The sequence below is a fragment of the Chlorocebus sabaeus genome, chromosome 16 (genome assembly GCF_047675955.1).
Source record: "Chlorocebus sabaeus isolate Y175 chromosome 16, mChlSab1.0.hap1, whole genome shotgun sequence".
Taxonomy (NCBI): Eukaryota; Metazoa; Chordata; class Mammalia; order Primates; family Cercopithecidae; genus Chlorocebus; species Chlorocebus sabaeus.
Genome location: NC_132919.1, coordinates 74,992,827 through 75,131,239, shown reverse-complemented (window position 1 = coordinate 75,131,239; position 138,413 = coordinate 74,992,827). Strand labels below are relative to the sequence as shown.

At 45.2% G+C, this 138,413-nt stretch overlaps 1 protein-coding gene, 3 long non-coding RNA genes, 1 other non-coding gene and 1 pseudogene across 5 annotated transcripts; 3 read left to right on the top strand and 3 right to left on the bottom strand.

Annotated features, from left to right (window-relative positions):
- Positions 1-6,837: 6,837 nt before the first annotated feature.
- LOC140708720 (uncharacterized) lies at positions 6,838-14,170 on the top strand. Its single transcript, XR_012088928.1, has 2 exons — positions 6,838-7,211; positions 12,772-14,170. It is a non-coding gene; the product is annotated as an uncharacterized lncRNA (long non-coding RNA).
- Positions 14,171-15,872: 1,702 nt separating this feature from the next.
- LOC140708791 (uncharacterized) lies at positions 15,873-21,648 on the top strand. The gene is made up of 3 exons (XR_012088993.1): positions 15,873-17,051; positions 17,688-17,919; positions 21,550-21,648. It is a non-coding gene; the product is annotated as an uncharacterized lncRNA (long non-coding RNA).
- A 17,308-nt stretch (positions 21,649-38,956) lies between these two features.
- Positions 38,957-66,872, top strand: LOC140708719 (uncharacterized). Its single transcript, XR_012088927.1, has 7 exons — positions 38,957-39,139; positions 40,706-40,808; positions 42,196-42,369; positions 43,026-43,230; positions 43,945-44,080; positions 44,973-45,053; positions 65,703-66,872. It is a non-coding gene; the product is annotated as an uncharacterized lncRNA (long non-coding RNA).
- Positions 66,873-71,267: 4,395 nt separating this feature from the next.
- IGF2BP1 (insulin like growth factor 2 mRNA binding protein 1) lies at positions 71,268-125,345 on the bottom strand. The gene is given in 15 exon segments (XM_073005410.1): positions 71,268-72,720; positions 75,251-75,364; positions 75,604-75,735; positions 76,555-76,629; positions 77,533-77,718; positions 78,069-78,191; positions 79,236-79,371; positions 80,119-80,241; positions 81,494-81,628; positions 83,474-83,755; positions 90,033-90,096; positions 96,048-96,099; positions 96,901-96,949; positions 123,845-123,905; positions 125,095-125,345. Coding segments are annotated over 15 exon segments (1,800 nt in total). The 5' UTR covers positions 125,270-125,345; the 3' UTR covers positions 71,268-72,627.
- LOC119622088 (COX assembly mitochondrial protein homolog) lies at positions 84,477-86,403 on the bottom strand (annotated as a pseudogene).
- Positions 85,468-85,574, bottom strand: LOC119622264 (U6 spliceosomal RNA). The gene has a single exon (XR_005238927.1). It is a non-coding gene; the product is annotated as a U6 spliceosomal RNA (small nuclear RNA).
- Positions 125,346-138,413: the final 13,068 nt, after the last annotated feature.

Genomic DNA, 138,413 nt, shown 5'->3' with positions numbered 1-138,413 from the left:
GTTGCAGTGAGCTGAGATTGTGCTATTGCACTGCAGCCTGGGCAACAGAGAGAGACTGTCTCAGGGAAAAAAAAAAAAAGATTCAGGCTCTTTCCATCTGGTAAAGTCTTCATCCTTGATATGTAGCCTCTAAAGTCAACACATAATGGAAAAAAGCTCATGGGAAAAGCAAGCCAGATACCCAAACCTGATGGCCCAGAGGGGACACACTTCTACTCTCTCCCACTGACTATACCTGGTCACTTGGTCCACTTAACCACAAGAGGTTGAGAAAGGAGTTCCATGTCAAGCAGCCAGTTCCTATCAACAACAAGCTACAGTGGACTTCCTCTGTGGAAAGGGAGCCCAGTTTATTTGGTGGTCAGATAGCCTTCTTTTCCATGACAATCTTACTTAGTTAAATTCCCTAAACATTTTAACTTGCATTGTTAAAGATAACATAGCTATTTTTCTTTTTTAAGCATTTTACTTGTTTGATCAGATAAGCAAGACTTCTCTAAGCATCTAATCAGAAAAACCTAATAAACTGATAACATATAGTAAATCTCAATTATCTTAAAACAGTCCATCACTGTTTATAAACTTCATATATTCTCATACATTTCTCTTAAAAATCATGTGTTTAGAAACAATTACTTAACTGCTTATTAATACATGTCATTCCTGAAGATAATAGGAAAGTACTAACACAATGGATTTGTTTTGTCATCTCTATATTTAAACTCTGAACTGTCCACAAACTTATTTACTAAGAGGACAATTTCACTCTACCCAACAATAACTAAGATTACCATTTCAGTAGGCTGAGTTGTTTATTACATGGAAAGTTTTGACTGGGATGCAAAACTTGATTCTCCCTGACAGATGTGCTGAGCGTTTTTTAAACAAAAGCTCAGCCAGCTGGAATTGCAAATCTATATCCAGTAATAGGGGAGTTTTCATGGGACTTATCCATTTGAATCCATGCTACACCATCATCTAACTCTTTCATTAAATTTGAGTATACTGAAGCTGATAACTTCACATCATGTTAAGCAGGCTTCCAAACTATTTAATGACTAATTAATCTGCATGATGTAATCTGTAGCAAATGATTGTAACTTCTGTATTGTACCCTCCAATGAAAAGAGGACAACTCAGGTATAAGGAGGAGTTACCCCCTCCCTTCTTTTAAACTTTTCTTTAAAAATCTACCTTGTGACAAATTCCAGAGCACCTCCAACTTTGTTGATATGTTTTCCATGCCACTAGACCCTACCCTTTGTGAACTTCCTTGCTCTGAACTCTCAATTCTCTTTCTCCTTCCTTGCTTTTGGATCCTCCTGAGAAGCCCCCTGTCCATTCCAGACAAAACCTACTAACTGAGGCACACCTGCTCTTGTTTATACTCCCTGAGATAAAACAGAACATAAAAATTGGATCATAGCCAGGCACAGTGGTTCATGCCTGTAATTCCAATATTCTGGGAGGCCGGGGCAGGTGGATTGCTTGAGCCTAGGAGTTCAAGACCAGCCTGGACAACATGGCAAAACCCCATCTCTTCAAAAAATACAAAAATTAGACAGGCATATTGTCACATGCCTGTGGTCCCAGCTACTCGGGGGACTTCTGATTTCAGAAGAGAGGGATACCGAATGGATTAAAAAGGCTAATTGACAAAATCCTCTGGAAAACTTTAATAGAGCAAATGAGGGTATACAACAGAATAGAAGCTCGCACTTTAGCCAGAGAACTTTTAGATGCTATCCCAAAAGTCTTTCCAAAACACATAGATTGGGTAAAATTTGGCAATGCTGTCAAGGTCCTAACATAACAGATTTAGATCATTTTGAAGGATTCAAAAAGACATTTAAACAATACTCTGGTGTGTCTGATAACAGTGTTAATAATAGAAAAAAATGAATCTATGTTAAGCTCAGCTTTTCTTACTGGCCTTGACTAAGAGTTTGTTACCCTCGTTAAGTAACATCAGATAAATTGGGTAACCACTCAGACATGTGATCTAGTTAATATTGTGGCCTTCTCCACAAAAAAGAAAAGTCTAAATCTGCTAGGATTACAAGCTTTCAAGTAGCAACAGTTGGCCAATCCACAACAGGGATTTCAAAAACAGCAATTTCAGCCCTCACCAGATCAGAGAAATGTATGTTTTTATTGTAAGAATCCTGGTCACATCAAAAAAGATTCCAGGAAGCTGAAATGGCAACCAGAAGAAAAGGCCATGACAGAACCATCAGAGTCGGACTGCTCCGAGGAAATTCCAGGGTCCTTTCCTTTCCTTCTAATGCCCTTGGTGAAATGAATTTAACTATTAATGGTGAAAAGACCAAGGTTTTAACTGATACTGGAGCAACTTTATCTATTTTAAATTCCACCTCCTCAAAGGGCCTCTTCCTTGGAGTGCAGAAACCTTAAACGTGGTGGAAATTTCTAGTTGACCCATGACCAGGCACAAAACCTTACTGTTGCCTTTCCAATTAGATACCTTAGTCCATTATCATGAATTATTGCTTGTACCTTCAGCCCCAACTCACCTTCTTGGGAGAGATTTCCTAGAATTACACAATGCACATATTTCTTTTTTTCCAAAGGGGATAATGTATTTGAACCTGTTAGTAGAACCAACTGAAGCAGAACAAACTGACATGTCACTTAAATTTTTCTTCCCCTGCTTGTTCTATTTAAATTTCTTCAGCAACCTCTGGTGCCTCAGAAAAGTCTTCTGAGTCCATGAAACAATTGCTTGATACCTTGCTAGCCCATTGTGGTCTCAGTCTTTCACTGATATTGGGGAAATTCTTTCAGCTACTACCATTAAAATGGAAGTAAACCCTTAAAAATCAAACATCAAGTAGTATCCTTTGTGACCAGAGGCACTCTAAAGAATTAAACCCATAATTGAAGAGTATATCAAGAAGGGATTTATCCTTCTGTGTGCCAGTCTGTGCAGCACCCCTATTCTGCCTGTTCAAAAGCCTAATGGTGAAGGATGAGGATTTGTACAGGACTTAACGGCTATCAGTAACACTGTAGTGCCAGAGCACCCTGTGGCTCCCAATCCACACACCTTGTTAGCTAACATTCCCGAGAATCCCGAGAATAGCACTATTTTTATAGTAGTATACTTACGTAGTGTCGTTATTCGAATTATTGTGGATCCTAATAGCCAGTATCTGTTTGCCTTACTCAGAATAACTGACAGTATACTTGGACTGTTATGCCTCAAGGGTATACTGAAAGCCCCATTTATTTTTCACTGATCCTGAAAGTGTATCTAAATGATGTCTCACTTGAAATGTTTCTACTTTACTTTAGTACATAGATGATTTACTTCTTTGTTCGCCTAACTTGTTTGCCTTTCAGCAGGATAGCCTGCATCTTTCTAAAGATGTTTTATTTTTAATTATTATGGATACATAATAGTTGTACATATTTATGGGGTACATGTGAGGTTTTGATATAAGCATACAATGTGTAATGATCAAATCAGGGTAATTAGAGTTATCCACTACCTCAAACATTTAAAACATACAATAAATTATTGTTAACAATAGTCTCCCAACTGGGCACGGTGGCTCACGCCTGTAATCCCAGCACTTTGGGAGGCCAAGGCGGGTGGATCACAAGGTCAGGAGTTCAAGACCAGCTGGGCCAACATAGTGAAACTCCGTATTTACTAAAAAATACAAAAATTAGCCAGGCATGGTGGCACATGCTCGTAGTCCCAGCTACTCAGGAGGCTGAGGTGGAAGAATTGCTTGAACCCAGGAGGTGGAGGTTGCAGTGAGCCAAGATCATGCCAATGTACTCCAGCTTGGGCAACAGAGTGAGACTTTGTCTCAAAAAATAATAATAATAATAATAATAATATCCCTATTGTGCTACCAAATACTAGATCTTATTTCTTCTATCTAACTGTATTTTTTTACTCATTAACCATCCCCTTTTAATCCCCCTCCCCACTACCGTTCCCAGCTTCTGGTAACCAGTTTATCAAAAGAACATCCACACTCCCATGTTTACTGCAGCACTATTTACAATAGCCAAGATATGGAATCAACCTAGGTGTCCATCAATAGATGAATGGATAAAGAAAATGTGGCACATACATGCAATGGAATATTATTCAGCCATAAAATAGATTGAAATCCTATCATTTGCAACAATGCAGATGGAATTGGAGGACATTACATTACGTAGCTTATTTAAGCCAGGCACAGAAAGACAAATACCACATATGCTCACTCATATGGGGGTGCCTGCATCTTCTAAGGCAACTCACAGGCAAATGTCACAAATTCTCTAAAGAAAAACTCCAGTTATGCCAAGAACAAGTTAAATGTTTTGGTCATTCAGTATCTAAGGAGGGGTTTTCCATCAACTCTGATAGAGTTAAAGGCATAATTGTCTTTCTAAAACCAAACACCAAGAAATAGTTATGAGGCTTCCTCTGATTGGCAGGATATTGTCAAAACTGTAATCCTAATTTTTCTCTAATGACCCGACCTCTTTGTGAATTACTAACAATTGACCAGCCAGAGCTATTAACATGGACAGAAAAAAGTCAGAAATCCATAAATCAAATTAAACAAGCCCTAATGGAACTCCAGCTTTAGGACAGCCAAATTACAAAATGCCTTTCTCTTTATTTGTGCACTAGACACATAGGAGTGCCTTGAGAGTTCTTTTTTTTTTTTTTTTTTTTTTGAGACGGAGTCTTGCTTTGTTGCCCAAGCTGGAGTGCAGTGGCACGATATCGGCTCACTGCAACCTCTTCCTCCCAGGTTCATGCCATTCTCCTGCCTCAGCCTCCAGAATAGCTGGGACTACAGGCACCCACCACCAGGCCCGGCTAATTTTTTTTGTATTTTTAGTAGAGACGGGGTCTCACCATGTTAGCCAGGATGGTTTCAATCTCCTGACCTTGTGATCCGCCCGCCTCGGCCTCCCAAAGTGCTGGGATTACAGGCACGAGCCACTGCGCCCGGCGAGAGTTCTTATACAAAAACATGGGAATCATAACAGACCCACAGGGTATTACAGCCAGAGGTTGGACTCAGTGGCTCAAGGCCTGCCCCCATGTCTAAGTGCTATTTCAGCTACTGCCCTGCTATTTAGGTCTATAGAAGGAACAATAATGGGCCCCCCATAACTATACATGCTCCATTCATTCCACTGAAGCACTCTTAAATGCATATCACATCCAATGTTAATCAATGAGTCCATTGACTTCTTATGAGATCCTTTTCCTTTCATCTCCTAATGTAACTATTACCCAATGCAATAGTTGAACTCTGCTACTCTTTTGCCCTTTCCATTCAACGTATCTCACCATAACTGTCTGACACTTAACTGCTCAACTCCTTCTCCCCAGAGCTGATTTACAGGAAAGACCCTTGGACAATCCAGATTTTATTTGGTTCACAGATGGATCCTACTTGAGAAATAAAGATAGAAAATTTTCTGCAGGTTATGCAGTAGTTTCAAGTATGTGATCGAGGACTTTTATCGAGGATGGATGGTTCCCTAATGTTTCATCAGCCCAGCAGGCAGAATTAGCTGCTTCAACTCATGTTTATTTCTTAGTTGAAGGAAAAACCACAAATGTTTATACTGACAGCAGGTATGCCATTGGTGTGGCTCAGGATTTTGGTACACTATGAAAACAAAGAGTTTTCCTCACCTCTGCTGGGCAGAGCATTAAAAATGAAAAACAAGTTTCAGAGCTCTTAAGTGCTGTTCAAAAAACCTAAAGCTTTGGCCATTGTCAAAGTCCTGGAGCCAAGTGCAGTGGCTCACGCCTGTAATACCAACACTTTAGGAGACCGAGGCAGGCAGATTGCTTGAGCCCAGGAGTTTGAGACCAGCTTGGACAACATGGTGAAACCCCATCTCTACAAAAAATGCAAAAATTCACCAAGTGTGGTGGCACACCCTTATAGTCCCAGCTATTCAGGAGGCTGGGGTAGAAGGATTGCTTGGGCCTGGAAGGTCGAGGCTGCAGTGAGCCATGATTGCACCACTGTACTCACTCTACTCTGGGCAACAGAGTGAGACCCTGTCTCAAAAAAAAAAAAAAAAAAAAATCGTCCTGAGACACTCTAAAGCAAGCTTGTCCAACCCGCAACCCACGGGCCACATGAGGCCCTGACGGCTTTGAACGCAGCCCAACACAAATTCATAAACTTTCTTAAAACATTATGAGTTTTTTTGTGATTTCTTTTTTTAGCTCATCAGCTATTGTTAGTGTTAGCATATTTTATGTGTGGCCCAAGACAACTCTTCTCCTTCCAATGTGGGCCAGGGAAGTCAAAAGACTAGATACCCCGCTCTAAAGGAAATGAGCCTGAAGCTAGAGGCAACTATTTTGCAAATCAGGTAGCTAAAGAAGCTGCCTTAACTAAGAAATTTCGTTCCCCAAACTCTTATTTCATACAAATATTCAAATTAACCCCCTCAATATTGAGGGAGGCTCAACGGGCTGCCCCAGATACAGAAAATAAGGTTTGGGAAGGAAAATGGAGACAATGTGCTTCCCAGACTCGTATATGGTACGGCCCAGATCCAGGTAACAAACCCATAATGCCCACTGGATTGCAGTTTCCATTGTTGGAGTGTATATACAAGTTGGGGACCCATTGGGGTCCCAAAAAGATGAGTGAACGGGGATTGAAAACCATCATTTACTGTAGCAGAGAAGGTGGCATCTAGATGTATCAACCAGTGCCCCTGGTTGCAAAGGATTATCACATGGGCAAGTCTTTCCATAGCACTCCAGGGCACTTTCCCTTATCCTTTGGACCTTCTGAGGTGTGGCAACTGGATTTTGCAGGGGCCTTGAAAACAGTATGCTGAGAATAGATAGGGCTCAAGGACAGTATCTCCAACTGAACTTTTAATGAACTCCCGTAAGCGCCAAGAAGGCGGGTAGATAAGAAAGAATATAGAAACAAGGTACTGAGTAGAAGGTTACATGTGGGAAAAGAAAGTTTGTTTTGCATTGCGTTCTTTCTGCTGACCTGAGGTTTATGGAGTATAAATAAAGTGAGGCGGAGGCTCTGAGTGCGGCCGCCATGTTCTCTGTGTGTCTTTGTCTTTGTGTGTTCTTTCATTCTCCACCACCCCCGGTGCGGCCCCCAACAAGTGGCGCAGCGAGCAGGGTCAGCACGGGTGAGTAGGGGAGAACAAGAAGGGGAACCCCCTAGGAGCAGGTAAGGCTCAGATATTGTTAAGGGGAACCTTCTTAAGCTTTCACTATGGGAATTCCATCTCTCTGGCCTCAGAATATTTATGGCTGTTTCAAGGACTGTTGCTGTCTATGGGAGTAGAAGTGAAAGAAAAAGACTTTGAAGCGATTGTTTGCCCATGTTGAATAACATTGTTACTGGTTTCAGTATCAGACTAAAGTGCAGCTGAATCGGAAAAAATGGTTACAGGTAGTAAAAGCTTTGCTTAGAGCTCTCCAGTTAGGGGATATTATGCCTCTAAAATTGTGGACCTTGTGTAACTATCACTCAGACATTAGAGTTACTTGAGACTGATTCGGAGTGTGGTAATGTAGCCACAGGAGGAAAGGTATCTGAGGATTTGGAAAAATAAAATAAAATAAAATAAATCTGAAATGGAGTCCATTTGTGCCAGGGTAGCAAAAGGGGGAGAAGAGAAAAAGCCAGCTCTTCCTTCTTCTAAGGGAAATTCTGACATGCAGTGTATTATGGAAATGCTTCAACAAATATTACAGATACATTCTTCTAATTCACCTTTGTGAGCTTTCCCTGTTTCTTTTCCTTCTGCACTGTTAAAAGAGAATTTTCCAGTGCCTCCAACCCCCGGCTTCCTTATCTTTACCTTTGGCAAAGTTTTCTCAGTGCCCCCAACAGGCTGAGACGGCTGAGGGGCTGAGGCGCTGAGGCGCTGAGGGGCAGGCAGCCTGGCGGGTCCCTGCCGCAGGGTCGACCGCACGTCACGTGGCCGAATCCCCCGGGCTGCTTTCTCTCCAGCTGCTCAGCCACTTGTTTTCTTACCGTGAACCTCGGGCTCCTGCTCGGAGTCCTTTCTTGCTCTGTCTCTGTTTTTGCTGCATTCTATCGGCAAGTCTTTAATTTAGGATATTTCACTGATATAACTGAGGATGAACTGTGTTTTGCAGCATTTTATTTTATTACGCGCTTTCTCCTAGATTTTGGTATCCTTTTTATGCTGACTTGATTAAACATTTTGGAAACTTTCCTGGAACTGATAAAATAGCTTTGATATGATCTTTTTCTTGAGGTCATAAAATAATTTACTTTGAAATGTCTCAGCCTAACAACTTTTGGGCTTTTGTTGTTTTGTGCAGAGGTGGGAAGGCTCCTTTGCATTTTTGGTATAACTTCTGTGTTAATGATTTTGTTGTTTGCTTCACACAAAATCACTTAGTGATCCGTGTTTTCCAGCTTAGAGTTAACATGTATCATTTTGTGAATTAAAAAAATGTCTCGTAAAAAAAAAAAAAAAAAAAAAATTTTAAAGAGCTGGATCTGTTTCCAATGATTTGTGCTTCTTTTGCTCCTAATGCTTAGTTTTCAAATGGTGGCAATAATGTCCAATTTAATGCCTTACAAATTAAATTTTTAAAAAGAAATGAAAGCTGCCATTTCTAGCTATGAACCCCTATCCTTGGTCTTCTTGATATTTTTTCATCAGAAAATTTGATAATTTCTATAGACTGGAAGACTTTGGGGAAGGCTTTTCTTGATCGTTCTCAGTGGTTACAATTGCACAGCTGGTAAATGAACAAGGCGCATGTACAGGCTAGAAAAAATGTTATGTGTGATCCCCCAGGAGCCACTGAGGAACAACTCACAGGCACGGGCCAATATGCTACTCTTAGTGCTCAGGCTGGTCTAGAAGATGTTGCCCTTACTTAAATCAAGACTTTGTTTTTAAGGGCCTAAAATAAGGTAGAGATAACAGGAAAATCTTCCCTTTCCTCTGTGAAGATTTTACAGGGCACAAATGAACAATATTCAGATTTCGTAGCCCGTCTTCAGGATGCTGTCTTGAAAATTGTGGGTGCTGAACTTGCTTCAAAAATTTTGTTACAAACGTTGTCTTTTAAAAATGCTTATGCTGACTGTCAAAAATTGTTAAAATCATTAAAGGCCAAAGGGGCCAATTTAGATAAATATATTAAAACTTGTGTTAGTGTTGGAGGGGCTATTTATAATGCTCAATTATTTGCTGGAGCTTTGTCTAAAGCCTTAAAAGGAAATAACAAACAAGGTGTTTGCTTTCAGTGTGGTAAACCTAGACATTTCAAAAAAGAATGTCATAAAAATTGAACACTTTTATCCCTCAAGGCAGAAAGCTGCCTTCAGAGGTGTACAAATGTTGTGGTAAAGGTCGACATTGGACAAATAAATTGTCGTTTCAAAACTGATAAAAGTGGAAATTTACTGTCTCCTCTCCTGGGAAATGGGAGCCGGGGCCCACAGGCTTGGGGCCCCAACAATTTATGTCACCAGGTCTGAAAGTGTAGTTGGTTTATCAGTCTTTACAAATGAGAAATATAAGAAAGGAAAAGAATGCGCAAACTAACTAGGTTTCTTGTAATAAATCACTAAACTAGTCCAAGGACCAAAAAATACAAGATCATCGTGACTCTGAAGGATGTGAGATTATGGTTCTGCACTTGTTACATTAAAGAGCTAAAATAAATAGACGTAATATTAACAATAATAACAGTAATAATAGCCATAGTATACTGAGTACTTACTATGTGTCCACTACTGTGAAAAAATCTTCACTTGCATTTAGTTCTTCCAACATCCCTTTAAGACTAACAAATTTTATAATTATTACCATTTTGTAGACAGGAAAACAGAGTTAAGACAGTTTTATAAATGTATCCAAGGTCATATAGCTATTATATTTTGAAAATATGACTTTCTGTCCCCAGAGCTTACATGCTTAACCCTTTCCTCTAGACTGCTCTATAAAGTACAAAAATGGTAGTCACCCTCCTTGGAATAATCGAAGGAAAGAAAAATCAATAACTAAGTAAAAGTTGTATCTCAGCACCAGATCCAATCCCAATTTCAAGTATCCATTTAGCCTTGGATAGCATCATTGTGTTTTGAAAACCAAAATCCGTTGAGTATTTTGTGGTCCACCATCTTTTACAAAGCAGATACTCTATTGAATAGTAAACTACGAACTGAATTTCTGTACCTGTAATCACCTTATTTGTTTACAAATATTTGTTATTGACTAAATCTGCATACAATACCCAGTGAGCAATGGCCTACAACATCAAGGAATAAATTCAAGTCCTCCTTAAGGATCCCACACCTTACCCCAGTTTCTCAGCTTTATGTGGCAACTAAGCAGAGCACCGCTGCTGACTTAGTTATTACTCAGCCTTATACTTTGTCTCCTAATAGAGGAGTATATAAATTAGCTATTAGAGAGTGTGGCCCTTTGCCAAAAGGACATAATGTTACTAATAAAAGTCTTATTATGGTTTAAGTCTCACAATTTATATTCCTAGAGGCAAGGGAATGTATTCTCAATAGGAAGGGTTTGGTAGCACAGAAAAAACTGTTTTTTGGGAAACTTTAGTTTCTAATCAAAAGCCCTTATGTTCATTGCACATTAATGAAATAGTTTTTAAAGGGTTAATTGATACGGTGGTAAATATGTCTATTATTTGTTTAAATTAGAGGCCTATACAATAGGAAAAAAGACAAGTTGCAGTTATACTCACTGGCTTGGGTGCTGCTTCTGTGGTTTATCAAGACGTAGAACCTTTAACCTGTGTCGGTCCTAAAGGTTAACAAGGTCAAGTGTTTTTTTTTTTATTTTTATATTGTTCCTATCAATATTAATTTTTGGGAACAAGATCTTTCACAACAATTTGCTGCTTTTTTAAACATTCCTCATATTTCCTCAGCTGCCAAAAATATGATGTTCAAAATGGGCTACAATCCTTTAAACTCATAGCCACCACTCCTATTTATGTGAAACAGTGACCATTATTTAAAGAAATACTTAGGACTCTAAAAGAGTAAGTCAAAAAACAAATGGCCGAGAGGAATATAAAGCCACGTATTTCTGCATGGAATTCCCGTCTTTGTCTTGTCTTAAAACTATAAATGTTTACATTAAACCTAGGGAAAGTTTACAGCCTGGTCTTCCTAATCCTGCCCTTATCCCACAAAGTTAAAAACTAATGGTCATAGATCTCAAAAATTGTTTTTTCTTTATTCAGTTACAACATCTTTTTTCTATTCTAGAAGGAGACAGTCACTTGGACAGCTCACGTCATTTAACTCCTTTGGCTTTACAGGAACTCCAGCTTGTGGAAGAGCAACTTCAGAAGGCTCATTTACATTATATCCTTCCCGATGTTCCCCTTTTCCTTTGTTTATTTCATACTTTACATTCTCCTACAGGAATGATTCATCAGACCAATCAGCCGCTAAAATGGATCTTTTTGTCCAATAAAACATCTAAACACTTGGCTACTTATATTGATCGTTTAGCTGAACTGATCATCAAAGGACGGCATCACTGTCGACAACTTTGGGGAGGAGATCCTTCCTTAATTATCTCTCAATTCACTCATAGTCAGATCATTTATCTTCTTGCAACTTCTGATTCTTGGCAAGAATCTTCATCAATCTTGAGTTACAGTTTATCCTTATCCCTCGGTGCAACAGGGAGAATTGTTTACTATTCTCATGGTCTTACTTAATTTCCCTACTACTGGTTGTAATATTAGTGATTCTCAATATGCCGTTTATGTTACTTCTTATATTTCTCAGGCCACTTTACCTCTTTGTGCTACTTCTTCTCTTCAAAAACTCTTTTCCTTGTTATTTTCTACTTTGAGCCAACGTCGAGCTCCTTTATTCATCACTCATCTTCGTTCTCATTCTCAACTGCCTGGACCATTAGTTCATGGAAATACTCAGATTGATTCACTTCTAATTGGCCACTTGCAGGCTGCAGAACAAGAACATGCTCTACATCACACTAATAGTTCTGGCCTTCAACGACGGTTTCATTTAACTCATAAATAAGCTTGTTCTCTTATTCGAGCTTGTCCTTTCTGTGCTCCTTTGAGCATTCCATCCTTCCATCCTGGAGTTAACCTGAGAGGTACTCAAGTTAATCAAATTTGACAAATGGATGTTATACATATTCCTTCTTTTGGACGATTAAAGTATGTTCATCATACCATTAATACTTTTTCTCATTTTCAATGGGCCACTCCGTTGCCATCTGAGAAAGCTGATTCTGTTATTACACATCTCTTAGCTTGTTTTGCCATTATGGGCATTCCTTTTATACTTAAAACTGATAATGCCCCTGCCTATGTCTCTCATAAATTATAAGTTTTCTTACAGCAATACAATATTCGACATATCACCGGGATCCCGGGCAACAGTCAAGTTCAAGCCATCATTGAGCGTGCAAATTTAACTTTAAAAACTCAACTATTAAAACAAAAAGGGGGAAATGAGCCCCCCCAAAAAAAACCACATTTTTTTGAAGGTTAACCTTTCTACCTTAATTTTTTTGATTTTGAAGGTTCTTTTTACTTTAATTATTTTTTGAATCAATGGAGACAATTGCAAGACTCTGCTGTCGTAACCCATCTTTCCTCACCTCTCTCGGTGACAGTCCCCGCTGACAATTTAAAGATTTGATATCCTAATGAAGAAGGTAAGTATGTTCAAGGGCAAGTTCTAAAACAGGAACGGGGCTATGCTCTTGTCCTTACAGGGAGCGGACCTGAGTGGTTTCCTACAAGATGATTGAAACCCTGTTGAAAAGAAAACTGGATTCAGCATGCATTTCTTCCTTTGTTGGATGTGCCTCGGCGGGGGACTTATTTCCCTTAGTGAGGCTTTGTATGAATATTGCACTTATATTCCCTTTCCACCCTTGTATCAGGGAGTTGCCTGGGGAGAGGCGGAAATTAAGGTTTTCACCAATGACACTACTTGAATGCTGTCCCCCTATATAGACAAGGACAATATAGAACGGGAAACGGAAATTATAAACAACACATACCAATTTGGAGTGGAAGAACTTCCAATATGCATGGGAAATAGTTCTCATTGTCTCCAAAAATCGTATGAAGCCTGGGTTGTTCGCTATAATCATAGTTATGTGGCTGCTAATACTGTTATTATAATCATACTGTATATAGTAATGAAACTATTCCTAGTTCTTTACCTTTTTGTCCTATTCCAGAGGTTTCTCCTAATATTGAGGTGCTGGAGTGGCAACTATGTCGGGGAAATAAAACCCGGATTTTATTAGAATACAATGGGATGCAAATAACTGATTGAAGTGTGCACGGTGATTTTCAAATAAAATTTAGTCACATACCTTTGAAATGGCACCGGGTAAATAAAAGTATTGCTGCTAACAATAATGAAACCTTGGTATGGTGTGAAGGAGGCCTAAGTACAGAGTCATCTTTGGAAGTTGTTAGCTGCAGGCGATGCCATTAGCACTTTTGTGGGGAATATGTCTCTTAATCTTTCTAACCCAACTAATTCCTTTCATATTCAGTTATATCGGAATACCTCTCGACATATTATTGCTTGTGTCCGTAAGCCCTACCTATTATTAGCAGGGAATTTGATATGGGATAATAATACGGGAATTGTTAATTGTACAAATATGTGTACATTTTTGTCTTGCCTCAATCATTCTTGGTGGCACAACTTTGCTGGGGATATTTATATCCTCAGGGCTCGTAAGGAAATTTGGCTACCTGTTAATCTTACGCGACCGTGGGGGGCATCACCTCTTGAAACTTATATTTGGACTTCTCTTCAGCGAACCCTCCGTGCCCTTGGACTTATAATTGCCTCGGTGATGAGTCTTGTTGCCGTTGCCTCCACTGCGGCTGTAGCAGGGCTCGCTCTTCATCAAAGCATACAAAATGCTGAATTTGTGCAGCAATGGCATGAACAATCTCACCGGTTATGGCTTCAACAACGAAACATTGATTCTCAACTTGCTGAAAGATTGGACAACATGGAGCAAGCGTTGACATGGCTTGGAGATCAGCTCACTGTACTCAGTACTCGGGTAACATTACAATGTGATTGGAATTCCACTCAATTTTGTGTAATGCCTGTGCCTTTTAACATCTCTCAAAATTGGACTGTAATCCGAAAATTATTAATTGGCCATAAAAATATTAGTTTGGACATTCAAGAGCTCACTCAGAACATTTCCGAAGCATTTCGACAACAATTACATATGCTGTCTGGAACTGTAACCTTGCAGGAGCTGGGGCAGTGCCTTGCTGCCTTTAACCCATGGACTCAGATAAAAACATGGATTTCTACAATCTCTGGAAGTATATTGCTTTGGGCACTTGGTTTGGGTCTACTTCTTTTGGTGATTCGATGCTCACTCCGTCGCCACCAAAAACAAAAGAAAACACAGGAACAAATATGGGCTACCTTTTTAGGATTGAGGCAAAACAAAATTAAAAGGGGGGAAATGCAGGGGCCTTGAAAACAGTATGCTGAGAATAGATAGGGCTCAAGGACAGTATCTCCAACTGAACTTTTAATGAACTCCCGTAAGCGCCAAGAAGGCGGGTAGATAAGAAAGAATATAGAAACAAGGTACTGAGTAGAAGGTTACATGTGGGAAAAGAAAGTTTGTTTTGCATTGCGTTCTTTCTGCTGACCTGAGGTTTATGGAGTATAAATAAAGTGAGGCGGAGGCTCTGAGTGCGGCCGCCATGTTCTCTGTGTGTCTTTGTCTTTGTGTGTTCTTTCATTCTCCACCACCCCCGGTGCGGCCCCCAACAGGATTTTATCCAGATGCCGCCCTCCCATGGCTACAAATATGTCCTGGTTATGATTTGCATGTTTTCTTACTGGGTGGAAGCCTTTCTATGCAGAAGGGCCACCACCTTAACAGCAGGAGGAATGCTATGAGAACACACTATCCCATGTTGGGGAATCCCCTTGGGACTTCACAGTGATGAGGAATCATTTTATAGGACGGTCATGAAATCAATTTGTGAAATCTTGCCTCTTATACAACACTTCCATTGTGCCTCTCACACCCAGTCTCCTGGGTTGGTCAAGCACACTAATGGGACTATAACAACCCAACTGGCTAAGCTAACAGAAGCTTTTAACCTTATATGGCCTAAGGCTCTTCTACTGGTCTTGCTTAACATGAGATCCACTCTTTTTGGAAAACACAAATTTTCTCTTTATGCAATCATTACTGATTAGCCTTCATCATCACAGGACCCTAGTTTTAATTCAACAGGACTAAAAGGTGAAATTCTACACTATTGTAAAAACTTTGTTAAGTTTCTTAATAACAGCTGGCTGGTAATGGACTTTCCATAGAGCACTTCCAAGAGGTGAAGATAAAAAATTTCATAACTTGGCCGGGCGCGGTGGCTCAAGCCTGTAATCCCAGCACTTTGGGAGGCCGAGACGGGTGGATCACGAGGTCAGGAGATCGAGACCATCCTGGCTGACACGGTGAAACCCCGTCTCTACTAAAAAATACAAAAAACTAGCCGGGCGAGGTGGCGGGCGCCTGTAGTCCCAGCTACTCGGGAGGCTGAGGCAGGAGAATGGCGTGAACCCGGCTGGCGGAGCTTGCAGTGAGCTGAGATCTGGCCACTGCACTCCAGCCTGGGCCTCAGAGCGAGACTCCGCTCAAAAAAAAAAAAAAAAAAAAATTTCATAACTTACAACCAGGTGATTTTGTATCCTGGAAAAGATTAAGGATTCTCTCCAGCCTCGTTCGAGAGGTCCTTATCAGGTATTCCTCACACTCCTGCACTGCAAAATTAAAAGAAGTCCATTTTTCTCATTTTAAAAAAATACTAAATATCCTGAGTGGGTTGTTTCATCAAAAAGTGACCTCCAGGTCAGGAACAGTGACTCATGTCTGCAATCCCAGCACCTTGGGAGACCCAGGCAGGAGGATCGCTTGAGCGCAGGAGTTCAAGACCAGCCTGGGCAACACAGCGAGATTCTGTCTCAATTTTTTAAAAAAATTTAATTAGCCAGGCGATCTTCCTGTCTTAGCCTGGGCACCAGGTGTGTGCCACCATCCCTGGATAATTTTTTATTTCTATTACTTTTTAGTAGAGATGAAGTCTTGCTATGTTGCCCAGGCTGGTCCCAAACTCCAGAGCTCAAGTGATCCACCTGCCTAGGCCTCCCAAAGTGCTGGGATTACAAGCATGAGCCACCATGCCCGGCTAGCACTTAGATTAAACTATCCCAAAGTATTGCCACTGGAGGAAACATAGCCGATTGCTGGATCTGCCATATGATTCCTAGATCTATTCATTACCAATATATGCAATTAGTGACACCTGTCACTGATTTTCCAGATGTCCCTGGTGTCACCACTTATTTAGAACAACCCTTTGGGGATTAACTTTCCAGGTCTAACTTCATAACCCCAATACTATTATCCCCTGTTTTAATTTGTCTCTGGGTTGTTAATGTTGGCCTGAGTTTTAACCCAGGCTATACCTTGATCCATGTGTTATTGGATAAACAAATGTGTTAAAGAAGATAAAAATGAGCCTCTACTATGCCAACAATATAAATCAATAGGCTACCGTGTACATGGATTCTGGAAGGCTTGCAAAGGAGGAAATTCCTGATTTAATTTGTTATTGTTACTCCCCATGAATTAGAATTAGTCTATTAACAAAAATACCTTGAAGGGAATCACCTGCCTCCCATGGGTTCTGTGTTTGTATGTGGCATTGGGACTGATTTGCCTACATAAGGATGGGCACGTCGCTTTAATAGCTGGTAGATAGAAGGCGTATGCTTGTTAGGACATTTTCTAAATCCCTTGTCATTGCATAAAAATAAATGAAAAGATCCTCTTTTTCCCTCTCTTACAGAGCTAAGAGGACTACATCAAGCTAAGAGGATCTACATATGATTAGAAACCTGTCAGCTACCATTGATCAGATAGCTGGAGACACTGGAAAAAGCATTGCACCTCAACAAAAGTCTTTAAATTCTTTAGTCCAGGTAGTACTAAATGACAGAATTGCCTCGGACTATTTATTGGCTAAATAAGGAGGTGGCTGCACAGTAGCTCATACTACCTGTTGTACCTATATTAACACCTCTACAGAAGTGGAAACTTGAGAAATAGTAACTTAAAAGGCTAACTGGTTACAGGCATAATTACAAACTGATCGTCTAAATAACTTTTTTCGTTGGTTACCCTCCGGACTAAGTTTTGTTTGTTTGTTTGTTTGTTTGTTTGGAGTCTCGCTCTGTCGCCCAGGCTGGAGTGCAGTGGCTGGATCTCAGCTCACTGCAAGCTCCGCCTCCCGGGTTCACGCCATTCTCCTGCCTCAGCCTCCTGAGTAACTGGGACTACAGGCGCCTGCCACCATACCCGGCTAATTTTTTGTATTTTTTTTTAGTAGAGACGGTGTTTCACCGTTTTAGCCAGGATGATCTTGATCTCCTGACCTCATGATCCGCCCGTCTCAGCCTCCCAAAGTGCTGGGATTACAGGCTTGAGCCACCGTGCCAGGCCCGGACTAAGTTTTTATTCCATTCTGGTCTTCAAGTTGTTATTACTAAAATCATAAGCATAATTGTTATTTTCCTGAATATTAAGTTACTTATGAATTACATTTTCGTTTGCTTTAGGTCAAAGACTAAGGCCAGAATAATGCTCTCCTAGTGCTGGGGATGATTCATTATTCAAGAGAATAACATGAGAATAGCCTCAAATCACGACCTACCCCACTTTGCTAGCAACCTGGCCCACCTGCAATAACAAGGCTCTTTCTCCCCTCCTGAGAAACATGACTTCCTGCCAATGAGACTTCCCAGTGCCAAGGAATGAAGAACTTTCACCCCAACCTAGCTGGTACCACAGGTATGTGCCACTCCAACCTAAGCAGAGATTGATCACCAGTGTTTTCATGGGAAGAGTTTTGGTGCTTTTTTTTTGGTTTTTGGTTTTTGGTTTTTGGTTTTTGTCTTTTTCGAGACAGAATCTCACTCTGTGGTCCAGGCTGGAGTGCAGTGGCGCAATCTCAGCTCACTGCAACCTCCACTTTTCATGGGAAAAGTCTGATCAAAAGGGGGGAATTGATAACCTGCAAGTCACATTATGTTAAGCAGGCTTCCAAATCAATCCACCTTGGAGAGGCCTTGTGACTTGGAGATATTCTGCCACTGAGTAAGGAATCTTACTGTAAGTTCCTCAGATTGTTGATGTACTGATCATTGCATGGCCTGTTGACATTGACTAGGATGCTGATTTAGGATTAGCTGAAGTATGAAGTTCTACTGAGTGTCTTTCATGTAGACCTTTTTTTAGCCTGTATGATGCAATTTATATCTAATGATCATAACTTCTATATTGTACCCTCCAATGAAGAGGGGACAACTCTGGTGTGAGGAGTCTCCCTCCCTTCTTTTAAACTTTTCTATAAAAATCTTTCCCTATGTGACAGACTCCAGAATACCTCTGACTTTGTTGATGTGTCTTCTAGGTCAATTCTCACATTTTGCTTTCAATAAACATTTATAAAATTATTTATTGGCACAGAGGCATATACCCATAGTCCCAGCTACTCAGGAGACTGAAGGGAGAGAGTCGCTTGAGCCTAGGAGTTAAGTCCAGCCTGGGCAACATAGTGAGACTTTGTCTCTAAAAAAACGTGTGTGTGTGTGTGTGTGTGTGTGTGTGTGTGTGTGTATTTCTGCCTCAACATCCTCAATTCAGTTGACAAGGTCAACCCTCACAAAGATTGCATCAATTTCCTCATTGCTTTGATGGATTTTGCATTTCTTTCATTTTCTTAAGGAGCAGTAAGTTAGGGTAATAAGGTGGGTAAGAGTATAGACTCTGGAGGCAGATTGTCTGGGTAAATTTCTGTTCTACTTTGTAGCTGTGTGACAATGGGCAAGTCCCTTGCCCTCTCTGTGCTTTAGTTGCTTTATCTGTAAATTGATGATGATAATAGTACTTAACTTAAAGGGCTATCAATATATTGGGAGTTAATACAAGTAAAGCATTTAGAACAGTGTTTGGCAAAGGAGTGAATACTAAATAGTTATATATACTTATTTGCTAACATTTTTAAGACTCTAAAGATTTCTTTAATGTTATTTCATTCACTCCTTCACATCCTTATGTAATTCCACCATAATGTCTTCAAATTCTGTATCCTGAGCACATTATCCCTTTCTCTCTAGGCCTAAATGCACCTGAATGAACCTGCCCCCCTCCAAGGCTTTGCTTGGCATTACATAACACATGGAAAGAGCAAGATGAGACAAATGGCTTGAGTCACAGTACAAGAGCTGAGTGGCCTTGATCTCTCTAACATTGTTCCAGACTTTCCCACTAACACTCATTTCTAGAGTTAACAAGGAATGAGATCTTCCTCAGAGACAAGGAATGACCCAGGGATAGGAAGGTGGCTTCTGGGATTCCAGCAACATTTCTCCTTCTGAAGCAAACACCACCAGTTCTGAAATTGTTGGAATTCCTAGCCTGGACCTTCCACGCTTAGGAAAGGAGTTTGAAACATCAGGATTCCAACAGTGCTCCTCTTGTGCCAGACTTTTCTACGTGGCTCAGCCAGGGGCTAGGGCTGGGGCTGGGAAGAAGCTTTGGGGAAGTGTACCAGGAACCTCAGGGAAAGATTCCCACAAGAAAGAGAGTTCCTGACCCACTCACTCCATCTGGGGAGATGCCGTCTTAGTCTCCACCATGAAGAGAAACACTGGCTAGAACAGCAGAGCAGGAAAAGAGGATGAGCTTAGGTCCTCAGTGAGTCACTGAAACCTCCCTGGAGCAGGCTCTCCTGGCTCCAGGCAAAGTGGTGATCAATGGCCTGGCTGCGGTAGCTGTTTTAGCCTGGTGTTAATTATAGCTGAAAAAAAATTCATTAATATGACACTGGAGTTTGCCCAGCTCTTAAATTCATATCTACAGATAACAAACTAAACGTGAACTAAAGGACAAAGTGGGATTTATGAGGATCCACAGATCTCATTGGGCTATCTAATTGTGGCAGAGCCCTTAAGCCAAGATGCAAGAGACCCAACCCTGATCCCAGCTCCAACCGTGCCCAGCTCTGTGTGCCCTTGAGCAGGCCACTTCACCTCCCTGGGCCTCAACTTCTAATCTCTTCTCTTGGCCCATCCTTCCCCTATAATATGTAGAGATGATTTAAATCTCCACCTTCGCACACCAACACTCTTAGAATAAAGATAAGAAGAATAAATATTAATTTGCATATTGATGGCACTTGGTACATGATTCAAAGACAAGAGGTGTAACTAATATACTAGATGACAGAAACAAAACCAATGTTGGCTCTATCTAGTAATGAAACGTTCAGAGGAACATTCAGATTTGTGCTGATGGTCTGTTACTGGGAAATGGACTCAGGGAATAACCACACCACTTGTGAAAAGGATGAGGGAATTGATGTCACCTCTAAGTTCATTATCAATCAAGTAGGACCTGGTGAGGTTCCTCTCCTAGTCACAGTGCAAGTCCTACTTGTTCCCTGTGTTCCCTCCTCCCCCATTCTCAGAGCCTCACCCTTGCAATAGCCTCTCAATCTCCTGTATCTTCAGCTTTCCCTCTCTACTGGACCCTTCCGGGCAATATTTAAACATGCTCATATCTCTCTTATTGAAAACAAAAAAGTCTGCTCTGTTTTTCTCTTCAGCTGCTGTTCTCCTTCCTTTATTCCTCCCTTCCTCCAGATTTGCCTAAAGAGTTGTGTATCTTTGATGCCGCCCTTCCCCCACCTGCCATGCTTCTTAATCCAGGACTCCATGCCGCTGTGTCACCAGCATTGCTTTTGCTAAGGTCACCAATGATCATCATGTTGCTAAGTCTAATGTATGCTTTTACACATCAGACATGTTTTCATCTTTCTCAGCCTCTCGGCTAAACTGCTGACGAACATTCCACCTAGAGTAGATGGTGTTTTTTTGTTTGTTTGTTTTTGTCAGAGTCTCATTCTGTCACCCAGGCTGGAGGGCACTGGTGCCATCTCAGCTCACAGCAACCTCCACCTCCCGGGTTCTAGCGATTCTCCTGCCTCAGCCTCCTGAGTACCTGAGATTACAGGCACAAGCCACCATGCCCGGCTAATTCTTGGATTTTTAGTAGAGATGGGGTTTAGTAGAGATGGGGTTGGCCAGGCTGGTCTCGAACTCCTGATCTCAGGTGATCCACCTGCCTCGGCCTCCCAAAGTTCTGGGATTACAGGTGTGAGCCACCGCACCCGGCCAAGGTGGATGATATTATAGTTCCTAGCTGTATCTGTGCTCTCTGTGATGTGACTTTGTATTAGTAGTTCCTCTCGTCAGAGGTTAAGTATACTTTCCCAGTCCACTAGTGTTAGGATTGGCCATGTAACTTGCTTTAGCCAATGGGGTATGGGAGGAAGTGACAGTGTGCCAGAACAAGCCCAGAACTTCAGGGGCATTGCATGTTTCTATTAACTTTGCTTATGCCACTGCAATGTCACAGGAAGAAAATGTTGCGGCTTCTGAAGAATGAGAGACGTGTGAAGCAGAGCTGCTCTGGCTGACCCACTGACTGACTGTAAGCATGAGTGTGATAGTTACTGCTTACTGTTGATCCCACTAACTTTGCAGTGGTTTGTTACACAACACTGTTATGGTAAACAGCCTTATACACCTCCTTAAAATAGCCATCGGCTTCAAAAACTGGTCTAGAAATCAAAGTTGTTCACCAATGGCTTGCTTTTTAAATTTTATTTACTTATTTTGAGACAGGGTCTTGCTCTGTCACCCAGGCTGAAGTGCAGTGGCACCATCACAGCTCACTGCAAACTCCACCTCCCAGGCTTAGGCAATCTTCCCACCTCCACCTCCCAAGAAGCTGGGACTATAGGCACATGCCACCACGCTCAGCTAAATTTTGTATTTTTTGTAGAGACAGGGTTTCATCAGGTTGGCCAGGCTGGTCTCTGAACTCCTGGGATCCTCCCACCTTGGCCTCCCACAGTGCTGGGATTACAGTGTAAGCCACTGCACCCAGTCAATAGCTCTTAAGACTCTATTTTTTTCTCTTTCTATATCTGAGTACTGGAAGAAAATGGAAGGTTCCAAGGAGAAGACATGTTGGCTTTTGAAATGTTATGAGAATCCCAAATTTCAACATAAGAATTTGAGATCTAGGATCTGTGGGTTTGGACCACATGGGAGGTGATTTTAAGCATTAACATCACAGCTTTCTTACCCAGAAAGCACCAACCAGGACATAAGGTAGCTGAACTTTCACTTTTCTACAAACAGGTGTTCTTTTTTTTCTTGGTTGGCATTTACGACCATAAATTCCCAGTGTTTGATATTTATAAACATTAACACTGTTTCCTATACTTCTGAAAATAGTAAAATGTTCATTATTAAATTCTGAAACCACGTCCCACAATTTCTGTTTCCAAGTTATGTACCTTTCTGGCACCAGTCACAGAGTTTCATCAGCAGCAGTGATATAGCTAAGGCATAAAGCTTTTATTTTAAAATTATTCCATCCTTGCAGTACCAAGCTACTACATTTCTTAGTGATCTTTTTCTAATATTTGTGGCCTATCCATGAAAATTGTGAGGGAGAATTGAGCTGGCTCCATAAAGAAGTACCCTTCGTGGGGCCGGGCACGGCAGCTCATACCTGCAATCCCAGCACTTTGGGAGGCCAAGGCGGGCGGATCACGAGGTCAGTAGACCAACATGGTGAAACCCCATCTCTACTTAGAAATACAAAAATTAGCCAGGCGTGGTGGCACATGCCTGTAGTCCCAGTTACTCGGGAGGCTGAGGCAGAAGAATTGCTTGAACCCGAGAGGCAGAGGTTGCAGTGAGCTGAGATGGTGCCACTGCACTCCAGCCTGGCAGAGCAAGACTACGCCTCAAAAAAGAAAAAAAAAGCACCCTTTGTATATATGTGTATATATTATATATATATTTGTACACACACACGGGTATATTATATATCTTATCTATAATATATAAGTATGTATCTTATCTATAAGTATGTATCTTATCTATAATATATAAGTATGTATCTTATATATGATATATACTATATATCTTATATATAATAAATATGTATATATCTCATATATAAGATATGAGATATATATCATATATTATGTATAATTGTATATAATATACAAGTATATACATCTTATATATTATATATAAGTATATATCTATATATAGTATACATCTTATATATAATATATAAGTATAGACATCTTATATATAAGTATATACATCTTATATATAAGTATATAAGATATATACTTATATACACATATATGTATATATACTTATATACATATATACGTATATACACATATGTATATATTGTGTGTGTGTGTATACACTTTTTTTTCCATATATTCAGTACCTGGCTCTAAAGGGGATTTCTATGGCTGGATGAGGATGTTAAATACTACATCAGGTTATAAGCTAGAATCCTCGTGTCAAAGACCGAGTGTTAACTGATATCAGTGTTTTCCCCTTCAACACACAGCTCAATATCCTCCAGCCTATGCTGCAGGAAGCCATGTGATTTTTTTTTCAGATGAGGTCTCACTTCGTCACCCAGGCTGGAGTGCAGTGGCATGATCATGGCTCACTGCAGGCTTCACTTGCTTCTTGGGCTCAAGTGATCCTCCTACCTCAGCCTCCCAAGTAGCTGGGACTACAGGCATGTACCATCACACCCAGCTAGTTTTTTGTTTTTTGGTTTTTTGGTTTTTTGGGTTTGTGCGTGTGTGTGTGTGTGTGTGTGTGTATGTGTGTAGAGATGAGGTTTCACCATGTTACCCAGGCTGGTTTTGAACTCCCGGGCTCGAGCAATTCTCCCGCCTCGGCCTCCCAAAGTGCTGGGATTATAGGCATGAGCCACCATGCCCAGCCCACACAAATTTTAAGAGAGAATTATCCTTGTGCCCTCTTCTGTTTAGCTCCGGTTGTTGCTCATTCTGGCTAATTTATAATGTCCGAAGCAGTGGCCGCAGCTCTCTCACGTCTCTTGTCCTGTGTAATGGAGCCACACAGCCTTTATGCTATCATGCCCATGAATCTCAGGCCCCGGCTAGATTTGGAATATTTAATAAATATCCATTCCTTCCATAAATCCTCAGCTCTCCATGTACCACTGACTCCCCGTTCTACTCAAGCATGTTAAGAAAGTCTCTTGGTTTGTCAGAGCTGTGACTCTCTTAAGGGGATCTCTTCTGCCCATGCACAGGCCCAGACAGGAAAGCAGGGACAGAGATGATCTAGGGGCACTGCTTTTCATCACCTGGACCTGGCAAACTTCTTCTAAAGTAAATAAAGAGAGCATAGTACTAGTAGGAGAGCCAGTCACAATTACCACCAAAGCTACACAGGCGGCTTTTGTCCATGCTTGGAGTCATTCATCCATTACTCAGTGACACCCTCATCAGCTCCCAACTTCTCTAGGGCCATTTTGCTGAGGAACAAAATGATCTTCCACTCTAAAGCATTGTCTGCCTGTAATCTGACTCCCCTGGGAATACCACACAGTTGCATTTATTCCATGGTTAGTTCAGAGGCTCCACTGAGAACCCAGGTAGTCAAGTTACGAGTGTGTAGATTTTGTTTGCAGTTATTTGTAAACATATTTTCTACCTGCACAGTTTACAAAGGTGACTCTTCCAAACAGGTGGCACTGCGTAAGCCTCAGGGTACCTGACATCACAAGGTTTGGTGGGTGCCTGATGGCCGTGCTGTAAGGTCCCAGGCCTAGGAACTGCAGGAGGACTGCAGAGAAGTGGTGAGCTGGAGTGGAATTCTGCATTGCTTTGGATTTAACCACAGGAAAAGTTCCACGAGCTCCTAACCACATCTGTGATAGATTAGCAAGCCAGGGCTTATCTGTCCCATTATTCAGTCTTGTTTATACCCTGTCTCTGTTTGTGCACATACCCTCAGGATTCTAAGCTCCTTTTAGCTTTGAGTACTTAAAGACTGCTGAGGGGCAGGCATGGTGGCTCATACCTGTAATCCCGGTGCTTTAGGAAACCAAGGTAGGAGGATTACTTGAGCCCAGGAGTTTGAAACCAGCCTGGGCAACCTAGTGAGACCCTGCCTCTTTAAAAAAAAAAAAAAAAAAAAAAAAAAAAAAAAAAGGCCAGGCTCAGTGGCTCACCCCTGTAATCCCAGCACTTTGGGAGGGCAAGGCGGGCGGATCAGGAGGTCAGGAGATCCAGACCATCCTGGCTAACACGGTGAAACCCCATCTCTACTAAAAATACAAAAAATCAGCTGGGGTTGTGGTGGGTGCCTGTAGTCCCAGCTACTCGGGAGGCTGAGGCAGGAGAATGGTGTGAACCCAGGAGGCGGAGTTTGCAGTGAGTCAAGATCACGCCACTGCACTCCAGCCTGGGCAACAGAGCGAGACTCCGTCTCAAAAAAAAAAAAAAAAAAAATTCACACACAAAAAAGAGACTCTCAAAAACATGACTTGAATGTAGCTGTTTTATTTATCTCACATAACTCTGAAAAATGTGGCAGCTTTATTTCATATAATAAATCATTCAGAGGAAGGTAATTCAGAGCTGATAAGGCAGTTTTACATCACCAGGGACCTAGGGTCCTCAAGCTCCCCACTCTTTTAATTTTTTCGAGACAGTGTCTCACTCTGTCGCCCAGGCTGGAGTGCAGTGGTGCAATCATGGCTCACTGCAACTTCTGCCTCCCCAGGCTCAGGTGATCCTCCCACCCCAGCTTCCCAACTATCTGGGAATACAGGCTCAAGCCATCACACCTGGCTAATTTTTGTATTTTTAGTAGAGACAGGGTTTCGCCATGGTGCCCAAGCTGGTCTCAAACTCCTGGGCTCAAATGATCCACCCTCCTTGGCCTCTCGAAGTACTGGGGTTACAGGCATGAGCCACTGCGCCCGGCCTGAGCTCCCCGCTCGTATTCCTAGGGTGAGCTTTCAACCTCATGTCTACGTCATGGCTGCTAAGATGGAAGCAATTCCAGTAGGGGCGAGGGAAGAAACAGCTAAGTACAAAAGGCTGGGATTGCCTGTTGAGTCGACCTCTTTTTAGCAAGCCAGTGATTTCCTCTGCTATCTTATAGGCCAGAATTGTATCATGACCACCTCCAGCTTCAAGATAAGCTGGGAAATGTTTTTTAGCTGGACTTTTTGACACCCTGAATAAAATTGAGATTCTGTTACTAAGAAAGAAGGGGAAAATGGATATTGGCAGGTACAGCAGTCCCTGCCACACTAGGCAAAGGCTTTGCCACTGGACTTGGGGACACATACAGCACCTATGGGGAGGAAGCTACTCTAATACCCCTAATGGGAGGCGTCTACTTTTGCCCAAGGCAGGAATTAATTTGAGCCCTTTATTGATCCTTATCCTTTTAAAAATAAAGCAACTATGTAAATATCTTTGATAAAACTGAGTTTGCACTGCTTACCTGTGGAAACTCTCAGCTGTCAAACTAAATCAAAAACTGAATCAGGCACAGGGCAGTGGCTCACACCTATAATTCTAGCACTTTGGGAAGCCGAGGCAGATGGCTCATTTGAGGTCAGGAGTTTGAAACCAGCCTGGCCAAGATGGTGAAACCCATCTTTACTAAAAATACAAAAATTAGCCAGGCGTGGTGGTGCATGTCTATAATCCCAGCTACTCAGGAGGCTGAGGCAGGAGAATCACTTGAACCTGGGAGGCAGAGGTTGCAGTGAGCCGAGATGGCACCACTGCACTCCAGCCTGGGCAACATAGCAAGACGCCGTCTCAAAAAAAAGAAAGAAAAAACTGACTCCAAACAGAATCCTGTATGACCCCAAAAGAAGAGACCACAGAAAGATACCACAAGAACATATTTATAATCAGGGATATTAATGAGACTCCTACAAGAGAGAATACCCTGAGAGACACCCCCCAAAGAAAAACTCAGGAATAAAAATTACAAAATATAGAGGAAATCCAATACCATGAGAAATAGTTAGCAAATGCAACAAATTGTGAACTAGAAATAATAAGACAATTTAGAATCCACTTTAAAATAATTGTGTTTGCATTTTTCAAAGAGAATAAAGAAGAAATTAAATCCATAAAACAAGGCCAGAGCATTATGCAAAAACCAGCAGGCAGATATGAGAAAGATTCAAATAGAAAATCTATAAAGTTTTTTTTAAATAATTAAAATTGTCTGGGCACGGTGACTCATGCCTGTAATCCCAGCACTATGGGAGGCCGAGGCAGACAGATCACATGAGGTCAGGCATTCGAGACCAGCCTGGCCAACATGGCGAAACCCTGATTCTACTAAAAATACAAAAATTAGCAAGGCATGGTGGCGCATGCCTGTAGTCTCAGCTACTCAGGAGGCTGAGGTAGGAGAATCGCTTGAACTCAGGAGGCACAGTTTGCAGTAAACCGAGATCACGCCACCGAACTCCAGCCTGGGCAACAGAGCGAGACTCCATCTCAAAAAAAAAAAAATTTTAATTAATTAATTAATTACATAAAATAATTAAAATGAAAACTAGTGAATGGAAAAAAGCAATTTGAACTTAGCTGAAAAGATATTACATAAACCAGAAGACAGATCTGAAGAAATTCCCCAGAATAATACGTAGAGAGTTAAACAACAGGGCTAGGCCTGGTGGTTCACACATCTAATGCCAGCACTTTCAGAGGCTGGGGTGGGAGAATTGCCTGGGCCCAGGAGTTCCAGACCAAACTGGGCAACATGGTGAAACCCTGTCTCCACCAAAAAAACAAAAATTAGCTGGGCGTGGTGGCATGTACCTGTGATCCCAGTTACTCTGGAGGCTGAGGCAGGAGGATTGCTGGAGCCCGGGAAGTCAAGGCGGCAGTGAGCTGAGACTGCGCCACTGCATGCCAGCCTGGGTGACATAGCGAGACCCAGTCTCAAGTAAATAAATATTTTTAAAATTAAAAGTTAAAAAGAGAATTAAACATCTGGAAAAAATGGAAAATAGGGTAAGAGGCATGAAAGTTAAATGAAGAGGTCCAGAAAACATCTGACAGAAGTTCCAGTAAAAAAAAATAGCAATAATTGGCCAGGCATGGTGGCTCATACCTGTAATTCCAGCACTTTGGGAGGCCAAGGCAAGAGGATCGCTTGAGGCCAGGAGTTCAAGACCAACCTGGCCAACATGGCAAAACCCTGTCTCTACTAAAAATACAAAAATTAGCCAGGTGTGGTGGTGCACACCTGTAATCCCAGCTACTCAGGAGGCTGAGGCACAATAATTGCTTGACTCCAGGAGGTGGAGGTTGCAATGAGCCAAGATTGCACCACTGCACTCCAACCTGGGCAATAGAGCAAGACTCTGTCTCAAAATAAATAATAATAATTAAAAATAAGAAAAGAATAGGCCGGGTGCGGTGGCTCACGCCTGTAATCCCAGCACTTTGGAAAGCTGAGATGGGTGGATCAGGAGGTCAGGAGTTCAAGACCAGCCTGCCCAATTTGGTGAAACTCCATCTCTACTACAAATACAAAAATTAGTCGGGCATGGTGGCGCATGCCTGTAATCCCAGCTACTTGGGAGCCTGAGGCAGGAGAATCTTGAACCCGGAAGGCGGAGGTTGTAGTGAGCTGAGATCGCACCATTGCACTCCAGCCTGGGTGACAGAGCAAGACTCTATCTCAAAAAAAAAAAAAAAAGAAGAAGAAGAAGAAGAAAGAAAAGAAAAGAATAGCAATAACAGAAAGGCACAACATTAAAAAAAGTGAATAGCTAGGAATTGTCCAGAACTGAAGAAAGGAGTATGCATCCTGTTTGAAAAACACATGCCAAGTTCTGAGCAGGATAAATAAAAATAAATCCATAGATTGTGGTAAACTGCAGAAGACCAATGATTAAAAGGAAAAACTTAAAACTGCCAGAGAAAGAGGCAATTGCTAATAGGTTTCTTTTTTATTATTTTTATTTTTTATTTTAAAAATTTTTTTGGAGACAGAGTCTTGCTCTGTTACCCGGGCTGGAGTGCAGTGGCACAGGCTCAAATGTAATGGCCCAGGCTCAAGTGATCCTCCCATCTCAGCCTCTACAAGTGTGCACCACCACGCCCAGCTAATTTTGGGTTTTTTTTGGTACACTCGGGGCTTTGCCATGTTGCCCAGGCTAGTCTCCTGGGCTCAAGTGATCCTCCCGCCTCAGCCTCCCAAAGTGCTGAGACTACAGGTGTGAGCCATCACAGCCGCCCCAAATAGGTTTCTAACAAGAAAATGATACCCAGAGTGGCAGCAGCCTTTTCATTAGTAACGACAGATGTCAGAAGACAATTGAATTACACCCTCAAAGTGCTGGGGAGAAATAACTGTCAGTTTAGAATCTTATACTCAACTTCAAGGGTGAGGTGAATTAGACATATTCAGACTTAACAAATACTAAGAGTGTTTATTTGATGCCAATATTCCTTCTGAAATATCTACTAAAGGAAGTACACGAGTGAAAGAAAATAAACCCAGAAAGAAGTTAGTGGGATGCAACAAGAAATATAAGCGTAGAAGCTAATAAAACAAATTGGTTTGTCTAAATATTAATAATTGCATGATTAAGGCCAGGCGTGGTGGCACACACCTATAATCCCAGAACTCCGGGAGGCTAAAGTGGGAGGATTGCTTGAGTCCAGGAGTTTGAGACCAGCATACGCAAGATAGTGAGACCCTGTCTCTACAAAAAAAATTTTTTTTAAATAGCTGGGCATGGTGATGCACGCCTGTAGTCTCAGCTACTCGGGAGGCTGAGGTGGGAGAATTGCTTGAGTCCAGGAGGCTGAGGCTGCAGTAAGCCATGACTACACCATTGTACTCCAGCCTGGGCCACACAGCAAGACCCTGTGTCAATAAATAATAATAATAACAATAATAGCATGATTATAAATGATGACTATTGTGTGTGTGCCTGTATCCATCAAAGTTCTCCAGAGAGACGAATAGGAGATATATATATATATATATAGAGAGAGAGAGAGAGAGAGAGAGAGATGAGAAGGGATTCATTAGGAGAATTGACTTACATGAATTTAGAGGCTGAGAAGTCACACAACAGGCCATCTGCAAGTTGGAGGCCCTGGGATACTGGCGGCATGGCTCAGTTCAAGTCTGAAGGACTGAGAACCTGGGGTGTCACTGGTCTATGTCCTAGAGTCCATAGGCCAGGGAAGCTAGAGTTCTGATTTCCAAGGGCAGGAGAAGGGTATACCCCAGCTCCAGGAGAGAGAGAGAGACCAATTCACCTATCCTCTGTTTTTGTTCTCTCGGGGCCCCCAACCAATTGGATGGTGCCTGCCCACATCAAGGGTGGGTCTTCTCCACTTAGTCCACTTAGACTCACACACCAGTCTCCTCTGGAAACACTTCCCAGATACCCCCAAAAAGAATGCTTTACCAGTTTTCCAAGTATTCATGAATCCAGTCAAGCTGACACCTAAAATTAAACAGCACAGTGCCTAAAACTCTAAACCTAAAATATTAAATATTTGTAAATGTAAGTATTAGAAAACAAGAGCATAAAATATGGAAAAGGAATGTGTGGAGTGAAGCAACAAAGGGAGTAAAATTCTCGTCTTGTTTAGAAAGACAAAAGGTGTTTTAATCAGCATGAGATTTTGATGGAAGACTATAAGGACGAGCACATTATGTTAAAAATGTAAGAGTAATAGTTAAAAGTATAGAAATAAATGCATATCTTCCAAACCAATAGAGAAGGGGAAAAATGAAAAAGAAAAAAAGTTTTAATCCAACAGAAAGCAGAAGAATAATAGGGAATAGGAAAGTAAAAAAGCATGGATATCCAAAAACTCCAAATAAGATGTTAGAAATATGTCCAACTGTATGAGAAATTATGATCAATATGAATGGACTTAACTCATGTAAAAGACAGTCTTGTAATAGGCTATAGAATCTTCGTAAGGGACACCTAAAAACAAAAGAAAAACCATGCAGCAAGATTAAACAGGAAAGAATGGGAAGATATTTACTAGGCAAGTAACTAAAAGGAAGCTGGTAAAACAACACTAAAATCAGAAAAATAAAATTTTAGACAATGTCTATTGACAGAAATAAAAAATAGCATTTTGTAAAGATAAAAGGAACACTCTTACAAGAATATATAGCAATCAGGCTGGGTGTGGTGGCTCATGCCTGTAATCCCAGCACTTTGGGAGGCCAATGCAGGCGGATCACAAGGTCAGGAGTTCAAGACCCACCTGGCCAATATGGTGAAACCTCGTCTCTACTAAAAATACAATAAAATTAGCCAGGAGTGGTGGCAGGCGCCTGTAGTCCCAGCTACTGGTGAGGCTGAGGCAGGAGAATGGCATGAACCTGGGAGGCGGAAGTTGCCATGAGCCGAAATCACACCACTGTACTCCAGCCTGGGTGACAGAGCGAGACTCTGTCTCAAAAAAAAAAAAAAAAAGGCGGGGGGCCGGGCTCGGCGGCTCACCCCTATAATCCCAGCACTTTGGGAGGCCAAGGTGAGCAGATCACGAGGTCAGGAGATCAAGACCATCCTGGTGGCTAACACGGTGAAATCCTGTCTCTACTAAAAACACAAAAAATTAGCCGGGCATGGTGGTGGGCGCCTGTAGTCCCAGCTACTCGGGAGGCTGAGGCAGGAGAATGGCATGAACCCGGGAGGCGGAACTTGCAGTGAGCTGAGATCGCACCACTGCACTCCAGCCTGGGCGACAGAGCGAGACTCCGTCGCAAAAAAAAAAAAAAAAAAAAAAAGAATACATAGCAATCGGGAAATCACCAGTCCCCTTATAACAGGACCTCAAAAAAATAGAATTATAAGGAAAAATTCATATGTTCAATTGTAGCTGGAGATTTTAACATAATTTTCTCAGTAACAGTACAAGTACACAAAATTCTAGTGAGGGCCAGAAACTGTGACTCACGCCTGTAATCCTAGCACTTTGGGAGGCTGAGGCGGGCAGATCACTGGAGGTCAGGAGTTCGAGACCAGCCTGGCCAACATGGCGAAAACCCGTCTCTACTTAAAATACAAAAATTAGCCAGGCATGGTGGTGCACACCTATAGTCCGCTACTCGGGAGGCTGAGGCAGGAGAATCGCTTGAACCCGGGAGGTGGAGGTTGCAGTGAGCCGAGATCATGTCACTGCACTCTAGCCTGGGCGACAGAGTGAGACTCTATCTTAAAAAAAAAAAAAAAATTATAGTGAAAATGTAGTAGACTTGAACAACACAGTTAAGTTTGGTCAAAATTTGTATATGTAGCTGGGCACAGTAGCTCACACCTGTAATCCCAGCACTTTGGGAGGCCAAGATAGGCGGATCACCTGAGGTCAGGAGTTTGAGACCAGCCTGGCCAACATAGTGAAACCCCATCTCTACTAAAAATAAAAAATTAGCCAAGTGTGGTGGCACACACCTGTAGTCCCAGCTACTCTGGAGGCTGAGGCAAGAGAATCACTTGAACTCAGGAGTCAGAGGTTGCAGTGAGCCGAGATCGTGTCACTGCACTCTAGACTGGGCGACAGAGTGAGACTCGGTCTCAAAAAAACAAAACAAAAAAAATTGTGTATATATATATAGATACACACACACACACACACACATACATGCACCCCCAAAATAGGGAATACACCTTTTTTTTTTTTTTTTTGAGACGGAATCTCGCACTGTCACCCAGGCTGGAGTGCGGTGGCGCCATCTCAGCTCACTGCAAGCTCCGCCTCCCGGGTTCAAGCCATTCTACTGCCTCAGCCTCCCGAGTAGCTGGGACTACAGGCGCCCGCCACCACGCCTGGCTAATTTTTTGTATTTTTAGTAGAGACGGGGTTTCACCATGTTAGCCAGGATGGTCTTGATCTCTGACCTCGTGATCCACCCACCTCGGTCTCCCAAAGTGCTGAGATTACAGGTGTGAGCAACCGTGCCCGGCCTTTTTTTTTTTTTTTTTTTTTTTTTTTAATAGACAGTCTTGTTCTGTTGTCCAGGCTGGGGTGCAGTGGTGAGATATCAGCTCACTGAAAACTCCGCCTCCCAGATTCAAGCGATTCTCCTGCCTCAGGATCCCAAGTAGCTGGGATTACAAGTGCACACCACCATGCCCGGCTAATTTTGTAATTATTTTTAGTAGAGAAGGGGGTTTCACCATGTTAGTCAAACTGGTCTTGAACTCCTGACCTCAGGTGATCCGCCAGCCTCGGCCTCCCAAAGTGCTGGGATTACAGGCGAGAGCCACCGTGCCCGGCCGGGAATATACATTCTTTTTAAGCGCACACATGAATATTTACAAAATGGACCATAGTAAATGGACCATTTACTATAAGCAAAAGAGTTTCCCCAAAAATGGATAAATTACAGATCATATTCATAACCACAATACAGTGCAGTTAGAATTCGCACGCACGCAGGCCAGGAAACTAAGACGCACAATCCTAAAAAACGAACAAATTAAAGAGAAAAATCTCAACTGAGGTTGCTATTTAGAAATAGACTATGATGTGCTTCTGGTTTTTACCAATATGCTGAACTAACCATAGGGGAAAGACACCATGCAATGGGAAGTTTGTGAAAAGCCCCAGAGGCGGAGGGATCTGTGCCAAGCGTAGGGCAGGAGCTTTGGCTGGCGGCCAGACGCCTGTGGGTGTTTAAAGTAGGAGAGTAGCCATCGGAGTTGTGCTTTTGCTTCTCCCCCACCATTACCTTGGGGCAAATATTGTCTGCCTCACATCTGTGGCCACTCCGGAGAACCTGGAGTTCTGATTTCCAAGGGCAGGAGAAGAAGCGTGTATCCCGGCTCCGGGAGAGAGAGAGACCAATTCACCTTTCCTCTCTTTGGTCCAGGTGTCCTCAGCAGTAAAATCAGAGCAGTGCAGGTGCAAGGGGGAGACAAAGAAAAACAAGGAGGCCTACTAACTTGGATATTACCTCTCTACCACCCTTTGCATCTCTCTTTCCAAACTTCCAGAAGGCCGTTTCAGCTCCTAATTCAGTGAAACCATGACCGTGCATTCCAACAAGAACACTTCTCTGTGCACTAGAACATTCATATCCCCCAAATTCAAGGTCATGGGGATGGGAAGCAGAAATCATTCAAGCAGGCTACGAGGTATAATAGTGAGGGAGATACTTCAACCTTCTCTCTTTGTTCCCCAATCCACGCACCTGGGCTAAAGCAAAGAAGACAACATGTTCCAGCCACTGGTTTACGGTGGATGCCGGTTAGACCCTGGCAAAAGGGGCCCTCACTTAGGCCCGTGTTTCAGAGGACCTGCTGTTTCTCCTGTGACAGTGACCTCACAGGATAAGGAGTCTATGTCAAGGGGTTGTACTTGCTTAGAGCCCACGTGCCCCCCACCCCCGCCCCAGCCCAGGCACCTCCAGTGCCCAGGACCCTACAACTCCCTGGCCACTTCCAGAGTCTGTGCCGTGCTCTTCCTGAGATGTGTGCCACTGCCAGCAGTGTGCACACCCCTGGGCCCAAGGGGTGGCCCCGAGTCAGCTGTTTGCAGGACATGTGGACAGAGCTTGGGGGTTCATACCATATTATGAAAGGACAAAACCAATGATTGGAGAGGGAAGGGAGTGGCCCACAGGCTGCTGTAGGGAACCGACTTGCCTTGCACTGCAAAGACAAAAACTCTCAGTTCAAATCTGGGTTCACAGTTCCTTATGAAGATGTGATTGTTAAGACAGGAAGGCAGAAGGTGAGCCTCATTTATAACTTTAAAATATTTAGACATATGGTGTGTCTGCCTCTACTCCTATTCTTGCCTTAACCCTGCAATGTTAGGGGAGGGTCCGTGTGCTGCAGGGCAAGCCCAAAGGCACAGGGTGTGGGCTCCAGGCCACTGAGTCTTCAGCAGACCCTTCCTCTGTTCTGTCACGCTGCTGCTTCCTGCTGAGGGGCCACTTGCCAAGACAGGGAATTCTGTGGGCATTGGCCCATTATCACACTTCCTTTGCCATAAAATGTGTCCCCTGGTTGGCATTTTACATTCTGTGAGGGACACGAGGGTGTTAGATGAAGCGTTCTATAAGACCATGAAAGAGGATGCCGGTGAAGTGCTGAAGATAGGGCATGCAAATCCGTAGCCGGGATACGTGTCTATCCCCAAGTGGACAAAGTGCTTCTCCCCACCCCCATGATGGGAAAGGGCCCAGTGAAATCCACTTGTCCCTGGTTAGCCAGCTGGTTCCCCAAGGAATTTCAGGAGCTTAGTGTTGATCTCTGCTGTTGGTGGGTTGGGCACTCAGAGGTAGCTAAATCCACCTTGGGAAGAGAATAATGTGTCTCCACTATGACCACTTTGTACCTGGACCCATTGAGCAAACACTGGTATGGCTGAGCAGGAAAATAAAACCCATGCCTGGAATACATGCTGATATGGTTTGGCTTTGTGTCCCCACCCAAATCTCATCTCGAATTGTAATCCCCATGTGTCAAGGGAAGGACCTAGTGGGAGGTGATTGGATCATGGGAGTGGTTTTCCCCATGCTGTTCTCATTATAGAGAGTGAGTTCTCATGAGATCTGATGGTTTTATAAGGGACTCTTCCTCTTTCACACACTCTCTCTCACCTGCCACCATGGAAGACGTGCCTATTTCACCTTCCGACATGATTGTAAGTTTCCTGACGCCTCCCCAGACATGTGGAATTGTGAGTCAATTAAACCTCTTTTCTTTATAAATTACCTAGTCTTAGGTAGTATCTTTAAAGCACTGTAAGAACAGACTAATGTGCATGGCAATTCCAGTTAGGGCAGATCACTACCCACTCCAGAGCAGAAAGGCTCTGATGTAATCAACCTGTCTCTGAGTGGTAGATTAATCTCTTCAAGAGACAGTACCATATCAGTGGTTTAGCCATGGTTTCTGTTGCTGACAGGTCAGACATTCAGGGGCAGCAGCAGAAGCTAGATCAGGCTTGTTCAAGGGAGCCCAAGCATAGGCCCATGCATAGCCTACACCCCTGCCACCACGGATACTCTGCTGACAGAGCCATTTGTTAGCCAGCACTGGGGTATGGAGGAGCAAAAGAGAACAGCTCATATCCACTAAGTGAGTTAGTGTATCCACCTGGCTACTGAGATTTCTGAGGTTGATGCCTGGTATTATTTGGCTCTGTGTCCCCACCCAAATCTCATGTCCAATTGTAATCCCCAGTGTTGGAGGCTGGGCCTGGTGGGAGGTGATTGGATCATGGGGGTAGATCCTTCATGAATGGTTTAGCACCATCCCCTCAGTGCTATTCTCGTGATGATGAGTGAGTTCTCACAAGATCTGCTTGTTTAAAAGTGTGTGGACCCTCCCCACTTTATCTTTTGCTCCTGCCCCTGCTCCTGCCATGTAAGATGCCTGCTCCCGTTTTGCCTTCCACCATGAGTAACAGCTCCCTGAGGCCTCCCTAGGAGCAGATGCTGCCATGTTTCCTGTACAGCCTGCAGAACTATGAGCCAATTAAACCTCCTTTCTTTGTAAATTACCCAGTCTCAGGTATTTATTTATAGCAGTGCGAGAACAGACTAGTGCAATGCCCTCTGATAATTATTGACAGAAAACATACATGTCTCCAATGCTGGTTCTTAAAAATAGACTACAAAAAAATTTTTTTTATATATATATGTATATATATGTGTGTGTATATATATATCACATATATATATCACATTATATATATATAACTTTAAAAAATAGGTCAGGCGCAGTGGCTCATGCCTGTAATCCCAGCACTTTGGGAGGCCGAGGTGGGCAGATCACTTGAGGTCAGAAGTTCAAGACCAGCCTGGCCAACATAGTGAAACCCCATCTCTACTAAAAACTACTCAGGAGGCTGAGGCAGGAGAATCGCTTGAACCTGGGAGGCAGAGGCTGTAGTGAACCAAGATCGTGCCACTGCACTCCAGCCTAGGTGACAGAGCAAGACCCCGTCTCAAAAAATAAAAGACAAGTAAATAAACCAAAAAAAACCCTACTTGTAACTGTTGCTAAATGGAGCATATATTCAGGACAACTTGAATATATGCTCCCAGGTTGCAATCCTCAGTCTTGGCCCAAATATACTCTCTACTTATATTAGTTTTACCTGAGCTTCTTCATTTTAGGTCAACAAATGAAAACCTAAAATACACAATAATGGCCTTGAGAACAAGCAGCCAATAAATAGCAAAGATACACAGAGTGTTGGGAAAATGGTGAACTACTATATAGCAAGACACTTGGTCTAACTGCTGCCTGGCAAAACCTTTGGTAAAATTGCAGACTCACATCTCAAGAAAGACATGAGCTTATAAAATAACTGGCCAGTTTGCAAACAGTCAAGAGGAAATATGGACAGTGCAGAAATTAAAATTGTTTAATTTGAAATTAAAATTGAAATTAAATTAAAATTAAAACTGTTTCCTAGCATATGAAAGGCATGGCCATCAAACTATAGCCTCAAAAAACACCCAGATGCAGCTGGGTTCGGTGGCTCACACCTGTAACCCCAGCACTTTGGGAGGCTGAGGTGGGTGGATCACGAGGTCAAGAGATCGAGACCATCCTGGCCAACATGATGAAACCCCATCTCTATTAAAAATACAAAAATTATCTGGGAGTGGTGGTGAATACCTGTAGTCCCAGCTACTTAGGAGGCTGAGGCAGGAGAATCCCTTGAACCCAGGAGGTGGAGGTTGTGGTGAGCTGAGATGGCACCACTAGACTCCAGCCTAGCAGCAGAGCAAGACTCTGTCTCAAAAAAAAAAAGAAAAGAAAGAAAAGAAAAACACCCAGATGCTGCCATTAAGACATTAAGACACAGCCTGTATTCGTTAGATTTTGCTGCATAACAAACTACCCCAAAACCTAATGGCATGAAATATGCATTTTTCTCACAATTCTGTACAGGTTGACTGGGCAACTCTTCACATCTAGACCGGCTTGGCTTGGGCTGAGGCTGGATAATCAAAGAGTCTCACCCACGTGTCTGACTGTTGTCAGACTGAATAGCCTGAAGAAACCTCAGCTGGAACTGCTGATCTCTGCTTTATCTGGTCTGTCATCTTCCAGAAGCCTTCTTCACAAGTGGCAGAAGGGTTCTAAAATCAACAAGCGAGGGCAAAGCTTTTTCAAGTCTCTCCTTTCATTGTTTTGCTTATGTAGAGCAAGCCACCGGCTAAACCCAGATTAAAAGCGTGAGAAATCAAATCCACCTTTTATTGTGAGAAGTGGCAGAATCACAATGCAAAGGGGTGTGCATACAGCAACCAGAGGAATTTGCGGCCATTTTTGTAATCTACCACATGGCTTTAGGGCAAAGACTAAATCAAGGGTGTGATTATCGCACCCTATTTTGAAGATCTATGTAAGGATTAAGGTGGTGCCATTCAGCTAGACAAAAGTGTTCCTAGAATGATGAACTGTGTGGTCCCACAGAAGCCTGATATGCCTATTATTTAGCATCTGATATTAAGTCTAGAGAGGAAAGGATGAAAGAATTGTGAACATGGCTTTTGGCCCATGAAGTTGTCTGAAATCAAATACATAGAAAATACTCAGTTCAGCCAGGCGTGGTGGCTCATGCCTGTAATTCCAGCACTTTGGGAGGCCGAGGTGGGTGGATCACCTGAGGTCGGGAGTTTGAGACCAGCCTGACCAACATGAAGAAACCCCGTCTCTACTAAAAATACAAAAATTAGCCGGCCATAGTGGCGCACATGCCTGTAATCCCAGCCACTTGGGAGGCTGAGGCAGAAGAACCGCTTGAACCCGGGAGGCGGAGGTTGTGTTGAGCCAAGATCTTGCCATTGCACTCTAGCCTGGGCAACAAGAGCAAAACTCAAAAAAAAAAAAAAAAAAAAAAAAAGGAAGGAAGGAAGGAAGGCGGCAAAAGTGCCCCCAACTTGGACTGAAGGAGACAATGTGTAAAATAATATCTATGTCCCCAACTTTCTACAGACAGAAAGAGACTAAAAAAGCTTCCAGCCAACACAGAGGGCAAATGTTCCAGTGCCCTCTTCCACAGTGCCCAAGGAGAAGGATGAAAAAGGAAGGATTTTGTGAATATCGAGGAAGGTGACAAGAAGGACACCCAGGGGTAAATACTCCACTGAGAATTTCATGTTGCCAAATGCAATGTTCATGTAACTGTAATGGTTTGTTTCCCGATGCACACAGCAAATCAATAGGCCAAGACACTGGGCCACAGCAGAGAAACAGGTTTAATCGTAGGGCTGCTGAATGAGGAGATAGGAGGAAACCTCAAATCTGTCTTCCCGAGGAATTTTGGACTACGGTTTTAAGGGTTTGGAGCAGGCTGAAGTATGATCATTGGTTGGTCAAAGAGTGAAGGATGAAGTTATGGGACAGGGAGATAAAGAAACTATATTCTCATGCTGATTCTATTCCACTGGGGAGGTCTTCAAACTGATTGGCATCAGCTGTTTCACTGGAAGTCAGGATCTGCTTAAGAAATTTTTGAACAAAAGTCTTATTGATTCCAAAACCAGAGATCCTATCTTAAGCAAAAGCCTTATGATTTTTTTTTTTTTTTTTTTTTTTTTTTTTTTGAGACAGAGTTTCGCTCTTGTCACCCAGGCTAGAATGCAATGGCGTGATCTCGGCTCACTGCAACTTCCGCCTCTTGGGTTCAAGTGGTTCTCCTGCCTCAGCTTCTCTAGTAGCTGGGATTATAGGCGCCTGCCACCAAGCCTGGCTAATTTTTGTATTTTTAGTAGAGACAGGGTTTTACCATGTTGGCCAGGCTGGTTTAGAACTCCTGACCTCAGGTGATCCACCTGCCTCGGCCTCCCAAAGTGCTGGGATTACAGGTGTGAGCCACCTCGACCAGCCTCTGAATTTTTTTTTTTTTTTTTTTTTTTTAAGACATGGTTTCACTCTGTTGCCACACCAGGCTGGAGTGCAGTGGCACAATGGCGCTCACTGCAGCCTCAGCCTCCCAGGTTCAAGCCTCCCAAGTAACTGGGACTACTCTTACCTCAGCCTCTCAAGTGACTGGGACTACAGGCATGCACAACCATGCCCAGCTAAGTTTTGTATTATTTGTAGAGATTAGGTTTCACCGTGTATCCCAAGCTGGTCTTGAATTCCTGGGCTCAAGTGATTTGCCCACCTCGGCTTCCCAAAGTGCTGGGATGACAGGTGTGAGCCACCACGCCAGGCCCAGTCTTATGATTCTAACATCAGAAATCCTATTTATAGGAACCATGAAGATACAAACAGCCAGTATCTAGTGCTGCTACACGACTTTCAGTGACAAGGAAGGGGACCAAAATGCAGCCTAATGATTAATGATAACTATATTTCTGTTCAGAATTCTTGTTACCCCTGTGAGGCTGGCTTCAGTCACTTCTCTGTGTTCACACTATTTGCCTTCTTGGAAGATTTTAGCACAGTTGACTGCTCTCTCTGATTTGGTTTAAATGTTTTGTTCCCTCCAAATCTCATGTTGAAATGTAATCCCCAGTGGTGGAGGTGGGGCCTTGTGGGAGGGAGGTGTTTGGGTCATTGGGTGGATACCTCATAAATGGTTTGACACCCTCCTCTCAGTAATGAATGAGTTCTCACTCTGAGTCCATGTGACATCTGGTTATTTGAAACAGTAGACCATCCTGCTCTTGCTTTCTCTCTCGCCATGTGACAGGCTTGCTCCTGATTTGCCTTTCTCCATGAGTAAAAGCTCCCTGAGACCTCACCAGAGACTGACCAGATGCCAACACCATGCTTCCTCTATGGCCTGCAGAACCGTAAGCCAATTAAACCTCTTTTCTTTATAAATTACCCAGCCTCAGGTATTCCTCTATAGTGACACAAAACAGACTAACGCATCCTCCTTCTAGGAACCTGTACTTCTTTTGGCTTCCACTCTACCACATCCTTCTGTAACCACTTGACATGTTCCTCCTGCCCACTGCACAAACAAAGTCAATTCATGGGGACCATGGCATTGAGTAAAGACAGAGTTTAATTGACCCAAGGCCAGCCATGCCACACTGGAGATAGTTATTACGCAAATCAATCTCCCTGAAGGCTTAGAGCTTAGGAGTTTTACGAAGATAGTTTAATGGGCAGGGGGCTACAGTGGAGGAAATGCTGATTGATTGGGTCAGAGATGAAATCATAAGGAATTGAAGCTGTCTTCTCGTGCTGAGTCAGTTCCTGGGTGGGGGCCACAGGATTGGTTGGCAGGTCCAAGTGGGGCCATCCAGTTATCAGAAACGCAAAAACCTGAAAAGACATCTCAAAAGAGGCCAATCTTAGGTTCTACAATAGCGAGGTTATCTGCAAGAGTAATTGAGAAAGTTGCAAATCTTATGACCTCTAGAACCATGGCTGGTAATTATTTAGAATTCAAGCCCCTCTCATCCTCCTAACTTGATGGCCTTTCATTAGTTTTACAAGAAGAGTTTAGTTTTGCAGGAGGGTTATTATCATTTAGACTATAAACTAAATTTCTCCCAAAGTTAGCACGGCCCGCGCCCAGGAATGAGCAAAGACAGCCAACCCGGAAGGCTAGAGGCAAGATGGAGTCAGCCATGTCAGATTTCTCACACTGTCATCATTTTGCAAAGGTGGTTTCACTTCAGGTCATTGAGGCTCAGAAGCTGATACCCCAAAATATGGTACTTTGACATACTGAACTGAAGAAAGCTTGTTGTCTCTCTGACCATCTCCCCCCACCACACTATCTCCTTTATCTGCCTAAGATCCAGACCCACCAAAAAGAACAATTGTTTTTATTTCCCCTCCCTGTAAGACCAAGAATGTAACCATACCTGAACAGACCCTTTCACTGACAAAGAGAACTATTTACAAGTGAATCTCTGTTCCGGAACCCATTCATTCTCCCTAGTAATCCTTTACTGTCCCTCAACAGTATTCCTCTACCCTGACCCCCTAATCTGTTTTGCCAGCATGATGTATAAGCTTCTGAATCCCATTGCAGGGTAGATAATCACTCTGTGGTTGTCCCCATGTACATGTTAATAAAATTGGTATGCCTTTGTCTTCCATTAATCTGCCTTTTGTGAGTTTCTTTTTCAGCAAACCTTCAAAAGGCAAAGGGAAAGTTTCCCTTCACCTCTACAGTTGCCTCACTGATGCAGGATTTTTCTCAACCACTTTGCCAACCAGGGTCCTCCAAGGTTGGTGACACCCCCATGCCCATGCCTCACTCGGTCCCAGGCCTGTCACTGGAGGTGCCTCACCAACTCAGCCCACCTGTGCTATAGCTCATACCCACATTCGGTGGTTCCTGAGCTCTTGTCCTGTGTCCAAGAAGAACGAGGATATGCTGACAATTGAAAGGTGAGGATGGGCAGAGAACAATTTTATTGAGCAATGGAACAGCTCTGAGGGAAGAGGGGATGTGGAGAGTGGTCTCCCATCCCCTCAGTGGGGTGGTTTCTTTCTGTCAGTGTGGCTGAGTCTGGGGCTTTTATGGCTCAGAATAGGGGAGTGTGTGCTGATTGGTTTGTGAGTATATAAAGAAAAGCTAAAGCAAAGGCACCACTCAGAGGTGGGCATGGCAGTGTAGAAAACCAATTAGGAAAGGGTTGGCATATGTAAAATAGGTGAAGGGTAGGGATCAATCAGTGGAAAGTGCACCAAATGGGAAGACAGGTTCTCAATTCAGTCAGTCGGAGACTTATAGCTAGATTTTAAACTGTCTTCAGCTTGAAGGTGGGGTGTCACTGGGGACCCTCCCCTATCTGCCTAGGCATTTGCCTGCCTCCTGCCACTATCACCACCACCTCTTACTCCCTGAAGAATGTAAGCATCATAAGAGTAGAGACCTCGCTTATTTTGTTCATTCTATTTTCCCCATACCAATACCAGGCCTGGAACATAGTAGGCATTCAGTGAATGAAGAAATTAAGTGAACTATTCTTGCCCAGCCTAAGGCTGAGGTCTCAGTTTGTCGTCATTGCCCTGCATTCCCTGGCCTTTTTGTCTTGGAACAGCACAACTAGAGTTTACTGTCATCATGTTTGTCTGCAAAACCAAGATATCTTGCACATATCTTAGTGGTTTCTGATCCCAAAAGAAAGCACATCTGGTGACTCAGAAAGGGTGTGGAAGCTGTGCCTGGATGTCACAGACGCCCTTGATGTTTGCCTTCGCTCTTTCTGCTGCTGTATTGCATCCTTTTTCATTATTACTGCTAACGTAAGTGTACTGTATGGAATCTCATGAATCCTTTCTTCCATCTAACTATCAGAGGTGTTTGAACCAGAGTGACTCCATCTTGAATAAGGACTGGGTAACATAAGGCTGAGACCAACTGGGTTGAATTCCCAGGAGGTTAGGGCATTCTTAGTCACAGGATGAGATAGGAGGTCAGCACAAGATACAGGTCACGAAGACGTTGCTGATAAAACAGGATGCAGTAAAAAAGCCAGCCAAAACCAAGATGGCAACAAAAGTGACTTTTGGTTGTCTTCGTTGCTCATTATACACTAATTATAATGTATTAACATGCTAAAAGACACTCCCACCAGTGCCATGACAGTTTACAGATGCCATGGCAACATCAGGAAGTTACCTTATATGGTTTAAAAGAGGGAGGAACCCTCAGTTCCAGGAACTGTCCACCTGTTTCCTGAAAAACTCATGAATATGTCCTTTGTTTAGCATATAATCAAAAAGTAACTATAAGTATTATCAGTCAAGCAACGCAAGCTGCTGCTCTGCCTATGGAGTGGCTATTCTGTATTCCTTTACTTACTTTTTTTTTTTTTTTAAGGGAAAGCAAGTTTATTAAGAAAGAAAAGGAATAAAGACTGGCTACTCCATAGGCAGACCAGCCTATTCCTTTACTTTCTTAATAAACTTTCTTTCATTTTACTCTATGAACTTGCCCCAAATTCTTTCTTGCACAAGGTCCAAGAAGCCTCTCTTGGGGTCTGGATCAGGATCACTTTCTGATAACATCTTCCTGTGGAATCACAAAGGCACTATAATGAGGAGACCCCCGACCCAAAGGAAGTAGACTGCAGCACCAATTGGCCGACCTTGGGTAAGTGGTGGGATATATTTTACCCAGTTAAAGGATGGGATTGGGTTAGAGTCCTTCCTAAAACAGAGAGGGTAAAAGTCCCTCTTAATAATAAGGCAAGGATGCTTGACCAAACTTGTATTTGAAGCCCAACTTAGGAAGGTTAGAGTCCTTCCTAAGATTTAGGGGGTTAGAGACCCCTTTCAGTAAAGGCCCTCTTGGTTAAAAATGAATTTGGCGGCCAGGCGCAGTGGCTCATGCCTGTAATCCCAGCAGTTTGGGAGGCTGAGGCAGGTGAATCACAAGGTCAAGAGATCGAGACCATCTTGGCCAACATGGTGAAACCCTATATCTACTAAGAATACAAAAAATTAGCTGGGCGTGGTAGTGTGCGCCTGTAGTCCCAGCTACTCAGGAGGCTGAGGCAGAAGAATCGCTTGAATCCCAAAGGTGGAGGTTGCAGTGAGCCAAGATTGCGCCACTGCACCCCAGCCTGGCGACAGAGTGAGACTCCGTCTCAAAAAAAAAAAAAATGGATTTGGCATTATGGGATGTTAACCCTTAGTCTCTTTGGATTAATCTGTCTTGCACTCTTTGCTGATGTCTGTGAGTGACAGGATTAGGCATGTACAGGATCATTGGACATGGGGAGCTTTTTTCTCCCTAAACAGGGAAACTTGAGAGCTAATGGGACTGCTGGGAAAGATCCTTTCACTACCGACAAGGAACTGCCTGAACTTTTGATTCAGTGTGGCTGCAATGGGTGGTTTTTTCTCTGGCCTCCCTGAGCTCCTTGCCTTCCCCACCCTGCCAACCACCATGTCACAGGAAATGTCTTCCTCCCTTTCTCTCCTTTCTCTTTCCTACCTTTTCTGTTACTCAGGGCAACTGTCTGCTCTTTCATCTTCCCCAGAGACCACATGTTAAATATCCTGGTCAGAAGACCATTCCACCCCACCCCGAGTCGATCAGAGTTCACAGCGCCCAACCAGGGGTAAGTTTGAGCCTTGCCAGGTCAATATTGCAAGCTAAGTGGAGTGGTTAATGTCTATGTTTTATCACATGTGTTCTGCTCTGGCCAGAATGGAAAATGTTAATTTGGTTACCCCATGTAAACCTCTTGGGCAGCATCTTACAGAACTAAGAGGATTTTGCCTATGGTTCCATGAAACAGAAAAAGATGATTTTCTTTTGTGTTGTGGCTTGGCCTCCAGGGCTATGGTGTGGCGAGCAGGGAACTGCTCAGGGAAAGGGAACCCAGAAGCCTGGCATGTGCCCAAAGGGTAAGAATTTCTTACCAGTCAGGCTTTTGGTCTCTCTCTTGCTATGCAAACTGGTTGAATGCATGGTAAAAATCACTGTTTATCTCCTCTGTAAGGTTTTAATTAATGGGAAAAGGGATTTTTGAGGCCGGTCTTAAGCCACAGCAAATCTGGTATACTTTGTGCTATAAATATATCTTTCTGTATCATTCGGTCATAAAGAGGAGTACTTTAGGATAGAACATGGGCTTAGGATCCCATAAGCCCACTGTTCAAGCCAGCCCAGCAAACTGGCCAGTAACAAACTTTGCTGCAGGTCCCTGAAATTAAAAAACAAAACAAAAGACTGGATGAGGGCTCCTTCTTGTTGTATGTCCTTGGGAGCTTGACCTTGTAACCATGTGGCAGTACTTTCTCTTGGTCTTCACCATTCGGAAGACAGGAATTTTGGATTTCATGTCACAGTTACCCCTAAAACTTGTCTTGAGCATTTAAAAGCCATTGCAAGCTCAGAATTGGCTGCTTCTAGGATCCTTGTGGGAAGAGCAGTGGTGACTGCCCATTGCTGTAGCTCATTAGCTACAGCTTTCTCTTTTCACAATGGCATCCAGGGTTCAATTCCTGGCTTAAGGAATGAGTCTTTTCTGGTTTGATATCTGCATGACCTTTACCATTTGTTGATTCTCTTCCCCTCCATAAACTGTCTTGAATTTTCCTTTCTCTGAGCACCTGGGAGGTTACCTTTGGTAAAGTCCAAAAAACCAGAAATATTGGCTGTTCGGCATGGCTAAAGTTGGGTAATATAAGAGATTTTAAAGGATTTTTTTAGTGTTATGGCTAAAAGTCAGCTTAATTCAGGCCAGGAATGGCAGCTCATGCCTGTAGTCCCAGCAATTTGGGAGGCCAAGGTGGGTGGATCACCTGAGGTCAGGAGTTCGCGACCAGCCTGGCTGACATGGCAAAACCCCATCTCTACTAAAAATACAAAAATTAACTGGACGTGGTGGCACACATCTGTAATGCCAGCTACTCAGGAGCACCAATGGGATGGCGCTAAACCATTCATGAGAGATATGCCCCCATAATCCAAACACCTTCCAGTAGCCCCACCTCCAACAGTAAGGATTTCATTTCAACATGAGATTGGAAGGGTACATCCAAACTATTTATCAATGAGGAAAAGGGGTGCGTGTGTGTGTGTGTCTGTGTGTGCCTGTGTGTGTTTTGGAGACAGGGTCTTGCTCTGTCACCCAGTCTGGAGTGCAGCGGTGCAGTCATAGCTCACTGCACCCCCCAACTCCTGGGCTCAAGGGATCCTCCCCTCTCCACCTCCCAAGTAACTAGGACTATAGGTGTGTCCCACCACACATGGATAATTTTTCAAAGCTTTCTGTAGGGACAAGGTCTTACTGTGTTGCCCAGGCTGCTCTCAAACTCCAGGACCCAAGTGATCCTCCTGCCTTGGCCTCCCAAAGCACTGGGATTACAGGCATGAGCCACTGCGCCCGGCCAGGAAAAGTTTTTATTATAGAAATATTTCTGCTAATACAAAAAAAAAGAAGAAAAAAAAAGAAATATTCCCACTAATAAATAAAGAAGAAACCAAACATGCTGGTGCACACCTGTAGTCCTAACTACTCAGGAGGCTGAGGTGGAAGAATCCCCTGCACCCGGGAGTTTGAGTCCCGCCTGGACAACATAGTAAGACCTCATCTCTAAAAATAAATAAATACATCCATAAATAAAGAAGGAATGGTGGCATTAGAATATCAAAATAAAGAAGGAATGGTGGAATTAGAATATCACAATATTGCATTCTCTAATGAAATAATGAATCTAGGCAGTGATTAAAAGCAGCTGCTAGCTGGGCGCGGTGGCTTACGTCATACCAGTAATCCCAGCACTTTGGGAGGCTGAAGTGGGCGGATCACCTGAGATCGGGAGTTTGAGACTAGCCTGGCCAACATGGTGAAACCCCATCTCTACTAAAAATACAAAAATTAGCTAAGCATGGTGGCAGGCGCCTCTAATCCCGGCTACTCAGGAGGCTGAGGCAGGAGAATCACTTGAACCTGGGAGGTGGAGGTTGCAGTGAGCAGAGATCAGGCCATTGCACTCCAGACTGGGCGACAAGAGTGAGACTCCATCTCAAAAAAAAAAAAAAGCAGCTACTGATGAGTGGGTAGGGTGGCTAATGCCTGTAATCCCAGGACTTTGGAAGGCTGAGGCAGGAGGATTGCGTGAGGCCAGGAATTCAAGACCAGCTTGGCCAACATAATGAGACACCTGCCTCTACAAAATAATTTTTTTAATGTTTTAATTAAAATAAATAAATAAATAGGCCAGGCATGGTGGTTCACGCCTATAATCCAGCCCTTTGGGAGGCTGAGGTGAGCGGATCATTTGAGGTCAGGAGTTTGAGACCAGCCTGGTCAACATAGTGAAACCCTGTCTCTACCAAAAATACAAAAATTAGCCAAGCATGGTGGCAGGTGCATATAATCCCAGTTACTTGGGAGGCTGAGGCAGGAGAATCACTTGAACCAGGGAGGCAGAGGTTGCAGTGAGCTGAGATGGCGCCATTGCACTCCAGCCTGGGTGACAGAGCAAGATTGTCTCAATCAATCAATCAATCAATCAATCAATAAAAGCATTAGGTGAAAAGTTGCATGTATTTTCATTGTTACTTATGCATAAGAGTAACATATAATGGATAAAACAATGTCTAAATAAATCTAAAAAGGCTCTTTCAATAAAATAAAATGTCTAAGTGACTGGAAGCAATGGTAATTCTCCCCATGATGAGCCATCAGAGAAATGCAAATCAAAGCAAAATGAGGCACCACTCCACACTCACTAGGATAGCTACAATCAACAAGATAGTCATAAAGAAGTGTTGATGAGAATATGCAGAAATTGAAACTCTCATGCATTGCTGGTAGGAAAGTAAAATGGTACTGCTACTTGCAAAATTTTGTCGGTTCTTCAGAAAGTTAAACATAGAGCTACCATATAACCCAGCAATTCCATGCATAGGTATATACCCACAGAAACAAAAATATATGCCCATGCAAAAACTGATATAGGAATGTTTACAGCAGCATCATTTATAGTAGCCAACAAGTAGAAACAACCCTAAAATATCCATCAACTGATAAATGAATACACAAAATGTGGTATATCCATACAATGAAATATTATTTCGTAATGAAAAGAAATGAGAAGCTGATATATCTATGACAAGAATGAACCTTGAAAACATTATGCTAAATGAAAGAAGCTAGTCATAAAAAGCTACTTATATCATGATTCCATTTATATGAAATGTCCAAGATAGGTAAATCTATACAGAGAGACAGAAAGTAGATTAGTTACCAAGGGTATCAGAAGAGAAAGAAAAAAGAAAAGGAAAGGAAAGAAAAAAGAAAAGGAAAGGAAATTTAAAAAGAAAGTAGGTTAGTTGTTGCTAGGGATCAAGGGAAGGGAGGAATGGAAAGTGACCATTAACAGGATTTCTTTGAGGAGGGGAGAATGAAACTATTCTAAAATTAGACCTTGGTGATAGCTGCTCAACTCAGAATATATTAAAAACTATGAGCTGAGCATGGTGGCTCACTCCTATAATCCCAGCTCTTTGAGAGGCTGAAGCGGGAGGATCACTTGATCCCAGGGGTTCAAGACCAGCCTGGGCAACATAGCGGGACCCTGTCTCCACAAAAATGTGTTTTAGGTCAGGTGCTATGTCTCATGCCTGTAATGTCAGCACTTTGGAGGCCAAGGCGGGTGGGTCACTTGAGGTCAGGAGTTGGAGACCAGCCTGGCCAATATGGCGAAAACTTGTCTCTGCTAAAAATACAAAAAAAAAATAAAATAAAATTAACTGGGTGTGGTGGCACGTACCTGTAATCCCAGCTACTGGGGAGGCTGAGGCAGGAGAATCACTTGAACCTGGGATGCACAGATTGTGATGAGCCAAGATCGAGCCACTGCACTCCAGCCTCGGCGACAGAGTGAGACTCCATCTCAAAAAAATCAAAAATTATTTTAAAAATGAGCTGGGCATGGTGGTGCATGCCTGTAGTCCCACCTATTCAGGAGGCTGAGGTGGAAGGATTGCTTGAGCCCAGAAGGTCAAGGCTGTAGTGAGCCAAGATCATGCCACTGCACTCCAGCCTGGACGACAAAGCAAGACTTGCTGTCCAAAAAAAAAAAAAAAAGAGAGAGAAGCAGTGATGACATTTTCCTTTCATGATGATATATAAAATAAAGCTGCATGCTGCATCTTACAGTTGATGACATATTAGCATTAAGTATGGTTGTTGGATTTCTTTTTTCTTTTTTTTTTGAGACGGAGTCTTGCTCCATTGCCCAGGTTGGAATGCAATGGCGTGATCTCGGCTCACTGCAACCTCTGCCTCCTGGGTTCAAGCGATTCTCCTGCCTCAGCCTCCTGAGTAGCTGGAATTACAGGCATCCACCACCATGCCCAGCTAATTTTTTTGTATTTTTGTAGAGACGGGGTTTCACCATGTTGGCCAGACTGGTCTCAAACTCTTGACCTCAGGTGATCCACCCACCTTGGCCTCCCAAAGTGCTGGGAATACAGGTATGAGTGGTGTTTGTTTTCCTAACTGTCAAAACAATTCTGGGACTTAGTATTAATACGTGTCTCTTGTAAAGTGAACAGCCATTTTCCTGTATGACTCCTATATTCTGCCCAGGGAAAGTCTGAGTAATTGCAAACCCAGGTTAGTGCAGAGTTAGGCAGGAAGCCAGCTGTAATATGAAGGAGCAAGATCAAGCCCAAGCCTAGGGGTCTCACAGAACTGCTTTGGACTCCAGGAATCCAAGTGGAGGAGAATTAGACAGATGTCAATTTCATCCAGAAGAAGACATAGGCAAAAATGGAGCTGGAAACAAAGTATCATTATCCTAAGCTCAGTAGTTCCCCAGGAACCTGCCTGGTGCTGGCTATGGGACCCACTCTCAACCCTCAAGCCCCAGTGTCAAGGATGGAGTCATCGTAGGCCTTCTCTGTTTTCCCCCATCCTGAGGGCAACACGACCAGCTATGACTCTCCCTCAGAACGTTTTACGCTGTTCTGTCGGAACGTTACAACCAGAAAACTTTTTCTCTCTTCTGCATGAGAGGACCAGGAGTTTAAGACCAGCCTGGTCAACATAGTGAGACCCCAACTCTACGGATTTTTTTTTTTTTTTTTTTTTTTTTTTTTTTTTGAGACAGAGTCTCACACTGTCGCCCAGGCTGGAGTGCAGTGGCGTGATCTCAGCTCATTGCAAATCTCTGCCTCCCGATTTCAAGCTATTCTCCTGCCTCAGCCTCCCGAGTAGCTGGGATTACAGATGGCTGCTACAGATGCCCGCCACAGATGCCCGCCACAGATGCCGCTAATTTTTTGTATTTTTAGTAGAGATGGGGTTTCACTAAGTTGGCCAGGCTGGTCTCGAACTCCTGACCTCATGATCCACCCGCCTCAGCCTCCCGAGGTGCTGGGATTACAGGTGTGAGCCACCATGCCCGGTGAATTTTTTTTTTAATTGGATGGGCATGGTGGCACAAACCTCCAGTACCAGCTACTAGGGAGGCAGAAGCAAGAGGATAGCTTGAGCCCAGGAGTTCAAAGCCACAGTGAGCTAGGATTGCACCACTGTACTCCAGCCTGGGTGACAGAATAAAACCCTTTCTCTAAATAAATAAGCCATTCTGAGTCATCATTGACCTCTGTTCTCCCCCTTCCTGGGGGTAACACCACCAGCCCTGATTCTCCCTTAGAACGTTTCACTCTGTTCTGTTGAAACATTACAACCAGAAAACATCTCTCCTCCCCATGAGGGGCCTGTCCCCTTGGGCATGACGTGGGCTCTGGCTTAGAAGCCTGCAGATGCTCTCACAGGCTAGGGGGCTTCGTCTTTAACTAAATGCTCTTAGAGGCTTCCCCGCCCAGCCCATCCTTAGTGCACAGCAGACAGCTGTTTGGAGAGTTTCTGGAGCCTCATTTCAAGTGATGGCTTGGGACTAGGTAAGAATTTTGGCTTCATACAAGTAGCAAACCAGCCACAAAAGCCATCTGAGCAAGGGGGAGGGAAGAAAAGGCAGATGAGTAGGTGTTTGCTTAAGGAGGTATAGTTTCATTCCCAGATGATATCCAGAAAACAAGGATCCTCTGAGCAAGGCCAGGATTCCTGGAGGGTAAAAATAGTATCTAAAGCCATTCCAACGGCCAGGTACAGTGGCTCATGCCTGTAATCCCAGCACTGGGAAGCTGAAGCGGGAAGATCACTTGAGCCCAGGAGTTCAACACCAGCCTGGTCAACATAATGAGACCTATCTCTACAAACATTTTTTTTTTTTTTTTGAGACGGAGTCTCGCTCTGCCGCCCAGGCTGGAGTGCAGTGGCCGGATCTCAGCTCACTGCAAGCTCCACCTCCCGGGTTTACGCCATTCTCCTGCCTCAGCCTCCCGAGTAGCTGGGACTACAGGCGTCCGCCACCTTGCCCGGCTAGATTTTTTGTATTTTTTAGTAGAGACAGGGTTTCACTGTGTTAGCCAGGATGGTCTCGAACTCCTGACCTTGTGATCCGCTCATCTTGGCCTCCCAAAGTGCTGGGATTACAGGCTTGAGCCACCGCGCCCGGCCTACAAACATTTTTTTTAAGTAGGTGGACACGGTGGCACAAGCCTGTAGTTCCAGCTACTCAGGAGGCTGAGGTGGTAGGATAGCTTGAGTCCAGGAGTTCGAGGCTGTAAGGACATAGGATAGCACCACTGTACTCCAGCCCAGGCGAGAGAACAAAACCCTGTCTCAAAATAAATAGATAAGCCATTCTGAGTCCCCTCTCTTTCCTGATTTCTCTGGGTTAGGAAAAAGAGCTCGGCCAAGCGCAGTGGCTTAAGCCTCTAATCCCAGCACTTTAGGAGGCCGAGACGGGTAGATCACTTGAGGTCAGGAGTTTGAGACCAGCCTGGCCAACGTGGCGAAACCCCATCTCTACTAAAAATATAAATTTAGCTAGGCTTGGTGGTGCGCTTCTGTAATCCCAGCTACTCAGGAGGCTGAGGCAGGAGAATCGCTTGAACCCAGGAGGCAGAGGTTGCAGTGAGCCAAGATCACGCCATTGCACTCCAGCCTGGGCAGAAAGAGCGAAACGTGAAACTCCATCTTAAAAAAAAAAAAAAACCTCTGGGTTCCAGCTTTTTAGACCAGTTTTCTTGTTTGTCTCCCAACCCCAACTCCCCTGAAATCTGCTGTATTGCATTCTTTTTCCTTTCTGAGGCTCAACTTTGCCCTTGATGGCATGGGTAGATTTACCCTGCCCTGGTAACTATCGCGGCTGGGAATTCGCCACCTCCTGGTTCTTCCCAGCCTCCTGCAGGAGCATCTGTTCAAACCTCCCTGCCCAGTCTGCCCCTGCCACTGCTGAGCTGCCAGGACTCTGCTGTGGGGCTCCTCTTATCCTGCATTCTCCCTTCGGGGTGGGACAGACGTAGTCTGTGCCTTGGTCAGGAAAAGACCGACACACGGTTCAGACAATTGGAATGAATAGTGCAGCACCTAGAATCAGTTCGCACTGCAGCATGGCTCAGGCTTCCAGGTGGAAATGTTTGTGGTAGAATCTGTACACCTGAGGCCGTCCCTCTCATTACCAAGAGAATAATGACTCAGCCCTGGGCTAGGTTTACGGAGGGGAACCCCCAAGGGACCCTTCTCTACAACTTCTTTGGGGGCTGGCCTTATACCTTGTTGCAACAGAAGAAGACCCACTTGGTGGGGTTTAGAAATAATAGGAAGGCCTATCTAGCCCCACAAATCTCTGCCCACAGCACTTGAATCCCTCTGCTTTGTCAAGTTGCCTGGCTTAGCCTCATTAGGGATGCATTCCTTTGAGTTAATTGAATCCAGAGTACCACCCAGGTGGCCAAGATTGTTAGTTTTAACCTAATCTAATATAAATCAGTTAGCTTTGCATAAAGGAAAATACCATTGCTGGACCACTGCATCCCATTAGGTTTGCTCCAGCCCAGGACAGGATGCAACATCAAAATATGAATGGAGACAGAGGAAGACGGGAGTGGCTTAGTCTACCATGGGGGTGCTTGGGGCATACAGAAAGAACCCTGGTCACACAGGACTATGCTAAGAACACCTTAGGAGTTGTCACCTTGTATTCATTGATTATTATCATCAGTGTTCATAGTTGCCCAAATCCAGCAAGCATAGCTGGGAAGGAGAGTACGACAAAAGGACCACGAGGTTAGAGTAGCCAACTTCCCTCTCTAGATCTTCTTTGTTACTTGCAAGTTCCAGGAGCCCAGTCTCCCACAGGTAGATGTGGATGGGAAAAGGTAGAGTGAAAATGGTTAATTGTGTGCTTCAAGTCTCTTACAACCATTCTGGGCCTTGTCCCCTCCTTCTCAACATTTTATTTAGATAGGAGGTACCTTTTTGGGAATTGCCACATTCAGAAACAAACTGTGGGTCTTTTGTTTTGGGAGGTGTGGAGTTTCGCTCTTGTCGCCCAGGCTGGAGTGCAATGGCACAATCTCGGCTCACTGCAACCTCCGCCTTGCAGGTTTCAGTGATTTTCCTGCCTCAGCCTCCTGAGTAGCTGGGATTACAGGTGTGCACCACCACACCCGGCTAATTTTTGTATTTTTAGTAGAAATGGGGTTGCACCATGTTGGCCAGGCTGGTCTCGAACTCCTGATTTCAGGTGATCCACCCACCTCCGCCTCCCAAAGTGCTGTTATTACAGGTGTGAGCCACCATACCCGGCCTAAACTGTTGGTCTTAAGTGTATGTGCTGCTGGGAGCTGAAGTTTGGTTATCCAATCATCCATTCCAACTTTTCCTTTTTCAAGAATCGATACCATCCTTTAATGGCACCTGCTACCTGGGGACGATATGGGGCCTGAAAGGTACAGTGAATGTCCTAGGTGCTGCTCACTGCTGGGTAATTTTTGCTCTGATGTCACCATGGGTTGACTGGATATGTTCAAGGAATCAAAAATGTAACATAGTCCATCTAAGAGTCCTTGCATAGTATGGCACTCATCTACTGTGCAGATGGAGATAGTAGTGTCAGATCCTGAAGAGATATCTATAGTAGGCAAAATAATGAACCCCCAAAGGTGTCCAGGTACTAAACCCTGGAACCTGTGAATATATTGTGTTACATAGCAAGGGACATTAGAGATACAGATGTAGTTAAGGTTGCTAATCAGCTGAATCTGAGACAAGGAGATTATCCTGGATTTCCTGGCTGGGCCCAATGTGATCGTAAGGGTTCTTATAAGTGAAAGAAGGAGACAGGAGAGTTCGCATCAGAGAGAGTGAAGAAGGGCTGGATCAGCCGGGTGCAGTGGCTCACGCCTGTAATCCTAGCACTTTGGGAGGTTGAGGAGGGCAGATCACTTGAGGCCAGGAGTTTGAGACCAGCCTGGCTAAATGGTGAAACCCTGTCTCTACTAAAAATATAAAATTAGCTGGGCGTGATGGTGGGCACCTGTAATCCCAGCTACTTGGGAGGCTGAGGCAGAAGAATTGCTTAAGCCTGGGGGGCAGAGGTTACAGTGAGCTGAGATCATGCCACTGCACTCTATCCTGGGTGCCAGAGCAAGACTCCATCTCAAAAAAAAAAAAAAGAAAACAAAAAAACAGAAGGACTGGATTGACCATGGCTGGCTTTGGAGATAGAAGGGGACCAGGCACCAAGGAATGTGAGCCGCCTCTAGAAAAGGTAAGAAAATTATTTCTTCCTAGGACCTCCAGAAAGGAATGCAATCCTACCAATATCTTGATTTTAGCCCAGCAGAGACTCATTTTGTGCTTCTGAACTACAGAACTGTAAAATAATACATTTATGTTGTTCTAGGCCTCTAAGTTTGTGGCAGGTTGCTACAGCACCAGTAGGGTATTAACACGGTGTCTGCTGCAGTCAGCGCCCAGCAGTACTCTTACAAAGAAGGGTCGATGTAGTCCATCGCCAGGACTAACAGGATCCGGTATCGCTAGCTATATGCTCTGAAGTTCACTTTGCCACTCAACTATGTGGCTATTTCAGGCATGTTTGCCAGGCTTCCTTGGCCTCAGGTTCTGGAACCACTAGACCTGGTTTTGGGGCCCAGTCCTGAATTGTACATGAATTACATGTGTGACGGTATATCCAGGGAGCTATGGTCCTCACCTGGGCAGCGCAGATCTGATTACCTCACTGATTTCATTGATGTTCATCCTCGAAGGGTCCTTTCTCAGGGGCATCCACATGGGTCATGAAGTGGGGGTAGGGGTAACAGGCTACATTGGCCGGGTGGGGTTGTGTTAACAAGGGCAAGTGCCACAACCTGCCACCCTGCCCATCGAGCCGAATTCTCTTGCCCATGCACAGTTTGAAACTGTTTTCTTTGAGACTGCCCAGCAGGAGTGGTCCAGGACACTCCATCAGCCATTAACTAAGTGGATCCATCCATGGACCAGGCCCAGGCATCTTCAGGAACTTTGTGTACCAAAGCCCCCAGGAAGCCCAAGATGCCAACATAGACCGGCATCTGGGGTAGCCACATCTGGAGTGTGACTGGTCACTTTTTCATGTTGCTGTGGGGCACCACTAATGCTCAGTTTACTTCTTTCCCAGATATACCGCTTGCACTTAATCATGAATGACTGCTGGGCAACACCCACATGTTGGCGTTCTCATTTCTGATGCATCCAATGATAGGGCTGTCAGCGCCTGACACCACCTGTGTTGATTTGTTAGTCTCTCGGTGTCTGCTCATCAGTGATGTCCAGTAACAAGCCAGTAATTGCCTCTCAAATGAAATATACTGGGTGGCAGCGTCAGTCACATGCTGTACCAAAACCCCAGGGTGCCTTCTGCCACTGTCTCCAGTCTGCATAATTGTCAGTCACTGACATGTGTAGTTCAAATAGCTCATTAGGGCTGATGGCCCCAGCAGAAGTCTATACAACTTGTTAAATAGTTTCTAGGGCCTGTCATTGGTCAGGGTGCCATTCAAAGGTGGCTGCCTTGTGAGAGATCTTATGAAATGGGTTGAGCAGGGTCCCCATGGGAGGTAGGAGCTGCCTTCCATACCCAAATAGTCCCATTAGATGCTCTGCCTCCTTTTTGTTTGCTGGAGGTCTTGAGGCTGACAATTTTCCTTCAACAGTTTCCAGTATTGTTCTCTGAGGATCAGCCCACGTGGTTCCTACATTAGTCTGTGAGGCCTGCCACAGGCAGGTTTGTGTAAAACACACTGTGTGGTTTAAACAGCAGAAGTTCATTCTCTCACACTCCTATTTTCAATTTTTTTTTTTTTTTTTTTTTTTTTTTTTTTAGAAACAAGGTCTTGCTCTGTCACCCAGGCTGGAGTACAATGGCATGATCATGGCTCACTGCAGCCTGAACCTCCCAGGCTCAAGCAATCCTCCTACCTCAGCCTCCCGAGTAGCTGGGACTATAGGCACATGCCACCACACCCATATAATTTTTGTATTTTTGTAGAGACAGTGTTTTACCGTTTTACCCAGGCTGGTCTTGAACTCCCAGGCTCAAGTGATCGGCCTGCCTTGGCCTCCCAAAGTGTTGGGACTACAGGCATGAGCCACTCACTATGTCCAGCCTCAAATTGTCTTTTTTTTTTTGAGATAGAGTCTCACTCTGTTGGCCAGGCTAGAGTGGAGTGGCGTGATCTCAGCTCACTGCAACCTCTGCTTTCCAGGTTCTCCTGCCTCAGCCTCCTGAGTAGCTGGGATTACAGGTGCACACCACCACACCCTGTTAATTTTTGTACTTTTAGTAGAGACAGGGTTTCACCACGTTGGTCGGGCTGGTCTCAAACTCCTGACCTCGTGATCCGCCGCCTTGGCCTCCCAAAGTGCTGGGATTACAGGCGTGAGCCACCGCGCCCAGCAAATTGTTTCTTCTTAAAAGGATGCCAGTCAGATTGGATTAGGGCCCACCCTAACAGCATCGTTTTAATCACCCCACTACAGGCTCTATTTCCAAGTGCATTCTGTTGGCAATGGGGATTAGAGCTTCAACATATGAATTTAGCGGGGACACAGTTCAGCCCCTAATAGTTCCCCAGAACTTGCCTTGGTTGGCTGGCCCCTGCTTTATGTTGGAGTTAATCTTCTAGCCCTATTTACTCAGGTATTGAACCATCTTATCTAAGCCATTAGTTTGCTTGCCCTTAGCCATTAGTCTCCTCTTTGGAGACCCCCTGGCATAATTGCCAGGTCTACATTGCCCTGTGGTCTGAACCTTCAATTTTTCTCTTTCTCTTCCCTTTAGCCTGAAGCACATTTACCTTGGCCTGTATCCAGGCTTCTATTCGAGACAGTTTGTTGCCCAGTAGCTGAATGGCTTTCTGGACTTAATTGTCCATGACAATGCCATTTGAACAAACTGGTCAATCTGACCCTGAGTGACTATGTCATCATCTGGACACTTGTGTTTTCATTGTAAACCTAGCCCATGGTTACAAAGACCCTAAAAGCTATGGGTTCTGTTTCCCATGACTGCTCCTCAGACAACAGAAGCTTCTCTTGGGTAGGCCACTGTTTTCATTGTAGATATAAATACTCACTGACTGTGCAAACCTAAAATACCCTAAGGAAAAAAAGGCAAGGCATAGTGGCTCACTCCTGTAATCCCAGCACTTTGGGAGGCTGAGGCGGGCAGATCACCTGAGGTCGGGAGTTCGAGACCAGCCTGACCAACATGGAGAAACCCCATCTCTACTAAAAATACAAAATTAGTTGGGCATGGTGGCACATGCCTGTAATCCCAGCTACTCGGGAGGCTGAGGCAGGAGAATTGCTTGAACCCAGGCGGTGGAGGTTGGGGTGAGCCAAGGTCACGCCATTGCACTCTAGCCTAGGCAATAAGAGCGAAACTCTGTCTCAAAGAAAAAAAAAAAAAAAAAGAGAACTCCAGCTTGGCTGGGCACAGTGGCTCACACCTGTAATCCCAGCACTTTGGGAGGCCGAGGCAGGCAGATCACCTGAGGTCAGGAGTTCGAGACCAGCTTGGCCAACATGGCAAAACCCCATCTCTACTAAAAATACAACAATTAGCCGAGCTGGTGGCCAGTGCCTGTAATCCCAGCTACTTGGGAGGAGAATCACTTGAACCCAGGAGGCAGAGGTTGCGGTGAGCCGAGATCATGCCATTGCACTCCAGCCTGAGTGACAGAGCAAGACTCCATTTCCAAAAAAAAGACTCACTGACTGCAACAACCGTGATTAGTCTTTTTTTTTTTTTTTTTTTTTTTTTTTTTTTTTTTGACAAGGTCTCACTCTGTCAGCCAGGCTGGAGTGCAGTGGCATGATCTCAGCTCACTGCAACTTCTGCCTCCAGGGTTCAAGCCATTCTCCTGCCTCAGCCTCCAAACTAGCTGGGATTACAGTTGTGTGCCACCACGGCCCAGCTAATTTTTTGTATTTTTAGTAGAGATGGGGTTTCTTGATTGATCTTTACATGTTCTTCCTCCACATTCGTGTCATCAGCAAGGTAGAGGTGGCCAGGCTGGCCTGAAGCTTGGGGTCAGTCATTAGGCAACCAAGTGATTTCTACTCCTCAAATAGCACAACCTGTGTGGCTTCCTAATCTATAGCCCAGGAAGCAACCTCTCTAGTCTCAACTCTCCTTTCACACTCACTGTAAAAGTGGACCTCAGTGCATCTCTGCATAACTGACTGCTCTTGATGACCAGGGAGCATCTCATCTGTAGTCATGGTTACTGGTCAGAGGGAAGCAGTTTTGCTTTCCCAGTAGCCCTAAAGGGCCTTGAACAACAATCACAATGTGCTTTTCATAGCTTTATGGGGCCCTTTTCCCATTATCTCTAAGTCCAACCACCAATGCAAACCATTAAGTTTTTCAGGGCAACTAGGCGAGTGCCACTTGTCCCCCTTGTCACTAAATGCTTCAGCATGCAGGTCACTACCATCCAAGTGTCCTGATCCATACCTGGCTGGTTGGCCTGCTGATCTCACCTGTCTTTCTACAAAAGGGCATTGTGATCTTACTTCCTCCAGGAGGAAAGGGTTAAAAATCCAATGCTGCCAACCTGTCAGGAGCAGGTGGCCCAAAACTTCTTGTAGTATGACCTCTGTCATGGGTTAAATGTTGTCCCCAAAAGATAGGCCTACTGGGGACCTTAGAATGTGACTTGGAATAAGTCCAACACTTTATTTGGAATAAGGGTTCTTGCAGATATAATCAAGGTAAAGATTTGGGGTTGAGATCAGCCTGGATTAGAGGGGGCCCTAGATCCAACAATGAGTGTCTTTATAAGAGAGAGACAGACACCAGGAAGAAAGCCATGTGAAGATGCAGGTGGGGTAGAGTGATGTGTCTACAAGTCAATGAATGCCAAGGAAGGCGAGGAGAGAGACCTGGGGTGGATTATCCTTTAGGGCATTCTACTGACACCTTGATTTTGGACCTCTGGCCTCCACAACTATTGTTTTCAGCCACACATTTTGTGGTAACCTGTTACAACCACCTTAGGAAACTAATAAAGCCTGTATTACGGCAAGACAAACAGGCCTTCTTTGGCCAACTTTTGCTGAGTTACAAGTTCTGTATCAGGAACATAGAGTTTCTTACTTTGTAAAAGACAGAAGTTTCTCCTGGACTGCCAGAGAAATTCAGTGTTGTAAATCCACCTACATTGTTTTAAAATACTTTACTTGGCAAGCAGGCCCTGAGTGTTACTGGGGCTTATGGGTCGGGGCTGCTCCGACTGGCAGGCAGCCAAGGCCCCTAAGAATGAGGCCTTTAACTTGCCAGTCAGCAAGACATCATTATAGACTGGAAATTCTGGACACCAGAAGAATTTTCTAGCACTTTATGCACATTCAAAATCAAAACATGTAGCTACTCTGGGCACACTGCCTGCAGCCCTGCTCTGCAAGGGGCAGGAAAAAGAAAAAAAAACAAGACAAAACAATTCAAATTTGTAACACATTTCAGCACCAATGACACATTTTTACAATAGTTCATTACAGTGAATGGGCTGGAGTCTCATTTGCAAAGTCACTTTATCCTTTTTCCCCCCTCTTCGCTGCAAGTTTTTTGCCTAATATGTTAGGTAGTTTTTTTACAGAAACACAGACCAAGGACTTTTAACACAGGTACTGCAGGAGTTATGCAGTAGCTAGAAGCACACGGAGTAATGTACACTAGGGAGCACAGCTTTGCACTACTTTTGATTTTAAGTGACCATTAACTCAGCCTCCAACTCACCTTCAACACCTGGGCGCCAATCCTACCTCTAGCTGCTGGACCTCCCAATGTGGATCCAATACATTTTTTGAGTTTTGTTTAAATTTTATTTTATTTTATTTTATTTTTTGAGACAGAGTCTCCCTCTGTCACCCAGGCCGGAGTGCAGTGACACGATGGTAGCTGTAGCTTCGACCCTCGGGATCAAGGAATTTTCCCCACCTCAGCCTCCTGAGTAGCTGGGACTATAGCCATGCACCACCATGCCCAGCTAATCTTTTTAATTTTTGTAGAGACAGGGTCTCACTGTGGTGCCCAGACTGGCCTTGAACTCCTGGTCTCAAGCGCTGTTCCCGCCTCAGTCTCTCAAAGTGCAGGGATGACAGGTGTGAGCCACCACCCTGGCCTGCCTCCCAATGTTTATCAACAAGGTGGCATGAGCTGCCAGCTCCCTGGAAGTCCCATCCCCTAACTGGATCCATGCAGCCCCTGAATGAGTAGGAGAGTGGGAAGATCCTACTCCTTCTCTCTCACCTGCCACTCAGGTGAAGGCCATGCTAGCAGATACTGGGGCACACAAATCATCCCCTTATATTATCTCACAAAGCCTCAAGTCATTTTTCTTTTTTTTAATTTTATAAAGTAGAGACAAGGTCTCGATTTGTTGCCCAGGCTGGTCTCGAACTCCTGAGCTCAAGCCATCCTCCTGCTCTAGCTGGGATTACAGGTGTGACCCACCATACTCAGCTTTGGGTAATCTTTTAAGGGCACTGTAACTTTACAGTCCCCACCATTGGGTGGCAAATTTGTCAAACTCCTGAGTACAAGATAAGGCAAGGCCAAGATCTGACTGATTCAACCAGTAAAGATACAATGAGACTGGGTGCAGTGGCTCATGCCTGTAATCCGAACACTTTGGGAGGCCGAGGCAGGTGGATCATGAGGTCAGAAGTACAAGACCAGCCTGGCCAACATGGTGAAACCCCATCTCTACAAAAATACAAAAATTAGCCAGGCACGGTGGCGGGCGCCTGTAATCCCACCTACTTGGGAGGCTGAGGCAGGAGAATTGCTTGAGTCCAGGAGGTGGAGGTTGCAGTGAGCCGAGATTGCACCATCACACTCCAGCCTGGGCGACAGAGCGAGAATCCGTCTCAGAAAAAAAAAAAAAAAAAAGATACGAGTCACTCTTAGATTTCCACGTTAGTACATCAGTGGTGAAAAGAAGGATAAGCCAAAGGCACCTGCTCCCATGATCCTTGTCCTACGAAGTATGGAACACCCTACTGAGGAGGAGCCAAGCTGAGGCTACAGCTCTGTGGTTTGGTATCCTGCACTCTACTCTGAGGGAGGGAGGGGGCAGACTGAGTAATCAGAATCCAGGAGTCATGAAAAACAGTTTCATGACAGTCTTCTGGGAGAGAGAGGCAGGTGGGAGTTGACCTCATAGTAGCCCTTTACAGGCCTGCAGTCCCCTCGTGTTCTGGGAGGATCACAAGGCATTCTGCCAAAACTCAGGGAGGCTGCGTCTCAAGCCTTTGCCTGCGTGAATACATGCAAGGTCACCATGGTGCCATAGCAGAGTTATTACCCTACTAGAAAACAGAACAGACAGAACAAAGATCCCTGCCTGCATGGAGGTTAGATTCTAGAGGTATGGCAGAGAGTAAATAAGTTAGAAGCCAGAATGGTGGCTACCTTTGCTGGGGATGGGAAAGAGATGAGCATGAGTGGCCTTCAGGGGTGCTGGTGATGTCCTCTTTCTTGATCTGGGTGTTGGTGATAGCGGTATATTTTCAGTTTGTGAATTCGTTAATTCACTTATGATTTGTGCACTTTTCTGTATGTGTGCTATACTTAAATTCAAAAGGTAAAATAAATATACAATGAAGTACAGATTAAATAAGGAAAGTATACAGTATGTCAGACAATGGTAAATTAGAGAATTTTCTTTTCTTTTTTTTTTTTTTTTTTTGAGACGGAGTCTCGCTCTGTCACCCAAGCTGGAGTGCAGTAGCGCGATCTCAGCTCACTGCAACCTCCACCTCCTGGGTTCAAGTGATTCTGCTGCCTCAGCCTCCCGAGTAGCTGGAACTACAGGTGCGTGCCACCACACCCGGCTAATTTTTTTGTATTTTTAGTAGAGATGGGTTTTCACCGTGTTATCTGGGATAGTCTCCATCTCCTGACCTCGTGATCTGTCCCGCTCAGCCTCCCAAAGTGCTGCGATTACAGGAGTGAACCACCACGCCCCAGTCAATTAGAGAATTTTCTGTAGATAAAAATTGAAGTTGACAAAGGGAAGAGAGCATGTTGGGTTTGGGAAAGAGGTTGCAAGATCCCTCGATGGTCATAGAAGGTGTCTCTGAGCTCTCAGGTGACATTTCAACAAAAACCTGAGGCTGGCCACCGTGTCCCTCCTATCTCCCCCAGGTTCCATCTCAGGCCTCTTGTTACCCTCTGCCTTGATTTTCTATTCCAAATAGCTGACCTCTTTTCATTTTCTTTCTAAATCCCTTATTTAAAAAAAAAAAAAAAAAATCAGACATGCACCTGTAGTCCCAGCTACTCAGGAGGCTGAGGTGGGAGGATTACCTGAGTCCGGGAGGCAGAGGTTGCAGTGAGCCCAGATGGTGCCACTGCACTCCAGCCCAAGCAATAGAGAGAGACACAATCTTAAAAAAAAAAAAAAAAAGCTATCTATCTCCATCATCACACACTCACATACCCCTTGGTTGCTTCCTCCAGCTTCATGGTGCTAATATTTCTAGACTTATCTCTTTATTTCTGGATTATAATGGATAAAACTTTTCTTTTTTCTTTGGCCTCAGTTAATTCTGTTAAGACAACAAACTCTCATACATCTCTTACAGTATCTCCTTGTCTTGTCTCACCTCTTTTTAAAATATTTCATCCAAAACTACTGATTTGTTTGTAAGACCTTGCAGGACAAAACTTCTGAAGCCGTGCATTCCTGGGGATCTTATTACCAGGCACCTATATTTGAGCACTTTGGCTGGATGTAAAAAACCTGTATTTTAAGTTATTGTGCTTCCATATTTTTAAAACTTCTTTACTTCTCCAATATCTTCTTGTACCTAGTATTACTGTTAAAAAATATATTATCAGTCTGGTTTTGTTTTTGTTTTTGTTTTTTAAGACAGAGACTCTGTCTCCCAGGCTGGAATGCAGTGGCGCGATCTCAGCTCACTGCAACCTCCGCCTCTCAGGTTCAAGCAACTCTCCTGCCTCAGCCTCCCGAGTAGCCGGGGCTACAGGTGCCCACGACCACACCTGGCTTATTTTTGTATTTTTAGTAGAGACGGAGTTTCACCATATTGGCCAGGCTGGTCTCAAAACTCCTGACCTCATGGTCCACCTGCCTCATCCTCTCAAAGTGCTGGGATTACAGGTGTGTCACTGCACCCTTTCTTTCTTTTTTTTTTTTTTGAGACGGAGTCTCTCTCTGTTGCCCAGGCTGGAGTGCAATAGCACAATCTCAGCTCACTGAAACTTCACGCCTCTTGGGTTCAAGCGGTTCTCCTGCCTCAGCCTCCCGAGTAGCTTGGATTACAGGTACCTGCCACCACACCTGGCTTATTTTTGTATTTCTAGTAGAGACAGGGTTTCACCGTATTGGCCAGGCTGGTCTCAAACTCTTGACCTTGTGATCCACCCGCCTCAGCCTCCCGCTGGGATTACAGGCATGAGCCATCCGCCCGGCCTCTTATTTCTTTATATGCAATTTGCTCTTAGAATTTTCTCTTTGGTTTTGATCGACTTAAATATCACTAGAATGTATGTAGATGTGATATTTTCCAACTCTATTAGCTTTGGCAAGCTATGGGCCCTTTCAATCTGAGGTTTGACAAGTTTGTGAACTCTCAGAAATTAATCTCTATTGTTTTTCTTTAATATTTCTCCTGCTATTTCTCTCTCTTAACACAAGTGTCTGGATGTTAGCACTTCTACAACTATCCTTTGTATTTCTTAGCTCTTCTTTTCTGTTTTGTATTGCTTTGCTCTTTTGCTCTTTTTTTTTATTCTAGATATCACTGCTGTGGTCTTCTAATTCTTCTTATTATTGATTTATTTATTTATTTATTTTAGATGGAGTCTTGCTCTGTCACCTAGGCTAGAGTGCACTGGCTAGATCTTGGCTCACCGCAACTTCCGCCTCCCTGGTTCAAGTGATTCTCCTGCCTCAGGCTCCAGAGAAGCTGGGACTACAGGCGGACACCACCACACCCGGCTAATTTTTGCATTTTTAGTAGAGGTGAGGTTTCACCATGTTGGCCAGGCTGGTCTCAAACTCCTGACCTCAGATGACCCACTGCCGCAGCCTCCCAAGGTGCTGGGATTACGGGCGTGAGCCACTGTACCTGACCCACTTATCACATTTTTTTTTGAGACGGAGTCTTGCTGTCGCCCAGGCTGGAGTGCAGTGGCACTATCTCGGCTCACGGCAAGCTCCGCTTCCCAGGTTCACACCATTCTCCTGCCTCAGCCTCCCGAGTAGCTGGGACTACAGGCGCCCGCCACCACACCTGGCTAATTTTTTTTGTATTTTTAGTAGAGACCTGGTTTCACCCTGTTAGTCAGGATGGTCTCAATCTCCTGACCTCGTGACCCGCCCGCCTCAGCCTCCCAAAGTGCTGGGACTACAGGCGTGAGTCACCGCGCCCAACAGCCCACTTATAACTTTTAAAATTGTTTTTGTTTTTGAGACAGATTTTCGCTTTTGTGCCCAAGCTGGAGTGCAATGGCACTATCTCTGCTCACCACAATCTCCGCCTCCCGGTTCAAGTGATTCTCCTGCCTCAGCCTCCCAAGTAGCTGGGATTACAATCATGCACCACCACACCTGGCTAATTTTGTACTTTTAGTAGAGACAAGGTTTCTCCATGTTTGTCAGGCTGTTCTTGAACTCCTGACCTCAGGTGATCCGTCTGCCTAGGCCTCCCAAAGTGCTGGGATTACAGGCGTGAGCCACTGTGCCCAACCTGGTTGTTTTTCTTTAGGATATTTAAGTGACCCCTTTACTAAATTATAAGTTTATTAAGGGCCGGTACAGTGGCTCACACCTGTAATGTAAGTGACCTATGTTTCTGGGTTTTTTTTCTTAGGGTGTTATGAAGAGTGACACATCCTCATCACTTCTTGGACAGCTACTTCTCTGCAGTGATGTCCCAACATCTTCTTTAATGCTGGAACCCTCATTCCAAACACCTGACCTGCCCCCCGCCAACATGCAAAGCTAATTAAGAGCAGGGCACCATTTAAAAACCACTCTTCTGTACGTTGAAGGAAAATGCCTACTTTGCATTTGGATGACTCAGGTCCCTGGGAACCAGGGCTCCCATGCTGAGGTTGAGCATCTCAGCTCCCAGACCCAAAAACCCTGAGACACAGACATACTTGTCTTTCAATATAAGTTTCCTTTTATTTTGAAATTGAAACAGCAAAATGAAGTGGTTTGTGGCTGAAACAACCTTCACGGGAAAGAAAACTCGAGTTCATCCATCAAAGAACAAACTCCAACGTGTGAGCCAGCTGCCCCACCTCCCCCAAAGCAATGAACAGATTAGAGGATGGGAGGAAGGGTACAATCAAAATCGGGTGGTGATGGCCGGCAGATTTCCAGTAAAATACAATTTTCAAAGTTGCTGCAACTACAGAATAAGGTAGCACTCATATTTTTAAAAAACCAGTCCCAAGCAGTAGGCCTCCAGCCCTTCCCGATTTGCACTCATCAAAATACATCTTTCCCTCTTCTGAGTAAGTGATGTTTCAGAACTGCTTACAAATCCACTTTGCCTCAGGGGAGGAAGCTCTTTTGATTCATTCTGGTTTTGGGGACCAGGATCAAGATTCTGGAGAAAAGGGAGACTCCAAATGTGGTAGAGGACATTTATTCATTATGGTAACACATAATCTGCTGAAATTCATTTTGAACGTGCTTTTACATAGCAGTGGCTAACATAAAATCTGCACAGAAATGTTACAAGTGGCTCCCCAGCCCCCAAAGCGGGGAAGTGCAGTCAAGATTTAAGCATCCCCAAAACAAAGCCTTTATTCCTAGGGGGCTTGTTGGCAGGGGGGAGGGGCGGGGGTGACTGAAGTCAGCTGGCTAGGAGGGGAGAAGGGAGAGAAGCACAGGAAGGACTCACTGGCAGGAATAGGGTGGGGGATGGGGTGAGACAAGCCAGGGGCAGACAGTGAAAGCTGTTACCTGTTAGATTAGCTAGCACGTTATCTTAAACAAGTGAAGAAAATCGCCAAAGAGTGAAACTTATTTATGGGGGAAAAAAAGCTTGGGAAATTAAAACAATCCAGTGGTCACTGGAAAATGTCTCCCTCTTTAAAAAAAAAAAAATTTTTTTTTTGGTTTTTTATTTTATTTTATTTTTTGGAAAGTATTCTCAAGGTAATATTTTTTTTCCTTTGGAAAAAGAAATCTTTTTCCCCCCCTAACCTAAGCAAGTGGAGTTGCCACTACCTAATTTATCTATTGTTTTGCTAAGAGGTAGATAAAACAAAAGTGAAATGGGGCTTCTATGAGGAGGTCCATTAGAGGGTGGGGAGAGGCTGGGATCGCCCAGTGAAACTCCCCCAACTACAAAGACGGCCTGAATGAGTCCAAGGACTGGGCCCTCAGACTCAACCAGGGCAAAGGATCCTGCTCCACCTCTTCTTCTAGAGCCAACTGGGCCCCCCTTGAAGACTGAGAAAGGGCCCAATGGAGGTGTAGGATCTCAAAGAAACCCTGTTGAAGAGGTCTCAGCTCTGGCTTCCCCAGGCTTCCTGACTTTGGGGCTGTGTGGTGGGTTCCAGGCCAAGCCCCAGGTCTCACTCCAGCCAGTCCCCTCTAGAAGGGAGGAGGCCATTCCCTTCCTCACCATCTGGTCCAACAAAGCTATAGAAAGTGAGAGAGAGACAAGCTGGAGGCCAAAGGGGTGACACATGGGCAAGGAACGCAGAAAGTGGGGACCTCACGGCCAGCCCTCCCAGCCCAATCGATATGGGGGGATCCTGGCAGGCCTGCCTGTTCCCCAAGGACAGACCTTTTGTGGCACAAGCCTCAACTCACTTGTCCTGGCTGGGATTCATACCCTTATGCACGAGTCCCTGCCCTTAGTTCCAATCTTACTGTAAGGATTGAGGTAGTTAATCCATTTATACTCGTAGCATCCATCACCTGCGGTTAATCAAAACACATGCTCCCGAGGAGCTTCCTGCTATTTCATTAAAGAAAAAAATTTTTTTCTTTTGTCCGTCCGGAGTCAACCATACTAAGACGCCAGCAAAGGCGCCATCAGACTGTGCCCCAAAGCGGTGCACAGGGCCAAGGGTCAGGGTTGGGGCTCTAGCCCCTAAATCCCCCTTCAGACATGAGGCCTTCTCCCTGTCCCGTACCCCGATAGAGAAGCCTTATGTATCCAAAGGTAAGAAACTGAAGTTTTCAGCTGGTGTTACTCTAAGAGAAATGTTCTGCATCTAAATTATCGAGTATTTGGAAGGGAAATGGCTTTTATGTCCCCTGGCATTGATGAGGATTTTTCTTCAATCTTCCTGCAATTACTGTGACAGGCTGTGCTGTTTTCCTTCTACTGGTTTTCAAGAAACAGGCAAACAGTCGAGTGGTTTGAATGGCAAAGCCACTAGGATCTCCCCATAAACACTTCAGGGGAAAGAAAAGAAAACCCCCACCCCTGATGAGAGGTGGGAGGAAGGGGTTGCCTAGAGGCACCAGCTTCTCCTGTGGAGCAAGAAGGCTCAAGCAGGCCCTCTGGGGCTCTGTGAGGTAGTTACTAGCACTGCTGGTTCCCAGTTTGGCAGAGGGTGTGTCTGGGGTGGGAGGAGGGGAAGGCACCCTTGAGAGCTAACTGAGGCCCCTCCTCACTGCCCGTCTGCCAGGCCTGAAGGGAACTTGGCGGTGCTATCTCTGCAGTAGGGGCAGGGGACCGAAAGCAGTCCCACAACAGGGAGCTACCTGGAGCCCCAAACTTCCTCTCCTTCCCCAAAGTGCAACCAGAAGCTGACAGACCAATTTCTCGGCTCCCTACCCCTTGGCTTGGCAAACACCACACCCTAGTCCCCCAGGAGCCTCTGAAGGGAAGGGCCTTACCCTTAGCTCCCAGTTTCCAGGAGGCCTTCCTTCTCAGACAGCCAGGTGTGTGTCGAAAGCTGGCTATTGCTTTGATTCAGGAACAGCCTCTCAGCCTCTGTCTGTCTGTCTTTGGCACAGAGGAAAATGGACACAGAACCAACTAGAGGATCCCTCTCCAGTATTCTCTTTTAAATGGGGTCTTTTCTGCCAATAGTGAGGCATAAATAAGAATAGTTCCCAACTGCCTCCAGAAGGAGGGGGTCAGGAAAAAGGAAAAAAGATTGATAAGGACTGGGAGGAGGGGAGGAAAGAGTAAAAAAGGGCTATAAAACTCCCTGTCCTTAAAAATGGCTCTCTCCTAACCAGACCCCTCACAGGAGCTGAGTCCACAACCCAAACTGCAAAAGGCAACCAGACCCAAGAGGGGATTAAAGCCATTTGGGGTGTAACTGGCAGATGCAGCTTCAAAGTCAGTCAGTGAATCAAACCATTTTGGTTATGTGTTTCAAAGAATTTAAAAATATATCCTAAAGAGATGGTCCTTTCTTAAAAATATATATGTAGCACACACACACACATATATATCTTAGAGCACAGAAGCATTTTTTTTTAAGTCACTCTTCTCAAATCATCCAAATCTCCCAAGTGCTTTTCGCGATAGCTTGTTAACTCACCAAGGATGGGGAAATGGAGGTGCTGAGCAGGAGGGCAAGGAGTTGCCCTAAGACCTAGCCTATGGGACACAGGAGGGCCCGGCCCACCAAGACAGGTCCTTCATCCCACTAAACCTTAACCACCAAACCATGCTCCTTTTGCTTTCTGGTGGTATAACTTCCACGATTTTCCTGCTGGGCAAATATCAACGAGTGGAGCCTTGCCTAATCCAAGCAAGTGAAGTTTTCCAGTCCCTTGCCACACACTTCCTGGTCTCTTCTGGGAGCTGAATCAGCCAACGGAAAAGGACTTCGGCTCAAGGTGTGAAGGGAGCAGGCCCCCAAGGAAACTGAACACTGCAACAATCACATTTCAGGTACTGTGGGATTTTTTTTTTTCTTCCTGATGATAGTCTGAACCAGATATCAAAGCATGCTTGCTGCTGGAAATTCGCTTTAAATTATTAAATGGCCGACGTCTGAACGTTATCTGCTTTGTTTTGGGACAAAGCACACAGAGCCAGAGATGGAGAGCTGGGAGACCCTTTTTATGGTTGGGACAGGTGGAGAGGCTTAATGCTACTGGCCTGATGTGATCCCTAAATGCTTTTCTGCTTCTCTTCAATTTGGGCCAGTTCTGGGGGCTACAAGGGAATGTCCTAGGGAGAAAGTGATAAGGCAGGAACCTGTCCCAGTCACGTCCCCATATTCCCTGCCCCTCCTTGCCACGAGCCACCCTAAATCAAGAATTCCCTAAGTTTGGGTCCACTTTTAAAATCAATCAGACTGATCTAAAGAAGACAGGGAGACAGAGGCGGGGGCAGTAGTATCTGTTTGCCCCTTGGATCTATGGATATAGATTAAGAAGAACAGCAAGACGGAATTGAAATGAAACAGTAACAACAACAAAAAAAAATGAAAAGCACTGCAATGACAAACCAGGTGGACCTCTCTGAGGGCGAGAGGGTGGCCTTGTCTTTCTTCCATGAACGGAATCTCGGCTCCCATATTTTTAGACGGAGAAATATAGATTTTTTAAAAGGGTATATTTTTTAGTTATTATTTCTCTCCTCGATAAAACGGAGGCAATATTTTAAAATATCTCAACAGCACCACTGGTGGGAAAAGCTTGCTGAGATGCTGTTTAACCAAAGGAGGAAAGAGAAGAGACCAAGGGCCAGGTGGTTGGTTGTTGGGCATTGTTTAACCACTGAGAGCCCCCAGCTCTGCTAGGCCTTTTAATCCTATCAGGTAGGATATTCCAGCAGTGGCCAGCAGCTGGGGCTCTAGAAGTCAGGGATCAGGGCCAAACAAGGCTTTGGGCTCTGCCCCTCTGGGCTCTCTCAAACCCAGGCCTTTCCTCTTAGCACTAGCCTCCTCCTAAGGGGGCAGCCCCCAAAGCCTTTCCCATCAGGCCTGTTCTCCATAGAGTTCCTAAAGGGTTACTGGCTCATGTAAGAAATTATGAAACATAACTTTGTTTTTTCTTTTCATTAAAAAAATAAAATATTCAAGACTATCAGCTTCTCTTTTGTTTTTTCTTTTTTATATAAAATATCAGCAAGCCGCAAAAAAACAAAAATAAAAAAAATTTTTTTAATGGGGTTGGGGGGAACAAAAAGGAAAATAATTGCTGAGGTAACTTCATACCTTGAGGTAGTTTACTTCGCACACAGCATTGCCTGACTACACCCACATGTTGCGGTTGTCTTGTTGTTACTGTTGTTGCAATGTTGAAAGGAGGGGAACTCCACGCATGGGCTTTTCCATATGTAGAGAGGCCTTCCTCCCTTCCCACACACTTGATAGCATTGTCCAGGGTAGCTAAAGTGCATTACCTGGCTAATATGCATTGTCAATCAGTATATTAGGAGGGGAGGCCTAGCCTCATTTAACTGATGGCTTCCGTCCCCTACAAGGGCTAAACACTCCATAGGATCTTATTAAGCCTGGTAAATAAATAATAAATTATATTTACCCCTTGCTGTACAATGCTGCTGGTATTCTGAATTGTTTTTTAGACACACCTTTCATCATGCTGATAATGATTCATAGAGACAGAAGCCATCAGTTAAAAATTCCTCTCAGATACAAACAGAAGCAAGTACTCTCCAATTTACTCAATTTGCCAGATGATGGACTTTAGCTTTATCGGGAGCTCAGGGTTGGGTTCCAAGTCCCACCACCAAGGAAACAGTGCCGTGGCTGGGAGTGCCCCACAACCCCTGCCTCTAGGAACCAGCCCTTATGGGAGCACATGGGCTGGGGTGAGGGCACCGTGGCAGCCTTTGGGGCCACTTAAGTCCTCCATGGAACTGAGACTTTATCAAGGGGAGTTAGCGTCCCCTTCCCAGTGCTCATATCCAATCATTAAAATAGACTTTAAAAAAATATAAAATCCGCCTGAGAACGATGGGAATCAGGGACAGTGGTCAGCCCCTACCCTGCTGAGCATTCGATACCACCTATGTGCACCTGGACATAATGTGAAGCCTACACGGGAGAGGGACGTGAATGTAGTGGGGAAGCCCCAACACAGTGGGGAAATTTCGGTTGTGCCAATTTGAAGATGGTGATCTGGAACAGATCAGCCACAAGGGCACTTGTTTTAAACGTGGATTATTATGTGTTTTAACCATCTTTCTCCCCATTTTCCCCTCTTCTTCATTCCCTATTGTACCTATTGGTTAGGGAGTGATTGGAATTAATCTACAGATACTGACAGTTCTTTTCCCTTGAGTCAATATTGTAAGCAAAGCAATGCATTCGTTCGCATTTTTTTCTGGTAGCAATAAAGATAAAACAATTAGTGTAAATATAGAAAGAGGCAGCAAATGGAGGTATTTTAATCAATTACCCAAGTAGGGGGAAGAAAATTGGAAAAATGTTAAGGTCAAGAAATGAACTATCCTTTAAGGCTGATTAAAACACCCCTCTGCATGTTTTTAAAACCTGAAGGAAATTTTATTTTTCTTCCCACTGAGGTGTGATCCACCCTCTTGGTGGGGCCTGGAGAGCTTCTATAAACAATCCACGTTTAAAAGTGCCTTGCGCTAGAATTTCTGACACCCCGAGGGGCAGAGAATGTTGGGCCAATTGGGTGGGTGTCTGGGGCTAAGAGATCAGGGTTCCTCACTGGAACATCTTTCTCAATCAAGTGGGCAAACCTGATCTACAGCCCGGCCCAGGTGTCCCAGATTCCCACTCATTCTCAGGCCTGCCGGGGAGAGCACACTCTCGATTTCTGCCCGTTGTTGTCCTGGACTCGAAGGGACAGGGAGGGGCTGGTCACTTCCTCCGTGCCTGGGCCTGGTTACTCTGTCCCTTCTGATGCTGCTGCTTAACCTGGGCCAGGATGTCTCGGATCTTCCGCTGAGCCATCTGCAGCAAGAACAGGCAAGAGGGTGGGTGTGAGGATCTCCAAGGAGACAGCCTTCCACGGAAGAGAGGTCATCAGGTCCAGACACAGGCAATAAACAGAACAGGTCACACGGGACTCAGAGGAAAGATAAAGAGGAAGAATGAGGGGTGGGGTGACCTTACATTTCTTTGCCTCCAGTGGAGCCTGAGCATCCCCTGGAAAATACAGCAAACGTGGTGGGTTTAAGTGGGAGATGAGGTTGCGCGACATGAAGGAAGGAGAAACAGTAGTATCAATCCATTCATCAGAATTTAAAATTTGACAAAGCTGATACACATTACCAAACCCAAAATAGAATGCCTGGAGTTTCTAGGCAGAAATATATTATGCATTGTACAGCAGTGGTCCCCAACTCCCAACTGTTCTGGCACCAGGAACTGGTTTCATGGAAGACAATTTTTCTTCCACGGATGGAGGTGGGGGTGGGGAAGTGGTTTCAGGATGAAGTCTCAAATCAGCATGCATTAGATTCTCATAAGGAGTGTGCAACCTAGATCCTTCGCATGTACTACACATCCCTGGAGCACTTCACAACAGGGTTCACCCTCCTATGAGAATCTAATGCCGCCCTGATCTGACAGGAAGCAGGGCTCAGGAGGTAATGCCCGCTCGTCCGCCGCTCACCTCCTGCTGTGCAGCCCAGTACCAGTCCGTGGCCCGGAGTTTGTGGACCCCTGTTATAGAGGATCATAACTTAGGAGACATCATCAGAAATCCATGCTTCATTTTAATACCCCAGGAAAAGGAATAAAATGTTCAGATATGGCCAGGAGCGGTGGCTCACGCCTGTAATCCACTTTGGGAGGCTGAGGTGGGTGAATCACCTGAGGTCAGAAGTTTGAGAGCTGCCTGGCCAACAAGGTGAAACCCAATCTTTACTAAAAATACAAAAATTAGCCAAGCGTGGTGACGCGGACCTATAATCCCAGCTCTTTGGGAGGCTGAGGCAGTGAGATCACTTGAGCCCAAGTGTTTGAGACTAGCCTGGGCCACACGGTGAAACCTCATTACTACAAAAAAATACAAAAATTAGCTGAGTGTTGTGGTATCTGCCTGTAGTCCCCGCTACTTGGGGGGCCTGAGGTGGGAGGATCACTTGAGCCTGGGAGGTAGAGGCTGCAGTGAGCTGTGGTCACACCACTGCCCTCCAGCCTGGGTGGCAGAGCGAGACCCTATCGCAAAAAAAAAAAGAAAGAAAGAAAAAGAGGAAGTTCATCTAGGTTGGGAAAATAATGTGGAGTCAATAAGAGGTCCAACTCCATCAACCATGGCTTGATGTTTTACATAGCTTTTCATTTAATTCTCCTTCTGATCAGCTAAAATTGCTTCCGTGTTTAATATTAATATATCCTGGCTTTGTGCATCTTTGGATATTTACTCTCTTAAAAAAAAACAGCTGAATTAAAGATTCACATTTACCCTCTTAAGCTTCATTTATAAAATGAAATTGTTGTGAGAATTAAATGAGTTAATATACATAAACCACAAAAAACAGTGCTGGGTATATCCAAAGGCACCCATAAATCTTAGATATTATTATTATTTTATGGCTCTTATTAATACTTCCTTTTTTATTTGTTATTTTATATATATATTGTTGAGATGTAATGAAAGCCTCTTATAAATACTTCTCAAAGGGTTACCAGAGAAAGTTACTTATCCAAGGTCACACAGCAGAAAGGCTATATATGTGAAGTTTGAGGTCAAAGCTCCCTGGCTCCAAAACCTCCATACTTGATGCTATACTATATGGCACTGGAAGCCAAAAAACCAAGAGCCAGTTTGCCCCAATTGCTCTAGCAGCCCCAGCAGACCACAAGCCTGCTAAGATCTGGATATCCTCTAGGAATTGTAGGAACTGTGATCAACAGTCTCCAAAGTTCCTTTCCAGTTCTAACACTGATGGATTTAAGACTTTAGGAAAACACCATTAGCTGTCAACCACCTGTTTGCTTGCCTTGCTGAGGTTCAGCAAAATTTGAACCTGATATTGGCCTTCCCTTCCAGGCTCTGGAGCCTGTCCAAGTGCTGAATAGCGATGATGAGTTCTGGGAAAAGAATGGGAGGGTGAAGAGCAGAAACCAGAGAGAGAACAGCCATTCTGAGAAAGGCAGAGGGACTACATTTCAAAAATGTAATCAATCCAGAGCATTAGTACTGTTATCATTATTCTATGAACAAAACCAATCTTCTTTCATAACCAGTGCAGAAAGGGGTTAGGGAAGGACTAATGTAGAACATACATATCTATGAAATATATATACATTAAACTTGTCAAATCACTTTCCCTAGAGAATAATAAGGGGGGATATGTCATCTACACATCCCACTTCTGCACCTGAAAGAGGGCAATAACCTAGCCCAGAGGCAGGCAGATGTGGCTGAGGCCCCAGGACTTGTCAAGGTCAAGCAGGTCAACCTCTGGAGTCTCTGCTGCTCTGCTCCCTGGGCTCCTGCAGCCCTCCCGCAATGGGGGAGCACCATATGTACCTGACTGGCATAGAAATGTCCGATGATTTTCACGATGACCTGGTCGTTCTCATCAGGGGTCTGGTCTCTTGGTACTACCACCTCAGCTGCCGTCAAATTCTGCAACTCGTTCACCTGGGGGTGGCCAGAGAGGAGCTCAGGGTGCCATCAAGAAAGCATGGGTGGGGTTGGAGGAAGGAACCAGGGTTAACTAGTGGGGAGAAACTGGAAGAGTCAGGACCTGAGTTTGGGGAGTAGAATCAAGTAAATGAGCAAATTAGGAGTCCTGAGATTGAGCAGCACAGGAGGCCAGAGACAGCTGTTGAGATTGGAGACCATGGCCCAGGGCTTTCAATCTGGCCCTCACAGCTCACCGTTTTGCCACCTTTGCCAATGACCCGGCCAGCTGCTGATGCTGGCACACGTATGTGGGTCTCCAGCTTCACTTCCTCCTTGGGACCAAAGAAGTTCTCCTCCTTGAGTTTGCCGTAGATTCTTCCCTGAGCCTGAGAAGAGGAGGTAATTGTTAATCAGTGGTTCATATATCTATGACAAAAGGGAAACGTGGGAAAAAGGAAGCTCCAGCCCATATTTTCTGGCCCACAGGCCCTCCCCATCCTGGGTGGGCTAACCATCTAAGGCAGGTGAAGGACAAGGCTCAGATGGGCAGCTTGTCAGCACTCCTTCTGCTTAGCTATCATACTGGAGACCCTGGGTGGAGATTATGAGTTATGAGTAACTGAATAAACACTTCCCAAGGGAAAAAACAGTTCCCAGAGGAATGGAATTCACAAGCTACAAACCAGACCTATGGAGTCTGGACATGGCACTGACCAGCATTTCAAGGCCCTGAATGGCAACTAATCAAGTCACACAGAGAGCAGGCCTGTCTGACTCTCCAGTGGCCCAGAGAGCTGTCCCACTCCTCTATCATCACATATGTTAGGTTAAGCTAATTGATGGTTTATTTTTTGGCTGTCTGATCAGAAGTCCAAGAACCTTAGGATTTAGTGGGGACATAAGAGAATTTGGCATTAAAGGTCTTCCTTAGAAATGGAGGCAGAGTGCAAATATGATGCCCTCGGACTTCTTTCCTTCCCATCTTCTTCTATGGACCTTAAAAAGGGAAGACGAAGTCAACAGAAATCCAGTTTGATGTCAATTTGAAAATAGCTCTGCAGCCCTTTATCCTGCATGGAAGGCTTAAAGATGTGATGAGGACTTGACGGCTAATGGGAAACTGCCCCAGCCTTTTTCCTACCTCAGGGAAAATACTCAATCTCAATTCCTCCATGTTCAGCTTGCAAAACAATAAAGACCAAAACCTTGAATTGGGCCTCTGGCGGTCCAGTGATGATAACCATACGGACTTTGGAGTCAGGTGTTTCAGGTGGTGCAATCTAAAAAGCAAAAAGCTTGTCAATGAAGGACCCTCTATGGGAAGACCCCCACCATGTCCACAGTTGCCCTTCTACCACCCTTACTCCCAACTACCCATTCTGAAGACTTAGGGAAGGAAGAACAAAGACTCTGAAGCCCACATCATTACGCCTGCACACCAGAATTATTAGGAGAGCAGAGGTGGTCAGTTAGAAGGACTGGCTTCAATGACACTTTCTAACTAGGGCCTCCTGCTCTCTCCATTTACCAATCTCCCAGAGAGGTTTCAGTGGAGTCCTGCCAACAGGCAAGGACACAAATGAAATGACCAACAGATAGAGGGCAGTGACTGCACCTCCAGTGGAGAACAATCAAGGTTTTTGCTCAAAGCTTTTAAGACAACTAAAGCAACTGGATTTAAGTTTGTGAAAATTTAACAGCACCCTTGTTTCACTATGACAGATTCTCCCTTCTCTCTCTCCTGGACCTTGACCAGGGAAGGCGACAGACAACTAACACTTAACTTGGTGTTAGTATGTGAGCGAAGGCCTTCTTTGGCTACACAGCTTCATAATATTGTACTGATGAGGAAAGTGAGGCTCGGATCATATAGTGTATTGGGAGAAGGGGGTGATGAGGTGGATCTGGGATTTGAACCCAAGTCAATTGGTGTTAGAACCTAGGTTCTCTTTCTATGTTATAACCCTGCCCCACCCAGCCTGAAAACCCAGAAGCACTGAAGCCATCCCATGGGAACCAAGCAAGGTCAAAAACAAAGAGAACTTTGATTCCATGGGGGAAAGGTCCCTCACATAACACACAGAATTCTCAAATGAGTAGGGGGAATGTGGGAGAAAGTGCAGAGTGATCAAAGCAGAGCCCCTTCCCTTTCCAGAAACAGGAAGACCCACAGAGCAGATCACCTTGATGGAGGCGCTGGCAAACCGAGAGAGCTGTTTGATGTGCTGCCCCTTCTTGCCGATGATGGCGCCCACTGCCTGGGCGGGAATAAACACCTGCACCATCTCCTGCTCGGGAGCCTGCTGCCAGGACAGGGGGCGTTACTACCAGGGGGCCCAAGTAGCATGGCCCAGAAACCCTCCACTCCCCTGCCTTGCATCCTCAAGAAGAAAGGAGTATAGACACCAAACTGCCACCCTGGGCTGCCAAGGGATGCTGTGAGCTCTTCAGCTCTTCCAATGCCCAGCAGGGCTAAAGGGAAGAGGCCAGGAAAGAGTGAGGTTACAGTGCTGCCTATGCCCCAGGAGCTTTCTAGGCAGACATTTGGGAGCCTCAGAGCCAGTGGCTAGGAGCACTAGAGAGGAGGGATGCCCACGAGACCTTCCTTCCCTCTCCCTGCAAATTTGCCAAGCATCCAACTCCCATAGGGTGTTGGGTCCCCCTTAAGGCAGGCCACATATGGGCCCAGGGGTCCCGTGTAATAAGACCTTCCACCTACCATAAAGGAGCTATAGGGAGCAGCCCCAGTAACACTGCTGGGAGGTGGCGGGACTGCGCTGGACGAGGCTGGGAAAAGACCTACAGCAGCCAGGTTCAGACCAGGGATCAGGTGAGACTGCAGCTGGGGAAGAAAGGTGAGGACGAGGAGTCAGCACACCCTGACAGGCCCTGGCTGTACAAAAGGCGAGTAGCCCCAGGGGGAAGTGGGCCAAAAACATGAATTACATGCTTTTGCACAAAAGCCTATTCTGTGCTTTTCATACACTCTCACCTACACACTTCAGGTGTGGAATTTTAAGTGATATGATGTTCTTACTGGACTAACGGCTAGCAACTGCAACCAGAAATGCCAAACAGTTATACACCCTCAGGAGTTCTTCCTCTCTGGCTGTTCAGACTGCTGGAGACAGACGATAGACTCATGACACTGTACTATAATCCCCCTACATGAGAAAAAGGTGTGGAGACAGCTCCATCTGACTTCTAGGACTGTAGTTCTAAACATTTTTGGTCCTGTACACCAACCCCAAGTCTCCTTTAAAAATGAGATGAGTTGCGTGCAGTGGCTCATGCTTATAATCCTAGTACTTTGGGAGGCCAAGGCAGGAGAATTGCTTGAGCCCAGGAGTTCGAGACCAACCTGGGTGACACAGCAAGACCCTGTTCCAAAAAATACAATTTTTTAAAATTAGCTGGGCATGGTGGTGCACACCTGTAGTCTCCTAGGTACTTGGGAGGCTGAAGCAGGAGTATCCCTTCAGCCCAGGGGGTCATGGCTGCAGTAAGCTATGATTGTGCCACTGCGCTCCAACCTGGGCAACAGACCAAGACCCTATCTCAAAAAAATTAAAAAAAAAAAAAAAAAATCAGATGACAATGATGGATCCTCGCATTTCACTAAAGTGCACACAAACACAAATTGTACATATACTTGGAATCACAGGACTCAAAGCCCAAGATTGGACCCCTACTCTAGGAACCAGGTGAAGAATCCTTGCTAATTAAATACTATTTAAATACTATTTCTGACAGTCGAGATCCAAAACCATCAACTAAAGCTCCAAAGCCGCACGGCACAGGGCAGGTGTCCATCACCCCCCACCCCACAAGTTGCTGTTGCTAAGACTCAGGAAAGGATAAGCAGAGGGTACTACCCAGCACTCACGCTCATGGCGGCCACATCGTTCTCATAGGCCTCCCGAACTTTCTTCATTATTTCCTGCTCGGCCCTGCAACAATTCTCAATGGCCCCCTTCACAGTGATGGTCCTCTCGGGGTTGTAAAGAGTAAGGTCTTGCAACCTGGCAGGAAGAGCAGAGTCGTGTCCTTTCACTGGCAGGCCAGGACCAGGCTCCGGCAGGAGCAAAGACGAGAGGCCAGCTGAGTCATACGCCCACCACTTCTGCAGCCTATACAACTTCTAGCAAATAACTCTGCATCTCCAGTCTTTGGTGTTCCCAGTTTTAACCAGGGCAGGGAGTAAGACGGAGGGAGATAACAACACCCAACTCAAACCCCTCTGTTAGCAATGGATCCAATGTCAGACAGATTATGGTTGTGTTTCTAAGTTTCTCCCTTGATTCTACGTAATCCATGTCCTGTACCTTTTTGGACAAGAGCAATTACTTTGCCCACAGGCTAGTCTCTGATGAAATGAAGAAGCACACTGCTTGCAGGAGCAGCCCACCACAGACAGAAAAGGGCCAAGGTCACTTCTCACAGTGACAGACAGGACTAAAGCCCTGAGTCCCTGGCTCCTAGCTGCAGGCTGTCAGCAAGCCACAGGGAAAGAGGGCTGTCACGTGGTTGAACGTGGCCTGTAGAGGCAGCACCCTACAACACCCCACCCCGTATGGCAGTGGGAATGGGCAGATCCAGTCCTTACACAGATTTTTTGAATGCTCTTTATCACTTCTACTATTTTTCCTTCAAGAGGCAGAAAGAGCATCCATTTTAAAAGAGCACATGTCAAGGTTCCATGATGAAATACTGACCCTGGCCTCCATGCATCCCCCACTCATAAATAGGGAAATAGAAGAGAGCCTTACGAGGAGATGGTGATTTTTGTCTCGGTATCTTGCTCTACCTTCTTCAGGTTCCGTCCTTCCTTGCCAATGAGACGCCCTACAAAGTTATTATGTGCCAGGATCTTCAGGGGAACCTCGTCAGCCCTTGGGAAGACAAAACAAGAAGTGGAAGACAACAGCTCCTTCAATTGTGGGCATCATGAAGACTCAATCACCATGACACCCTAGACTTGGCATTTCCAAGTAAAACATCTCAAAACATATCAAACTGCATACTTTAAAAATATGTATGATTTATTATACATCAATTGAACATCAATAAAGTCAATTTGCTTTATTTTATTTTTTGAGACAGGGTCTCACTCTTATCACCCAGGTTGGAATGCAAGGCTCACCACAGCCTTGACCTCCTGGGCTCATGCGAGCCTCCCTTCTCAGCCTTCCGAGTAGCTGGGACTACGCACACGCCCAGCTAATTTTTCTATTTTTGGTAGAGGTGAGGTTTCACTATCTTGCCCAGGCTGGTCTAGAACTCCTAGCCTCCAAAAGTGCTGGGATCAGAGGCATAAGCCACTATGCCCAGCCAATAAAGCTATTTTAAACAGCACAAGTGTGTAAAGGAACATGTCTAAGCAGATTCCTTGCATCACTGTTTTATGATAAGGAAAAGTTTAAAACAATTTAAACACCAATCAAGAAATAGGAGATTGATCACATGAACTACAGATAGCTATACTGTGGAATTCTATGCAGTTATAAAAAGAATGAGGTCTGTCCATATGTACTAATATACGTGCTGATACAGAAAATGAAAAAAATATAGAACAGCCTGTTCAGTGTGATTCTCTGAGCTAAAACACATGTGCACACACGCACACATGAATACACACAGGCACACATATCCATACATGTAGGCACGCATACACAATATACACACACTTGTGAGTGCACAGAATTTCTAGGAGGTCATACAACAGGAGTAAGAAGGGGTGGGGTATGGCGGCACACACCTATAATCCCAGCACTTTAGAAGGCTGAGCTTGAGTCACTTGAGTCCAGGAGTTCAAGACCAGCCTGGGTAACATGGCGAAACCCCATCTCTACAAAAATCACAAAAAACTAGGCAGGTGTGGTGGTGCATGCCTGTTGTCCTAGCTACTCGGAAGGCTGAGACGGGAGAATCCCTTGAGACCCGGAGGCAGAGGTTGCAGTGAGCTGAGATCATGCCACTGTACTCTAGCCTAGGTGACAGAGTCCCTGTAAGAAGATTTCTCAGTTTACATCTTTTTGTGCAATTGCTGACTGTATTTCTTATATGTCTGTATTACAGCTTGGAAGTTGGGGAGACTAACTGGACTAGCAGTCCCTCAAGAGCCAAGAAAAGCTGGAGACTTACGTTTTGGTGTCCTTGGCCTCTTTATGCATAATCTCCAAGATCATCTTACAAGCGGAGGAGCAGCCCTCAGGGGTGGAGTGCACACTGATGGCTTTTTCAGCTGCACCTGCATTCTCCTTCCTATGCACGTCTATCCTGGGGGCCACAAGGACAAGGCTGGTTAGTCGTCCCCAGTGATACCAGTACTTCAGGCTCCCCACCCCCACCACCACTCCTCAGTCAAAGGCATAGAACCTGCTCTTCTTGGAACAAGGCCAATCAAGTACAAATTTGGGAAGGGCAATGAAAGGACGGGAGAAACATGACCCATCTGTTACTATGGATTCTGTCTCAGACCAGCAATGCCTCAATCCACAGGTGGTTGGTGGCCAGGCACAGTAGCTCATGCCTATAATTCCAGCACTTTTGGAGGCCAAGGCGAGTGGGTTACTTGAGGCCAGGAGTCCGAGACTAGCCTGGCCAGCATGGTGAAACCCCGTCTCTACTAAAAATACAAAAAAATTAGCTGGGTGTGGTGGTGCACACCTGTAATTCCAGCTACTAAGCAGGTTGAGGCACAAGAATTGCTTGAACCTGGGAGGAGGCTGCAGTGAGCTGAGATCACACCACTGTACTTCCAGCCTGGGTGACACAGTGAGACTCTGCCTCAAAAAAATAAAAAATAAATAAATAGATAAATAAATAAGTGGTGGCTGGGGACAAGAACACAGCAGGGGTGGGAACTACCAGCCCACAGTTCCAAAGCTGCATTTCCACTTGAATTTCGTATGTCCCCCTTGAAACAAATATAAAGAGAGGACACAGTGCCCCAAACTCAAAGTAAACAACAAGAGTTACTATGATAAGGACATAATATGGCATGTCCTTTGCCACTGAGTACACTGATAAGATATAACGATTAGAGAAAAGGCCTGGTGTGGTGGCTCATGCCTTTAATCCCAGCACTATGGGAGGCTGAGGCAGCCGGATCACGAGGTCAGGAGCTCCAGACCAGCCTGACCAACATGGTGAAACCCTGTATCTATTTTTTTTTTTTTTTTTTTTTTTTGGAGACGGAGTCTCGCTCTGTCGCCCAGGCTAGAGTGCAGTGGCCGGATCTCAGCTCACTGCAAGCTCCGCCTCCCGGGTTCACGCCATTCTCCTGCCTCAGCCTCCCAAGTAGCTGGGACTACAGGCGCCCGCCACCACGCCCGGCTAGTTTTTTGTATTTTTTAGTAGAGACGAGGTTTCACCGTGTTAGCCAGGATGGTCTACGATCTCCTGACCTCGTGATCCGCCCGTCTCGGCCTCCCAAAGTGCTGGGATTACAGGCTTGAGCCACCGCGCCCGGCCTGTATCTATTAAAAATACAAAAATTAGCCAGACATGGTGGCACATGCCTATAATCCCAGCTACTCGGAAGGCTGAGGCAGGAGAATGGCATGAACCCGGGAGGCAGAGGTTGCCATGAGCCAAGATCACACCACTGCACTCCAGCCTGGGCGACAGAGCGAGACTGTCTCCAAAAAAAAGAAAAAAGAAAAAAAGAAAAAAGAAAAAAAAAAGATTAGAGAAAGAAGGTGAAAGTGGCAGAATGGGAGATGGGACACAATTATGAGGGTCCTAATTTTGGACAGGTTAGCCAGCCCTGTTACCACATTAAGTGGTCATGAAATCACAGAGGACTGAGGAGTGGCTGACTCATCAAAATGAGGTTTGCTTGGAGACTTTTTTATGAAACTGCATGAGAAATTATAGAACCGCTCTTGCTAATACAAGTGTGTGGCCCAGCACCCCAAGACCCATTCTCCCTCCCTATCTGCCCTCCCTTTCCCAGGAGGCTGGTATTGGAAGCAGTGACCCCTGAACGCTCCAGGCAACATTTCCTAAAAGGTAAATGTTGATGTCCCCAGCATGCTTCCAGGCTTCTAGTGGGCCTCTTTAGGTACCAACCACTGTTCCCTAGCAACCAGCCTCCATTTCCCAAGAGCCAGGACTCACTTGGACTGGGTCTGTTTTGTGATGTTGCGGATGGTGGCCCCCTCCTTGCCAATGATGGCACCCACATACTGGGTGGGCACCAGGAGCCGAAGGGGGATATCCACTTGCTGCTGCTTGGCTGGGGCCCCCGCTGCCACAGGTGAGCCCTGGCGGGGCTGACCCCGAGAGCCAAAGCCCCCTCGGCGCCCATTCTCAGGTCCCTGTGCTATCTGCTCATCAGGGATGTAGGAGACCTTCAGAGCATGGTTCTCCAACTGGTGGCCATTCAGCTTCATGATGGCTCTGGGGACAGAGTGAGAGTCTACAGTCATTCCAATCCATGCCAATCATACCAGATGCTCTCTTGGCCAAAGCACTCTAGTAAGTTACAGCTTGGAACACACTAAAGAAAAGGAGATAGTCGCCTGCCCACTACTCCCACCTCCATTTTTCAGAACTTTCCAGTCTAAATGGCATCAGACTCCAAAGGAAAAGTAAATAAATACAGTGTTCCCTAACTTAGTTGGGATTTAATGTTCACAAAGGCCTTCCACTGGAACCATCAGAGAAATGGGCTTTTAGTCCAACAGAGTATAGGGTTCTGTCAGCCTAAAAAGGAAGAGCAAGCCATAGATCTCAAAGTCCTCCCATGCCAACTGGAGAGCATACCACAGACCTGAAGAGGCTCTGCAAAGCTAACACGTACACTTTCTGGATTGAGGAATCCCTACCACAGGGTGAGGAAACCGACTGCTAACTACTACATTATCCTAACTTTAGAGACAATGAAACCAAGGTCAAAGGAGATTGAGATGTATGTATGTAGAATTCAAATGTTAATCCTGCCCTAATGAAGTGTGGGGTTTATTTTTGTTTTTGAAATAAAATCTTTCAGACAAAAATTAATATTTCCATAATTAAGATAGAGCAAACACACATTCTTGAGTCCATTATTTAAGCAAATTTATACTATAAATGACTTCCATGAATATTAAGAGTTCCTGAATATCATTTGAATATTTGCCTACAGGCTTATAGGAAGTTTCCGTAGCCTTCTCTTTGTAGAAATTCCAGTTTTTCTAAATTTTTCCTTCCTTCAGGTATTCCATTTTGCATTCTTCATAAAAGGCTGGATCATTGTAGTGAGCAGTTAGACATTCTTTTAATAGAGGATTTTCTTTACGGCATTTTCCTACCATAAGGATTCCAGAGTTCTTGCAACATTTGGTAAAATCTTGAAGTTGTTCAGAACACCTCTCTCTGGCCTTTTCTCATTATTTTAGGGATCCAAACATCTTTTTCAAGATGTCTGAGATGCTGCTTTAAAACTTGCAGCGTCTTCCCATTGTTTCTCATATAAAATTCAAACTCCTTGAAATGCTTGAAATGGTTTACATGACATTTCATGATTCACAACTGAAACCCCTCCATAGCCATGGCACACACTCCTCTTTGATCTCAATTATTTCTTGTGGCCTTTGCTTAATTAAGCCACCGTTTTGTTTTTGTTTTTGTTTTGAGACAGAGTTTCGCTCTTGCTGCCCAGGGCTGGAATGCAATGGTGTGATCTCGGCTCACTGCAACCTCCGCCTCCCAGGTTCAAGCGATTCTCCTGCCTCAGCCTCCCGAGTAGCTGGGATTACAGGCATGCGCCACCAAGCCTGGCCAATTTTTGCATTTTTAGTAGAGACGGGGTTTCTCCATGTTGGTCAGGCTGGTTTCGAACTCCTGACCTCAGGTGATTCGCCCACCTCGGCCTCCCAAAGTGCTGGGATTACAGGCGTGAGCCATCGCGCCCGGCCCAAACCACTGTTTTTCAAATTTCAGGGCAACCCATCAGAGAGTCGTTAATCTGCCAGGTCCAGCGCCATGGCAGCGGGTGGAGAAGCAGCAATTGGGGAACTCTTCTGAGCTGCTGGTGCACCAAAAAAAAAAAAAGTGCCGTCTCGAGATTTTAGCTCCTTCGCAGTCTCCCACTGTCTTTTTAAAATATATATAGAGAGAGATTGATTGACTGATTGATGGAACACTTCATGAATTTGCGTGACATCTTCGCGCAGGGACCATGTTAATCTTCTCTGTACCGTTCCAATTTTAGTATATGTGCTGTCAAAGCGAACACCTCTACTGTCTTTTGTGCTACCCTTTCTTCCACAGTCTCCAGAGACCCCTAACTGCCCACTTGGCTCTGGGGCCACAGTCTCACAACCCTCCCCAACCCATTGGGGTAAACCAGCGCGGTGCTGTAATACCACACGCCACCAGCAGATGCCGCAGCTCCAACACTTCACAAAGCCAACTTTCAAAATTACCGCTGGCAGCCATTTACTACTATGCTATATACTTGCCAAGCTTTGCGCCAGTCGCTTCCAGTCAACCCTGCACCAGTTGGCCCAGCTGGGAAATGCGGCCACTGTGAGGATTAAGTTAGTAAAATGGTACACAGTGCCTTAAACAGTGACCGGCTGGCAGCGTGAAATTATTACCAGGCCGAGACCAGCCTGGAGCCGCGGCCTCCACTCCCGCCTAGTGCAGTCCTGTCCCGGGCCCTCCTACAAGGACGTCCGGCACTCGGGGTTGCCTTACAGCCAGTTGGGGCTTTTGCCCATTTTCCTGTCACCTGCCACCAAGCTGCTGCTACATATCCCGGCTGGAATCTGACTCCCACTCCAAAGTGGTCGGGGGGCAGGCCTGGGTCAGCAAGGCCACATCACCAGCTTCCTGCAGGAACTTCTAGAAGGCGAGCAGCCCAGAAAATGGCACGGGCGGCGGCCTGGGAGAGACCTCGGAGGGCAGGGAATCCCTGCTCCCAGGTGCCCCAGCCACCCCCACTGTTGCAGGTGCACGCCCACAGGGAGGCGCCACGTGCGTGTGGGGAGGCTGCGCGGTCCCAGTCTACCCACTGCAGGCCTCTGACCCAGACCGCTGCCACCTGCCAGCGCACCACGCATCCGCGTCCGCCCAGGCTCCCGGGGCAAAGATAACGGAGTTAAGACACCAGTATTCCAATCTTAGTTCTATTGCTCACTAGCTACGTGAAGCAGGAAGCTTACAACCTAGTCTAGACCTAAGTCTCATCAACTGTAAAGGGAAACTGATACTTGTGCCCTGCCTACCTTACAGCTAATACATTTAGGTCTGTAATCCATTTTGAATTAATTTGTATGCTCAGTGTAAGGCAGAAGTCCGAATTCATCTTTTGTCATGTGGATATCATCGAATTGCCCCAGCATCATTTGTTGAAACCACCTTATCCTTCCTAATAAATTGTCTTTTTAGCACTTTGAAAATAAAAACAAAAACCAGCCGATCATAAACATAAAGGCTTATTTCTAGGCTCTGAATTTTATTCCACTGATCAGTATGTTTATCCTAATGCCAGTACCACACTAATTTGATTACCGTAGTTTGATGTAAGTTTTAAAATTTGGGAGTTTAATTCTTCTTTGTTCTTCTTATTCAAGACTGTTAAGGTTTTCTGCATTTCCTCAAGATCAGCTTATCAATGTCAGCCAAAACTGCATATCTTACAGGATTTATGTGACAATCACAAGTGAAAACATTATGTTTTTATATATTATTATATAAATTAAGGGATTTATCGTTTTTACACCTATTAAGTCTGGCACCTTCTTTGGTTGAATCCACCTCCGTGGATTCCATCTTGAAAAGTTTTGTTTTTGGTTTTTTGGTTTCTGTTTTGTTTTTGTTTTTTTGGAGACAGGGTCTTACTTTTTTACCCAGGCTGGAAATTCAGGGGCATGATCTCAACTCACTGCAACCTCCACCTCCGCCTCAAGCAATCCTCCCACCTCAACCTGCTGGGTATGTGCCACCATGCCCAGCTAATGTTTTGTAATTTTTGTAGAGATGGGGTTTTGCCATGTTGCCCAGGCTGGTCTTGAACTACTGAGCTCAAGCAACCCGCCCTGCATCGGCCTCCCAAAGGGCTGGAATTACAAGCACAAGCCACCAAGCCGGACCGCATTTTGAAAGATTCTGAGGTTTTTAAAAAAATAATAAATAAAAAAGGCAAGGTACAGTGGCTCATGCCTGTAATCCCAACACTTTGGGAGGCCAAGGTGGGCGGATCACCTGATGTCAGGAGTTCAAGACCAGCCCGGCCAACGTGGGGAAACCTCGTCTTTACCAAAAAATTAAAAAAAAATTGCCAGGCATGGTGGCGGACACCTGTAGTCCAGTAGTCCCAACTACTCGGGAGGCTGAGGCAGGAGAATCACTGGAACCCGGGGGGTGGAGGCTGCAGTGAAGAGATCGCATCATTGCACTCCAGCCAGGGCAAGACTCCATCTCAAAAAAAGAAAAAAAGAAAAAAAAAAAGGCAAACCATTATATAACTCTAGCACTTTGGGAGGCTGAGGTAGGAAGATCGCTAACGCCAGGAGTTTGAGACTAGCCTGGGCAACATAGTGATACTCCCATCTCTAAATATTAAAAATTTTTAAATTGGCCCAGCATCGTGGTGCATGCCTGTTACCCCAGCTGCTTTAGAGGCTGAGGCAGGAGTATCCCCTCAGCCCAGGAGGTTGAAGCTGCAATGAGCTGTGTTTGCAACACTGCACTCCAGCCTGGGCAACAGGGAGAGAGTGTCTCAAAAAATAAAATAATTATTATTTTTTTAAACTGTGGCAAAGACGTAGGAATTGGAGACAGAATGGCTTGCTTACCACTTGGAGACTAGAGTCTCAGTCTATTTCGTATGTCTGTAAAATGGGGCTGAATAAGACTAAAGGGAGGGCATAAGCATCATCCATTCCCAAGGCTGACACTGGTTAGAAATGTTAACAAGGCAGCTGGGTGCGATGGCTCACACCTGTAATTCCAGCACTCTGGGAGGCTGAGGTGGGTGGATCACTTGAAGTCAGGAGTTCGAGACCTTCCTGGCCAACATGGCGAGACCCCATCTCTACTAAATACACAAAAATTAGCCAGGTGTGGTGGTACATGCCTGTAATCCTAGCTACTCAGGAGACTGAGGCAGGAGAATCACTCGAACCTGGGAGGTGGAGGTTGCAGTGAGTCGAGATCATGCCACTGAACTCCAGCCTGGGCGACAGAGTGAGACTCCATCTCAAAAAGAAAAAAATTAAAATTAAAAGATTAAAAAAAAGTTAGCCAGCCAGGCATGGTGGTGTACCACCTGTAGTCCCAGCTATTCAGGAGGCTGTTACAGACAGACTACACATTTTGCACATTACTCATTTTTATTAATATCCGAGCCTGTTATAGGCTTTTGCCACATTTTCCTTTGGGCTTTCTTGCACAAGAATTGCTTGAACCCAGGAGGCGCAGGTTGCAGTGAGCCAAGATTGCGCCACTGCACTCCAGCCTGGACGACAGAGCAAGACAGAACAAGACTCAGTCTCAAAAAAAAAAAAAAAAAAAAAAAACCAGAAATGTTAATGAGGTAACAAAGGGCAAGTGAGGTGGCTCAAGCTTATAATCCCAGCACTCTGGGAGGCCATGGCAGGCAGATCACTTGAGCCCAGGAGTTCGAGACCAGCCTGGGCAACATGGTGAAACCTCGCCTCTACAAAAAATACAAAAATGAACCAGGCATAATTGTGTATGTCTGTAGTCCCACCTACTTGGCAGGCTGAGGTGGGAGGATTGCTTGAGCCCAGGAGGTTGAGGTTGCAGTGAGCTGGTATCATGCCACTAAATTCCAGCCTGGGTGGCAGAGTGAGACTTGTCTCCAAAAAACAAGAACAAGGCAACAGTAGGCAGGAGAGAATGAGCAACTGTTGACATGAGCTTTAAAGCCAAACCCTGGTGGCCACAAGGGGCAGTAGGAACCTCTAGAAAATTCTGAGCCCAGGAGGTATCTAAAAGAAAACGGTAGGTATTTTAATAACAGGTAGGATTTTACAAAGTATTATTAGATTGGAGAAGGCGGCATGTTGAAGAAGCAAGAAAACCCAAAGCAAAATATGGCAAAAGCCTATAACAGGCTCAGATATTAATATGAATAATGTGTAAAATGTGTAGTCTGTCTGTAACAGCGAGTGAGAAGCATAACTGCTCAACCAAAGGGCTAGGAGCTAACATTGTGGGTACGATGGGACTAAAAGGACCCCAAAACTATCACCAGCTAGGTTCACGACCATCACTGCAATAAAATGTCTCAGCATCCCAAGGTTGAGGAATCTTTTTGGAACCCCGAAGTTCCCCTTCATTATCACTAGATGGCGCCAAGAACACAGCAAAGGACTCTAAGGTCCCAGAGCAACCAGAAACCTATCAGCGGGGAGAGGACATTTTCTCCGCAAGGAATTTCCCACTTATCTGGGAGGGCTTTGGGTCCCTTCCTTCTATATATTTTTGCTATCGATCTTGATGTTTCTGAGCCTTTGAGATCCCTGAAACAACGGACATGAAGGAGACCCCCTGAAGACACCTTTTATGCAAGACTCTCGGTTTGGCTTGGGCTAATAACAGAACCCTGGATGGGGACCCCAGCCTGCCTAGACCCCCTGAGGAAAAAAGTGGGACCAGGCTCACACCACCCCCCTCAGAGCGCCCCCCCACCGCCCCCAGCCCCACTTTCCAACCCACTCACTGCCTGGTCTGCTCCCGGTTGGAATAGGTGACATTCACCACTGCCGTCTCACTCTCAGTGTTCACTGCAGAGAAAAGAGAGGACAGCGTCAGAGCAGGGAAATCTGGAGGCCCAACCAATGAATCTCCAACTCCAGCTTTCCACATTTTGAGATCAAGAAGACATCTGGCAGGCCAGGCGCGGTGGATCACGCCTGCAAATCCTAGCACCTTGGGAGGGCGAGGCTGGCAGATCACTTGAGCCCAGGAAATCAGCCTGGCCAACACAGTGAAACTCTTGTCTCTACTAAAAAATACAAAAATTAGCTGGGTGTAGTGGCACGCGCCTATAGTCCCAGCTACTGGGGATGCTGAGGCAGGAGAACTGCTTGAATCACTTGAACCTGGGAAGCAGAGATTGAAGTGAGGTGAGATCGTGCCACTGCACTCTGAACCTGGGCAACAGAGGGAGATTCCGCCTCAAAAAAAAAAAAAAAAAAAAAAAAGGACACCTGGCAGATACTCTAACTTGAATAAAAAGGCAAAAAAACAAAAAACCTTCCCCTTTCAAGGGAGCTACTTGAAAATTCAAATTTACCAGGCAGGGCATGGTAGCTCGTGCCTGTAATCCCAGGACTTTGGGAGGCAGAGGCAGGTGGATTACTTGAGCTTGAGAGACCAGCCTGGTCAACATGGCAAAACCCTATCGCTAACAAAAAACACAAAAATTAACCAGGCATGGTGCTGAGTCCCAGCTACTCAGGAGGCTGAGGTGGGAAGATCACTTGAACCCAGGAGGCAGAGGTTGCAATGAGCCAAGATAGTGCCGCTGCACTCCAGCCTGGGTGATGGAGACCCAGTCTCAAAAAAACAAAGAAAGAAAGAAAATTCAAATTTACCTTCCTGCTTTTTGTAATTTGCTCAGTCGGTTCCCAAGAGAGTAGATACACAAATGGGTGTAGCCACCCTATCAGCAGTTGCACAACAAGGCTATATGGCAACGCAAACACTACTACCCACCTCCACACACTCTAAAGGGAGTAAATTCCCTTTAGAAAGTTAAACTAGTTGGCCGGGAGCGGTACCTCACACCTGTAAATCCCCAGCACTTTGGGAGGCCGAGGCAGGTAGATCACCTGAGGTCAGGAGTTTGAGACCAGTCTGACCAATATGGTGAAACCCATTTCTACTAAAATTACAAAAATTAGCTGGGTGTGGTGGCGTGCACCTGTAGTCCCAGCTACTTGGGAGGCTGAGGCAGGAGAATCGCTTGAACCCGGGATGTGGAGGTTGCAGTGAGCCAAGATCGTGCCACTGCACTCCAGCCTGGGCAACAGAGCAAGATTCTGTCTCAAAAAAAAAAAAAAAAAAAGTTGAACTAGTTAAAAATCAACACATGCGGCCGGGTGCGGTGGCTCATGCCTGTAATCCCAGCACTTTGGGAGGCCAAGGTGGGTGGATCACGAGGTCAGGAGATCAAGACCATCCTGGCTAACACAGTGAAACCCTGTCTCTACTAAAAATAGAAAAAATTAGCCGGGTGTGGTGGCGGGCGCCTGTAGTCCCAGCTACTTGGGAGGCTGAGGCAGGAGAATGGCATGAACCTGGGAGGTGGAGCTTGCAGTGAGCCGAGATGGTGCCACTGCACTCCAGCCTGGGCAACAGAGTGACATTCTGTCTCCAAAACACACACACACACACACACACACACACACACACACACACACACACGCTGAATGAGATTAGCAATTTATAGAAGTAAACATCCCAAGAAATGGCCTGCAAAGATATGGCTGACAAAACTTGTAAACACCTAAATCCATTCTAGCAGTCTATGTATTCTCAAGGACACAAGAACCAACGTGTATCAAAATCTAGCTAAACGGAGGCCGGGCACAGTGGCTCACACCTGTAATCCCAGCATTTCAGGAGGCCGAGGCAGGTGCATCACTTGAGGTCAGGAGTTCAAGACCAGCCTGGCCAACATAGCAAAACCCAGTCTCCACTGAAAATACAAAAATTAGCCCAGTGTGGTGGTGCATGCCTGTAATCCCAGTTACTTGGGAGGCTAAGACAGGAGAATTGCTTCAACTCAGGAGGCGGAGGTTGCAGTGAGCAGACATTGCGCCACTGAACTTCAGACTGGGTGACAAAGCGAAACTCTATCTCAAAAAAAAAAAAAAAAAATCCTGCTAAATGGACTGACAGGAATGGCTATAGAAGTCTAGAAAGAAAAAAAAGAATTTGCATGTTTTCCAGGGGAAAGGATTTCCTGTCTTGGATGTGGCCACTGTAGCCTCAGGATGCTAGCCATTGATCCCATCAAAATTCTTGGCTCTAGGAGAATGGTTTGGCAAGCTGACATTAGAATCCCAAGCAGTCTAGAAACATATTTCTCACCTACAATTATTAAAATTAACCGTCTGAGGTGGGAGAATCACTTCAGAAGGTCGTGCCAGGAATCTGAGATCAGCCTGGCAACACAGGGAGACCCCATCTCTACAAAAAATTTAAAAAAAAAAAAAAAAAATCAGCCGGGTGCAGTAGTAAACACCGACAGTCCCAGCTACTTGGGAAGCTAAGGCAGCAGGAGAATCACTTGATCCCAGAGGTTTGAGGCTGTAGTGAGCTATGATCACACTGCATTCCAGCTTAGGAGGCAGAACTAGACTCTGTTTCAAATAAATAAATAAATAAAGTTAACCTTCTTTCTCCTATACCAATGTCTTGTGAATTTCGGTCCCCTGGGCTTGCTCAACCATGGGGTGGGGGACCATGGCTTAAATTAAGCCTCTGCCCCCACAACACTGAGGACAGAGAAGGCACTTGGTCACAAACTTCAGTGCAAAGAATCTGTCATCCAGGCTGGAGTACAGTGGCGTAATCAGAGTTCACAGAAGCCTTTAACTCCTGTGCTAAAGCTATTCCTCCCCTCTCAGCCTCCCAAAGTCCTGGGATTACAGGCATGAGCCACCACGCTAGGCCCAGACCACTCTTTTTTTTTTTTTTTTTTTTTTTTTTTGAGACGGAGTCTCGCTTTGTGGCCCAGGCTGGAGTGCAGTGGCCAGATCTCAGCTCACTGCAAGCTCCGCCTCCTGGGTTTACGCCATTCTCCTGCCTCAGCCTCCCGAGTACCTGGGACTACAGGCGCCCGCCACCTCGCCCGGCTAGTTTTTTTTGTATTTTTTAGTAGAGACGGGGTTTCACCGTGTTAGCCAGGATGGTCTCGATCTCCTGACCTCGTGATCCGCCCGTCTCGGCCTCCCAAAGTGCTGGGATTACAGGCTTGAGCCACCGTGCCCGGCCCGCCCAGACCACTCTTAACTGCTCTGGCCTGCATCAGCAGGTCTCTCCCTCCTCAGTGGTAAGGAAGCTTCTGCAAGAACAATCTTCCAGTGACTGGAAATACAGTAGTAAACCAAAAAAACCTCTGCCTTTGTGGAGTTTATGGAGAGAGAGACAACAATAAGCATAATAAATAAGCAAGTTCTACAGAATATTTGAGAGTGATGACTGCTATGGAGAAATATAAATCAGATGAGGCCAGGTGTGGTGGCTCACTCCTGTAATCCCAGCATTTTGGGAAGCCAAGGCAGGTGGATCACAAGCTCAGGAGACCAGCCTAGTCAATATGGTGAAAAAAGTACAAAAATTAGCTCTACTCTCCACTAAAGTACAAAACTAAAGTACAAAAATTAGCTGGGTGTGGTGGTGGGTGCCTGTAGTCCCAGCTACTTGGGAGCTGAAGCAGAAGAATCGCTCGAACCCAGCAGGCAGAGGTTGAAGTGAGCCGAGATCACACCGCTGCACTCCAGCCTGGGTGACAGAGAGAGACTGTATCTCAAAAACTAATAATAATAATAAATCACATGAAAGAGGATGAGATAGGTAGAAAGAATGGACCTCACTCACAGTGACTTTTGAGCAGACTTAAGGACTTTCTCTATTGTCCAACAAAGTCAAACATTTCCCACACGGTTCTCTCAAAGTAGCAGATATCTTTCCAGATAGGGTGTGTTACAGCTCCCTAGTGAGCCTTGGATAAATTTAAACTAGTGTTGACTCCTTATACACCACTCAGTGAAATTCAGCATGCACTTGCTTCCAAGCCACTGCTCAATCTTACTGTTTGTCCAGAAGTAACGTATTCATTAGTCTAAACTGTGAACAGTACTGAGCAGTAGTTATCAGTTAGTCCTGCTGCATCCTGGCATTTAAGATAAAGGGCAAGCTACAAGATTAGAGCAGGTTAGAACGTGTTTGATAGATTCATCAGTTTATCCTTGGGTGGGTGAAGGTTTTCATCATTTATAATCATTTATAGCTTGCCCCTTTCCACAAATAATTTGAAGAGGAATATTTAAATCTCAAACCAAGTGATTATCCACTTGTTTCTTTAAGATCTCCAAACCTAACCCAGTATCTTGTCTGCGTAAAGACCACCTTATATCCAACCAAAGTCACTTTCCATTACTAAATGGACAAAACTTGTTTCATTTTGTTTTTGAGACAATAAAGAATCTTGCTGTCATCCAGGCTGGAGTGCAGTGGCACAATCACAGCTTACTGCAGCCTTGGCCTCCTGGGCACCAGCAATCCTCTTGCCTCAGCCTCCCTACTGACTGGGACTGCAGGTATCCACCACCACTCCCAGGTAATTTCTTGTAGACATGGAGTCTCACTCTTTCCCAGGCTGGTCTCAAAACTCTTGTGGCTCAAGAGATCCTCCCACCTTGTCCTCCCATAGTGCTGGCATTACAGGTGTGAGTCACTGCACCCAGGTGGCAAACTTTTTATGACCTAAAATTCTTCTATTATTTTTCCTTCTGTGGGCCTACTCTTCAAACGATTTTGCTTACCTATCAAACTACATTAACTAAGTATTAAATCCTCTGCTTTTTTTTTAATTGACCAAAGACATACATTGCTACCAATCAGAGCTTCTAAAAAGAGACAACTGGTTGATTATTCCAGCCAAAAACAAGAAACATGAAGCTTTTAAAGTAAAATGGCTGCAGGGTAACTCAGGTTGAATGCAAGATTTCTGTTCTTAGACTATTTTTAAAATCCTGGGATAGCCATTTCTACCTTGGTTGATCCCTAAGAACCTGGAGACTCCATGCTGGGAAGGAGTGGCTTTGTTCAAGCCTCCTGCTAAACAGAAGAGAAACCCAGTTCCACAGATAACTAAGACCCAAAGCCGAGGCCAAGAGTCCAGGTCCCCAATCCAATGTACTTCCCTGTGTAACACATTCTATCTGCCTTTCTTCTTTTGGTTTTCTTTTTTTTTTTTTTTTTTTTGAGACAGAGTCTTGCTGTGTCACCCAGGCTGGAGTGCAGTGGCCGGATCTCAGCTCACTGCAAGCTCCTCCTCTCGGGTTCACGCCATTCTCCTGCCTCAGCCTCCCAAGTAGCTGGGACTACAGGCACCCGCCACTTCGCCCGGCTAGTTTTTTGTATGTTTAGTAGAGACGGGGTTTCACCGTGTTAACCAGGATGGTCTCGACCTCCTGACCTCATGATCCGCCCGTCTCGGCCTCCCAAAGTGCTGGGATTACAGGCTTGAGCCACCGCGCCCGGCCTCTTCTTTTGGTTTTCAATGTTGATTTGATCATGGAAAGTGAAGCAGAGGCCGGGCGTGGTGGCTCACACCTGTAATCCCAGCACTTTAAGAGGCTGAGGCGGACAGGTCACAAGGTCAGGAGATGAGACCATCCTGGCCAACATGGTAAAACACGTCTCTACTAAAAATACAAAAATCAGCTGGGTATGGTGGCATGTGTCTGTAATCCCAGCTACTCAGGAGGCTGAGGCAGGAGAATTGCTTGAACCCAGGAGGTGGAGGTTGCAATGAGCCAAGATCATGCCATCTTCACTCCAGCCTGGTGACAGAGCAACACTCCATCTCAAAAAAAAAAAAGAGAAAAGAAAAGAAAAAAGAAAAAGAAAAAGAAAGAAACAAAGTGAAGCAGAGCAAATGCACCAAACTCCTCCAACCCCCACCACAAGCACCACCCCATGCCTGGCCCACTCTTACCTTGTTCACAGTTCTCTACTGTCCCATACTGAGCCAGCAGGCTGTCCAGTACCTAGGAGCATGGAGAAGGGAAGTACACTTAACTCTGAGTCCCAGGACCCTTGCAAAGCAGCCACTGGACACCCTGCATCCTAAAGCAATGGGGCATACACAGAGTCATAGGAGTGTTTGAGCATTATTACCTGTCCGGTGTGACCTTTCTGGGGTGCTAATGCGGATGGGGTGTCTTTGCAGGACTGTACTTAAGTTCTGCCTTAAGGGCTTTTTGAGAAGCAGACCTGGGCTGCCTGGGTCCCTAAATTATCTTCTGCCACATTACCAAGTTTAGGGCTTAGGAAACACTCATCTACCATCTCCCTAATGCCTCTCACCATAGGGACAACCTAAAAGATGGGGCTGTGGGTTAAGAAAAGATAAGGCTAGGCGCGGTGGCTCACTTGAGGTAAGGCATTTGAGACCAGCCTGATCAACACAGTAAAACTCTGTCTCTAATAAAAATACAAAATTAGCCGGGCATGGGGGTACACGCCTGTAATCCTAGCTACTTGGGAGGCTGAGGCAGGAGAATCGCTTGAACCTGGAGGAAGAGGTTGCAGTGAGTCAAGACCACGCCACTGCACTCCAGCCTGGGCAGAGAGCAAAACTCCATCTCAAAAAAAAAAAAAAAAAACCCAGAGAGAAAGGACGAGGAAGGACAGACGGAAGGACGGACGGACGGACGGACGGACGGGACCCAGGCCTCCCTGGCCTGGCCCCAGACCTCCCCAATCATTTCTGGCAGCTCCAGCTGGTCCAGATGTACTTTCTAGGCTCCAGTATCCCATTCCATTTAGAGTTTCCCCCAAACACTTACTTCCCATCGGAGCTGAGGTGGAATATTTCGGATCTGAATTTTCCGGCTCCTGAAAGTAAAGAGGGAGCAGAATTAAAGAAAGCTCTGAATACATGAGGGGTCTGTAAACTCGCAGTTTCTAATCCTTGCCCCAGTTTCTATTTCCCTACCTTCAGCTCACCAACACCATAGTCTTAAAATCTAAGAATAAACTTTTAGGAATGGAAACTTGCAGTAGGGGTACCTCGCTTTAGAGACCAAAATTATCATGAATGCTACCACACCTAGGAATGCAGAATCAGGTGTTCTAAGCACTCAGTTAACATTTCAAACAAAAAAAAACCACACACACACACAACTGTTTTGTTTGTCCCACTACTTTCTCACTCATTCCTTTATTCAGTAAGCAGGTTACCATGACTATGTTCCGGGCACTAGGAATACAAAGCTAAATAAGACATTTTTATTTTTTTATTTGTTTTTGAGACACAGTCTCGCTCTGCCACCCAGGCTGGAGTGCAATGGCACAATCTCGGCTCACTACAACCTCTGCCCCCTGGGTTCAAGTGATTTGCCTGCCTCAGCCTCCCTAGTAGCTGGGATTACAGGTGTGCGCCACCACATCAGGCTAATTTCTGTATTTTTAGTAGAGACGGGGTTTCACTATATTGGCCAGGCTGGTCTTGAATTGCAGACCTCAGGTGATCCGCCCATCTCGGCCTCCCAAAATGCTGAGATTACAGGCATAAGCCACAACACCTGGCCCAAGGCATTATTAATTAATCTAACAACCATTTATTTAATTAATACCTACTTCACATACTACTTTGTTCCAGATGCTGGAAACACAGAAATAAACAAAAGAGACAAAATGCCTGGTTGAAGGTGTTCACAATTTTTTAGGTAAGATAATATACACAAACAAATCACAGCAGGATATAGTGCAGTGGTTAAGTACTTGGCACAGATACGGATTTAAACCTATGCTCCACTTACTAGTACTGACCAAGATTGTTTAACCTCTTCCAGGCCATTTCTTTCACAGGGTGGTAGGTGATGCTAGAAAATGTAAGTACTTAAAGTGTAACAATAGATGTATCTGTGAATACTAAGGTGGGAGTGATTAACACAGGTAAAAGTCAGCATAATGCCACTACTTTTCTCTCTCCCAGTAACTATACAATACTTTTTTCTTCCCAGCTTTATTATGACTATTATTTACCAACAATCTTGTAAAGTGCTCTGTCACCCAAACTGGAGTGCAGTGGCATAAACACAGTTCACTGCAGCCTAGACCTCCTGGGATCAAGCGATCCTCCCACCTCCCACCCTCCTATATAGCTGGGACCAAATGTGCAAGCCACTATGCCCAGGTAATTTCTTCTTCCCATCTTTAAAATGTAATTTTTAGGCAGGAGTGATGGCTCATGCCTGTAATCCCAACGCTTTGGGAGGCCGAGGCAGGCCAATCACTTGCGGTCAGGAGTTGGAGACCAGCCTGGTCAACATGGTGAAATTCCCTCTCTACAAAAAAAAAAAATTAGCAGGGTATGGTGGCACGTGCCTGTAATTCCAGCTACTCAGGAGGCTAGGGCAGGAGGATCGCTTGAACCAGGGAGGCAGAGGTCACAGTGAGCCAAGATCAAACCAGTGCACTGCAGCCTGGGCAACAGAGTGAGACTCGTTAAAAAAAAAAAAAAAAAAGGTAATTTTCCCTAAGGAAGGCTTTCAGGTTCAGGGCTGACCCCCAGATCACTTGCTCACCAATCAATGCGCTAATCCCTGTGTTTAAGACTTTTAAATTGACTTAATGCACTGGTCAATTGCATTTGTATCTTTGTTTTTCCTTGATCACAAACTCATAGTCCAAGGACAATGTCCAAAAAAACTCTAGTGGCTTGAAGGAAAACTGAACTAGAAAGTACGAAAGTCTAGTTCTAGTCTTTAACCTGCCCCTGACTGGCTGTTTCTCTAATTAAGCCTCTCTTAAGCTTCGGGCCTCAGTATTCCTATCTGACATGCCAGCCCTTGCCAAGCCTAGGGGAAAGGGTGCTGAAAACATAAGGGACCAGGGAAAAGGGATGCTAAGCTCTAGCTGTAAAAGCATTGACCTTGGCTATCCTGAGCCAGTTCACTCACTTCACCCATGTGACCTCAATATCTCCAGCTTTACAGTGGGTACAAGCAAGGTCTCTATGATATTTTCTAGCCTGCCATTCTAAATATGTTAAGGAAAACTCTCTGAGGGATGAAATAATGGGGAAAGAAGGAAATAAGTACTGAAGAGAATCTCTGCGGCTTTCTTTGGTTTGTTCATGAACTTGACCTAAGTAGGTCAGATTATAGCAGGACAAAATAATAAGATACAAATCCAGTTCCAGGTCCCCAAATGCCATCAGACCACCTTTTTGTGATTCAATTCATTGGCCAAGAGGGAACCCCTGCGTCTACCCTTGTGAGGAATTTCCCACAACTCATTTGATGACCAACTAGACAGACTGAAAATGTAGAAGCCTTCACAATGAAAGCAAAGCTGCTGGAAGAAATGAGGAAAAGAAATGGCCATGCCATTGGAAGATTGAGAACACAGACCTAGTTTAACACCTATAACAGGTATTGCCCAGGCCCAGGCCCAGGACCTCCCTCAAGGGAACACTTCCGGATGAAGGGCAGAGAGGTGGGGGTGGCTTACCTGGGAGTTCAAACCAGTAAGGGCCTAAGGGAACCCCAGTTTAGGAGCCCAGTTTGAAGTATGCTCTTTCAAGATGGTCCCTTAGTACAATCTAAGGTCAAAGGTCAAAATTCCCTCACACTTCAAACTCTCAGTTTTAGAGGCTTTCTTTCGTGGAGGGGATCTGGGGAGGAGAAGGGTGGCAGTGGTGAAATCAAATCTCTGCTGGGATGTTAATCCATATCCTGAAAGCAATGGCAGGCAGATCGTCTGGAATGTCTGGAATGTTCCAGGAGAGGGAGGGGGAGGAGGGCAGGGCCACCCAACCAATGAAAGAAAAGACATCCTGGCAGCCCTCCCCCACCCCCAACCAGCAGAGACTCACCCAGCCCTCCAGGGCACACACCCCACCCTGGGAACCCACTCCAGGCCCCTCCAGGCCTCCTTTCAGCAAAGCCCCCAGCCCTGATTAAAACACAACGAGGGGGCAGGGAGGCACAGAGGCCATGAAGAACCTTTGTCTTTTAAGCCCTTGGCCCAGTTTCTATTAAGTATGGTGCTACCTAATTTCTTTCAGGCCCAAAGCACATGGGGCATTGCTGAGAACTGTAACCTGTATTTTCCTTCGCTTGGTTCCAGTCTCATTCATTCCACAAACACTTAGAGAAGGCCTGGTGTGGGCTGAGCTCCGGCAGTGTATTGGGAACTTGGGGGATCCAGATGGAAGCTAAGAGCACCCTAACTGGTTACTTCTTCACTCTGAACCTTAGTTACCTCCTATGAAACTTGAATAAGGCTTTTATGAAGACTTCAAAGAGAAGTTGTATAAAACAAGCTGCTTGCCATGTAGTAAGCACTCAGTCCATGTCCAAGTCCCCAGTCCCAGGGAACTGGAGTATCCAGACTAGCAAGGAAAGAGGCAGGCGGGTAGGGTTGACGATAGTAACAGTTATTAAGATTTGACTTATGCACTGGTGGGGAAAATAGTGAAAAATACCACTGCCTAGAGCCCCACCCCACTCCCCCATCTCCCCAGTTAAAGGGTCCAGGGACCAGGGACCAGGGACCCACTCCAGTACTTCAGCAGATCAGCTTCTACCAGAGCTGTGAAGTGCCTTTGCCCTGTGGGCAGTATCTCCTGGGCACCTTCTATGTGCCTGGATTGCCAAAACCAATGAACATCCATTGTTCAGAAAAGGAAGGTGAACTCTGAGTTCATTAATTCCCCCCACCCTCTTCCACCCTCCTATAGCTGATAAACCTGTGGATTCAAAGAATGAAGCAACCAGTCCCCGGCAATAAAGGCAACAGTTGCACCAGCCTATTTTCCTGGGTGCCAACATGCTGTGGCTTCTGGTGCCCTCTGCCTGCCTTGATATACAGAGCAGTTATCAGGTCCTGGGCCAGGGGTGGGGCATGTGGGGGCAGGGGCAGCAGCTTGCCAGATACATAGTAGCTATTGAGGATTCACCTCTCAAAGGCTGCTGGGCCAAGGAGGGGGCATAAGAGCAACAAAGACGGAGTGACCATTCTCCAGAAGCCCAGGGGGGATTCAGGAGAAAACAGAGGGAAAGAGCATCCTTGCAACAGCTTAAGAAGCTATGTAGGGGCCGGGCATGGTGGCTCAAGCCTGTAATCCCAGCACTTTGGGGGGCCGAGACGGGCGGATCACGAGGTCAGGAGATCGAGACCATCCTGGCTAACACGGTGAAACCCCGTCTCTACTAAAAAATACAAAAAACTAGCCGGGCGAGGTGGCAGGTGCCTGTAGTCCCAGTTACTCGGGAGGCTGAGGCAGGAGAATGGCGTAAACCCGGGAGGCGGAGCTTGTAGCGAGCCGAGATCCGGCCACTGCACTCCAGCCTGGGCGACAGAGCGAGGCTCCGTCTCAAAAAAAAAAAGAAGCTATGTAGGAAGTAAGAGATTCAGGGAGCACAGGGAGAGGGCCCCTGGGAGGGAGATGAGATTGGGAACTCTCCCTGGGCTGAGAGTTCTCATCCTTTCATACCTCAAGAGTTCAGAGAAGGCCGGGCGCGGTGGCTCAAGCCTGTAATCCCAGCACTTTGGGAGGCCGAGATGGGTGGATCACGAGGTCAGGAGATCGAGACCATCCTGGCTAACACGGTGAAACCCCGTCTCTACTAAAAAATACAAAAAACTAGCCAGGTGAGTTGGCGGGCGCCTGTAGTCCCAGCTACTCGGGAGGCTGAGGCAGGAGAATGGTGTAAACCCAGGAGAGGGAGACAGTGAGCTGAGATCCGGCCACTGCACTCCAGCCCAGGGGACAGAGCGACTCCGTCTCAAAAAAAAAACAAAAAAAAAGTTCAGAGAAGTGTCACTGACTTACACCAAAGAGAAAAGAAAACAGTTCTCAATTAGGGAAGAGCCTACTTTTTTTTTTCTTTGAGACAGAGTATTGCTCTGTCATCCAGGCTGGAGTGCAGTGGTGGGATCTTGGCTCACTGCAGCCTTGACTTCCCAGGCTCAAGCGATCCTCCCACCTCAGCCTCCTGAGCAGCTGGGACCACAGGCACATGCACCATCACGCCTGGCTCCAATTTTTTTTTTTTTTTAAATTTGTAGAGATGGGGCCTCACTATGTTTTCCAAGCTGGTCTCACACTCCTCTCTGTCCTCAAGCGATCCTCCCACCTCAGCTCCCAAAGTGCTGAAATTATAGATGTGAGCCACCACACGAGGATGACAATAATTTGACGTCATCAAATACCTAGTCAATGTTCAATATGCCAAATAATCACTTTTCAACTAACTATGGAAATAGGAAGCTGGGAAAAGAAGTTAATAGTTTAAAGAATTATAGGTGGGATGTTTTGATTTATCGGAGTGCAATTCCATGGCACAGACCCTCTGTTCACTGGGTCGTGTGAACTCTTAAGTGTTTTTTATTTTGTCCTCCAGCCTAAAGTGAGTTTACTTTGGCAAAGGCCTTCTGTCCCCTTTATGTCTTCAAAAAGGCAGCACAGGGACAGCGCAAAGAGTCTGGATTCAAACAGGCTTTGGGTTCAAATTCTGGCTGTGGTTCTGTGTGGCTGTGTGACTCAGACAAGATACTCAGCCTCCCCATCTCAGTACCCTGGTCTGTAAAACATCCATTGATACCACCTTAGCGGGTAGGGAGGATTATATGAGATAATGAATCTCAGAGCCTGGCATGTTAATTTCCTTCAGTTAAAGTAGAAGTTAGGGCCGGGTACCGTAGCTCACGCCTGTAATCCCAGCACCCTGGGAGACCGAGGTGGGTGAGTCATGGGGTCAGGAGTTCGAGACCTGCCTGGCCAACATGGTGAAACCTAGTCTCTATTAAAAATAAATTAGCTGGGCATAGTGGCGCACACCTGTAATCCCAGCTACTTTGAAGCAGAAGACTCGCTTGAACGAGAGAGGCGGGGAGGTTGCAATGAGATCGCACCATTGTACTCCAGCCTGGGTGACATAGCATGACTCTGTCCCCCACCCCACCTCCCCCCAAAAATACATATATATCTATATACCCCCCAAAAAAAAAAATTAGCCAGGCATACACCTGTAGTCCCAGCTACTCAGGAGACTGAGATGGGAGGATCACCTGGGTCCGGGAGGCAGAAGTTGCAGTTAGCTGAGATGGCGCCATTGCACTCTAGCCTGGGTGACAGAGTGAGATCCTGTCTCAAACTAAATAAAGTGTAAGTTAGGAGCCAGGCACGATGGCTCACTCCTGTTGTCAATCTTTTAAAGTCATATTGTAATTCTTATATTTTAGAAATACATATTGAAAGTTACAAATAAAATGACATGTCTAAGATTTGCTTCAAAATAATCAGAGCGCAGGGGAAAATGAAAACAGACTGCACATGCATGGTAATTGTTAAAGCTAAGTGATGGGTGGTACATGGAGGGGTTATTACATTACCCTTTTTACTTTTATGTTTGTATTTCTTTCCATAATAAAAAGGTAAAAACAAAAAAGACTGGTAATTCCAGCTCACCCAGTTCTGAAGTCATAAGCAGTTCAAAATTAATAGAAACTAGTATGAAGTAATGAAATTTTCCTTTTGGTGTTCTATTCGAAAGAATCCAGAGCCTTGAGGAGCTTACGGAGGCTGGAAGGAGACTAGGGCTTGGGGTCCAAGGGAGGAAGGAGCAAATGCACCAGATGAGACGGTCTCAGAAAGAGGCCTCCCAGGAAAGCAGTGTGCACAGTGTGAATGGGAACTCTAGGTCTCAGGGAGGGAGGCTGAAAACAGCCCCTGGGACTGGGATTTCTCTAATCCTCTGCAAACCTGCTTTCAACCTCCATACCCAGAAGCAAGGATGCCATTTTCAATCACGTTTATGGCCTTCCTCACCCCTCCCTAGAGGGAGAAGTGCCTTTAAACTGGGGTGGGGCAAGCCAGTTGAAGGAAGGGAGGAGGGCAAGGTAGGAGCAGGTTTTGGAATCTTGTCAAGTTTGGGGCCCCAATTCCCCTAAGGCCCCTGTCATGAGTCAAGCCTGGACTTTCATCTCCAGCAAAGAAGTAGGATTAAACTGGGATCTTCAGATTAGAACCTTCACCTCCACCCTTCCCCCAGGCCAAGCTTCCGGCTCCATGTGTGGTCTTGGACAAGTCAAGCCTTCAACTCTGGACCTCAGTTTCTCACATCTGGGAAACTAGGAGTAGGATTAATCCATCTTAGAGGGTTCTGTGTCCCCAGACAGGGATCAACCCTGTCTACCTATAAGGAAACACCTTCTTAATTAGACGGATTTTCTGTGCCCTAATAGTCTGAATAACTGGTTCTTAACTTTTTTTTTTTTTGAGACAGTTCCTATTAGGATAAAAGGCAAGAACACTCCACCAGAAAAATGCACTTTGCACATCATTTCAAGATTTCAAGGGGTTAATGAAGACTTTCGAATCCATCCACAACCCCAAAGTAAAGACACACTGCTTAATGCCTATCCCCACCTAACACTTTTAACTTCATCCCAATGATATCTAAGTCTTCAGTCAAGACTGCAGGCATCTCAACAAGTAGAGAAGGCATCAGCCTGAAGCAATTAGAAAACAAAGCTAGACTGGGAGCCGGTTTGGGGTTCCCCGGATGCTGGAAAATGAGCAACAAACATGTTTCAAACCTGCAAAAACACACACACCATGCTCACATCATCTAACAGGTACCAGATTTCTAATCAGAGGTCAAGAAGCTGGTGGTTTCTGGTAAGAGTCCAGCTGCTTGGAGCCATTTCTTCGTTGTTGTTGTTGTTATCTTGACAGCTACTACACACTGGGCCTTCTCTGTCCACTACAAGAACCACTAATTACATTTGGCTGCTCTGCTGAGGCTCTTGCAGTGTGGCCAGTCCAACTGAGCAACTGAATTTTTCATTCTGTAACTTTAAGTGTTAGGCCGCTCGTGGTGGCTCACACCTGTAATCCCAGCACTTTGGGAGGTCGAGGCAGGTGGATCACCTGAGGTCAGGAATTTGAGACTAACCTGGCCAACATGGCAAAACCCTGCCTCTACTAAAAATACAAAAATTAGCTGGGCATGGTGGGCATGCCTGTAAATCCCAGCTACTGGGAAGGTTGAGGCACAAGAATCGCTTGAACTTGGGAGGCAGAGGTTGCAGTGAGCAGAGATCATGCCACTGCACTGCAGCCTGGGCGACAGAGCAAAACTCCGTGTCAAAAAAAATATATATATAACTATTTAACTTTTTCAACTGTAAACTTTATGAAATCTAAAAACAGAGCAAGTGTTTCCAGTCAAAACGTAGCATCTGAATTTGGAATGTGTTGTTAAGTATAAAATAAAATATGGCCGGGTGCAGTGGCTCACACCTGTAATTCCAACACTTTGGGAGGCCGAGGTGGGTGGATCACCCGAGGTCAGGAGCTCAAGACCAGCCTGATCAACATGGTGAAACCCCATCTCTACTAAAAATATAAAACATTAGCCGGGTGTGGTGGCAGGTGCCTATAATCTCAGCTACTTGGGAGGCTGAGGCTCAAGAACCACTTGAACCCAGGAGGTTGAGGTTGCAGTGAGTTGATTTCATGCCACTGCACTCCTGCCTGAGCAATAGAGTGAGACTCTGACTCGAAAAATAATAAATAAATAAATAAATAAAAATAATTTTAATCTAGTTTAGAATACTAGATTTCTAAAACTTGAGTACCCTCCAAAAAAAGATTAAATATCTCTTTAATAATTACTTATACTGATTGCATGTTGAAATCATTTTTTATATATTGAGTTAACTATCTTTAAAATTAATTTTACCTGTTTCTTTAATATGGCTCATAGAAAATAAAAACTTACATGTATGGCTCACATTGCATTTCTACTGGACAGTGCTGGGCACTGTGCTACAGTACCCAGCACACAGTGATTGGCATGGTCCCTGCTTTCACCGGGTTTAAAGTCCAGCAGGGGACTTGGTTTGATTTGGTTTGGTCTGGGATAAGAGAACAAAGCTAACTGGGGAGTGAGGGAGGGATGCTCACTGGACCCCTTCAGAAGTAGATGATTCTGCTAACTCTTCAACAAGAGGGTTCCATGTGGCTGACACCAGAGTAGAAGCCCCCTCCCAAAGCTGGCCCCTCTCCCAATTGTCCCTCCCATCTGGAAGTTGCCCTAAGGTGCCAACCTCTGCCTTTTCCAGAAAATCACCACTGACTCAGCCCTTCCTCCCCACCCCACCTCCTTATCCCTACAGGGTAGAGAGGCGGTGAAAAAAAAAAAATGTCCAAGAAAACTTCTGAAGGGGGCGGACCTGGCACGCTTCAGGCATGGCAGTAGCTGAGAAAAGGGGCGGGGGCGGGGAGGGGAGGAGGAGCTGGCCAAAAGCCCAGGGCTCTGTGCCAGGCTGATCCAGAGGCAGGGCAGCCAGACAGGCAGGAGGACAGGCAGGAGGACAGGCGGGCGGGCGGGCTGTCGGGTGGCAGGCTGGCAGAGGTAGAGGCCAGAAAACATTGACCTACTGGGAGATGTGGGACTGAGCAGAGCAGATGCCACCACCACGAAGAAAGCCAGAGTGTGAGGGGACTGGAAGGCAAGGACACCACTGGAATGCAACTATCACCCTGTGAACAAGGTCTTTTAATGTATGTGGCATACACGTACTGCCTCCTTCCTATACTCCTTGTTGGGGAAAAGTAGGAAAGAAAAGCAGGTCACCAAGAGCTACTCTGGGCTGAATCCTTCTTCCCACTCCTCTAGAGGGCTCTTCTACCCATGTTTAGGGGACAGAAGGGAATCACTTAGCTTATATGACCAGACACACACACACACAACCCCCTTAATCTGTCACCAGTAAGTTCCAGTTGAAAAACATCAGATTGATACATTGAGGTAGAAAGGAAAGGGGGTAAGCCTCTGAAGCCTGAGAGGATACTGACAGTCACCCTCATTTCACGGATGGAGAAACTGAGGCTCAGAGAAGGAAACAGACTTGCCAACTTGGAGGCAGGACTAGTAGGCTGCTTGTGCTCACTGCACCAAACTCCTCTGCTTTCTCTCTGAAGACAAGTGTTAATACAGCAGAAGCCTGAACAGCCCCAACGTCAGGAGCAGGAAAAGTGCCCATATTCTGTATGGTTAAGCGCGTGCCAACTGGCTTTTACTGCATGCGGCTCTAATTTGGGCACGGGATTTCACTTGCAGAAGAGCTAAGTGCCCTATAATACGGCTGGATGGCTGTCAGGGAGATTTTTTAGCGGGGTGAAAGGGTGCTCACCAAAAATTCCTACCATGCAAAATGTCATCTTGCTCTGGGGGAGGAAGAAAGCAACTTGTGGAAGGTACTAAGTGGCCGTGGGGTCAAGCTAACCTCAGCAAGAACACTTTGCTCAATTTGCCTATTTGGGAAATAGTTTGACAAGAAAGCCCATCTGAGCAGCCCCCACGGAGGCCAAAACAAAGCTCTGGGACAGCCCAGCTCTTTCCAGACAAATTCCACATCAGCCTGGGCTAACTGCCACCCTCTCTTCCATCTTAAGTGACTCCCAAAGGGGAGAGGTGGTCATGTGGAAACACAGAGAATATGGGGGGTCCCTGGGGTGGAGTGAGGGATGTGGAGAAGAAACCATCAGGACAAACCTAAAGTATGAGGACAAATGGAAAAGAGATGACCCAACAGGAGCTGTGCAACTGAGCCTTCCTGCTGGAAGCAGAGATGGGGAGGCCCCCCTCAGGCACACTGCTCACCATCCTTCTCAGACTGGCAGAGGGAAGGGAAGAGTTTCAGAATCTTCTCCCGGGGTCGGGAAGGTTACTAAGCTCCGACAGAGGGATAGGTGGGGGGCAGGAAGACCACCTCCGGCCCGGCCCCGCCTCCCTGGAGATGCTGGTTTAGCTCTCACCCCCGGTGCAGATGCCAGCCTCTCTCCAGAAAGCTTAAAAGCCATACGCTCACAGCCAGGTGAAGTAGCTCACGCCTATGATCCCAGCACTTTGGGGAGCCGAAGCGGGCGAATCGCTTCAAGTCAGGAGTTCGAGACTGGTCTCACCAACATGGCGAAACCCCGTCTCTACTAAAAATACAAAAATTAGCCGGGCGTTGTGGTGCGTGCCTGTAATCCCAGCTATTTGGGAGGCTGAAGTTGTAATGAGCCGAGATTACGCCACTGTACTCCAGCCTGGGCGACAGAGCACACGCTTGGGCACTCGGGGGCTCAGAGGCCCGGCGGAGGATGGAGCTGGTGCCCAGTGGAAGGCGTCGTGCGAGGTGCCTTGGAAAGGGACAGAGTCGGGCTCTGTTCCTTGAGAGGGAACAGCCGAGGTGGCCCTCTCAGGAGCAAGGAGAGGAAACCAGACCAGCCTCCACAGCAATCAGTCTTCGGCAGCTTCCCACTGCACCATGAGAAGGACCCGACGGACATCCGCGTGCTCCTCGTGGTCCTTAGTGCCCCCTGGTGAGGATGGGCAAACATCTGGGCACCAGCCAAGCAAGCGTCTGCGTATCCGTGAGTGGCGGGCACTGCGCAGGAGCCCTCAGGGATCCGCATCTCCCCCTAGCTGCCAACCATGACCTGCTGGTGGGAAACAGGCACTGCTGCTAGCTTCTTCCTGGCGAGCGCTTCGTCAGCCAGTCTCTCCCCTGACACCAGCCCCTGCGTGGCCCTCCTCCCCTTCAAGTGCCCTCTCAGGGTAGGTCTTCCTCCCCAGGGCTCCGCACGGTCTAGAATGTTCTACCACCAAGGATCCTGTCTGGGAGGACTGAGTGCCTTCCAAGATGGTTCTCGCCTATCCTTGGCCAGGAGGAGGGGACAGCCAAGAGGACCCAGGCGGTGAACACGGCCCCTCGCGGTGGAGCAGGGGAAAGTGCAGCAGAGCGGGCCACTGAGGGGGACGGCGATATGGGGCTGAGACTGAGGGGAGACTGAGGGGGACAGGGACTGAGGGGGAGAATGAGAGAGAGACTGAGAGGGAGACTGAGGGGGACGGGGGCTGTGGGGAGAACCACTAAGGGGGATAGTGCGGTGCCTGGGAAGGGCGGCGGCAGCTGAGGCGGGGGAGGGGCGCCCTCGTGAACGGGCAATTGAGAACTGAGATGGCGCAGATGAGGGGCGGGCTATCCCCGCCTGTGCCCACAGCCGCCCCCTCCCCAGCCCCTCTCACCTAACCCGGGAAGCTGAGCACTCGCCCTCCCACCCCAGCCTCTGGGTGGGCTGAGGCCGCAGCGCACAAGGAGGGGGACAGAGCAGCCACCCAGCCCCTCCGCTACAAGGCTCCGCACAGTCTCGAATGTTCTACCGCCAAAGCCCCCTTGGGCGCCCCGACTCGCTCCAAACCTGTCCGGCAGGCACCCGCGGCCCTCGGCTACCCGTCCTGGGCCCCGAGGGGGAGGGGACCCGCGCCAGGGGCTGCGGGGTGGGGGTGGGGACCAGGACTTTGCCCTTTGTCTCTCTCCAGAGCCACCGGCCGGTCGAAACCCGACCCCATGGCGAAGCCAGGCAGCCAGCGAGGGGCAGTCTCCCCCTCCAGGGTCCTTTAGTAAATCCAGACCCGACCTCCCTGTGGTCAGGGCTGTGACTGAGGTGGTCCTGTGGGGGAAGGGGGCTTCCCGCCTGCACCAGGCCTGCAAGCATTTAAGTGGCAACCGGTTGGGGGTAGGGAGCCCGGGAGAGGCTGGAAGTGGGGCCGCGGAGGCTGGAGGGGAGAAAATGGCCCGGGAGGCGGGATTCCTTAGAGACCTTGGCTGGGCCGCGGGAGGAGGCGGCACGGGACGGGAGGCCTCCCACTGTGAGGCCAGGAACTAAGGCCTGGGAGCAGGGTGGGGGCACGGAACTAGGAGCCTTCGGCGCCCGCAGAGGAAGAACGCTCTCCTCCCGTGAAAGTCCCCAAGGCCTTCTGGGAAGCTCCATAGCAAAGTCACAATAGAAGTCATACTCGCCCCCATGCAGAGTAGGGCATTTGTTTGGGGGTGAGAATGACCTTTCAGCCCTTTTGGGGTATCATCAATTAATGATCTTGTTAATAACTCACCTTTGCATGGTGCTTTAGAGTTCACAAAGTACTTCTCTTTGCCCACACTATGAATCTGGAACCACCACAAGAGGCTGAGTTGAGCCTCTCAACAACAGGGGAGACTGAGAATATTGCTACTTCCGTTCTGCAGATCAGAAAAGGGGCTCAGAGCGGTCAAGGTGGCACTGGCCAGCAAATGTCACTACATTGTGCAGCCTGTTCCTACTTACCAGGAAAAAAAAAAATAACTGGGTGCCTGATTTTTTAGAAACTAACACGTATGGAAGCCAGGCGTGGTGGCTGGTGCCTCTAAACCCAACACTTTGGGAGACTCAGGCTCTTGCTTGAGCTAGTAAAGTCAAAGCTGCAGTGAGCTGTGATCGTGCCACTGCACTCCACCCTGGCTGACAGAGGGAGACCCTGTCTAAAGAAAGAAAGAAAAACTAACATGTTGGAACTATGAATTATGATTCTGTAGACTTGTAACAAAGGTCAACTCTTTGTCCTTTCCTGCTGGGAGGAGGGAGGAGGAGAAGGAGGGAAAAGGAAGCATCTCAATTCCCGCCCTTCCCCCCAAGCTCCCATTTTCCCGTGGGTTGAACCCAAACAAAAGGGGGGGTGGGAGGATCAGCCTAAAGCTCCAGCCCTGGTACCTTCCAGAAGCGTCAAAGGATGGAGGCTCCTAGAACTCAAAACACTCATCCAGCTTATTTTATGAGGTTTCTGGAGATGGGGAGGATTCAGGTGAGGAAACAGAGTCCCAGGAAAATAGATAGTGACCCCAGATCCCACACCTTACACATCTGCAAAAGGACAGGCTGAGACTGACACCTAAGTTCTAACACCACTCAGATCCTTCTTCCACTTTGTTCAGCTTCCTCTCAGTGTATTATTTCATTCCAACAGAATTCCCATTTCCCATCTTAGCCACCCAGACAAGGGGAGAAAATTTGGACCCATCCAATCTCAATTTTCTTCAACTGGCTTTATCTGCTAAGCTTCCGCCCCACTTCCCAGCCCCTGCAAAAAAAGCTCAAGAAAACCTCCACCTCTCTGGGTATTGGAGGATCACCTGTTCCCAACCTTTTCTTTTTTTGGGGGGGGGGGGGGGGGGGGACAGGGTCTCATTCTGTCACCCAGGATGGAGTGCAATGCCACCATCATAGCTTATTGTAACTTGAAACACGTAGGCTCAGGCAACCTTCCTGCCTCAACCTCCAGAGTTCGTACCTTCTAAGGGAGCTCAACTTTGGAAATAGAAATGCCTGGGTTTGAAATCCCAGTACTCCTACTTATTGAAGGTGTGACCTTAGTTCAGATTCTTCTGTAGAATGAAGATGATAATACCTTCAGAGTTCTTTGGGAGATTTGGTGAAGTAACAGCATGACCTGAGTAGATACTCAATAAATGCTCCTGCAATTGTAGAAAGAACTCATCTTTTGAGCCTTATCACCTCACAGTGCTCAGAAGCAAAGATGCTCAATAAGAGAAATAAACAGGAGTGGCTGCCCTATTAACTGAGAGCCTCATTTCTGTGAATCCTCACTTAATGCCTCCCTCTTCTAGGTGAATGGTCTGCCCAAAAACAGCTCCCTGTCCATCCACACGGCTGTATTTGTTTTTGTTTTTGCTTTCTTGTTTCGAGACACTCTCACTCTGTTGCCCAGGCTGGAGTGCAGTGGCACGATCTCAGCTCACTGCAACCTCTACTTCCCGGGTTCAAGCGATTCTCCTACCTCAGCCTCCCAAGTAGCTGGGATTACAGGCGCACACCACCATGCCCAGCTAATTTTTGTATTTTTAGGAGAGACGGGGTTTCACCATGTTGGTCAGCCTGGTCTCGAACTCCTGTTCTCAGGTGATCTACCCGCTTCAACTTCCCAAAGTGCTGGGATTACAGCATTTTGTATTTTTAGTAGAGACGGGGTTTCAATGTTAGCCAGGCTGGTCCACGAGGTTCCTCTTAACCCATTCCTATATTTTTTCTGCCTTGCCTCCAAAACCTAGATTAGCTCTAAAGCCTCCCTCCTCTATTTTTGTTCCTGAGTTTGTGTGCCTCCCATTTTAGTGCGTGGACTCCTGGACTCTGTACTCTCAGCTTTTCCTGGATTTAAAGTGAAAATGCTGGAGGGCAGAGACTTGGCCTTATACCTCTCTCTTTTGGGAGCCCTCTCAACCTCTGTGTCTCACTTCCCCACCTGAAAAAAACCAATAATGCTAAATAAAAACTCAATAAATAATCAGTATTTAATGCAGGAAAGGGACACACAAAGGCTTCCATTTTCTTTAGGATGAAGAGGTGACCGAAAAAGTAAAACTGGAATAGTTTTTAAACGGCTATTTTTTTTGAATCCCAGCACTATTTACTGGAAATGACCAGAGGGAAGGAGGAATGGGTAATTTATTATTTGATGGGTACAGAGTTTCAATTTTGCAAGATGAAGAGTTCTCGAGATAGATAAAGGTGATAGTTACACAACAATGTGAATGGTTTTTTGTTGCTTTTTTTTTTGAGATGGAGTTTTGCTCCTTTTCGCCCAGGCTGGAGTGCAGTGTCGCAATCTCAGCTCACTGCAACCTCCACCTCCGGGGTTCAAGCAATTCTCCTGCCTCAGACTTTCGAGTAGCTACAATTACAGGCGCACGCCACCACGCCCGACTAATTTTTGTATTTTTCGTAGAGACAGGGTTTCACCATGTTGGCCAGGCTGGTCTCAAACTCCTGACCTCAGGTGATCCACCCACCTCGGCCTCCCAAAGTGCTGGGATTATAGGCGTGAGCAACCACGCACAGAAGTGAACGTTTATGTCACTAAACTATATACTTAAAATGGTTAAGGTATTAAATTTTACCTTTTTGTGTATTTTACAATTTTTTTTTTTTTTAGATGGAGTTTCGCTCTTGTTGCCCAGGCTGGAGTGCAATGGGACGATCTCAGCTCACTGCAACCTCTGCCTCCCAGGTTCAAGAGATTCTACTGCCTCAGCCTCCAGAGTTGCTGGGATTATAGGCATGCATTACCATGCTCAGCTAATTTTTGTATTAGTACAGGCAGGGTTTCACATGTTTGGCCAGGCCGGTCTTGAACTCCTGACTTCAAGTGATTTGCCCGCCTTGGCCTCCCAAAGTGCTGGGATTACAAGTGTGAGCCACCGCGCCCAGCCTAACAATAATTTAAAAATATATATATATTTATATATAGATAGATATACACACACACCAAGGATAAAGAGAAAAACCCACAAGTTTCCAAAGAAAAAATATCTGAAATATCTGTTAAATTATATTTCTAGCAGGGCACGGTGGCTCACACTTGTAATCCCAGCATCTTGTGGGGCTGAGGTGGGTGGATAACCTGAAGTCAGGTGTTCAAGACCAGCCTGGCCAACATGGTGAAATCCGTCTCTACTAAAAATACAAAAATTAGCCAGGCATGCTGGCGCACACCTATAGTCTTAGCTACTTGGGGAGACTGAGGCAGGAGAATCGCTTGAACCCGGGAGGCAGAGGTTGCAGTGAGCCAAGATGGCACCACAGCACTCTGGCCTGGGCAACAGAGCAAGACTCCACCTCAAAAAAACAAAAAAAAAAAATTATATTTCCTTCCATCTGCACTGTAAGATCAGGGTCTTTCACTTGTTCCTCATTGTATTTCTAATACCTAAGCAAAAGGCATCCCATGCAATAGTAGACTCTTAATGGATAAAAGTAACTGGATGAATGTATGCATGTATGAATCAATGAATATATTAGAGGTACCAATTTTTGCAGCAATATGCAAGTTATCACAGAAGTCTGCAGCATTTTATTAAATGTTTTCTCCCATGGCTTCTCATTGTAAATATATATTTTTAAGTTATTTTTCAAACAGCCAGTGACTGAGTGGCAAGGACCCCACACACACTCCCAGGCTACAGTTGCTAACCATGGGGCTTTTAAGAGAAGAGAGGAAAGGAGTTTGGACCTAGACAGACAGCATTCCTCTTTTAGTTAGAAGTTTAAAGGAAACTACTCATTCAAGATGGCCAGCAAGAGGGGCAAGGGTAGAAGAGTGGAACAAAGATTATCTCACAGAAATATTAGAGGTTTGTGAAGATCATTCTGTTCCACCTCCTGCCTACACCCAGAGCTCATTCTGGACAGGAATCACTCCACTCTATTCTAAAAAGCAGCAGCATATCTTAATCAAATGGTAATAAATATAGAGAGGAAGAAAACCCTATAGATAACCTCAGTCAGCTAGATTTTAAATAAATTTAAATAAGTTTCAGGGAGACCCTTAACAAGAGTACATTCTTCTGAATCTAGCTGCTTCCTCAGCCAACATCCTAGTACATCTAGTCTTTGTTTCGAATACACTGGCTGCAGCCACCAACAGCCATGTCTCTCTGTGAAGAATTATCTTTGCCCTTCAAATTTATTTACTTTTTTTTTACTTTTTTCACTTTTTTTTTTTTTTTTTTGAAATGGAATTTCACTCTTGTCACCCAGGCTGAAGTGCAATGGCACAATCTCTGCTCACTGCAACCTCTGCCTCCTGGGTTCAAGCAATTCTCCTGCCTCAGCCTCCCCGGTAGCTGGGATTACAGGTGCTAGCCACCACGCCCAGCTAATTTTTGTATTTTTAGGAGAGATGAGGTTTCACCATGTTGGTCAGGCTGGTCTCGAACCCCTGATAGATGATCCACCCGCTTCAACCTCCCAAAGTGCTGGGATTACAGGTATGAGCCACTGCGCCTGGCCTGCCCTTTAATTTAGAACTTCATCTCCAAATCCTGCCAAAGCAACTGGTCTCTATTACAGTTGGAGGTTCTCCTCCCAAGCAACTTAGAGACCTTAAGGAGGAAGTAGAATAAATATTTCTAACTTTGAATAGACATCCTCAACAAGTTTACTCTACCCAACAGCTCCCATTTCAGTTCCCCTCATTTTCTCCTCCTCAGAGTCCCTAATGGAAAGTTGACGAGCCCCAAGCAATCCCAAATGCCACTCTAGAAAGAGGCAACACACATCATTCTGCATAAACTAATTGTAAAACCCTTTATAGTAAATGATTAAAGTCACAAGCCTGTTAAAAGACTGAAAACCACATCCGGATGAGAAGCCCTTTTCCTCCCCATCCCAGTAAGAAGGTTCAACCCTTATTCCCAGGGCTGGGGCTGTGGACCTGTGTGTATGTATGTGTATGCATCCACCCATGTGCCTGCATTACGGCATGCAGCCTTTGAGCAGAGGGCTGAAATGAAGAAGTGTGCATAAAAGTGGGTTCTGAATGCATCTTTGGGAACTGGTTCCAGACCAGGGAACCAGGGAGAGAATGTGAGGACACTACAGAGGCAGAAGAACTAGGGAACAATGTGTGCAGTCACCCCTGGGTATCTAGGGATCCCCAGTTCCTGAATGCCTATTTTGTTAGCTTACCAAGAGCAGGACATGAAAATAAACATACCCATCCCAGCAGAGGGGGGATATCACTCTCATTTCTTCCTTCCTCAGACCCCCAGGAGGATTCATACAGTCCCCTTCATCCTGAATTCTTACAACACCTACCTCATATGCAGAGGTAGTTCCCCTCTTACCAATGTCCCTACTCTACATGTACCTTTGACAGTAGCCCTAAAGTGTGAAATTTCAGCTAGGAACCTGGACCAAGTTCAGGGCATAAATGGTAACAGAATAAATGGCCTGTTTCCCCTAATGAACAATTAGTAGCATTATCTGCCATGCTTGCCTCATCTCTCCAAGCCTTCTGTCTCAGAGAATATACTGGGGGAATCTATAATCTAGGGGCTCTGTGGGGTTGCCCTGGTGAGCTTCATCTCTCTCCACTAAAAGATGGCTTTTCCTTTCAACATACAGGTGGAGTTACCAAAGCACCCTACACACAGACCCCCTTCAACATGCCTAGCCATCACTGTTCCTAGTGCCTTAGATATATAGCCCAAGCTGACACACACAGTTCAAACACAAACTCTCACGGACACATTTTCAGGCATCTGTACACTTGATCAGTTCTAATACTCATGGAGCTTACCACAGCTATATGGGGCAGAGTAGGATACAACTGCAAAGCTTCAAAGGAGGACAAACAATGGCTAGGGCAGGAGTGAGAGAAGTCAATATCTACAACAAAACAGTAACAATAAGAGCTATTGTGTACTACTATTAGGACCACCTCTTTACAGTTACAGAAATTGAGCTCAAGCTTTTAAACCCTGAATGCTCCTGGGAGGAAGACCTTTCCTCGAGACCCCAGTAAAAGATGAGTGAGAGACCTAGGGTAGGTCATTAAGACTCTGACCTGGCCGGCGCGGTGGCTCAAGCCTGTAATCCCAGCACTTTGGGAGGCCGAGACGGGCGGATCACAAGGTCAGGAGATCGAGACCATCCTGGCTAACCTGGTGAAACCTCGTCTCTACTAAAAAATACAAAAAACTAGCCGGGCGAGGTGGCGGGCGCCTGTAGTCCCAGCTACTCAGGAGGCTGAGGCAGGAGAATAGCATAAACCCGGGAGGCGGAGGTTGCAGTGAGCTGAGATCTGGCCACTGCACTCCAGTCTGGGCAACAGAGCGAGACTCCGTCTCAAAAAAAAAAAAAAAAAAAAAGACTCTGACCTAACAGCACTTCTACCCTCCTGGAGTCTTAAGAATTTTGAATGATTCCTTTCCTCCTCATTCCTCTTTGCCAAAGAGCTCAGACCACACAAACAACCATTACATACATATTTCTGAATTCTCTGATTTCTCCGCTTAAAGATCCTAACTATATCCAATCAACTAAACTAAACTATCCAATCAAATTTCACTCAGACTTAACATTTTCCATTTCAAGTGGCCAAAACATCCAAATGAGTGACTGAGTTGGTTTCTGTTTTTATTTGAGACACAGTCTCGCTCTGTTGCCCAGGCTGGAGTGCAGTGGTGCAATCCCAGCTCACTGCACCCTCCACCTCCCGGGTTCAAGCAATTATCTGGCCTCAGCCTCCCGAGTAGCTGGGACTACAGGCATGCACCACCACACCTGACTAATTTTTGTATTTTCAGTAGAGACAGGGTTTCACCATGTTGGCCAGACTGATCTTGAACTCCTGGCCTCATGTGATCTTCCCTATTTGGCCTCCAGAAGTGCTAGGATTGCAGGTGTGAACCACCAGGCCTGGCTTGAATGAGTGATTGAGTTTTTAACTAAAATAAATTCAAAATGAAAAAAAAAAAAAAATTGAAGTTCTCCTTAATCCTCTTTTCATAAGGAAATGTGGAGAGGACTGACTAGAATCCACTAACCAGACGCGGTAGAAAGGAAAGAGAAAATGCAGAGCTTCCCCTCTTCTCCTGCCTCCTCTATTATGGGATTTTTCTCCACAACCCTCCTCTAAACTATACGCAAAATTTCCCAGCCATCCCATATCAGACACATCCCTTACATGCCTTCCAGCCACCAAAATGCCACTTGTCTAACAACCAGACTTGTCCTAAGGGGTCTTGAAAATATCTGCACAATCCACTCAAAACTTCTCTTAATCATCCAGCTGTATGCTCTCTATTTCAGTCAAAAGCAGTTTGCTTATGATCAGCCATGCTCCTGGGAATGTGGATTTCTGCAAAAGGACTGCATTTCTGATGGTGTTTGTTCTGCACACAGTTACATTTCAGTGTGTTGCAATCAGGTTTTTTCCAACTGTATGTATTAAAAGTATGAGGTCCAAACCTACTTTTCTGTGATTTACCTGTAATCAACACATATTCTGTCGACTATGGTTAGGGCAAAAGTTTATTCCAGCCTGTTGTATTATTGCAAATCTACTGTGCTGCAAGATAGTAAGCAGGTGTTACAAAGTTCGCTCTGCAATAAATTTTAATAGTAGAATGACCCCCTCTTCTCTCCACTAATAAGTAGATAGTCCCCTCTGATTAAAAGCTGAAGGGCCATCCCAAGTTCTCCTAGTAGAATGAAGTCACTACCTGGGGACTAAATAGCTTCCTGCTGGCATTGTCTCCTTGTGATGGTGTGTATCAGGTGTTATCTTACAGGATCATTTTTAACCAAACCATCGGTAACCAAATGGGCATACACTTTCTTGAGTACCTTTCCTTCTGCTTTTTGTTTTGACACGCATTTAAAAAGGCAGAGGGGAGGAGAGGAAAGGTGGAAATGGATGGGGTGCAGTTTTATACTAACATGGAGTCGAAGACTGGCTGAGACCCTGAGAAAGATCCTCAGAGCCTTGCCAGTGGCCAACTGGAAGGCCTGTTGTCTCTCTTTCACAAAATAAACAAAATCCATGGATAGAACCTCTGACTACTATTACTGCCTCTGTTATTGTTTCGGTCAGCCTTCAGGACCTGTGGACAGACACAAACAGCTCATTTTGTAAAGATTGCAGGTTACTTAAATTGACACTTAACTCTTTAAGGTTCTGTTTCTCAGGCCAAGACCCCTGCTACTGGGAGAGAGCAACAGCTACTTGCACTTCCATTCTCTCTCCAACTCTCTCATCCTATTTTCCCTTTACCCACTCTTCCTCTCTTTTTGCCTCTTTTCACTTCACATTTACCCACTGGCTTTTTGCTTTAGAATGGAGAGCTCTTGAGGCAGCCCAGGTGCTGGAAAAGGTCTGCAGCCCGCAGCCGGTGGGGGGAACCCTTTCGTGGGGTATCTGCTGCAAGGTTTGCGATCTGGGGGTTCCCAGGACTAAGGCGCACCACAAGCAGCCTGGGATCTCCAGGGGTCTCAGGGATCTGAGAGGGGAAGTCCTCTTCGGAGACCCAGGCTAGCGGATGTTCTCTGTCAGGGGCTTGTTAAGAGAAGGCAGGCGGGCGGCCCCACCTCAGAGCGAGCCGAGATTGCCGGGCTGGGACTGGCGCGGGGGCGGGCGGGGAAGGTTAGAGCCGCCGGGCCGGGGCAAGCGCTCCAGGAAGAGCCTCCAGCGCCGCCGCCACTTTCTCTCTTCTCTCTTTTTCAAAGGGGAAGGGAAGGCAGGCAACTCCAAAAGCAAATATAGTCTTGCCCTGCGCTGAGTCTACCACCCGTCTCGTCTCCCACCCCTCTCCCGTGGGTAACACTGTGAGCCTCCAGCCGCTCCCCTTTAAAAGGGAAGCGGGAAATCCACCCAACCCCGTATCTCCCCTCCCTCCCTCTCTCCCTCCCCCCTCCCCGTCTGGAATTTCCAAGCCGGGACTAACTCGTCTGATTTCTCCAGTCTCCCCCGCTGCTTTTTTCCTCCCCTTTTCTTTCCCTAACACTCCCATCCCAAATTCTAAGCTGCACTTTCTGGAAGACATTAGCCACATTTCAAGAATCTTTTAAGAGAATGGGGAATGAACAAGACTTAATTTAAATTCTAACAGCTGGGAAAATGTCCGTTCTTCAAATGCCTTTGGTTTATACATTTATTCTAACAACCCCATCACCACCACTACCACCCCACACACAAAAATCAACAGATCTAACCACTAAATAACTCTTCACAAAACCTTTAAACTTCAACAAATAGCACTTGCTGTTCCCCACTTCTCACTCAACTAAACCAGACCTGAATTTTAAAATGTTTTAAAATTGTATACTCACTAGACTATCTCAATAGTATCTTTGTCAACTGGCTGCTACACATTAAAGTATAGTATAAATACACTCTTAAAAAGTAAGCCTTAAAAGTACCCACACACATAGATTAAAATGATACATATTAAGGTAATTTTAAAAGATTAGAAGCTCAGAACCTTTGAATCAAGGTTCCTCCAATTGCTAATGTCATGTATTTCATCTCTGAAACATAATTATAAGAATGTTTTTTTTCCACCAAAAGCTGTGCCATTAAAACTTTAAAAAACTTTACCTTTTCAACAATTAACAATACTTTGAATAAATTAGTGATGGGAATTGCAGTTCTTCCCCTTTTTTACTAAAAAGTTCTCCATCTGAGAAGCCATTACGGTAAAATTTCATCTTTTTAATTTGGGTCAGAAAAATAAGGGGTTCTAGAAACCTACAATTCTTCTAAGGGACTTAGTTGCCACTGCCTTCTAAGGGACTTAGTTGCCACTGCCCTTAGGAAACTCTCATCTTGAAATACTGACCACCCAAATGAGAACAGTTAAGGACTTCTACCAGCAGTGAAGGAAACTTGTTTATGAATTTGCAAAGTTTAATTTTTAGATGGAAATTAAAATAGGGAAAGAATGTACCCCAGTTTCCACCTTTCCTCCAAACAGTGCACAAAAACTTAACATTCAACCATTTTTTTCACTTATGTAAAGCAAAAAAAAAAAAATTCTAACCTAATATTAATAAGGAAACCTTTTTAAATGAGTAATCAATTGTTTCTACTTCAAACTTTCTTGTTGAATAGCAGTCACATGTATCTTTTACCTCGTATGAGTTAAAAACTTTTTCATTTGGGTACTAATCCATAATTACAACCATTAAAGTAAAAGTGCCTGAAAACCCTGCTGCTCTAATCGTTTTCATTCCCTTGTTTTTTAACCCCTCTTCATTCATTTTCAGCCCCAAACTACAAGGTGGGTTTGTTTTTTGTTTTTTTTTTTTCTTAAGTGCAAATCCATTTCTGAAGGCAATTTTTAGGTTGTTATGAAAACGTTTAGTGATCCAGTGATTTCTTCAGAACCTCGAGAAACCATTGTTAAAATATATTTAAAATATTTTTTGCCATTTATAAGACATCCCTTCACAGATTTTTCAAGCTGTTAACTTCAGAAAATTAAACTGTAAAAACAGGAATCAAGTTTGGACACTTTCTTTTGAGAGTTCTCAATTTTATGAATGGTTTATAAAACTAATTTTGTTTAATAGGTGGAAATTTAAGGGAGCTAGCCCACCTCATTTTAAGTCAACACAGAGGAAAAGGAAAGAAGGACCATTAATCTGCCTAAAGAAATCACCAAACTTAGAATTCCTTACTGTGAACACATTTCACCTTTAAAAAAATGATTCAGTGCATCTCTTTCATTTTTTTCTTAACAGTAACACCTTTTATTTTGATGACACCAGTTGACAGTGAATATGCTATCTTTAGGTCACATTCCTCTAGAAAAAGGCACACCACAGTGGCAAGCGTAACAAAGGTTTAATTCCCTTAAAAAGCAAATCATGTCTCAAAGTAATCAAGTCACACTAAAATGGTACCCCCTTTACCTCAACTACTCCTCAGTCTCTCAGAACAAAACATATACAAGCCCTTTCCACAATTGTTTTTAAATGCATTTGGTTTTTCTCTTTTGTCTCAATATCTGGCAATGAACATAAACAAATTCTCAACAAAAAAGCACAAATTGTTAACCAAATTCCAACAGTAAAAGGGGGTTTGAGATGGTGATCTCTGAGAAATTTAATATCACCTCATTTAAAAAATTCAAGCTAATTGCTGTTTTCAGTTGAAATGCATAGTGTTCGGCCTCTTGAGTTCTTAAAAAGGTACAAATTATATGTATCAAATAAATTCAAACTGAGAACAAAATACATTAAGAGGTATTGTGATAGCATATCTTTTGTTTGATTTCCCCCTCTTAAAAAAACAAAACCACCAGGAACATTTAGTTGTTGGGTTTTTATGAATTATCTTAGAAATTGAAATCATAGTTCATTTGGAACTGAATGCCTCAAGAAGAGTTCATAAGGAAAATACAAGAGTATATATATACACAAAATATTATTTGTGTAGTTCATTTTGCTTAGAATGTGTTAGCCATAATTAACTAGTTCCTATTCTATACATCCATGAGATTATGGAAAAAGTCAGTAACAAACCTAACTGACGAAATACTTTTCAGACACAGACTAAAGACACATACCACAACATACTTCCTCAAAGACACAAAATGATAGAGCAAACTGACTTAATGAAAACAAACTCTTTCTTTTTTAAATCTTGAGACTTCAAAAATTGATTCATTCTAGAAAAATGAAGTGCCTTCTCACCACCAACCAAAATAAAAAGCAAAGAAAACACAATTGACTCAATGTTTGGGCTAAAAAAATTATTTCAGGAAGGGGGAGAACACACAAAAGATCTAATTTAATATGGGTGTGGACAGAGATTTTTTTTTTTTACCCAGTCTTCTCACAAACCCCCTCTCCATTCCAACTCAAAAAAGAGCCCTCAGTAATGCATTTTGGAGGGAACAAGAAGGAGCCTAGAAATGGCTTAAAAGCAAGCAAATGGCTTGGGGAAAAAGATTCATAAATACAGGGCACCATGAAAATTAAAATATAAATGTTTTGAGTTCCATTTCATCACGTTTTGCTATTTCTCTTGCTTTTCACTTTATTCCCTAAAATTTAAACCATCCTCAAGAGCAAAAGAAAAAATTCACATATCTTAGAATTCCATTTATTCTGGATATTTTTCATCAACGCTCAGCTTTCAGTTCAAATATCCATATCCTTTTCAATAAACCTGCTGGTGTCAGTGTATGTTCCTTGGTCACATCTCCAGAAAATGTTTCAAAATAGCAAATAAGACTTCTTTTCTTCCTTCCCATTTTATTACCTCTTTACACCTAACTCTAATTGCCTTTCCAATAACACTATATTTCAAGCATTTGAAGTTAAATCGCAAGCTCTATAAACGTAACAAGCCATATTGATCTATAAACAAATAGTTCCAAGTTACTTAAATATCAAGATAAACCACTAAATAGATTTTTATCTTACATAATACTTTCTAGACCCTCTTAATCGTCCCCCAAAAAAAGCAGTCACTACCCCCCATCTACCCACCCTGAAAAGGCCAGAGACTATTCTGAATTGTACCAACTTTTCAGTTGAAATGGGGGGTGAGGAGGATCAAAGATTTACTGGGAGCTGCTTTCCAACTTGGGACATGAGAGCAAACTCTACACTGTCAACATGTTTAAAGTCTGATTTGAGAAAAGTGGAAAGACTCTGCCCTTACACTTCCCAGCCAGAGTTCAAGGAAAGATTTCAGAGTTCAATACAATATTTGAAATCCACCATGAATTCTCGGTAAGCATGATGGAGGTACCCCCATTTTGCTGAAGAGAGAGAATAGAGAGAGGGTACTGGAACACACACACACGCACAGACACACACACACACACACACACACACACCATTCAATTCATCCACGGAGTTCTAGACCCTCCAAAGAGCCCCAGCTCACAGCCTCAACACAAAGCTCTCACCCCAGATGGTCCCCTTGTAACAATGGGCTGAAGGAGTGGGGGTAGGGGGGCTCGAAAAGGATAGTACAGCCAAGGCATATTCTTTGGAAAATCCAGTTGGGGAGAGGGATGATGTGAGATATGAGGGATTGGGGGTGGGGGGGTCCATGGAAAATAAAAAGTCTTTGCCTGTTGCAGAAATATAAATAAAATACAAGCATAAGGGGATTCTTTGGGGGACGGGAAACTGATTCCACATCACTTAGGAGTAGAAGGGCAATCCACTTAAGAATTATGGTGTGGAAAGAGTGGGAAAAACAGAAAATGAGGCCTGCTACGAAGTTGCAGAAATCGCCCTGAGTCTGAACTCTTCGAAGATTTTAAGATTCCCCACAAAAAAACGGCCCCACAAGTTGAACAAACTCCAAAAGGTTTCTCCCCTATTGATTTTCTTTCCCCTTTAATTCTACAAGCAACATCTTTTAGCCCACCCCAGCCCCAACTTATTTTTTTTTACAAGCTGTAAACCACCCATTACAAGATCTTGGCCAATCTTCCCTCCCTGCCCCCAACATCCGGAGTTGGGGGTGGGAAAGACCAGTAATGGGTTTCTTCCACTGGAGACGCTATGGACCCCTGAACACAGCTTCTCAGCACACCCCCGCGGCCCCCCCACCCCCCCAGAAAAGAGCTCTTTCCTACCTTTGTTTTTTGGGCACCGAATGTTCAATCTCTAGGCGTTTTCCTTGTAATTCTACTTTCCCTTAAAAAAAAAAAAAAAATTACCATGAGAGCGTGAACAGGGGTTGGGGGTGGGAAAAGGAAGGGGAAAGACACTAGGCTAATTCAGGAGTTACTGGGATTCGAGATCTTCCTAGGAATCCAGGCAGTGGCTTCCGCAGCCAGATGGGAAAAAGGTTGCTCTAGGAATGGTGGAGTCCATAAATTCGTTATTATTCATTTTTTAATTTTTGCTTTATTTAATCACTGAGGCTCGTTGAGTGGATCGCTCTGGAATCCCGATTTGGGAAAGGTGCGAGGCCATTTGTGTGGGTGCGCTGCCTACATTGCTCCCAGATGTGGGGAGAAGGAGCTAGGAGAGAAAGGGCTCCCCGTTCCTCAGAAAGTGGGGCGCGGGGCGGGAGGCGGTGTGCAGAACGAAACTTTATTTTTCTCTGTTGGCCAGGAAGAAGGGCTTCGAGCCGCGGAGCGGTCACCTGTCGGGACTGGTTTGGGAAGGGGTGGACCTGGGGGAGCGGAGCGGGGCCCGGCGGGGAGGGTGCCTCGCTGCCGCCGCGCGCGCCTCTCGGCCCAGCCTCGGCGTCTCGGGAAGCAGCATGGCGACCCGGCGCCGCCGCCGCCGCGCCACTCCGCTCACGCCCCACTTTCAAATCAAAATGGCTCAAGCCCCAGGCCCTAGGCAGGAGGCAGGACCCCCTTCCTTGCAAGTCCTGCTAGAGGGCTGCATTCCCCACGCGAAACGGAGAGATCGCAAGCGGTCCGGGGGACCCCTTCCACGCCTGGAAAGGCCTAAGACTGAGGAAGGGAAGCCAGGGTTTTCCAGCTGGCGGGCCGTCCACCGGCGGACAGGGAGGGTCTGGACGTGGAAATAACGCCCAGCCGGGGGTCATCTCCGTGTCCCTAAATCCACCCCCCCACTACTGCCAGTGGGGGCTCCCGCCCCGTCGGTGGGGAGGAGGGATGGGGGAAGCCAGAGCTGCTTATCTCAGGCTGGGAGGAAGGGATGAGGAAATCCCGAATGTTTCTGCGCGGGGGTGGGGGGCGCAGAGCGAGGGAGGGGGCATCGAAGCGGGTAGGTCGAGGGTGGGTACAGAAGCCAAGCCCCGCAGGCCCGGGAAGAGAGGAGTTGGCGGGAGAGGAACCGGAAGGTGCGGGTCTCCGTTGTTCGGGGCTTTCGTTGTGGCTTTTCCGGGAGGTGGCTGTGCTCTTACCGGAGAAAGTTTCGATGGCCTTCATCGCCCAGTGCTCGTCTGGGCAGTCCACGAAGGCGTAGCCGGATTTGACCAAGAACTGGCCGCTGTAGGAGATCTTGTGCTCCGCAAACACTTTCTCCAAGTCCGCAGGGGTCACGCTCTCGTTGAGGTTGCCGATGTAAAGCTTGTTCATGGTGGCGGTCTCGGGGCAGGACGCGGTCCCGGGCAAGGCCAAACGAGCGGACGCGGGCGGCAAGCCTCTTAGGCCGAGAGGCTGGGAGGCCGGCGGCAGGAGCCGCAAACTTTCTTTGCACCCCACCCCAGAAGTTGTCCCCAGCCCAGGGCGGGGAAGGCGGCCTGAGGGCGCGCAGAGGTCGCGGGAGAGTTCGGGGAGAGCCCGGGAGAAGTGCCCGCGGCGCGCAGGGAGACGGACGACGCGGCGCAGCTCCTTCCCTTCGGTCCGAAACCCCTCCGAGAGGGCTGGTGTGTCACGTTTCTCCGCGGCCGCCCTGGCGCCGCCTCTAAATAAAATCGACTTGAAAAAAAATGGAGCGGAAAAAAAAAAAAAAAAAGGAGAAGCCACGTGGTGACAGCCCCCACCCACCCTGCAGGGGAAGACCCCCGACGCCACAGGGCCCCTCGGCCCTCCGGCCAAACCCAACAATCTCCCGCCTGAGGGTGGGGAACTCAACTCACCCCCGTGGTAAACTGGGGCGGTGGGGCAGCGTCCCTGAAGCTCTATGGCCCCTTCCCCCTTGCAAGAACCTGGCCCCTAGGGAGCGCCCCGCCCCCACCCATCCCCCTACCCCAGCCCGAACTGGGGGAGGATGGTCCAGCCCAGATCTCCCAGGTCTTAAAGGGTAAAATGTACGGTTATTTTTTATTCGTTTTGGGGGGCGGGGTTGCTCACCCCACCCCGCTTAACTGCTAGCGACTGACAGGCGGGGGACGGCCGAGATAGACAAAGAGAAGCCGAAGACTCTGGGGTCTTCAGGAGAGGGTCGCCCGAGCTGGTGATTTAAAAAGAAAGCCACCTTTTCCCTAGATGTTTAAATGGGGGGGTCTCTGCCTTCACCACCCCAGCCCCACTAAACTCCCCCGCCTCCGGGGATGCACGACCGGGGGACCCTGCGAGCGCGGGACTGGGAAGCTGGGAACACGGGGGATCCCAGTGGATAACGAGGAAGCCGCAGGAAATCATGTTTTGAGATCCCCACGGGAGAAAGGGTGGTTCGCACCCGGGGTCCGGCTGTTAAATGATAACATTACGGGGTCCTGGGGGAAACTCGCGGAACTGGCCGGAGATGACCCCAGGAGAGAGGGACAGTGGGAGAGAAGGAAGAGGGGTGATAGCTAGGGCTAACCCGAGCGAACCGAAGGGGGAGGTCTTAGGGAGGGAGTGACCGGGTGGAGATTTGAATGGTCCCGTTTTCCCTCCGAGTCGGGGACAGACAGGTGGAGTTTCCAGCGCCCGCACCACCTAGGACACTGCTGGCAGCTCTCTAGGCCCTAGGTTCGGGTCTCGGAACTTTGTTTGGGGTGCAGGATTCCGATCCCGGCGGGAAGGCGGGAGAGGGACGGAGGGCGGGGGGCTAAGCGCGAAGCCCCGCCCACGTCCCCAGGTCAGACCCGCGGGGGGAGGGGGTAATTTCCGCTCCGCGCACTGGGAAGCGAGGGGCGGGAGCTTAGGGGAGGGGGCGGCGGCCCCTCCCCTCCCCCTCCCGCCGTTCCTGGGGAGGGGGAAGCGGATCCGCCCGGGTCCCTTCCCTCGGCTTTGACCAACTCATTCCGGATCCTCCAGCTCCGGGAGCCCGAGGGAAGGACCCGACTGGGCAAGGGGCGACACGTGGGCGGTCGCACCCCCGTCTGGGCGGTGGGGGAGGGGGCTGCTCGCCGCGCGTTTCGGAGTCCCGGATACGCGGCGGAGAGCGGGACGCGCGGTCCACTCGCAAGCCCTGGCTCCACGGCGGAGCGGCGAGCGAGACCAACGAGTTTCTAGCGGCGGGGGCTGGGATGGCGCCAGGGGTGGCGGAGAGCGCAGCCCGGAGACCCTGGAACCCCCTCGCCCAGGGAACGGGGAAAAAGGAGGGGTCGACCCCCAGAAATTGTGGAGTCCCCTTAACAAGGCGGAAACTGGGGTGTTACTCCGGACTCTGCAGGAGAGAGAATAATTCTGTCGGGGGCACGCGTGCTGGAAGGGCAGGTGAGGAAGGGGGTCACTCCCCTTCCCCAGTCCCCGACCCCATTGTCTCAGTCGCCGGCGGCCCGGGCAGACTCCGCAACACGTGTTGACTACACCGATATGAATGCCTTGAATTTTTTTTATTGTTATTATTTTTCGTTTGCAGAGTCTGAGCTGACTCCGACTTCGGCTCACCGCTCTGCTGCCGGACGATTGTATGCCATTCAAAAAGTCGGGAGTTGAAAGACAGCACGCAGCACCTTTGTCCCCCTCCCCGTTTTCCCGGCGCACTGAAAAGAAATGGGGCTGGGACTTGGGGGCGGGGGAGGGCTTCCAACTCGGTTTCTCTATCTCCTCCACCACCTTAGAGCCCACCCTCCCCAATGAGCGTTTTGTTCTACCCAGCCACGTGTTTGTCGGATTTTTGTTTTTGTGGGGTTTTTTTTCCCATGGAACAACAAGAATTAAAGTACTAGAAGCTATTTGTTGTTGAGTGGAAAGAGAATATTTTCTGTCCAACAAGGTGGGAAGACATCTGTGTCCCACCCCCACACACACACCTCCGACCCTCCCCCCTTATCTGACTCTTAATACTTAGCTCTTGATCACAAGCATTATTTTTAAACAAACCAATGAGCTGGAAACAGTGCCTGCCACATAGTAGGCACTCAATAAACATTTTTTAAATGAAAAACAAGCTAATACAAACAGCACTGCAAAGAGAATTCGTGAAAATTAGAGTCCAGGGAGGGAAAAAATTATCTTGGCCAGAACATGTGGCTCTGTTGCCCGGGAACTTTTCTTGGTGATGTGTGTAGACTTTTGAAAGGGCTAAAAGATGGTCTTAAAAAGGCTGTTGTATTTCTTGGCCTTTTCCTAAAGAGGAGCCCCAATCTTCTTAAATCTTTTCTGTTATATTGGGGAACAAGGAGGAGGGCAACTAGGCAGAGCATCCCAGTTCCCAGAAACTTTAAGTGCTGTTTCCTTCATTTTATTTGAGTCTTTAGGTGCTAATGAAAGCACTTCTCAGATTGTCTCCCTGGGGGACATATCCACTACTCTGCCTCTGTATGCCTAAAACAAAAGCAAGTTACACCCCACAAAAAATCTCCATCCAGACCTCTAAACTCCTATAAAATGCAGTCCACTTTTTACTATCCTAGAGTCAATGGGAAACAAAATTTTTTAAAATAACCATTGAATTCAGTTCACTTTTAGGTTGATTTTTTCCATTTAAAAATACACTAGCTAAATGTTAGCTGAAGTCAGTTTTAATGTATTTAAGATAACGTTAGAAGAGAACATATAAATTCACTTGAATAATCTATTTTAAAATCCTTTTAAATATTTAATTAAAAATTACCAATTATTGCTAAATTGAAACTGATAGTTCTTTTTTAAAAATCAGCTGTTTTACTGAATTCTAATCCTCTCCACCCCCCAAAAAAAGGCTTATGTGTGTATAGTCAGAAGCTGCAAAGGCTGCAGGAATACAAAAGAGGAGACAACAGGAGTGAGATACAGATCTTTTTAACCCCCAAATCAGTTTTGCCTTAGTGACCTGGGTATTTTAGGCTGGGGTTGGGGGAACTAAATCACGTTGATTGGTGTTTTATCTCTCCCTTGTGAAGGAGCCCAGCACTCACATTAAGGGTTATTTCTTGTCTAGACTGACATTCCTAGGTTAGGGATAAAAATGGGCAGACTCGAGGTACCATAACTTTTCATCTTTCTTTGTTTTTGTTAACATTAAAGACTACTATCAAACATTGTGTTTATTTTCAAATTTTTTTCTACCTTGCTTCTTTGGGACAGATAAATCTTTAGTGCAGAGTTACACTTAACTTGGGTAAGAGTTAAAAATATAGCTACAGGATTAAATGTTCTTTTTTTCTTTAATAATTATTATCCTTTATAATACATATCCTATATAATGTATATTCTACACAGTAATGTTAATACTGTTACACTTCTTCCTCTTGTTCTCCTCCTCTTCCTCCTCTTCTTTATTTTTCCTGGAGAACAGTTTGGTCTAGTTATGGAATTTAATTATCTGAATTCAGAAACACTGACATTTGACTCAATTTTAAAGATAGGATTCGAATCCATTTTCCTCCAATGTGAACATACAAATACATGCAGAGAGAAAAAAAAAAGTTTAAGAGAATAAAACAACTTTTTTAAAGATGAAAATAAAATAATATTTTTTTCTTGGAGAAATAAGCCAAGTTAAAAAAGGAAAAACAAAAAGGAAAGAAAAAAAAGTTTAAAAAAATGAAAAAAATAGAAAAATTGAAAATCAATAATTTCACTATTGTCATAGAAAATTAATTTTACTTGTAAATGTTTATTTTTCAGCATTTGTCCATTTATAATGATTTCAAATTTTTTCATTTTTATATCTTCATTGTTCACTTGCATTTGTACCATAAGTATTTCCCCAGACTGCCTCCAAGTTTTCATAGCTATCGTTTTAATTCAGTCCAGTTATAGATGTAAATTATTAATCATGATATTTAGATATACATCTCATCAAATTTTTTACTTTTGTAAACAATACTGAACAGATATTTTGGTGAATATAAATTTTTCCTTTTTTGGGTTAGCTCCTTTGCATAAATCCCCAGAATATATATTGCATTTTAAATCTAACACTTATTGACTCTTCTATTTTTAAAGTTTAGCGTGTTTTACAAAATAAAGAACAAAACAAATGGAAAGCAGCTAGGAGGGAAATACATTAAAATACACTTTATTTTCTAATGAATCCATCGATTTTGGAATAAAATTATGGTTGCTACAAAATACAAAAAAAGAAAAGCTCACATTTCCTGATACATTGCTGCTTTAACCTCAAAGTTTTTAGAGGAATTTGTTTTTTGCTTGGTTGGTTTTTGTTTATTTACTTTTGTTGTTGCTTGCTTGTTTTTTTACTGTTACTACTTTGGGATGTTTTGTTTCTTCTTGCAACTTAAAGTCTTAGTGTGGTTCTTTTAAATGCCTATAAACTTTGAGAAAGTGTAAATTAGTTCCAGTTTAAAAGCACATGCAGCTTTTTCTCCTGTCAAATAAATAAGGATAAGTATGTGTTTAGGATATCTCATAAAATGTAAGCAAACTGTAAGCAGAAAAGGAAATTTTTCTCCTTCAAATTGTTGTTGAATCAAAAGTGTTCAGTGTTTAAGACCTGAGAAAGAAATGTATTTATTCCAGAGATAGAAAAGGCTCAAGGGGAAAAAAGAACTTTAAGTAAAATCGTTTGTTTTTCTGTGGGTCACACAGTGTGTTTGACAAAACCTCTCAATTTTTTGTTTTGGTTCAGGTTTACAATGTAGAAACTTTTAGGTAAGGAGGGGGATCATTTATTTTATTAACTTTAAAAATAGATGTTTTCAAATTCATTTTGTTAGTAAATTAAGCTACTCCACCCAACCCCTATTAATACATGTAGAAGAAATGGTCTGTAACATCCTTCGCATTACATTCTTATTACCTTTTGCAATTTTTTGTACTCCAAAGTCATTGGATTAAAAGATAATGTACAATTTTGTTTGGTTCCTGCAGCACAAAATACAAAATACGACTGATTCATTTGGGGGGGAATTGTGTAATTCAAGAAAAGACAAGGAAAAAATGTTATTTTTCAAAATGAAACAAATTGTAAAAGGCAACAAAAGAGAAGGAATCCATATACAAATATTAAGGTGGAAACAGTAATGAGACAATTTTGTACCTGAAATCAACATATCTTCTAAATATTTAAATTATTTTAATTTAAAATGAATCAGTTACATGTCAAACTGCATGAAGTTTCCATTTTAGCTACACAACATCTATACATTTTAAGACTAAAAGAAATTTTTAAGTCAACAGCAAATTATTTTCGTTTGCCTTTTTAAAAATTTTACCCCTAATGATGAGATTAATTGACTTTACTCCTGTTTAGGATTTTTTTTTTCAGGAGCTGCCACAAGTATTTCAGAGTTACCAGGGATAATGTTGCTATGTTGGGGTTTATTGTTGTTGTTTTAAAATTTAAAAATTAAGACATATTATTTCACTAGTATTTCATCACCAAAAAATTAATTTAAAACAGTTCAATCTGTCTTCATATACAAACCAGATTTACAAAGAGACTCAACCTAATAGTATGGCATTTTTGTTTAAAATGGTTGTTTGACTAAACTGAGATACAATTCTAAAAGTGACTCCTAATTTTCATGAGTTAACAATCTACAGAGAATTTTGGTTCACCCAGCTCTCCTATAAACACCCCCACCTTTTTTTTTAAAAAAGCATTATTATCGACACAACTTAATTTCTACTTTTAAACACAATCTGAAAATATTTGGTGAGCATTTATATAATAAATTATTGAGTACATTGTTATGATTTTCTTTTCATTTCTAAAATGTATTTACAAAGTGTATAGGGAAAAAATTTAGAGTTATTTCTAAATTGCTTTAAAATGAGGTTCCTGATCCATCTTTTTTCCTACCTTCCTCTTCCTCCCTGCCCCTCCCCCTGCCCCTCCCCTCTCTCTTCCTCCCCCTCTCCTTTTGTTCCTCCATTTTTCTTCCCGCTCCGGACACTGTCAGTTCCTTTCCTCCTCCCCCTTTACCTTTACCCTCTTTTCAATTTTTCTTTTTCTTTGTTGCTTCTCTTTACCCTTTTATTCTTCTCCTGCTCCTCTGCCCCTCAACTCATTTCTTCCTTCTTTTAAATCAATATACCTATCCAAACTTTCTGCCCTTTTTCTTCTCCCTTTCCCACTATCACTAACTTGTTCTCATTCAAAGTTATTTCTAGTGAAAGGGAAGGATGCAGAGATGCTTGAATTATTTTATACACCAAAAGGGGAAAGTTGTTACATTTTTTAGGAGAACCTCAGGGTGATTCAGGTCCCAGAACAACCCCGCCCCAATACTCCCAGTTTTTATTGGCTGAACATTCATCAGACATTTTTACTTCTTTGTGTCATGTTTCCATGTCCTACTTTGCTTATAACTAAATTTGTAATTAGCATTTTATGTACCAAATCCTTGAGGGCAAAGACTCTGTATCACCCAGGGTGTCTAACAGTGCTGACAGATGTCCAATAAAAATCTATTGAATAAGTATATTTGATACTATCTGAGAAGATGTGATCATTGTGATCAGATAAGATGCTGTTTTCAGCCTGTGAGCGCCTTTTTCTCTTAAATAAATACAACACAAACAGATGAAATACAGTGAAATGCAGTCATTTAAAAGAATAATTGGTCTGCATCAAAACTAGCAACCAAGAGGCACCTCTGGGCTTGAGCTTGTTTCTTCCTGGTTCTGTTCCATGACAGTTTTGTACCCATGGCAGTTCTGTGCCCAATGTCAGCAACCGCTTTCCTCTGTGTCTGGTCATATCGGCTCAGAATTTTCAACTGAGGGGTTCAGGCTGTCACAGCCACCATCAGAATTAGTTGTAGAGCCCTTTGCCATTCTGATATCCTCTAGTGCCACACAGCCAGGATGACAATCTCAAGAAGGTAACCCACATACACCTACTGCCGAGAGAGCGCTCTCTTAGGTTCTTCCTTCTGGGAATGTAACTGGCACCCCACTAACTGCATACATAAAGATTTCTTACTTTGTATATCATCCAAAGCAAAAACGTCACCCCAAGACAGCCCTTCTCATTGGTCCCCAGGTCATCTGTTATAGCACCTCAGCCAGAGCAGATGTTTACCTAATGTCCTACCTGTCAGTACAGCTATGAACACCCAAGGAGAAAGCAAACCAATTTTTATAGCAGCCTAAATTAAAACAAAAACTAAGCAGTTCATGAAAATAGTAAGGTTGCATGTTTTTAAATATATTTATAATACTCATTATTAGCAAGAATAGAGTGAAGCATTCCATATGGCTGTGTGGGAGGACAATTTTAAAGCAACAAGAACCTTTAAAAATTAATTTCTCTTTCACTTAGAAATTGCACTATTGAGTAACCCCTCTACAAAAAAATCCAGTATGTAAAAAAAAAAGAAAAAAGTATTCAGCCTTAAAGAGGAATGAAATTCTGATACTTGCTACAATATGGATGAACTTTGGAAACATTATGCTAAGTAAATAAGCCAAAGCAAAAGGATAAATGTATTCTTAGTTGGCACAGAATTTCAATTTTGGATGAAAAAATTCATGAGATGAGTAGTGTAATGGTTGCACAACAGCGTGAATGTACTTAAAGCCACTGAATTTTATGCTTCAAATGGTTAAAATTGTAAGTTTTATTACGTATATTTTGTCTTTTTTTTTTTTTAAGAGACAGAATCTCACTGTCGCCCTGGCTGGAGTTCAGTGACACAATTAGAGCTGAATGTAGCGTTGACCTCCTGAGTTCAAGTGATCCTCCCACCTCAGCCTCCTGAGTAGCTGGGACTACAGGCAAGTTCCACTATGCCCAGCTAATTTTTATTTATTTTATTTATTTTTATTTTTTTGTAGAGACAGGATCTCACTATATTGCCCAGGCTGGTCATGAACTGCTGGCACCAACAGATCCTCCCACCTTGGCTTCCCAAAGTGTTGGGATTGCAGGCATGATATCCTGATTTTTTTTAAAGGCAAAAAAAAAAAAAAAGGTTTTTAAAAAATCTAAACAAACAAACAGGGTCTGGTGCGGTGGCTCACGCCTGTAATCCGAACAGTTTGGGAGGCCGAGGCAGGTGGATCACCTGAGGTCGGGAGTTCCAGACCAGCCTAACCAACATGGAGAAACTCTGTCTCTACTAAAAATACAAAAATTAGCCGGGCGTGGTGGTGCATGCCTGTAATCCCAGCTACTCGCGAGGCTGAGATAGAAGAATCGCTTGAACCGGGAGGCAGAGGTTGCGGTGAGCCGAGATTGTGCCACTGCACTCCAGCCTGGGCAACAAGAGTGAAACTCCGACTCAAAAAAAAAAAAAAGAAAGAATTAAGATGTGTTATTAATAACTATCAAAAAAAAAAAAAAACCTTTCAGCTGGGCAAGGTGGCTCATGCCTGTAATCCCCTTACTTTGGGAGGCTGAGACCAGAGGAGCACTTGAGCCCACGAGTTCGAGACCAGGATGGGAAACACAATGAGACCTCATCTCTACGAAAAATTTTAAAAATTAGCCGGGCTTGAGGGCCGGGCGCAGTGGCTCACGCCTGTAATCCTAGCACTTTGGGAGGCTGAGGCGGGCGGATCACGAGGTCAGGAGATCGAGACCATCCTGGCGAACACGGTGAAACCCCGTCTCTACTAAAAAAATACAAAAAAACTAGCCGGGCAAGGTGGCGGGCGCCTGTAGTCCCAGCTACTCGGGAGGCTGAGGCAGGAGAATGGCGTGAACCCAGGAGGTGGAGCTCGCAGTGAGCCGAGATCGCACCACTGCACTCCAGCCGGGCAACAGAGCAAGACTCCGTCTCAATAAATAAATAAATAACAACAAAAAATTTGCCGGTCTTGGTGGCACATGCCTGTTGTCTCAGCTACTCGGGAGACTGAGGTGGAAGGATCACTTGAGCCCGGGAAATCAAGGCTACCGTGAGCCGAGATGGTGTCACTGCACTCCAGCTTGGGCAACAGAGTGAGATCCTGTCTAGAAAAAGAAAAAAGAAAGGAAAAAACTTTAACAATATAAATATTGAAAGAGGAATATTCAAATAACTTCTAGCATAACCACTTGAAATATTATATTCAGGTCGGGCGCGGTGGCTCAAGCCTGTAATCCCAGCACTTTGGAAGGCCGAAACGGGTGGACCACGAGGTCAGGAGATTGAGACCATCCTGGCTAACATGGTGAAACCCCATCTCTACTAAAAAATACAAAAAAACTAGCCAGGCGAGGTGGCGGGCGCCTGTAGTCCCAGCTGCTTGGGAGGCTGAGGCAGGAGAATGGCGTAAACCCGGGAGGCGGAGCTTGCAGTGAGCTGAGATCCGGCCACTGCACTCCAGCCTGGGCGACAGAGCAAGACTCCGTCTCAAAAAAGAGAAAGAAAGAAAGAAATATTATATTCCAAAGGGTTTAAAGAAATTTGAGGAAAAGGTTACAGAAAATGAACACAAAATTGAGTATTTGTGTTCATATAGTTCATATGATTGGTGCCTTTTTTTTTTTTTTTTTTTGAGACGGATTCTCGCTCTGTTACCCAGGTTGGAGTACAGTGGTGTGATCTCCAGTCACTGCAAGCTCTGCCTCCTGGGTTCTCGCCATTCTCCTGCCTCAGCCTCCCAAGTAGCTGGGACTACAGGCGCCTGCCACCACACCCGGCTTTTTTTTTTTTTTTTTGTATTTTTAGTAGAGACAGGGTTTCACTGTGTTAGCCAGAATGGTCTCGATCTCCTGACCTCGTGATCCGCCCGCCTTGGCCTCCTAAAGTGCTGGGATTACAGGCATGAGCCACCGCGCCTGGCCTGATTGGGACCTTTTTTAAAAAAATTTAACTACATGTGCATAAAAGACTAGAAATCACCTGCAGAAATTCGTGCCCAGAGACATGTTGTACAAGAATATCCACAGCAGCATTGCTTATAATAACAAAACTAGAAACCATACAAATGTTCAATAGAACAGATAATAAAGCCTGGTATAGTCATGCAGTAAAGTACTAATAAGCGCTGTCAATGAATAAACTTCAGCAACACAAGCCAAGATGGATGAATCTCACAGTGTTGATCTAAAACCCTAGGAAGCAAAGGTGCGCACCAGTAGTTCCAATTGCTCAGGAGGCTGAGGAGGGAGGGTCCCTTGAGCCTAGGAATTTGAGTCCAACATAACGAGTCTCCATCTCTTAAAAAAATTATTTAAGGAAAAAAGCAAAGCAAACAAAACAAAACCTAGAACTGAGGAATAGACACATTATGGTTTTGTTTACATAAGTTCAAAAATATCCAAAACTAAACAATGTATTGTTTAGGTATACATTCAGAAAAGGTAACACTTTAACAAAAGTAAAAAGAATGATGAACAAAATTCCAGAGTGTGGTTAATTCTGGGGAAGTAGCACAGTGCTCATTGCAGAGGGGCACAGAAGGCACTTCAAAGATATTGAGGATGTTCTAGTTCTTAATCTACGTAGCAACTACACAGCGCTTGTTTTATCATTCTTAAAACAGCACAGGCCAGACGCGGTGGCTCACGCCTATGATCCCAGCACTTTGGGAGGCCGAGGCGACAGATCACTCAAGGTCAGGAGTTTGAGACCAGCCTGGCCAACAAAGTGAAACCCTGTCTCTACTAAAAATATAAAAATTAGCTGGGCATGGTGGCAGATGCCTGTAATCCCAGCTCTTCGGGAGGATAAGGCACAAGAATCACTTGAACCCAGGAGGCAGAGGCTGCAGTGAGCCAAGATAGCGCCATTCCACTCCAGCCTGGGCTACAGAGCAAGACTCAGTCTCGAAAAGCAAAGCAAAACAAAAAAACTGCACATGTACATTTTATATTATGAATATTACATTTGTTAGGTATAAATATGTCATAATAAATCTAATTGAAATAGCCAGGCGCGGTGTCTCATGCCTGTAATCTTAGCACTTTGGGAGGCAGAGGCAGGTGGATTGCCTGAGCTCAGGAGTTCAAGACCAGCTTGAGCAACATGGTGAAACCCCGTCTCTACTAAAATACAAAAAAAAAAATCAAAATTAGCCGGGCTTGGCAGCGTGCACCTATAATCCCAGCTACTTGGGAGGCTGAGGCAGGAGAATCGCTTGAGCCCAGGAGGAGGAGGTTGCAGTGAGCTGAGCTCAAGCCATTGCACTCCAGCCTAGGCAACAAAGCCAGACTCCGTCTCAAAAAAAAAAAAAAAAAAAAAAAAAAAAAACTAATTGAAATAGCAAAAAGTCTAGGAAGAAATTGTTAACAGTCATTCTCTTTGGCTTTGAGACCATGAATATTCTCTTTCTTTCCCCGCTGTGTGTTTCTCTTCCTCTTAACTCATATTTTTCAACATTTCTAGACCCTATTTTTATATAGCAAATTATTAAAAAATCAAATGAATATTTGAATGAATCATCCTATAATACCTGTGTAAACCAAATAGGAAATAGTTTTGGATGATCTCCTGCCCCAAGATTTGATGCCACGAGGAATTCTTCCATTAGCAACCAGTAAGCATTGAGGGTTAGCTGCAATACACCCTGATCAATCATGGATGTGGACTGACTTTAGCTAAAGGTCTGATTAATTATACATGTATTCATAATAAATTGAGAGGGCATGTGCTGAAACTTAGGACCACCATGGTAAACAGCAGTGAGCACGCACTCAGATTCACACCTGGCCTGTCTGTCCTGGATCTGGCAGACGCGTTGCTCCTTTCCACTGCCAAGCTAGAGCATTTCATTTGCATTCACTGGAAACCTCTAGGATGAAGTCCACTTCTCCCTCATCAGTCTGAGAGTTTCTTGCTGTGGGATCATGTCTTACAACACACTGGAAACCACAGAGCAAGATCCATATTGCTTCTTTTTGTTTTGTTTTGTTTTGTTTTTTAGACAGAATCTTGCTTTGTCTCCCAGGCTGAAGTGCGGTGGCTCAACCTCGGCTCACCGCAACCTCCACCTCCCAGGTTCAAGTGATTCTGGTGCTTTAGCCTCCCCAGTAGTTGCTGTTACAGGCGCACGCTACCATGCCCGGCTAATTTTTTGTATTTTTAGTAGAGACGGGGTTTTGCCAGGTTGCCCAGGCTGGTCTCGAGCTCCTGAGCTCAGGCAATCTGCCCTCCTCAGCCTCCTAAAGTGCTAGGATTACAGGCATGAGCCACTGTGTCCGGCCATATTGCTTCATTTATCTAAGTGAGTCATTTCCATTATTTTCATCACTTCACATTTATTTTATTATTTCTCCATGAGCCCAATGATTTGAAAACTGTTGCTTATCAAAAAATTCCATTGATCAAGTAATAACAAATTATGCCTGTTATAATTGTGTAGAGCAGTGCTTTTGCCCTGCATAAATGGCAAGAGTTTGTACAGCTGGTCATTATGGCTAATGCCTGTAATCCCAGTATTTCGGGAGGCCAAGGTAGGAGGATCATTTGAGCCCAGGAGTTCGATTTGAGCCCGGGCAACATAGCAGAGATCTCATCACTACTAAAAGTCAAAAAAGCCGGGTGTGGTGGCCCGTGTCTATAGACCCAGCTACTAGGAAGGCTGA